Consider the following 133,003-nt stretch of genomic DNA (forward strand, 5'->3'; position numbering starts at 1 on the left):
GACAGCAGCGCGCCTAGGGCGGAGGGGGAAGAGATAAGAATTGATATGGTAGTGCACGAGAGAGTTTTCTATAGCGTATTTTAGCTCTGTTTGCACATCGCGACTGAGCTCCTTCGTGGCGCGTCCTTTACTCTTTTTCCGTCCGTCCCATTCCACATTGGCAAACACTGAGAGAATTTTTCCTATATATGAACACTATACACACCGTTCAGTACTCTTTCGCCTTTCCACCTTCCCTTCGCCGTTGGATTCTACCCGCCTCGCGCGTTTGGGATGTTTAAAGAACGCGCTTATACATATTTGTACTGTAAATGGTAAATGTTATGTGAATAGCATTAAAGGAATTCTCGCGGATAAAGAAGAAGAAGGGAAGCCGAATGTGTGTGAGCGAGAAGAAGACTTGAGTGGTAAATAGTTTTTCCGTCAGAGTTAGCGAGGAACGAAGGATGTTTTTCTTTTTCTAAATAGATAGAAAAAAAAGGTTAATTGAGAGGGAAATTTCCAATCACTTTTCTCGCATTAAAATGCATCAAAGTGGAGAGTCAAAAGTATATAATTTCCATTTGATTATGAAAATATATGCGTGTTTTTCTAGCATGTCGATTTTTCTGTGTCATTTTGCATGGAGAGACACGGTGCTATTCCGTTAATCAGGTGATTTCTTCCGCATAAGATACTCACGAGACATGCCACGGAGATTAAAGATGAGGTGAGAAGAGTCACAAATATACCTGTCAATTGAATGCATGTGTCACAGAGATTTAATCATGGTGAATTTATTCGCATGGCCTTTTTTATGCGTCAGCCAATATGTTGTTTTTTTTTCTTGAAAATGTCGCTGGAAGATGTACAAGAGATAATCATAGGCGCAGATTCGTGGTTGAGGCTGAAATCTTATCGTTGAAGCCAAAACCACGGGAATTAGCAATGTGTGATGATGAGAAACCACGTGAAAAATGTGAACTTATTCACGTGCACAAAATGAAAATGTCGTGAATTGATATTCAATTTTATTCTGGCTTTCATCTTTTCCCCTGACATTTGACGGCACGCGGGGCGGTTCGACGGAGGAGGAGGAGGAGGAGGGAGGGGGAGAAAGGTGTGTGCTCACACACCCCTCAAAATGTTGGACAGTTTGATCGAAAGTTACTACGAGGATGAAATTTTCGATGTGGAACATTCAGAATAAAATCATAATATCAAAAGTATATTTCCCATGGATAAACACATGGCGGAAAGGGGTGGGCGAGGGAGTTGATATGCATGACGAAGGGCGTAGAAAAAGAAGACGAGAAGTCTGGGGAAGTATGTACAGTAAATAAATTCACCTGCTATTTTTTTTTCACATTTCACCCTGTTCGCCTTTTTCCGTGTGTATACGACAATTGCGGGGAGGCGTTCTCTGAATTATATTCCATCAAGCTCAATCAAATGCATACAGCGCTATGTATGGGCTTGGGTGGTAAAAGTTAGTCGATGGAGTTGCAATTTTAGCCACCAAACAATAAATAATAATAAAACATTTGATTTGACTTTGATCGCTTTTTGAAGGATTGTTAATCGAAAAATGTTGTAAATGTTGAACGAGTTTAAATTTAAAATTCCCATGGCATAAATGTGCTTCTCTCGGCGGAAAATTCTGCAATATACGTAATGTGGAGCCCGTGTGCGCGTGCATATGTGTGCCTTTTTGAAGGTTTTCCCGCGGTGGGTGGTGTGTGGGTAGGATGCCCCTTTTTTCTGCCTGTCACGGAATAGAATGAGTGATTTCCGGATGAATTGAATAACTCTCGATGGGGTGTAAATTTTATATATTGTACCGTTCGCTCACTATTGTTTAGTGTTGCTGAATTTTCCCTCCATGTGCGGAAAAGGGGGCGGCGAAAGGGGTGGCGCGGTGTGGCACTCTGTGTGGCCCGGAGAGTGAAAAGCAATTTTCGTACGCGAAACTTTTAGAATTTCTGGAATTTCTTAATTCCACTCTCAATTCACTTCATCTCTACGGTCCTCTGGAAGCTCTGCGTCGAGGGTTCGATCGTCTCTTTTCATTTTTCCTATGTCAACATTTTCGAAAATACCATGGGTGGGTGGCTTTTCATTTTCCCTGAGCTCCGATCCGGAGCAAATTCCTCCTTCGCTCTTTGACAAAAATTGATGGAATGTCGGTTGTTGAGACAGTCCTCTTGCAGAAAACTCTTTTTTTCTTCTTCTCTCTATCTGCCTCTGATAAGATTCTTTGGTTGTTGAATTTGGAGATTTTCACTTGAATTAGAAAAAAAGGGAGGGATTTGAAGCAATATCTTAGCTCTCAAAATCTGCCTCTCCATTCTGAAGGAGAAACAGAAATGAAAATTGCATTTCAACCCTCGTGATTTACTCTTCTCTCGTGCACTAAGCATTTTTTGTATTGTAATTTATGTATGAAGATGTTTTACTCTGAGGGAAAAAGGAAAATGCGAGCCAGAAAGGAATATTCGGAATATATAGAGGGAATCCATTTGTTGCAAAGTCACTCTACCTACGCTTCTGCTCCTCCGTCCACCAAATAGTGGGTGTGGGTGGCTTTTTTCCTCACTAAGAGCTCTCGTGTGGAAGTGAGGAAAAAGGCGTCCGACGCATGGCATGGGAAGTAGAGAGTGATGGACAAAAAATGGGTGATGGAAGGAAGTGGGTGGGTGTGAGAAAAAAGCAGCCAGAGAAAGTATTTGATGATCCATATAAATTCCAATTTGCCTGCTGTGTTCTCTTCTCCGCCACATTCCTCTACGCATCCCCAATGTCTGAGTGGGGGTGAGCAGCTTTTTTTTTTATTCCATCCCATTCACTCCCACTATTTCACTATTTTTCGAAAAAAAAAGAAAATTTATTCAAGAAATGAAAAGTGTAGCGAGAAAGACATTTTGTTGAGGTGGAGGAAAAGTGGATGTATAAATTTTGACCTCTTTAGAATTTTCACATTCATCACTTCAGTTGTTTCTCACACTTGATTGAGGTGTTTTCATCCAAAATCGATTAAATTGATGTGCAAAATTACAATTTTTCGCACGTTCCTGGGAGTTTGTGGAAAACCTTTTTGAGTTGTGAGCTTATGTTCTCCTAAACAGCAGTTGAATTACCTTTTGCGACTCCTCTAGATTGAATCAATTTCGAGAATTGTTCTATGCATTTTCCGAGGGGGTGGTAGACGCTTGTCAAGGCAGAGGGGGGGAAGGTGAAAGATTTATGTGGACGGTATTTTCATTAGCTTTCCATTGACGACAAAGGCAAAAAAAGAAACAATTCGAAAAGGGAGAAGAATGAGAAAGAAAGTCGTAAAGGTTCGCGGAGACAAAGAATTCCTGGAGGAATAGAAGGACTTTCTCACCCAGTGAGTTGGGGTGGAAAATTCGAAACGAGAGGGGTTTGTTTTTTTTCCGGGCGGCAGGAAAACCGAAGACAAACATCAAGAGCGCCAGAGCAACAATTGCGAAATGAGTTATGTGGGTGGGCGCGCGCGAAAAACAGTTTGGGTGGGCGAAGCAGGGCCGATGTCAGTGCTTGAGACAGAGAAAATGTAGGATGTGAAGAGCAAATTCAATTTTCCTCTTCTATTTTACTTGCAGTATTTTCCGATCCTCTCTTTTTTCCCTTTTAAAGTTCAATTTAATGCCATTCCAACACACACAAACACACACACACAGGTTTTCTCAAGGGTAGGATTGCTTTCCTCCCCAAGGCTTTAAATTGTCTACAATTCCTCATCTGCTTCACGAGGAAGGGGCGGAAAGTGAAAGAAATATTTAATGTAACAAATAATTATTTTAGCATCTTTTTTTTCTCACTATAAAATCATAAATTTTTATTTCTTCATTCTCTTCATCGCCATATTCTGTGATTTTACATTGTGTGAAATATTTTATTTAGTATAGTGTTTGATGATAGAAATAATTAAATAAGATATTCTTCTCCTAGAAAATAACCCTATCTTGCCATCTTTTTTTTCTATTTTGCTTTCAAGTGTTTATTTTTTTCTTCTTCTTACATCTAATACAAAAAATTCATTTATATATTTTTTTTCCAGCATTTGTGGTTGGTACAAAAGAAAGAAGTTAGTTGCTCTATATATTTTTTACCACCTTGGATAATAGATTTATGCTACAGTATATTCATAATATAATAATTAGACCCATGTAAAAATGAACTAAATTAGTCACAATGACGTTTACAATATTGTTAAGTGCTTTGCTATTATTGTATATTGTTTGTTGGGAGGTGGGCTGACCAGAAATCAATTGAAATTTTATCCTCTCTTCAATTTATTTATTTTTTTTTAATTAATACAATCACACACACATCAATATATTTTTCTTCAGTTTATTCACATTTTCTCGCATTTTTCCTCACTTCTACACAATTCGAAAGTATCGAACACCAAAAGACTTTCCTCTTCGTTAGCTCATTTCTTTGAAATACATTGTTAAAGACAGTGATCAAGTATTAGCTATAAATTTGTGGTAATTACTATTTCTCTTGTTTTTGCTTGTTTAGTCATTAAAAAATGGACAACCCTCAATTTATTTTTCCTCTAATATTTACTTAAAAATTTAATTATGAATGTTTTATATATTTTTTTTTATACATTTAAATTACATTTACACAAAATAATGACAATTAAGTGAAATATAGGTATTTTAATTATGCATCTTCTTTGTAATATGTTCTCATATATAAACAAGATAGAATTTGTGAATTGATTATCTCTTCACTTTTGAATTATATTTACAATATCATGGGTTTATTTTTTGTTTCAAATTTGAAATATATACATATATATGTGTATATATATATATATTACGAATGTACTTTAAGATTCTCACCAGTCATTCAATAAAAAAATATTAGATTGGCTTTTCAGTCGTTTGAAACAAAAAAAATGTTGTAACTGAAGAGTTCAATTAGTTTAAGGAATTTCATAATTCATCCTATTTGTTTTTTTCGTTGCATTAATATCCGCCCCGAGGGGGTGATTATTACATATTTCATTTCTCATCTAACACAAAAACAAGTTGATTTATCAACTGTTTCATTTTATTAATCAGTCTTGGCTTAAAGTAAAAAATGAAGTTTATTGAAGATTTTCATATTTACTACACTATTTCATTCTTCGGATATTTCCTATTTGCTATTTATTGTTTTCATTGATGGTTATTCTCTGTATTATAGTTTCTTTATGTTATATTTAGGTATAGTGTATATTAAAATGGGGGGTGGTAGAAAATGATTTGTCCTCCTCCTCAAGAGACTCAAATTTTGGCGCATTTTTGATTGATTTTCTTTGAAAAGATTCGGGTTCGTGAATTTTCCTTATTATTTTCCTTATATTTTTTTTTGGTTTGCGAAGGAAGACAAAAATTAAATACGTTTGGAGGTGTATAATAAATGTGCAGTTTTCCTCTGACTCGATGCAAAATGGGTGTCTCTCTAAATATATACGAAATATATTTCACGCAATAATGAATCTCTGTGAGTTGCCAGAGAGTGAGCGCGTCTTGTAAGAATTATAGCTGAGAACTGCACTGATTTGGCAGTGAATCAAATGTGATTTAAGAATCTACCTCATTTTCTCTCTTGAAATTAAATCAGGCAGTGAATGCAAATATTACAAATTCACGCTATTACCGCTATATTTACTCTCGAAATTTTATATTTTATTTCTCAAGTAACACTCCCCAATGCGTTTTACACTCTGCTTGAATTTCATTTTTACATTTATTCGAAGTTTCTCACTTTAATTGGTTGTCTTACTTCCGTGAATTTTGTGTGGGATTTTGGAATATCTTTTCTTTTTGGGAAAGACTCTTTTTTTTCTTTTCTTTTCTTTATACATTTTAAACTCTACGAGTTAGAGCTCTTTTATATTACTCCACCTTCGGCGATATGTCCATGCTTGCAATGCTCTATGGGTTTTTGCTTTGCTGCTTGTTTTTCTTGAGCTGTCCACAGAATAAATGAAAACCACTTGGTGCTACACTAAATTACTTTTTTAGCATTTCTTAGTATATCTCTCTTTCTCTCTCTCTGTTATATATCCAAAATAATTAACTTACTTTTCATTTTCTCTCATCTCTTTTTTTTAGTTCTTCTTTAAATTTATTATCACACCATGTTTTTTTTGCAATTTAAACTTTTCTTGTTGCATATAGATTTTTAGTTTAAGTAATTCTCTCTTAATCTTTTTTTTTCTTTCTTTCTTTCAAACCATTTTTTCATCTCTCATCTAAAGGGGTTCTCTCACTATTGAGCATGTCGTGCGTGTTGTCAAAGTCAAAGGGATTTGTTGGCTGCCACAAAGGAGGGGGAGGGAAGATCTCCAGCCAGCAGCACAAGAAGACTCTCCGCCATTCGCGATGAAGGTAATTTCTCCCTCTCATGTTTTCTCTTTCTGCATGTTCCCTTCTTTTGGGGGGTCATCATTAAATTGCTAATTGTTCTTTGTAAACTTCAAACTTAGCTACGCGAATCGTTACTTTCACTCAAACTTTGGTCACTTGACTCACGTCGATTAACAATTGGTTTGGGCTTGTACTCCGTGATCACGACAGTCACGGAATTCACGGTGACCTCGCGTGTCTGTGCACTCGAGCGATCGACATTTTTCAGTCGTGCGAACTTCTTCGTGTGTTTGTGCTTGTTTCGCGAGGACATTTTGGCGGACGTGGAGCCAGGCGGCGGTTTGGGGCCTGTACCATTGGGCAGTCCTGACGATGCTCCGGGAAGGGTGGCAGCTTGCTGGGCAACCAGGGCCGAATTGAGGCGCGGTTTTCGCGTTGATGTACCTGGCGGAGAGAAGGCAAAGCATGCCAAACGATAGAATTACATTAGGCTTAGTCATGTGGCGGTGTGGGCGAGATTGTAGAGATGAAGAGGGATGACAACGAGATCATATCCCATGAAATGGCTCACGCCGAGCATTAGTCCGTTGCATCTGAATTGCTGAAGGGGTGGCAGAATGCATGGACTTGCCACTCTCTCCCCCTAAACATGGCGTCCGTCCCTGCGTGAATGGATATGCGCATCTCTGTTGTTTTTCCCAGCGAAAACTCAACTGAGAGACGTGTGCTGTTTTGGGGGCGTTTGCCGGCCGCGCTCCGGAGGCGGCATTTGGCCAGAAAAGATCGTGATTTTCCTGGCATTGGAGCGTTTTCGAGGAGCGGGCATTTGTTTTCGAGCAATTCGCGCGCGATACAAAGCAATTGTCGAGCGACTGAGGGAAAGAGAATTGTATTGATTTATTCTTGGGCCGCCAGAGATCGAGAGAACGGTTGTTATTTCCGTTCTTGGACATGTAAACAACTCGCACGCGAATATGCCTAAAATTCACTGAGTCAGTGCTTCTGCAAATGTTGCTGAAAATTCCTATTCCTGCCACATTTCAGCACTTCCCAACAGCAATGGGAATACTTTCGGGGGGTTCTCTATGCCTGTCGCCATAAAGAGAAAGAAAGATTGTACGCGTGCTTCGAGATATTGGAGTGGAGAAGTTTATTTCCGTTCCCTTATCTCGACCAGTGATTTCTGCCTCTGAAGCACGCCACTGAGAGAGAGAGCGCGCTATGGGAGGAATTTCTGCCCTCTGTCCATCACACGAGCTCTTGTGACCGTCTTTCTTTCCAAATGAAAATGGACATTGCGGGAGATTAGGAGAGATCTCTCATGAGATCCGTCCTTGTTAGGGAAAAAAGGCGCTTGGCCGGCATCTGGTGTCGTTTTAGCGAGAAGTGCTCAGCCTCTGGAAGGGCGTAGCTCCACTCTGACACGATTCCATGGTGTTTTTCTTCACTGGAGGCACTTTTCCTTGGACTTTCTTGGCTCGAGAGAGTGTAAGAATGCGAGAGCGAAGGAAGGAGCCTTGAAAACGTGGATAATTTTATTGATTTTCACTGTGGGAAGAGGCAAAAAAGAAGGGAGTGTTTCAATGATTTTTTCATCTTTTCAGACACTTTCTCCACACTTTTGGCCAATATTTCAGCATCTCTGGCCAATCTCACTGTGGCCACATCATCTCTGGCCACTTTTCCGGGCTCTTTTGACGGGAATTTCAGTGGGAATTGGGCAAAATTTCACTTTTTCTGCCACGGTTGGCAACTTCAATGGCGCACCAATGCATTCAGAAGTGTGTTCCACAAATCAACTCTCTCAACTTCACTGGGCATTTTCACTGGTGCCGAGTGTGCCGGAAATGGCAAAAGTCCCACTGGCGAAACCGGCAGGAATTGGAGAATGTGGGCCAAGGTACAGTGGAGGCACTTTGTCACTGGTTGATGAGAATGAATGGGCTTTTTTGTCGTCCGGGGGGCGCATCGCTGAGATGGTAAGATTATGAAGTGCACTAACCTTTTCGTACGTCACACATTAAACACTTGAAAGCCTCTGCCGTATTTCTATACGTGCATACACTGCAATCCCAGAAATTGTCCTCTAACACTTTAGATTGACGCTTTGTTCGACGAATTGGTGACTTTTTGTGATCCATTTCGCTACACTTTAACCGCGATTTTGTCAATAAACTCGCGAATATCTGACATTGTTAGACGGCCATGTTAGTTTTATAACTTTGCGTGTTTCTCCGTGTCGGTGAGAAAGAAATGGGGTCTCTCTTTCTCTCTCTCCTCACCTCTCGGAGAGTCAACTGTGCCTGGGTGGGCATCTGTGGCTGTTGGTTGGAAGCGAACAGCTCTACAGCTCGGGCACAGTCTGGCCAATTTGAAGCTGGCTGCGGAAGGGAGAGAACTACAGTTCACGCGAGATGTTCGCCATGGAATTAGAAGGTTTATGGTAAGATAGTCTCATGCAGTTGTTCTGTTTTACTATCTTTGAAGATCACCGTGTGCAGATCGCTCTCAGAGACGACAGGACAACTGGACTGGACGACACAGGATAGCGTGGAAGTGAGACTGGTGAGAGATGTTCCATCCATGCGTGTGAAATCTTCCCTGGACGTCTCCATGTGAGTGTTCGTTCAAGTCCGTGAGATGTTCGGTGGCAGAGCTCAAGAGAACATACACAAAACAACTCACAGAATCGAAGGCATAGAAGAGGAGATGAATTATTTTCATATGCTACGCGAGAGCATGAAAAAAGGTAAGCAAAACATGAGAGAGGGAGAGACGTCTCCTGCAGAGATTCATTCCCAAAGGCGAGTGCGAGGAAAAAATCTCGCTTTTTGGGAAACGTTTATTCCAACAAGAGACTTCCAAGTATTGCGAGAGACTCATATCTGACCGATCCGGCTTTTCTGGCCAGATTCAGTGGAATTCTGTGAAGTAGGGGAGATTGAGACATGCCATGTGTTCCCATGAGAGAACATTTTTCGACCCAACACGGATCTTTAGTCACCATGATGGGAGATTCCTTATCAAAGTGCGCCATATCGCGATATGAGGGGCGACTTCCGATGTAAAATAGTTGGCCATTGAGTGGCGGGTTAGGCAAGAAATGAATGGCGGTTGCTGGATTTTGAGGCATTTCCTGACCACTGGTATTTCCGGGCTCACTGAGAGAGACAACGTGCGGTGCGATGGCCAGTTAATCGGATTTTATATGATCCATAAAAATCGTTATGTGCTCATGAATCCATAAAGGGCGCGTCAGAGGTGGGCGGGAAGAGGCATAAGTAGAGTTTCTTGCCCAGTGCAGGGAATGAGGCCATGGCGAGCGCTGTCTGAGGAACAGGGAGGAAGGAATATTCAAGCGGGTTGGATGGGCGAAGGCGGAAAAAAAGTGGGGAAAAGACACAAGAGTTATAATTTTTATTAAACATTAAAACGTGTAATTTTGGGCAGGTTCCTACACATAAATTTTCCCGCTTACTTTCCCGCCTTTTTCTCACACCCCGGCGCCGTATTTATCGTGAGGGTCTGACGGGTGGCGTCGGGGTGGGCGGGAGATGAAAATGAAAATTGCTATACGCAATATTGAGGGAAATAATGGGGCTCTAAAGGGCCAGGAGATGGAGAGATTCACACATGCAAAAGAATTTCTATATCAGGAGTGTTGCTGGGAAATTCAGGGAATTTTCAATATTTTCATCCGCAGCGGCAGAGCTTGGGGATTTCTCTTTTAGAGTATCGTGGCTCGATGATATTCTGTTCTCCTTTTAGCATCGCATGGAGTCACATTTCATAGCTTGGAGAGACGCCACGCGAGGATGAGCGATAAGGCGAGTGAATGGGTGAAAGAAATTGTAAAGGAGTTAATACTTCTCACCTTATCCAGAGCCCCCAACCATGCATTCACACCACCCCATCCGCTGGGGATTTTTCTTTTGAGCAAAGTGACTCGCAATGAGGAGGAGAAAGAGGTTTTATAATATTAAAATACCTTTCGAGAGGGGTTTTGTATTACCAGGGGGGAGAATCTCCTTGAATTTGCCTCCACGCTCTCTTCTTGCTCTGTACATGAAATTTCCTCTAGTGCTAATCCTCTCAAGGATATACCTCTCGTTCTACCCTTCAACACTGCCGTCTTAGCTTAAGAGACTTTTCATAAGAGCGCTATGAGGGATTTAGTGAATTTTCTCAAGTGCTGCAAATATTTTTCCGAATAGTTTCACTTGTCTCAACCGGATGGGCAAAGATTGCAATATTTTTTTCTCCTGAAATGTTTTGCTACAAACATATGTTAACGCTCAGACCTTAAAGCGATACACTTTAATTGGAGGAGGTGAAATTATGAGTGGTTTTTTTTTGGCAATGCAGACGAACATTTGTGATATGCTTAATGGGGTTCATGTGCTATTGGGGTTGCACAAGTTCTGAACAAAATGGCATTCGAATGCTCAATAGAAAAGGTTTCAGATTGGGACGATTGGGACCCTCAAAACTACTGCCATTGGTTTTTTTGCATGGCTGAAAAATGATAACGCGGCCACCGACGTCATTTGGGGAATAATGAATATCAGTGTTATCTATATATTAAATACACTAATGTGTAATTTAATTCAGCGCATTAGTTTGCAGTTTAATTGTTAGGCAATGAGATAAATAAAATAATAGTATATTTTGGGGGTGGAAAAATATCCCAATCATTGAGCACTGGGAATTTACTTTGGTAACAGAACTGGCATTCGGAATTAAACTGATTTTCGCTTAGAATTCAATCTATTCTCATATCCCAAATTCATTTCATCAAAACTTATTTAAAATGTTAGTGCGTTGAACTATGATGAATGTATTTTTTATTCGTCATAATGAACACATTTTGCCATAAATATTGAACATATTTTTCGAACATCAATAGTTGGCGAGATTTTATGTAATAATAATAATTATTATTGTGAATATAAATGCAAAATGTACGCAAATACGTAGATTGAGGGGGAGTTATGGGGTGGTGATTCTCTATCCATTGAGATGGGGTGGAGTGGGGAAATGCAGTATGTGCGTTGTGTGTATTTTGGACTCTCCAATCCGACTCCCCACCGTTCTCCCTGCCGCCCAGTTTGGTGGTATAATGAATTTCTATTAAAGCTTTTGAATAGGTTTTCGGGCGAGAGGAGTGGATTCGGTGTATAGTTTCAAGAGGATGGCACAGGATGTAATGCCATGCACATAGCGGGGGCTTCCATGTAAATACATCTGTACGTGCTGTATGCGAGAGCTTTCGCCCCTCGGTCCCCACCGGCGGATACATAATAAATTGTATAACCAGGGTTACAATAATGCCGTACATAATGCGGAGGTGGGCGAGTGCATCACATGGAAGTGCATAAATAAAGTAGTTTATATATAGTGTGAGTGGAAGTTGTGGGTGTAAAGGGGGTGGTAGATATGAATTTAATCGCGTACCATCAAAATCGGTAACTTTTGCAAATGAATCGTCTTTAGTGCATGTGAATTTTTGAGAAAAATATGACAACGTGAAAGAAAAACCGTCGACTTTCGCCCCAGGATTTGTGAGAGATGTTGGTAGAAGAGCATTGGGCGAGAGATGATAAATCTTTCTCAGCAATTCTTATGAATTTCAGTGATTTCTTTTTGCACCAGAGCAAAAAAAAGAACACGAATAAACTTTCTTTCGCACTCAGATGCAAACTTTTCGCTCCTTTTTTGGCGGGGTGAGCTTTTCAATTTGGCCAAAAGTGAAGGCCAAGGCGAGAGTGTGGAGCTGAAGAAACTAATGATGATTCTTCAACAATTAGATTTTTCTTGCGCCACGCCTTCTTGATTGAGTTGGAAAAGTCAAAAAGAATGAACTTGCAAGTGCAACATTCGATCCATCAAGGAAATGTATGCCTCAAGCGAACTTTTTATCAAACTTCAATCTTGAGTTCAACCCTCTATTTTTTGCCCCCCCCCCCCTCTTTCTCTGTGTGTTTGGGGAGTTTAAGAGGAAAATGAGAAACTGCCATGGGAGATTGAGAGAGTTTGAGTGATGGGAATCGAAAGTGTATTTTTCAGGTTTTTCCCCATAAAGACATCATGAAGTGAGTGAATGTTGAGACATTGAGCAAACTCCCTTGTGGAAATGAAGGGAACTTATGCAGCAATTTTAATCAACAGTCTCGTAAATGTGTAATTATTTTAAAATAGATCCTGTGTATAGGGAAATTTCTCATGTTGCGAAGGTGCGTTTCAGTCTATTTTCTCGTCAAAATTAAATTAAATTGAAGAAGGTTAGCGACTTCATTAGTGGGCCTCATTAACCTCAGTGAGTGAGAGGTCCAGGCAATTTGTTCTCATGGCAAAGTAAGAGGAGAGTAAAAGAATCGTATCGGGAGGTATGATGTTTAATGTGTCGATGAAATATGCAAAAAGGTGTCTTAGGGGTGAGAAAAGAGCCCATTTCAGCTCTCCATGCATCGTCTCACTTGAAATATTCATAATTAGTCCACCCTCGAAATGTCTGTTGAGATAGGCCTTCGTGCTCATGATGTTTTCTCGTCTCTTGAATTTCTAGCAAACAACCCCGAGATTTCTGACACTCCGTATTTCTCCCATGAGAGAATTTCTAGGCAAAATATGGTGCCAGTCGAGGGAGCAGAGACTGAGATATGGAAGGACAATCGCTGAAGAAAATTGCTTCAATTTGTTTTACAGCTCAATCATTTCACTCTTCTCTCGCTCTGGCTCGACTTAGGCAAATTGGGTGATTCTGAGAATCTCTTATGAGGATTTTGTCAATTCGCTCAGCAAATATCGTGCGCATTTTGAATTTTAAACTCACATCATCCCATATATCTGTTCTCAATCAATTTTTCCGGATTATTCCCAGGATGAATTTATGAAATTGGTGGAAAAAGACAATCTTCATCGTGCAAAAAGGGGTGGAGAAGTATGAACATATTTTCTTTTCTACTTCCAGCATTTTCTAACCATGACACCATCTTTTTCCTCACACAAAATTCCTTTTTCCCAGATTACCTCCATTGAGAAAATCCCCATAAAGTTGATATGTGTTTTGTGTATATGTCGGTTTAATTTTCCAAATGCATCGGCCCCACAGCTGAACTTGCAACGAATTCCTTATCAGTGCAGAGGAAAGATTAGAAAGGACACGGCGCGGGAGTCATTTGGAGGAAAGCAGAGAGCAAATGACTCAAAGTTCCATTATCTCAGCCGGAGAGCGGCTCAATTTAATTTTACTGGTGGGAATTTCATGGCTTCCACAGATAAGGCTGTCTTTGCATTGAGCCCGGTGGGTTTAGTTTAGTTTGGTGAATGCAACTTTTCGGGGGTGAAGGAGGGCGGGAGAATGTTAGAAAATTTGGCGAGTTGAGTGAAAATGGATCGAAATGAACTAAACAAGAAACTTGCAGTTACATAAGCCCTTCATTTCTCCCCGTTTACATGTATGTGGGAAGGATTTATATGTGGATTTCTGACTTCCCTTTTTCCCACTCCTGGCAGCGCCCTCTTTCTAATGCTCTCGCAGGGCTTCAAATGGCACAGTTGGTAGAGGGATGAGAGATGCAAAATTTCATGAAATAATGCCAGTTTGAGAAGAATAACTGTTTGTGTTGTGAATGCACAAGGAAAAAGTCACTGTTTTTCTATTGCGAAGTGGGTTAAACTTTGGTGGAGCTTTAAAAATATTTCAGTGAAATTTGAGAAACTTTCCTCAGCCTTCCTGTGCCAACCACCTTCTGTCAGGGTGGCGGTTTTGCGTTGGAGAAACTTCCCACTCCGCTTGGGGGGCGGCGAGGCCAGGAGAGTTTCAATTGAAGAAGACGGGGAGGCGTTGAATGATGGTTTTTGGGGTTGGAGAAGGAAACAAACAGCAGCGCCTTGTACATAAATTCCAAGCCATGGGTGGTTGGGTGAGAGAGGTAAGCCTCCGGACGAAAATGTACCGTTTCCAAATGTGTACTATTTGCACATCAAATACCATACACTTAATGAGTTCACCATGTTAACAATAGTATACCAGCTTCGGTGTGGTGTGTGTACTCAAGAAATGAATATCAAAAGATTTTTCACATTGAGGAAGTTTCTAGCAGACGAAGGCAAGTGTATTTAGGATGAGTTCTAGGTTACAGGTGCCCTTTTCCGTGCTTCTCGGCTGGATGAATTGATACCCGTGACCGCGGATGTGGAGTGAAGTGTTCGACAGTGAGTGTATTTTGGCGTCTCTCCCTCGAGTATCATCACGAGGTGGGTGGAATGCCGGGGTGTGGGCTATAATGGAAGCCATACCATCCCCAACAATATGTATTCACCCTTATCGCCGTCGCCGCTGCATGAGGATGCGACAGAAAAGAGGTGGGAGACAGGCTTTCAGATGGTGCTCTCCAGCATCAAGGGAGAATTATCGATTTTCACCATGCAACCTCTACACCCACGATGAGAGAGCTTTTTGTGACAACACCGTCATATCTTCAGATTCGCCGGCAGTGTTTTCTCCACTCCCTTTTTGGGTGGGAAATGAGGTGACGTGGTTGGGGGATGAAAAAATATCAAAACATGAATCTCGTGTGCAATCTACAATATTAATTAATCTCCATATCCTTGTACACTCTCATCCAGATCCTGCCTGGATGGTGAATGCGAGCATGTCTCCCGGTGAGCCATAAATGTATGCATATCACTGTGATTTGATGCACTGCCGAGGAAGGAATGCACTTGGAATTTCCTCAAGTAAATTGATTATCTCTTCGAACCTTGTATGCAGAAGAGCAACGGAATACTTGTTTTTTTTATTTTCTCATGCTCTATCCATCATCCTGCTGAAATAACTCTTTCCTGTTTCGTTTTAGGCGACCTCCGCAAACCCATCGCGCGTCAGATGGGGGTGGGGGGGAGGGGAAAGGGGGCTTGAGACAAAAGAAGTACAACACGGAGGAGTTTTTTTTTACGGAAGATATAAGGAAGAATGAGGGATGTTAATGCGGAGAGTGTGTGGGTGTGTGTATGTGTGGGGGTTGGTAATAGAAAATTCCAATCTATTCCCACCCACCTCCACCTCTCCAACGCCTCCATCGTGGCTCGGAAGTTCCAGCGAGAGCAACACATCAGCAACAGAACACAGGAAAACTATCCGCCTGGAAGGATGTTCGGTGCTGAGGATGGTGTGTTGGGAGGAGAATTCGTAGCACAACTCCCGGAATGAATGATGTGTCTTAAGGGAGAGCAAAGGGTATGTATGGTTCACTGTGTAGCTGGGGGTATTATGTGGGTTGACTCTCGGGACGTCCTGGAATCGGTGAGATGGGAGAGAGAGAGGAGAGATATTGAGGAGTTTTTGGTGGCGGTGTTGGGCAAAAAATGAGAAAGAGATATTGAAGAGAAAAATGGTGATGCAACCCTTAAAATGTTCGCTATACACTCTTTTCCTTTAATACATTTTTTTTCGAGCTCTTCCGTCTCTCCCAAGTTTTCCATTTTCTCTCAAGGGTTGCTCTCAATTCCAATATAGAGTTTCGAGATAGGAAACACCCGATTCCCACACCACATCCAGCGCTGTGCTTATGTAGAGTGTCTGGTTTTGTACACGTTGCGGTGCTTAGGCGTATTTTATGCACTGCAATTGCAAACCTTGATGGAAAATTACAATTTTTCTCCTACATGCAATATGTACATATAATTATAGGAAAAATTAACAGGTTAACCGACAGTTTGCTGTAAAATTTTCCCGTCATTTAATATCACTTTTCCGCCTTCTGTCCGGAAAATACGAAACCCTGCATAGAAAGCTCCACATACACCTTCCTCCCCGTGGTGTTAGTCGAGTGTGGGTGTGACGGGAGTGAAATTTTTTGCAAAAAATGTGATTCGAATGAAAAGTGGATTGGAAGAGTGTGAGAGAGTCTGCATAGAAATTGTTGAAATTTTTTCATCACTTTCTTGCATACATTTCACCCATCGAAAATTCTTCTTCATTCCCTTCATTCATGATGACGCGTTCTGTGTGTGTTTTTTTTTTATCAAACGATGAGAATATCTCTGGCCACCCCCAGCGAATCAATCTATATAAAGTGGGACAAAATATTCCCACATTAAATTGATTAAATGCATACTGTGGAATTTTTCATTCTCATGGGCGCACGTCGGGGTGGTTTTTGTGGGTGAGAGAAGGGGTGGAAAAATTCAGTGATAGCAAGCAAAGGGGTGGGGAGAAGGTGGGGTTAAAATAATTGCAAGAATTCAATTTTCCTCGACATTTTTCTTCAATCCATCGCGCACTTTTTTTTCTTCACACTTTAAGATGTTGAGATGGTGTATGGGGCAAAAAACACTCAGGAAATACTTTAAAATTTTCTCAGGGAAGCACGACAGTGGAGATGTGGGGTGTGGGGAATTTTCCCAAGAGGACAAAACGGTAGAGCAACTGTGGAAATGTCATGCGAAAAAGTTTTTCCCTCGCCAAGTCTCGAAATTCCTTAAACTCAAACAATTCGTGTCTATCCTCTTTAAAATATTTCACGAAAATTCAAAACCGTTGAGAAAATTCGAGCCCAGCATACATCCCCTTCAGTTTTCCGTGCCACAAAATTCCCTATTTGCTCTGTACAGTGAGAAATGGTGGAAGAACTTGATACTTTATGAGCACGAAATGTCGTAGCCCCATAAAAAATGACATTAAAATTCCCTCGACCTGCCCGAGACGTCAAAACTTAAAGTGAATATTTGGCGTCAGTTCTGAGTGGTTTTGCGTGATTTTTGCCATACTTATAGATGCTAATGCGATGAGGATTTGTGCAAAAAATCACGAAGATCGCTTAAAGATTGTGCGATCGGTGGCCATTTGTTTTCCATGTCGATTTAAAGAAAATCTCCCTCTGAATTCCATTCTTGCTGGCGCGCCCGCCCAAGCAAGTGTGAGGACATGAGCACACGATGTGCGTTGAGGGGAAATGCCGTTCTTCATGGGGTGGCTTTTCTTGCTTATCTGAAATAGCATGCAGCCCTCTGTATGGGCAAGCTCCTGCCATTCCCTCTCGCTCACACTTTCTATGGATTCCTATGGCGCTCTGGGGTGGGTGGAAAGCTTCAGAATTCTCCCCATTTCCACACACTGGCTCTCTCGAGTTGCTCTGCAGCAGCGGCAGTGGCACATTTTCTGGGAAAAAGGGGTTGTTTTAAAGTTGGATGAGCTCACACGACGACTAGACATCTAGTGGTGGATAGGTATAAATTGGATTTTAACTAAATTAATCAATTGCTTATTGTTGTTTAGCTAGGCGGAGTCAGAGAATAAGAAGAGCAACTTGAGATTGTGATGTGCCTTTATAGGTGGCATGGAGCGTTTTCTTCGCCCATTCTCGAGGGGGTTTGCATAGAAAACAAGTGAAGTTCACATACAGACACACACTCACACATTGAATGTGGGAGAGAATGGATGAGAATGAGAAACGAGGAGACGCCATTCAGCAATGCCATGAGAAGATATTTTGGATGGGTGGATTCGTGAGAGGGTGGTGTAAGAGAGAGCGGCTGGCTGAAAATGTGTGTGACTGTGTGAGTGTGAAAGAGGGTGGAAAATGGAAAAGGCGGCAATAGAAGGGAGGTTCTCTGCATGGGGAGAGTGAAAGAGAGTGAGATGTGATATAGAATTTTTGTATATTAGAATTACGTACCAGGGAATGTATTGTAGAGGGAAAAAAGGGGAGTATTTTCACTCACACTCATCTTTTTCCTCTTTTCGCACTTTTTTTTTTAGCCAAGAGACTGCGTGAGGGCGGACAAACGCTTTTCCTTCCAGGCGCGATCTCACAATGAGGGCGGATGGGTGAGAAGATTCCAGCAGAAAAAGAGTGCGACTCTGGAGGAAATTTCAGCGCGGGAAAAACAACAGTGAGTAGTTTTTTGCCTGAGGGTTGGGGTCTGGGTGTCTTTCACTTTTTCCTGACACTGTGAAAATGGATGGAAAAAGCGAATAGATTTTTTTTTGTTTCCTGCAACTCACAGGCTTCCGTTTCCATTCCACTGACAATTTGCAATATTTTAAAGAGGGAGGCAAGAGATGCAAGAAGTCTTAATAAATATGATCAAATACTTGAGAATCTCCTGTGATGTGAAGCCTGTGAAGCGCTATGCAAAGAGAGTGTCGCGTTTAATATAGAACGATAAAAGGAGAAAGATGAAAGAAAATCCTTCTGATTTGAATTTATATCGATTCCAGGCAGATGCAATTAAAGGGACATGCATTGAAATTCATGCGGAGTCTGTATTCAGGTGCAGGCATAATATTGCAGATCCTAGAAAATAGCCCAGGCAGAGGCGTCGTGGATAGTGAAAAAGAGATGCAAATGTATCAAAGAGAAATCGCTAATGCATGAAGACACTTGGTAGTTTTCAGCACTTCGATCAATCACTTTGTGAGAAAAATAGTTTGATACATTTGATGTGAAGTATTCGGCAGTTTCGTATGGAAATGTCGTTCCTTGAATTTTCAAGTGACGTGGTAAGAGTTAAAAACAAAAAAAACGATGAAGAAAGGAAATAGATGTTTTTTCTTCTTTCTTGAAGCAATTGAAGAATATTTTCTATTGTTTCTCTGAATTAGGCGACAAAAAAGTGGTGTACTTCTTTTTTTTATTCTTGCATGTTTTTTTCCCTCCCTTTTTCTCTCTCCCTCTCGCTCTCCACATGATAAGGGTCAACGGCGGAGACTTTTTTTGTCCTTTCTCTTTTGTAAGTATTTCATCTCAGAGCATTAAGTACCATCCTTCGATACAAGGAGAATGGAGAATAAAGGGAAAACGGTGGGATGGTGGGAAAAAAGGCAAAAAGTGAGGCTCAAACAATGACACAAAAGGCACTTCTTCGGAATCACTTTTCGTTGTGTGAATCGGTAATAAGGGCGAGAGTGAGATGGAGGAGCAGAGAGAAAAAAAGTGGATGATGGGACATACAAGAATATGTTGGAGTTTCACCGTGCTGAGGATCTTTTGTGTCCAGGAAAAAGTGAGCATGGGAGAAGATGAGAAAAATTAATGTGATTAATAATTTCCGAGAAATACACTGGCGATACTCACGAAGGAGTCTGTGTCGGCGTGTTTGTCTTTCTCGCTGAGAGAGAAAAATTCACGCTGAAGGATTTCATCTCAACCTCTTCCCTTCCTTTTTATCGCCACTTTTCACTTTGCTCAATTCTACTTTGGGAGGGAGTTCATGTGTACTCTGCCATTTTTTTTTTTACAACCAAGCTACCCTCGACATTGTGTCGCGTGGTGGTGAAAAGCTAGGAAAAGCGTTGGAGCAACAGCATGTTAGGTACATTTTGCAATTGGTTGATTTTCGTTCCAGCAGTACATAAATGTATACGGCATGCGAATATATGAATAATTGATCATTTCATTACGCTGAAACGATATCTCGCGGTTCTCATGCTGGTTTAACTCTTGTATGTTTGCCAATGAAGGGTTTGTATGTCGTGCGTTGAGGGTGGCAGGCAACGGTGAGAGGACAAAAAAAAGCAGCGCGAGCGACCGTCGAAAGAGTGTCAGTGAAACTATTTGAAAAATTATTCAATTATTTCCTCTTTTTGCAAAAAAGTGAGGGTGAAAAAAAGGGAAACATTTTTGCAAGCGGTGCTGTTTAAAGCATCAACACAGCACTTTTTCAGATGGCTTTAAGAAAGCAGTAAAGAACGATGAAAAGAGAGGGAGAGAGAAAAAACTGTTGATATGGTGGGAAAAGAGACGTGATGCAATTCAATTCATTTATTTTCTCTCCTTCAACATTGAGTTGCAGAAAAGGCAGAGAAAAAGTGTCACTAAAGTGCAATAAATTCTCTCGCTTGATCCTCTTTTGAGTGTCTGTTTTGGGCGAGAGAAGCCCTTTCTCTGTCTCTTTTGTTTAAAGTGCGCAAAAGAGGAGATAAAAGAAGTGACATGGAGCTAAAATATATATGGAGAAATGATAAAAAAGGTTCAGAATTTATATTATTATGATTATGGATATTGTGACACATTTGCTGGACATTTTTGTGACCCAGTAAAAATGCGAAGAGTCGGAGGTGGTGGACGAGATGGCAAAAAAGTATTGAATGATGTTCCTTTTATTTTTATTTATTTATTGCTGGAAATAACAATATTTTATCCCTCTTTGCAGGCACTTTTTCCGTCCACCTTCACAACCACACCGTCACTTTCTCGTTCAGAGATTCCGAGAGATAATTCTACATATGTGCAATAAGGTAAACAGCTTTTTCATCCCTTGCGACTAGACAACAGTGACGAGGAGGGGATTTTCAGGCACTGAAATAACCATATCTTGTGTGTTTTTGTTAGGGTGAATTGTTGTTGTTAAAATTGTGCATGGATATTGCCCTGAAAACTTAAATTACCCCCTCTTGCATTTTATTAGGCATGGCCTGTCATCGTCCTTTGGCACTGGCATTCTACGGAGTAGTAAAAAAAATGCACCCCGAGTGACCATCTTTGATGTTTGCCCGCCAACATTTTGCATTTGAATTTTGTGGCGGAGAAGCCGAAGTTCGAGTCGTCCGGAGGAGGAGGAGGAGGAGGAGGAGGAGGAGATGCGAACAAGGTCAGTGCTTTCTGTACTCCTCATATTTTTTACCAAACTTTATTCGGGGTTCCCGCAGACGGAAGTGTGCTAAAAAGCACTTTCTCGTTTTTCCTGAGCCTCTCCACTGTCATCACTTGACATTTTCCAGAATCCCTCGAATATTTTCCTCCCCAGAAGTGTGATATTTCAATCTTGAGAGGCATTTTCTATGCTTCGTCGTTGAATAGAGATTCTCACTGAAGGAGGGAATGAGGAGAAATCCTCCCGAGGAGGTTTGAAATCACTGATGCAAAAAAAATCATGAGTTTTTTCCTTTATAATTGTATACGAAATTTGTGTAGAATGCTGAAAGTTTCGGCAAATCGTCTAACTAGAGAGCAGGAATGTTGTGTGCAAATTTTTCGCGTGATTCGTACGATGCATATCTCTCGTCGTTCTGTTGAAATCATCTTCTGAGAAAAGTAGTTTCTTTACCTCTGATTTTGGTGGTCGCCAGAAGGTGCTCGAAATGCTTGAAAACTAACGCTGCACTTTTTTATAAATAGCATTAATATATTGTTGAATTAATATAGAAAATCAGAGTGAAGGAGGATGAAGCAAAATGAAATAGATATTCAGTCTGTTGAGAAAGAGAGGGAGAAAGAGATGGAGAGAGAGGAGTCTCACTAAAAACCCATAATTTGCCAATCACCTTGACGTTTTTCCTAAGAAATTGTCTACAATTTCAAATCGCACTTCGCCCTAGGCTATTAACCGATTACTTAAGTATTTTAGAAGGTCTCTGTTATGGAGCATTTCTTGCCTTAGCTGAAGAAGGTGACGGGAAAAAAGGGGCCCGAGATTGGCGTGTTTCCCGCTCCAAATTGCGAAATTGCATCAATTTTATTGATGCAGAATTTCTTGCAAAATACCTTGAGCATCATTCTAATTTCGTGTCACTTTTTTCTCACAATGGAAATGCAATTGTGAAAATTGGTGGAATTCCTCGGTAGTCCCGGCAATGCAGGTGTATGTAACTATCAAGGGATGAGAATTACTCTCTTTGATTACTCTGGGAAAACTTGTTAGAATTTTCCTCTTATACACCACGTCACGTGTTGCAAGAGTGGAGTTTTCTCGTGTAGAAAATTCCCTTTGAGGGGTGAACAGTGGGATTTTGCAGGAGTTGAATGAGAATAGGATAGTATTTTTTGCACTTCGACACAGCATTCAATAGAATCTGTATCATTTACAAGGCAAGGCAGATGATTTGTAGTTCATTAACATGACGATATGCAAGATGATCCCCTGCAATTTGCATTAATTGAACACCCCTTGTATTTGGTGTTGAACTAACAAGAGCAGAGGATGGGGTTCAAATGAAATTTCTGGCCAAATTATTTTCCTCCTCGTCTAATGTTTAACACAAAGTAACAACTAACACTGGACCCGGGCGCCCATTTTCCTCCCTATGAGTTCAGCGTGGACCCCGTTTAATGTGGGCGGTGTGGATGAGTGAAAAATGTATGGAGAGGATTTTTGGGGAGGGCTTTTTGAGTTTGGTAGTGCATCATAAACATGCAGCTCATAGTGCAGCATCAATGTATTTATACGTATATACATAAAAGTGAATTTGTGTGTGCAATGTACTATTTTATTATTAAATGCACGCCTCACATTTTGGGGTGGTACTTTAATGCGGCTGTTCGCGTTTTATTAATAAAATATTCATTCTCAATATATATTTCAGTGGATGCGTTTCTCTCCCCAAACCCTGTTCCACACCGATTTTCCCACGAAAAACACAGGTCACTCATCCCACACTTTTTGGTGATGGTGTTATTATTTTTGCCCGCCCACTCTCCCCGTGACCCGTGGAATTCATCAAACAAATGCATACATTGAGGGACAGAGAATAGTTAATAACGTCATAATAAAATAAATAAAAGCATCGAAAATAGATATAAAACCCCCTCACATCATCTCTCATCAATTTCATTAAAATTCCAAACTCTTGTATATGTAATTTTTGAGGGGATGACACAAATGCAATAAAATGATTGCTCCTCTTTAAACAATAATCCATAGGTTGTGGAACTATATATGTTCATATATGTGAGATTGATGTGTGACATTTTGGCGAAACTTTTTCTCCACTATCCTCTCGACTCACAAAATGCCACTATTTGCAGACTGGGGAAAATCCAGCAAGTTAAAGTTTTAACCCTCTGGCCGGGGGAAAAAAAACTCCCACCCCTTCTCTACTTGCGGGAGTGAGTTTTGGGGGACTTTTGGGTGGTTTTTCGGGCGCACACAAAAAACAGCCGTAACTCCCCACATAATCGTAAATGCGATATTTGCGCACCATATCAGCTATATCATATTTATTTGCACATAAAATTTGTGTGTTACATAAGTGGGTGGATTTAGCTCTCGATGTGGGCAAAAATATATGGGCGAAAAGAGGAAAATGTAATTCAAAGGGTGGGCAATGGAGTCGCGAGAGTGAGAAAATATAATGAAATGATTGTAACAGATTTTTGTCCAATACAATTTCATTATTTGCTATTTGGCTCACTGTCGCACAACCGAAGGCGGAATAATGGAAAATTCGCTCTCAACCATATATATACCTCTAGCCCCATGCACACTAAATATTTATGGGGTAAAATAGAGTGATATGAAAATTTAAATAAATCACTTGAAAGTTTTTCCCAGTGTTGGGGTGAGCATGGGAAAAAAGTTGAATGGAAAAGTTTGGGTGTACTTTTTTTGGCGAGGGAGATAGGAAAGGGATGAGATGGGAAAACGAGTGGAAAGGAATGATTTTAAAAGGGGCGACAATGAAATGATCAAATCACCAATAAATTTCTTTTTCTGTCCTCTTTTATGGATGCCAAACTTTCTGGCAGGGTTTGTTTATCATGGAAGGAGTTGTCTGTACTAGTGATTTTGTCTTTAGAGTGTTATCAATTTCTTTTCTAAACTACAAGAACAGTGACCCTTTAGTTACACCAAAGAAAATAATAAAACTAGTCATGTATACAATTTCAGGAAGTAAGGTGAATTTTCTCGGAACACAGCAAAATTCTCTCTACTCTGTATCTCTGCTTAACTTCAAACATTGACCTTTAAGATTTAGAGGTTAAGAGACTGCAGAAATTTCAACGAAGAATTCGATTTTAAAGTTATTTTCAACTTCATTTCCCGACATTCATGATTTTATATCCAGTTTTGATATCCTTAAGATGTGAAAATCTCCCTCATTTTGTCAGACAATCTGCCTCTGTTTGAAGAAATTGTCACGGCCATAAAAGACGAAAGTCGTTGAGAAAATACTCTTCAGTGATTTTTTGATCCATTTAAATTTAATCGGTTTCCCCCATGCCTCAGAAAATCTCGTTGATGGAAAAAAAGCGCGCCACTTTTCCTTTCATCGTGCCTCATTTTTCACAATATTTGATGAAAGAGTGAGAGAAAATGCAGAAAAAGTGGCACGAGTGGCAAAAAAGCTACAGTGTTATGCTTTTTTTTCGAGGATATGGGCAAAAATTGTGTTTCATCCTTTCAGGAAATTCATGTTCCGGGACTCGGGTGGCCTTTTTACGCTCCTCCGTCCACACTGACATCGGAGATCCACCACTAAATGACTGCAATTGAAATGCCATGGCAATATTCGCGGTGAATTAAAGTGGATATGGATGTCTATTGACATTTGCGGTGGGGATTTTTCAGCAATTCCCAGTGAGGAAAAGCCACGGGATGCAATCCTCGGTTGGGTGGAGGAACTGAGAGCGAACGGGCGAAAAGAAGCGGGAGAAACAAAAAATATTGTGCAAAATCAACAGGTGCAACAGACGTAGGGATGGCGAAAGAGAGCATGTAATATATAAGAGAATATATAGCGGATGGAGGAAAGATGGTGCAGAAGAGGGTGGAAAAGTGGAGAAAGTAGTGAGTATTGCATAGAGTCAGTCACAGATATCAAATGGGGGGAGGGGGTGTTTCCGTTGATGGTGTGGGAGTGAAGTGAGAAGGGTGAATGAAGAGGCAAAAAAATGTTCCGCAGTTGTGGGGATGCTGAGATGGAGTGGGTGGCGAAATGCAAAACAGTGCCGACTGACGGAGAAACCAATAAGCATGGCAAGGGGATGAGAGGGTGGCTATTGGGGTCGGATCAGGAGACTTTCTCTCCCTTTCTGCCCAATATCTAAATATTTCTACCGCAGGGGTGAGATTTTCCACTCGCTTGTATGTAGCTGTGATGTTTTTTTCCCTGGCAGAACACTTGCGGATAGGACTCTGGTCCACTTCTGATTCACTCGCTGTCAGAGATGGAGGGCATCTAGATTGGATTAACCCCTCGAATGCCGCTAAAACAGCAAAATCAACTTATCTCTGCAGCAACTCTGGTGCGAGTGCACACAATGTTTCGCTGGTGGTTCTGTCGGTCGGTTGATTCTCTGGTGGATGGCTTGGGCGGTCACCGTCGCCCGCCCACTCGTCGAAATGTTCTCCCAACTGCGCCCCGCCACCCCCGCCGTGCTCTGTCTCTCTGGCGCGAGAGTGACTTTTCCGAGTTGGAGTTTTGGGGTTGAACGTGGTCAGGGCGGAACAGCGAGGCGGACAGGATGTGTGGGGCCTTTTTTGCGCTGAGAGCCGTGTGGTGTAGCTTGGGGGATGGTTTTGGGCTGGATGTGTGCTCTGCAGTGAGTGATTTTTTCCTCACTTCTCTGCTTGTGCACCAATTTTTTAATTGTCCCCGCGCGCACAGCACGTGCATTTTTTTCATCAACCCGAAGAGCCACTGAGCTATTTTTCCTATCAACGCGACGTTTAATTGATACTCTCGTTAGTTTACTTTATTTGCCTTTCCTCACACTTCGTCCACCACTAAATTTCCCATGTAAAATATTTAATCTCTTGATTATTTGAGCGCTTTTTTTCCCGTCAGTCACAAATACATTAAAATGCGGGAGTGGAATAAAAATCTGTGTAGGTGAAAATTGTTTTAATTGCCGAAATAGTAAAAAATGCTGAGAGAAATATACTTGCAAAACACGCTTTTTATTTGGCTGTGAGTTTTTTTTTTAGGTAACGTTTTAATATTTTATGAATGAATTTGGCGCTGAAATATCAGTTTTTAGAAACTCCTCGACAAACTGCACTACTTGTGAAGAGGTAACGAGGAAGAATCATGTTTCACCGATGTTTCATGGGTTGTTATATGCCATTTAGCCGAGACACAAAGCATTGGCCTCTTAATAACACGATGTGAGCTAAGAGAACTCGAGCTGTGAAACTAAACAGTCTGTTATAAAGCAAGAAACCGAGTCGAACAATAAAACACGTGAATTGTCTTTTTAATATTAACATTTTATTTTCGTTTAACTATTTCTGCACACAATAAATTAGCAATCGATCATGTATAATCTCAATTATTCATCATCATCATATAATGTATATATAGAGTTAAATGTATATTCTTCTTGTTTTTCTTCTTATTTGTTTCCTTTTTTAATATATTTAATATACTTTTGTATTTTAATTGTATAATAATATCAATATTATATTATTTTCACCACTTTCATCCACTAGTATAGTAGTTATTCTTTTATGTCATCTTCTCATTTTTTTGTGATTGTTTTTAGAGTGTATAAAATAATTACTGTTTAAATTACCATGAAATTTGAACTGAAGAACTTGAGAGTATGTCAAAGTATAAAAATTATCAAGTCGTAAAAGTAACGATTCTTCCTATCATTGTTTTTTTTCCTTCAAATTGTTACAGTAAGTTATACTTTCTTTTATATCAACTATATATATTCCTCTAACACTTTTTTTTGTCTTCACACTAAAATGTATATATTTTCTATGTAGAATTTAATGCCACCGCGTGTAGTGATTTTCATAGGGTTTCAGTTTTATTTTCATTCTCTAAATATTATCCTTCCTTCATACTCTTTTTCTTCTTTTCTTTTAAAGATATGTGTGATATACGATAGGTAACAGTATTTTTTATCATTTTGTATGTTCGCCATCTCACTTACTTTTTCTTCATGTGTAGGGTAAATTTACTGTAATGAGAGAATTAGATTTTCGAAAAAGGATGTTTGAAAAGTTCTTTGTAATTCTTATCTCATCGACTAGAGTTGTTTTCACACCACTTATTACATCTGAAGTTTAATCTTAATTTAATTTATTGAACACATAACTAGATCATCTCTCTGTCGCCTTGTCTTGCGATTTCTCAAAATACATTCAATATGCTTCCTTTTGCCTATGCAATTAATTTGTCTAATGTAAATTTCCCCGAAAGCTCGTTCCCCAGAAAAGAGAGAATAGCTCGTAATTTCAATGTCAATTTTTATCCAATTCAATTTGTCTTAACTATTGTGCCATTTCTTTTGCAATGCAATGCATTTTCTTCTTCTTCTTTTTTTTATTATTCAATGAAAAATGACTTTAAATATGCAAAGCTAATGTTTAAGTATTATTTTTTCCTTTTATCTTTTTTCAATAATCAACTGTACAATGTAAAAAGCGTTTGAAGGCAGTATTTTACAAAATAAATAATTTCTTTTAAATGTTTTTCCCCATAGAAATTTGATTTCTCATCTTTTTTCTTTCAGAGTAAGATAAAAACTGAAGATATTTTTCATTCCATATCACTCAATACTTAAAAAATATATATGAGTTAAATTTTATACAGCGCAAAAATTTGTTTATTACATAATAATTATATTCTTTTACAGAAAATCCCATTTTAAATGTACATGATACGAAAGTGTAATTTAAAAATCTATGCACGTTCTTGATGAATGAATTTGCATTCTGTGTTTAACTTAATAAATGCAATGAAAGATATTAATTGTTCGTGATTGCTATGTCATATGAACAAATACTTTATCGTTATACATTTAAAATTCCACACTCACATTTGAGGGTTTTTTTTCTACTCACCGTATTCTTCCTCTCTTTTTACTAATAAATAACTTTTGGTCGCAATTATTCTTTAAGAGGTACCCTTAATTACAATTTACTTGGTTGACCTCTGACACTATATTGGTTATACTTAAAAGGTCCTATAAGTTTGTTCATATAGTGATGAATTGGGATAAAGAGAAAATTGCGATGAAATAAATTTTTTTTAAATTATTCAACAATTAAAAAATTAACTATATTCATATCAACAAGATTGTTTGTTCCTATACTTCATTGCGTGTTTTTTTTTTATTAGTCATCTACTATAATTTATAATAACATTCAACAAAATTTGTTCTATCGTGATCTAAGTGATTTCCTAATTTACTGATAAAATATCTTTAATACTTTATGCTCTACGGATTTGAGGGGGAAATAATCAGAAATGCGCGTATATTTTCTGTATATAGTTCTTTTCTTCACTCCTATTTACTGAGTTGATATTTTATGTACTTTCTTTAAGTCAACAATAACAACATTAAGATCTCTCCGCACATTAACAGACTTTCTATGCATTTGCGATTCATTCTGTCATGGATGTTTCAAAGATTTTCTTCTTTCAAGACAAAAAAAAAGAACAATTTTAGCGAAAAGGGGTGAATTTTTTTTTGAACAATGTTGCCTATGAGCCATTTATGAAATGTGATTTGAAAAATTGAGAGGAAAAAAATTGAGACAAAATGAATAATTACATAAGTTTATAAATATTTACTATTCTTAGTATTTTTTTTTCTTTCGCTTAAGACTATTCACGTATTTGTTGAATAACCTCTCAAATTTGTCTGTGTTTACTAATTTTGTTGGCAAGATTGCTGCGGAAAGTATTTCAGACGATGTGGAAATACTCTGATAAAGAGACAAATGATACGAGAAGAATAACAGCAAACACAAAATCACAAACATTTACCATTCACATGTATTTATATATACAATTTATTACTTTGTTCTCATAATGATGTCAGAAGAACACTGCCACATCGTTAAATATTTTATCAACAAATATTACAACGTCTGTGATGGCTATGTTTTAAAAGTATATATTCATCCTTTTTGAATTATTGTCTATAATGTATTTCCATGCCTTTTCTTTTTGCGTAATTTTTTGCGTTATCAATTCAAAGTATTCTCTGTGGTGTTGTCTCGTGATCCTTTTTGAAATATCTCTCATGCCACGCATTTCGCGTTCTTCTTCTTGCTTGCATCTCTCAAGGTACGAAATAACATAGTATTCTCTCATTTTACCTGGATTTCTCATCAACATTTTCCGCTTTATCTCTTGTCACAATAATACTGATATTCGGCTTTACAATTCAATACAATTTATAGTTAAATATTTTCACTGGTTTCCTTTTCTTTTCTTTACATAAATATTAGAAATGTTAGAGATAAACTTTGTAAATATATTCAGGAGGGTTTTTAGAATAGTAAAGATTGAGGATTAGTGGAGTTCAGGGAGGCAGGAATTTATAGATTTGAAATCTTGAGAAGAGATGTTCAAAATATGATATGATTGAGGAATGATACAGAATGAGGGTTGATTTCTTACAACGATCATCTTTTTCTCCTTTCCTTGTTAAGGAAAAAACTTCTACTAATAATTTGATTGGATGAAAATTAAGTATAGTGATAAAAAATAGAATAATTACTTTAAAATTCATGCTACATGATTGTTCTTCAATAAATATAGTTTTTTTTTCCCCGAAAACCGAAGATTGTGTTTTCCTTTTCTACAGAGAGAAGAAAATGTGTCGTTTTGTACATTCAATGATCATGTCTGTGTGTGTGTTTTCTTTTCGCAATGATTGATTTGTTTGACGAAAATGCACTTATGAGAAAGATGATATTTAATGATGCTTGAAAAAAGTGATGAAAATACCTTTTGTACAGCATAAAACCATCCATTGAAAATTCTCTATATATTCTATCTTGGTGTATGTGAATTTTTTTCTACTTATCTTTCCTTTGTCGATTTTACTTGATGAGTATTTATAAAGTGTTTCTCTTAATTTTCTGTCCTAGATCATGGAATGAATTGTACACGGAGCTGAAGGACTCCTCTGAACGGATTCATGGGATTCTCTCTCTGTCCACAGCACAAAGTTTGGGGATGTCCATCGTGTGTGGCTCTTTCTCATCTATCCAAAATCATCGTAAATTGGATCCTGCAGGTAAAAATGTATAAGAATTCAATCAGACAGTTCGTGTCACTGCAATTGAGAGACTCACTTCGATAAAGAATATGTTAGAAAGCTCTTTCTCAAAGGAACTACACTCTAGTAACAAACTCAAAGAATTTTCACACTGAAAAGAAAGGATTTTGTTTGTATTAGACAATTTATTGAGTGGCTTTCGTATTTTGATTTCTCACCTCTACTTTTAAGCGATTGTTCAATTTATTCCTATCACTACGTAATTGATCTAAAGACTCAATTTGCTCCTGTGTCTTAGCACCAGAAACTTCCAGCTGAGCGATTCTGGCGTCCTTCTCTGAAATCGCCTTCTCAATCGCCTCTTGTCTGCAAAACATTACATTAAAAAAAATCATTTGCATTCTATCTTATCATGCTATTTGTCAAAATTATCTCACCTAATATTCGTGAGCTCTTGCAGCCTAGATCGTTTCTCTTGTAGTAAAATGTGAAATTTCCCATTCAAAAGCTCCAAACGTTTCGTCAACAGTTGACAAGATTTGCATCTGAGAAACTTTGCGTTCTGCAGCGATGCAATTCTCTGCTCCATTTTCTTTACCTGGTAGAATAAATGGGAAATATCATTATTGGATAAGTTTTCAACTGAGCTTTGACTATACAATATTCATACCTTGTCACTCAATTGCCTCTTGCTCTCCTCGAGGGAGAGAAAATCGTTCTCTCGCTCGCTTACAATTAAAACACTCTGTCTCAGTGCATCCTCCAATTCGTTCACCCTCCTTTGTTTCCTCCTCGATTCCTCGAGCAGCTTTTCCAATTGACCAAAGTGTCGCTCGATGGCCACCTGGTCATCGCAGAGACTGTTGTGGTTTTCCATGCTCGTTGGCTCATCCTGGACCATCTCTCCGAGGAGTCCCTCGAGTTTGCCAAAGACCAAATTCAACAATGAACTCTGTAGAGATTATCAAATGTCTACTTAGAGACTCTTCTCACTCTCTTTCTCTGATAATGTGGTTCTTTTGTGAAGCAGGAGCAACAAATAATGGCAGCTTCTCAATGATCTCCATTAGTATTTACACTTTACTAGTTTTTTTAGGACATATTTCTTCGATGAAATATTAAAAGAAGATTTGAATGGCGACTATATCGTCTCGATAGAACGCTTAGAGAAGATACTTAGACGATTTGCATCAAAATCTTTGGTCGGTTATGTTTAGTTTTTCATCTCCTTACTTTTCTTAGTATTTTTCTTAAGTGTTGAAAATGTCTTCACAATTTTTTTTTTCATTTAAAAATTACACCTTTAGAGATACTTCTGTTTAGGGTTATCAATATCAATGGTTTTGTTGGGCTATGTTTTAGTATTTGTTAAATTACGATGATTTCTTGTTTAGTATATTCCTTATGCACTTGATTAATATCTGTTTGCCTTTCACTCTTGGTTTATATTTTGATGGTTTAGGTTAATTTAGAAAAAGCTCTTGAGAAAACCAGCCGGTCCAGCCTTCGGAAGTGCAAGTAAGGAAAGAGATAATCATGTTAGTGGTTTAATTACAGTGAAAATGCAGTTAGTATGAGAGTGGGAATTGGGTCAGAGATATGAGTTGGGAGTGCTCACCTCTTCCTTCTTTCGTTGCTCCTCGAGTTGCTGCTGTGCGTGATGACTCTTGGCATTGGCGTTCTTTAGTGCCCTGCAGAGGAGATAAAAAAGAATTGCGAGTTAGTTCCATTGCTTGTGTGCGTTGTGACCCAGTTGATGGAGAGAGTGAAAGTATGCTGAACTTACTGCTGAAGCTCCATGATGGTCTTCTCCTTGGCATTCTGCTCCTCTTGGCTCATTGCCACTAGCTGCAGGAGTCGCTCTGTCTCAGTGGCAGCACGCTTGGCCTCTTCCTTAGCCTCTTCGAATTGCTTGGTGATTGCGTCCAATTGTCGTTGGGTTTCTGTTAACTTTTTGTTGAGTTCGCCGGCCGCCGCTGCGGTGCCGCCCTGCTTCTGCAGCGACTTCTCCAACTGATCCATCTGCTCCTTGCGCTTCTTCAGCTGCCTGTCGAACTCAGCCAGATTCTTCTCCTTCTCCTCAACCTCCTTGCGCTTGCTCTCCACTGTCTTTCGCTGCTCCTCCAGCAGACGCCGCTCGTTCTCGATGGTCTTCACTTGGGCCTCAATCTGCTTCTTGGTCTCCTCTATCTGTCGAGCCTGAGCCTCCATCTGCTTCTTGGTCGCCTCATCCATGCCGGCGCCCTTCTGGACATTGTTCTGCTGCATTGACTGCAACTTTTTGTTTGCCTCGTGCAAATCCAACTGAAATTCAATGTTTCCCGCATTAATAAATCAGTCTCGGGTACTTCAAGCGTGATCTCTTTTGCCACAGGAAAATACGCAGAGCCATAAAGAACACAGAAGGAGAGACATGGAAAATGTGTATCCTGTTCCCATTTCCATCTCGCATTTCAAGCGTTATTGCGTGTCCTCTTTCTGTGTCGTTTATCAATGCTCTACTGGAGGAAAATAAATGAAATAATAATGTTCTAAAAATATAACATCAAAAGACACACACAACTATGGATATGATTTATTTTTGCAACACAGAAATATTTTTAAAGCTAAAATAAAGTGCTACAGAATCAACTGAAAATGTACGAAAAAGTCGAAAGGAAAATCGGCACTAGAAAAAACGAGAAACAAAAGAATAATGATCAATTGTTGAGAGAATGTGAATGTGATTACAAGAGTTTGAGAACTTGTAACCTGGCTCTTCTCCAACTCCTGGACGAGCATCTCGAGCTGGGCCTGGAATCTGTCTCGCTCCACTGTGGCCATTTGGAGCTCATTGCGCATTTTCTCCAATTCCTGTGGGTTGATTTGTGCGTTTTGCTGGGGCTGCTGCTTCTGCAGATTGGCCATTTGGTTCATCTGCTGCTGCAGTTGTTTCTCCAGCATCTGCAATGGTAATTGCAATGATTGCAATGCTTCAATTCCGCTGCCAAATTATAAATTTAGTTAAATGATCTCACCTGAACCCTCTTGTGGAGTTCTGTGGCAATCTTCTCAGCTTCATCAGCTCGGATCTTCTCCTGCTCCACAACCTTTCGCCACTGCTCCATCTCATTGTCCCCACGAGCGCCGGTTTCTTGCAGACGCTGCTTCAGGATGGCGATCTCCTGCCTGAGAGCCTGCATCTCCTGCGAGCTTGGTGGTTGTCCCTTCATGGCGCCAACAAGGCGGCGATTCTCCTCGCGCTGCCTCTGAAGTTCCTGCTCTGTGGCATTCAACTCCTGCTGGAAGTTCATCAGCATGTCCTGGCTCTTCTCCAGCTGCATTACCAATTGATCCCGCTCCACTGTCAACTGTTTGGCATCCGCCTCGATCTTCATGATATTCTTCTCGATCTGGTTGGCTTGCATGTCGCGCTTCTCGAACATTCTCGCTGACTGTCGTAGGGACTCCTTCTCCGCTTCAGCACGTTCCAGACGCTCGTGGACTCGTCCAAGCTCTGCGTTCATTCTTTCGAACTCGATCCTTGTGGCCTCGGCTGCCTCCTGTTGCTTAGCTAGATGCATCTGTGCCTTCTCCAATTCCTTTGCCAGGCGACCGGCCTCCATCTCGGTGGCGTCTCGGCTTTGCAGAGCCTTCTCTAGACGATCTCTAAGTCTGTCCACCTCTCCTTTGTCGGCAGCTGTGAGACTCGGCATCATGGATGGCGATATGGCATTGGGATGAGTTCTCATGCGTTCCACTTCCTTAATGAGCTTGTCGTGCTTGTCACGGATCTTCTCACACTCAATATGTGCTCTCTCCAGCTCACTCCTCTGCTTATCCTGATTGGCTATCACCTTAGCACATTCCTGCTTCGAGAGTTCCAGCTGAAGAGTTTGTTCGTGAAGCTTCGCCTCTATGATTTGGGTCTCATTCTCCTTGTGCTCGAGTTTCTCGCGAATCTTTTGGAAGGTTTCCTCTTCGTATTGCGATTTGCCACGAATGGTCTCCAGCTCTTTCATAGCCTTATCCAGTTTGTCTCTGAGACGCTCGTTCTCCTCTTTGGAGCGGCGTGACTCGCGTGTGTAAGTCTCGAGCTCCTGCAGGCGGCGTACTTCTGCCTGACTCTTCTCGTATCTGAAATGTAGATGGTGTGAGATGTGGGAAATGTGCGATGATGTCCAGGAACCATAAATAAATTAATGCACTACAGGAATTTACTCATGGTCCCTTGCTAAACGGGTTTTCGAATAAACATCGCTCAAAAGTGCTTCAAACAGAGCAAAAACTGGTAAAATTCTTCCAACAGAAAATGCAATATATGATATTATTTGTCGAAATTTTTCCTGAAAAGGTAACATCACGTCATGCTTTTCCAACGGATACAGCCAATGTACACAACATCTTATCGAAGATCGCTACGGAATACTCACCTGTCCCTCAACTTCTCCAATTCTAGACTGAAGCGGGCAGCCTCTTCTTGTGCAGAATCCAATGCGGCAGTGTGTTTTGTATAGGAGTTGTGTGCTCTGTCCAGTTCATATGTCAAACGCTCCAGTTCGGCCTGGAGGTGCTCCTTCTCGGCCTGTGTGCGTCTCAAATCCGTCTGCACCTTATCCATTCGCTCTCTAGTCAAGTCAGACTCCTCGCGAGCCTTGTCTTCCATCTCCTTGGTTCTGGTGAGTTGCATTGCTGCTCGATCGCATGCTTCTTGCAGTCTGTGGATAATTTCGTGTCATGGATTGATCTCACGGAACTCCTCGCAGGAGGAATTCTTTTCTCATAAAATCTACAACATTGCATTTCTCACAAATACACAACAGAGACAACATTTAGAGACTCAATATAGTATGTGTTACATTTCCAAAGAGACAAATTTCGACAAATGTTGACACAGACTTTCTTTGACGGGACAAAGAGTGTGTTCAAGAGATGATTAAAGCCCAGAGAGTGAGAATGTTTGAAGCAATTAAGCTCTGCGCACTATGCTGAAATATTATCCTGTTGCACAGCCACTTTTATGGGTGCATTTGTGAGAAAAGTGATCAAGAATTGATTTGAGATGGAGGGGAGAACTTTACAGACATTAGGCATTGTTGGAAAGAGTTGATAATCCTCGCATGATATGAATTTCGCGAAGCACTGTGTTGAATGAGTGGGTTTTCTGGTCTTTTGATTTCGCTCACCTCGTGGTCTCCTCTTGGAGTTTTCTCAAGTCCTCACGTGCTTTTGTGGCGGCCAATGCTGATCGCTCAGCCTCCACTTCGAGACGCGCCCGATCCGCCTCGGCCGTATCACAGCGCGACTGGAGTCTATAGATTTCATTTTGTGCTCTATATAGAAATTTTCAATTTTGCCACATTTTTTGGATCATCCAATCAACACAGAAAAGAGAGTTCGCGGAAGAAGAGGAGTAAGGATGTGGTCAGGAGTTGATGGGTGTTCAGGTGTGGATGGGCGGTCAGATAGTATTGTTAAGATGGTGATGGAGAAAAGAGAAAGAGACACACATTAAGAGAGAACACATCGAGATGGGAAATATGGTTGTGCTCATTACCTATCGTACTTCTCAAGCATCTTCTCGAACTCCTTGGTTGAGTTGTCCTTCTCGTCAATCAACTTCTGACTGGCGTATAGAGCCTTGTCGAGCTTCTCCTTGAGAATGTCAATCTCCGTGCAGGCATCGTCGCGCTCCATCTGGGAAAGGGTCTTGGATTTATGGTGGTGAAACCGATGTGTCCAAATACACGGCCAAGGAGGTGGCTTTTCACTGGAGAATATCCGCGAAAAGCCCCTTCTGTAGGCCGCATATCTGGACACATCTATTACCCACGTGACACTACTTCCATGCATCGGATGGCATTTTACTCACTTGAAGCTTCTGGTGGACACTGTGAGCCTTCTCCCAGCGCTCCTTCACCACATCCAGCTCCGTCTGAATCTGTTCCTTGTCGCGCTGTGCCTTCAGCAGGAGTGTCTGCGTAGTCTCTGCTCGCTCCTTATTCTTCTCAGACTCCTCGAACAGCGTGTCGCGCTCCTTCTGCAGTCGCCCCAGGTTCAACTGGATCTTCTCAGTCTTGTCCTTGAAACGCTCCGCATCCAGCTGAATGGTTTCACGCTCCTTCTGGATGCGCGACGCCTGACCAAGGGCCTTGTCTAGCTGCGATTGGAGATTCTCAAAGTCATACGCCTGCTTCTCCTTCTCCAGCTGAAGCCGACGTGACTCGGCGACACCCTTGTCCAGGCGTTCCTGCAGATGATCCACCTCATTTTGCGCCTTGTCCAGAGCGTTCTGCAGCTTCTCTTGCTGCAGCTGCGCTTTGCCCAGAGTGGCTTGCGTGCGCTCCAACTCTTCGCGGGATTTCTCAAGCTCCAGCAGAGCCTTGTCTCTCTCACCATGGATGCGTTGAACACCGCCGTGAGAACGTTCAAGCTCCTGCCGCAGACTCTCCTGTTCGCCCTGGGAGTTCTCCAGCTTCGCCTTCAGCCGATATACCTCGCCCTGGCTCTTCTCCAGCTTCTCCTGGAGCGATGCCGCCTCGGCTCGGGCTCTCTCGGCGTCAGACTGTGGAAGAGATAGTGGGAAAGAGGCATTTTTACTGGTCGTTCCTCACTCTATGTGGGCATCAGAGCAAAAGGGAGGCGGTGTGGCTGAAATTTATATCGTGAGAGGAGCTGAAGGGAGTTAAAGTTTCCATATCTGTTGACAGAGCTAAAGTGTGGGTTGAGGGCGGAGAGCAGGAGGAAATCCTCAGAATTTCTTCAACTTCTAAAGAAGACAACTTTTATGGTAATGTATAATAAATGTTAAATCTTCTATATATCTCTAAGAAGAGGAAATATATACTTTATGAAATCTATAAAAGATATTATAAAATCAAGCCATTCTCTGGTGCAAAAGCTCTTTTCTTTTTGTTAATTTTTTTTCCATTTTACACTTGAATTACTTTCTTAACTGATTACGAGAGTTTTCCCTTCTGATTCTTGCAAAAACAAAACTCCTTTTTTTTGAACAAATAAAAGGAAAAATTAACGATGAATCAAGTTGAGAATAGGAAGACGTTAAAAGAGAAATGAAATAGTAAGAGAAATAGAGCAAGAAATTGCAAAATTCATAACGTTTATGTCGCTTAAAATATGACTGAAAGTGGTGAAATTTGCTGAATGATTGTAAAATTGTTTTCTCTTGTAAAAAGTAATTAAGTTTAAATCAAAACTTTGGAGTGTTATTTACTCACAAAATTTTGTATTGGCTCGTCCTATGAAAAAAATGTAAAACATGATGATTTTTTCATGTTGAATGGCGAGAAAGAGAGATAGGAGGCAAAATGAGTAGAGAAAATGTACACAGAGAAAGTATAAAGGTAACAAATAGAGCAAAAGATTCGAACTTTGATGCAATATACTTTTGCTTGAGATTCTTTTTTGGTTGGAAAGAAGTCAGAAAAAATTAAAAAAAAAAATAGAACGGGAAAAGTAATTGGAGAGAAATGATAAAAATCCTTAAATGGTTGTTCGATTGAATGTTCTTGAAGAGTGAAGAAATGGGCGTGTGGTGGTTTAGGGAAGTCCTCAAGAGTGAAGTTACCTGAGTGACTCGGAGTTCAGCCTGAGTGCGTCTGAGTTCGGCTGAGGTCTTGTCCGCTCTCTCCTGGGCTCTGTCGAGCTCCTGGGATGTGGATAGGGTGTTTCTCCCGAATGTAGTCTGGAATTGTGGCTTTTATGAGGTAATTTTAAAGTGATTTCAAGACGTCTTCTCACCTGGGATCTTTCCAAATCGTGCCGGAGACGTTCGTTCTCCAATTCAAGACGTTGCAATCTTTGTCTCGTCGACTCCCATTCTGTGCCACTGCGTCCCACCTGACCATAAGCACCATACTACGTTTGATTTTGTGTTTAAATTTTGTCATGAGAATACGAGCCAATTGGTGCATGAGTTGATTTCGGGAATTTTGACACAATAAAAACAATCAAATTTGTTTGCAATTTTATGTGATAAATCATCAGACAGTCAGAGTGTCAGAGACCAAAAATTGAGAATTTATTTATTTTTATTCTTTTGCAGATAAGAAATTATAGAGGTTCTCTGACAACTCTGCTGTCCAGATGAAATTAATGACTCAGTGATACTCACCTCACTTGTGGCCTTATCGAGTTCTGCCTTGGATTTGCCCAGTTCACTCTGTGAATTCTCAAGACGCGCCTCGAGACGCTCCTTCTCCGTGAGTGCACGATCCAGTCGCATGTTCAATTTGTCCACTTCACTCTCCAGCGAGTGCATCTTCATTTTGTACTCGGCTATCTCGCGTTCATGCAATTCGCGTTCTTCGTGCTTCTCCTGCTCGGCACGATCGCGTTGATCGCTGGAAAATTCCCCAGACATTTGTTAGATGATGAAAAGTGAGATTGGGATTAAGAGACTTACCGGAGCTGCTGTATCTGCTTCTCTTTGTCTCCAATGGATTCTTCGAGACTTGTCAAGGCGCCTTCTGAACTGCAATGGTGAGCTTGCATTGCTGACAATCTAGCTCTCGCCATATCCACTTGATTATCTTTTTCTTTCAGTAAATCCTCGAGATTTTCAATCTGAAATTGTGCAATAAAAGTTAATATGCCAACTTCTAAATTGGAAATGTTTAAATTTCTCGATATCTGTGACATTAGTTGTTGTTATACACCATCTAAATGTCTAACATAACTATTGTTTTGAGGGTATTTCGTGAGAATTGTTAGTGAGAATTGAGAAAAAGTGCAACTATGAGAAAACTTACACGGAATATTGTGAGAAATCACAGGTGTTTTGTCACGAAATGCATTTTCAGCAGTAAAAATATCCACTAACAGACACTTTTCACCTCTTTCCCAGGTTACTCCATCATCTCACGACACAGCCAGAGGGAACATATTTCCTACACAGTCTTGTTTTATCCCTCTTTAAGCCCACAATGTGGGGCGATGGGATCAGAAAGGGGAGAGGTGTTAACCCACGAAGGAATAGAATGTAAATATTTTCCCACTTGATATAATTTTTTCCGTTCATGAAGGAAAAATCGATCCGAATTGGACTTTCGTGGCACGAAAAGGTAGCAAAGTGGAGAAGTGGGGGAGAGCAAAAGATGAAAATGGAATTGCGATTAGGGAATAATATTCAATGAGGGAGGCAAGGGTGGTGTGTACACGGAAGATGGATATATAGAGCATATTACTGGAATTGTGAATATCTCACCTTTCGCTGGAGGACATTGATTTTTCTGTCCTTAATATCCATGTGATCCTTGAGCTCGGCCAGTTCATTAGTTGATCGATTACGTTCCTGAACAGCCTGTAAAGCGTTTTGAGTTTTTTTCTCGATTAAACGATTTTTTTCTTCTAAACGAGCACGGAGTTCTTCAACCTATTTGACAAAAGTGCAATTATTCTAATTTAAGAGCGGCACCTTTTCACTTTTTTTTCTTGTTTTATGGGGATATTGTATTATATTTTGATTTTGGGATTTTGGGGAGATCATTTATTTTTGTATCTACGGTTTATCTTTCGCTTCTATGCTTGTTGAGAGAGAAGAAAAAATTCATAATCGTATTGTTTTCTATTCATATTTTCATAGGGGGAATTGTTCGCTACTCGAACAACAATATATTGTCTGGTGAAGATTTGGGCCTTTTGGCGGGAGAAGGAAGAATTGAGGATAGATAGAGCAAGGAGCCAACTTACATCCGACTGCAGCATATTATAGTGTTCTTCTTTGGCACAGAGAGACTCCTTGAGAACGGCAATATGACGCTGATAGTCCTTTAAAAAGGCAAATTAATCATTTTGTCCACCACAGAGACGGTTTATAAAAATGAACATTTTTTTTTGGTAGGATTACGTGATTGATGGAGGGGCTTATGATTCTGCCATTATCTCTTTTCAATCACACAATTACCTGATGTTGCTCCTCAAGAGTCTTCATTTTAGCCGCCATTGCCATTATTTCTTGGTCGCGACGCTGAATCTCGAGTCGGAACTCATCGAGCTAGGGTGTGTCAATGAAACGGAGAAAGACAAGAAGAAAGTGGTGGAAGATATTCACAGATATAAAATAAGACATTTCACATGCATTCTTCTTTCTAAGCAACTCTGTCGATGAGTTTTATAAGATAAAATTTTCCTCTAAATGCTGTTCAGAAAAGTCGTTGCTTAGCATTGTAACTTAATGTAAATTGAAATTCATTAATACTTATCCCATGCAATGTGAGGTATAGAATAAAGTCTATAAGTTTTCCACAAACACTTATAGTATCTCATTTATAAATTTTGAAAAGTTTTCCCCCTTGAGTCACGCTCATTGGGAAATACAATACGCTCTCTCGACTGCCTATATTGACAGGATAATATGTAAATATACGAAGTGGGAAAGAAATCGATGTGAAACATGCAAAAATGTTATCTGTACAACTCGCTGTAATTCTGTTCTAAAATATTTAATATAGAGAGCGAAAATCTCTAAATTGTCATGCACTTGGAATTTTCATCATTTTTACTTAATATCCTATTCTACTATTGAATGATTTCTTTTGTTGTTAAAAATGCTATGGAAATATTCCTCCTCTTTTAGGTTCTAAAAAGTTTTCTCTAGAAAAATAATTGCAACAGTTTTCTCTCTCTCTCTTTCTTGCGTTGCTTTAATAGCATCATTTTGGTTTTCTTTTTAGTTCTGCGACGTTTTATCTCACTCCTCTTCTCCAACGTTGGATATAAGACGAGAAAACAGTACATGGGGTTCATTAATAGTTTGCAGAACAACAGAGACAAAAAAACATACAAGTGAAAAGAGGTAATATTCTTATTATTTATGATCTCTAAAAGCTACAGCATGCAAAATTAGACAGAGAATGAAAGGGAAACAATGCAATTTTTCCCCGGAATTCTCTGCATTTGTTAATTTTTCATTTCATTTACACAAACTCCTTTTTCATCAAGTTTATTTTTTAATGCGCTGTTGTGGTTTGAGGATGTCGGGGACTAACCTAAGTGGTTTCTGGGTAGTATTTAATGGAAAAGTACACTACATTATAGAGAAGCAAAAAATGAGATTAGCTATTGATAAAAGCATGAGAGAGGATGATTATCGTGAATTTGTATGAATCGTTTCTCAACTGTCGTTGAGGAGAGAAATGCAGTGATTTGCATTTGTAATGCATATTTAATTGACATCGATTGCATGTGTTTTTCTTTTTTTTTGCTTTCTCGTGATAAATGTGCGAATATATTGGGTATGGCAATGAGATGGGGATGGTGTGATAAGAGAGAGCATTTCATGGTTCAATGAAAAGATGGGTAGAGAGTCATGAGATGCCAAAATGAATGTGTGCTGCGTTGGGATTTTCACCAGGGAAAATCCACACGGAGGCATTATATATCGTATCTCGCGTCAATATAATGAATTTTGAATCACCTCCCCTTGTCTACACCAATTTCCCTCGCACTTGTGAATTGGTAAATTCAACAAGCGTTTATCTATTGCATTTTAATTTCATCTTAATACATTTTTCCAATCAGTCTTTTCGGTTAATTACTTTTTTCTTCGCTACAACGTTAAATGCTTTATAGTTTATAATATTTTTTTTTAATGTTATAATTATTTGAGTTACGATTCTTTTTTCTCAGGTCTTTTTGGCAGTTTTCAATAAGTTGCTCGTAGAGTGTCTTTTCGCGGGAAAACACAAATTCTCGTTGAATTTACGCAGTCGTTTTTCTCATTATACATATACATATATATATAGTATCAGTGAAATTTAAATGCATTGTTTGGGTATTCGTGGCGCCTTCTCCCGAGCTCCCGTCGGCCCCCCGGGAACTAGGCCATATCGATTTGCCCCCAGTTACTGGCGCTGCTGAGGAGGGACTCGGGTGTTGGTGAGGGGAGAGGCGCAGCGCCTGTGTGGCAGGGGTGCTCCTCAAGGCGCCGCGGGAAGGGGCGCCGGGAGAAGGGCACTCTGCGGCCGGCGGCCTACGAGTCAATAGAGAGTGTGTCGACGTCGAACTTGAAACTTACTTGCCGCTTGGCTTCGCCACCCCTGTCTAAATCTACCTTCGAGTAGGGGTGGTGTGCGTGGGCGTAGGTGTGCAGGGGGTAGGCCGAGGGGTGCGTGAGGTGGCTGGCGGAGTAGGAGAAGTGCGGGGCGGTCGGGGGGGAGCGCGACAGGGCGGGATAGGAGGCGTAGTGGTGGCGCGAAGGGGAGGTGGAGCTGAGGATGCCGTGCGGAGGTGATGTGTGGTGGTATGACGATGGGGCTATGACGGGCGGGTTGCTGTAGACGGGTCGGGAGTAGAGGTAGCTGGGGGAGGGCTTGCGATTGCCGAATTGAGGCGCCGGCGGGACATGGGTGTCGAACAGGCCGCCGCCGTACGTGGGCGATGTGTAGATGTTGGGGTGAGAGTAAAAGTTCGAAGACATTGCGAGATCGGGCCACGTGGGCAGCGTGGGCTCGCGGCTGTAGAGTGTGGGGTAGCTGCCGCCGCCGAAGGAGAGCCGGCGCGTGAGTGATGAGGACCTGGAGAGGGGCCGCCAGCCGTCCGCACAGAGGCCACTACTCTGCATCGTGGGCAGGGAGTAGTAGTCGCCGGCGGTCATGCTCGGGAGGCCGCCGAAACTGTATCGGCGCCGCGGCGGCGGCGATCCTGGACCAAAGGCGGAATTGTCATAGGCATACGGTGATTGGTAGTGGAGAGGCGATCCACTGACGCTCCCCAGGGCTCCGGCTGCGCTCAGAGGCCCGCCGCTGCCGTACAGATGCCCGAGGACATCGGGCGGCATTGGCGGTGGACTGCCACTGGTCAGGTTGCTCAACATCTGAAATTGTGTGGCCAAAAAAGAAGAGCACATTTTTGTCACCCACTTTCTCACACCGCTTCACTTCTGTCTCAGTGATTTTCTCTCGAACTCTTACGCGAACGGAGGCCCCATTTTTGATTGCAATGATTTTTGGCGCGAAATCTCTTGAGCGTCAACCGCGAGATCGCATCGTGACTACAAAATATGTTGCCAGTCACAGGAAGTGGGAGCTGTAAGTATTTTTCTTGTTTGTTCTGATGATATTTTGGTGTTTTCTAAGAAAGACGAAAACGAATAAGATGCAGGAAAACATACATTCAACACATAAGACAAACATAAGTTGTACAAATTAAAATACTCGTGTAAAATAATATCAACCAATTTGTCTAAGGAAATTGTTGATCATTTCTCAACTGTGGAATCTTCCGTGTCTCTGGAAATTATCATGTTTCTCTCAACGGAAAATGTGAAAAATGATGACAAAGGAACAGAAAAAAATACATAAATTAGTGAAAGTGTTTAAGTGTTAAGTGTGTGTGTGTGTGGTGTCTTCTAAGGGAAAAGACAGGGTTTTTCTTTCCTTTTTTCATTATGCCTTTCTCCATCACACACAGAAAAAGTGCCAATTAGCATGAACATTAATTGGGAGCCGTCGTTCCTGATAAGTTTCGTCAAAAATCTTGCTAAGTGGTCTTTTTGACGAAAGAATTATTTTCTTTCCGCAATTTTGTCTTCGAAATTTACTCTCACCCGCTTTTATTTTTGTCTTTGCATTTGAACTCTTATACTCAAACATGATGAAAAATGAGTTTGCTATCATTCTTTTTTTGCCATCTAATCTTTGCGTTTTGGTACACAAAACAAGATAGAGATTATATAGAGATAAAGTTTGACAAAAATAAGGAGTTGTGATAAAACAGATTGAAAGAACAGAGAAAGAGAGAGAGAGATAAAACGAAAAAATGTGGTGTACAATTAAAACACACATTTATTTATTTTATGTGCCCAAAATCAATCGTTTGATATATACGAATTCAAGACACTGCTTTAAAGATGCAATGCGTGGCGCAAATAATAATTCTTTCGCCAAAAATAATAGTTGGATAAAAATAGTATAATTAAAATACAATAACTTATCATATTTAAATATTATAATTATAGCTGCTAGCTTAGGAGTACAAAATATCTTTAATTTCAGCAAATTTTCACTTATTTCTTGTTTTGAGAAACTTGCACGGAGTTTATATTCTTTTGATTGCTTTGAGCGCTTTGAGAGAGAAAAGTCTATCTTACGAATATATTCAGAGAACGTAGCCTGAAGTGAAATAATAGTTGAAAACCAAGAAATATACAATGATACGTTATTAAAAGGAATAATTTAACAATGTTCATTTATATACGGCTCTTTCTTGCCTTCTCACGGTCGACAATTAAAGTGAAAATACTTGTGAAAGTAAAAATATTTATATGCAGAATAATAAAAAGAGGAATATGAAACATAATCGAATAGCAGCGCAACTAATAAACACAAAAAGTCATATAAAAATATAAGGAACTGAAAAAATGAAAGAATTATGGGCACACATAATAAATAAATTTTTTTTCTTTTCTGTTTATCATCACACATAAAAGTGTACGCTTTTCTTCCTTTCTTTCAAATCACTTATCCAAGTATATAAAATTCAATGTTCTCTTAAAGATCGTGAATGTGTGTGCATGTTGATGTAATTCAGTTGTAATTTGCTCTTGATTTATATTATCTGTTTGACGAGGGGGGGATTTGGGGGAAGGCGATGAGTAGAGAAGAGAGTGGATGCTTGGAAAACCAATTGTGAATGTAAGTGGAAAAATGAAATCACATTTTCCGATATCATGTTCTCGGTTCTTTTCTTCCAATCTATTTCTGCAGATGCTGAAGGACAGATTCGCAAAGGAATTTCTTTGACAATATCAATTATCGGAGCATTCTGCAGGAAGTGATGTGAGATGGAAGTGGTTGAAAATGAGCAGAAAGTTGAGAAAATTTATGATGCGGAGCACTTATGGGACAATAAGAGCTTGTTTCTGATGGTGCTTTGGGCGTATTGGAGCACATTCCCCTGATGCATCTGGTTGTGTAGTTACAGGAGAAAAAAAAAACGCAGTTTGACTTAATTAATGTAAGTAATAGAAGGAGAACTGAGTGAAAGAGTATTATTTCAGCATCACTCTATTGTCAGAAAAGTACACTTCTCCTGGTAACTAACCCAATTTTCTTTCTTATGTTCCCTTTTGTAAGTTTTGCAAGTGAATTTTATACACACAATTGACACACAAAACGTGCATACATAAACGGGATTGTATTTTCCAGTGAAGGAGCGTCGCAGGGGATGTCTAATTGAGTTTGAATGTACACATATCCCGAGATCTTTCCCATGTGGGGACTATATTTTTAATAGTTGGATGCATAAAGAATAGTAAATGAGAATATTTGTAGAAAATAAACGTAATTCATCTTGGCTATACTAATTAAATAATTCATGTTTCTGTCTCTCTTAATTGCAGATTTAATCAATGTTACCTGTTTTTGTGCCATTGCCTGCATTTGCTGGAACATTTGACGCTCTTCCTCTTTGCCTGCTTTTTGGGGTGATAATTTCCCAGTGGAGAAAATATGAAAAGCAGAGTTTTAATTGGACCATTTCGTAAAAGAGTTATTTAGCGAAAAAGTGGTGAAAACTGATGCAATGCTTCCTATCAATTTTGATTGTGTGAAGTTGTTTCAAAATAATATGTTTTATGAACAGAAGTTATGATTATTCAAGCCAATTGTTTCCTAAAATAAATCCATACACTTACCCATACCCTTGCTCTGAAGCATCTCCAACAATTTCTTGATACTCTCATCGCGAGCCTGAAGAGTTTGCTTTTGCGTCTCAATTCGCAGTTCCAACTCCTGTACAAGCATCACATTGAGAGTTTAGAATGTAATTTAGGACTGTCGAGTGCTACTCATTCCTCACCTTAATCGTGTCCCTGAGAATGGCAATTTCCCTCGTGAGGTGCTCATTCTCCGCATAAAGTTGCTCCATCTGATTTTGCATCTCAATGCTGGGCTGTCGCATTCGCATGCGAAGTTCCTCTTCAAGTTGTCTCACCAACATTGCTTGTTTCTAGATATCAAATCATCGAGGTGAGATAGATTTTTCATTGGATCTTTCGAGGGCTGATATGTGTGTCACTCACCTGATTCTCATTATTTAGCAACTTCAATTGATCATTTATGAGACTATATTTAGCACTCTCTTCTTTTCGCAGGGCGCGCTCCTTCTTCAACTCTGGCGACCAGAATGTCTTGATGCTGTGCATTGAACTGCCGAGCTTCTGATTCGTCAGATCCAATTCGCGCTTCAGCTGACCCAATTCACGCTGCAGATCCGAGTTCTGGTGTTGGAGATCACCGAGATAAGAGCGATCGGTTGCCAAGTCTGTGGTGGAAAAGGATTGAGTTACTATAAATTATTCGGGTGCCAGTGGAAATTTACTCAATGGGCCCGGACTTTGTCTTGCTGATCGTCCGTAGAGCTCATCCTCGAGGTAGAGTCCACGCTCGAGGCTGCGATCGCGCGATCTGTCGCGGGGCTCGCGGATGGGAATGAACTCCCGATCGTGCGGATCGACGAGCCCGCCTCGGTCCAGGGACTGATAGCGTGTGCCTGTGGGAGTGGAAGAGAGGTGGAAAGTGAGGTGGAATCGCGAGTGAAGGGGCGGATGGACTCACGGGTGTAATCCATTGCGTGCGAGATGGGTGGCCGGCTGGCACTCCTGCTGCGATGGTGCCCCCCGCCAGCCGGACTCGTGGGCTCATCCATATCCCGATAGTATGGGCTGCCCATTGCTGCAACGGAATTGTGGTGATAAGTGGAAGATTCGGGACCGTAATTCATGGGGAAGAAGGAATTGCCGGAACGTGAAAAGCGTAAGTTTCGTCCTAAAAGATACAAATTGTTGGGCACAAACTAAGCACAAAAGTCAACCAATTACATTTATTTTGTGAAATGAGGTTTTCTTCGGGGTGTGTGGTAGCTATATAGGAGAATCCATGTCTCTTGCGCATCGGTTTTCTTTTCGCTGGGCAGAAGAAGAAAAATTATGTAATATGTGAAACAAAATGCTGAAACAATAGTTTTTTTTTCTTTTTTTCTGTGGGTGAAGAGAAAACTGAATATGCATGATGGCATGAAAGGAGGAAAGAGTTGTCGGATGGGGTGTTGTGATGGGGAATTGTGCTGTACTTTCTCACCTATAGGACTTCCTCTCGTGCCGTATTCCCGTGACGGTGAACGATCAACTGTCGGGAGTTCTGTGATGCGGCGTGCGGAACGGCCAGGACTTCGTGCGCCAGAACTGATGGCCGGTGCTGAAGTGTAGGCTTCTCGAGACATAATACACCGCGGAAAATCCGCGGTTTATTTCTGCAACAAGAGCAAATTGATGTTATTTGGAATGCCAGTAGTTCTTTCCCGGGAATTGTGACTCGAGCATTTGGTAGAACTGTGCGGGGAGTATCAATACCCCTTTTGGCAATGTATTTTGCAATTTCTAATGTGACTTTCGTGTTCTTTTCCCTGTACAGAGTGTGACACTTTAGCAACATTTGTGGACATTGTAACACAGACAAGTTTTTTCAGAACATCAAGAGGCAATGGGAAATTGTACTTATTTTTCTTCCTTATTTCTTAATTAGTTTCCAATGATAGAGATTTATTATCGCTTACCGCAGCAGAGAGGTGATGTGAGTGAAAATCTGTAGAATTATTTATGGATTACTGTTGAGTGCTTCCTCAAATGTCTTACAAAATGCCACTGATAAATATATAAATTGACCATAAAATATAGAGGAAAATTCCCAGTGATTTTCTGGGGTAAAAGGACTGGGATGTTTGTCGAAAGCTAAAGTCATGCCTCGAGGGGGATGACACAAATTGTGGTGGCGGGAAATGATGTCATGTGAGCATGTGTGCTGGAAGAGTTTGCCTTCAACGAAAGAATGAAGCTTGCCAGTTCTTCGGCAAAGAAACTAACGGAGAGGAGAATCAATAAAAGGCGGGTGATTGTGGGACTTTTTTCTCGTCGCATGTTAGATATGTTATGTATGTACATGCAATACATATGAAAAAGGACGAAAAAGGCGATTTTTCTCACACTCACCCATCATGCGTGAAAATTCACAGAGGCGCATATATATAAAATTTGAACAGTAGAGAGGAAAATAAAAAAAAATCCAGTGAATAGCGAGAAAGGAAATGGATCTCGAGGGATGGTATCAGAGTTGGGTTATTTATTTCTGTATCATTGAGTGTGAAATTTTGTGCTGACGACAATTTTGCAACAATTTTCCGAGCGTTTTATTGACTAAGAATATTATTGTTCATTCTAGAGATCAACATCAACAGGGTCAGAATGCCCTGGTGGAAAATAAGAAAGCAACATGACTTGGGGATTATTTGCTGTGCCTGTTGGCGGACTTGATGACAAAGGAGCCGAGACAAGCATCACCGTGCGTCCTGATGCGGATGAGAGAGTTTCTCATCAGTGTGCGCCTGATGACCCCATCTGTGCGCCCTCCATCCATCACCATGGAGAAGAGAGTCCTTTCACGAGAGCAGGCAAGTGCATATTCTTCACAATTCACGTGTGTGCACTATCCCAATGCCGCCCCGTCGCATGGCATCTTGCTAGTCGGTGGCTCATCTTCACGTGGGGTGTGCGGAAATGATTCGAGAATGACTTTCTTATTATCGCACTATGTCATGTCACTTAGTGTTGACATTCCAGTTATCACACTGACGAGAGATGAGATAATTCATCCCTTGTTTGTGCTACTATGTATGAATTTCACACAGTACCGTCTCACATTATTTCATCCCTCTCGCTTCCGTTCAAAATGGATGTTTTCTAGAACCCTCCAAATTATATGGAAGAGTTTCATAGTGTTCTTTCTAGAGTATCACAAAATGGGAAAAGTTGTCCTTGCTATTACACTAGAACTGCGTGGGTATGAGAAAATTGGTGGCAAGATGTAGTGATAGAAAGTATGACTCTCGGTTCTGATGAAATCAATTGATATGGTGCCCAATTCCATTCCACTTTTGTCGCCCGAGTAACGATTGAATAATTTCGATTAAGATACCAATTACTGGATACTGAGAAGCATGAATGAGGTTGGGAGAAAAGAATGGGTCTATTGATTTCATGCCTTCACAGTTTTCGGCCTCTCTTGCGATACACTCACAATATATATAAATTGTATTGCAAACAGCCATGATTTTGAGAATCTCACATGAAATCAATTACTGCTTGAATATAGTCTTTAACCTCTGCGTGGTTATGATTTTTTGTTGTCTTCTATTAATAGACTTCTCATGTCTTTCACACATATTGAGTTGCACAAGAAGAAATGTTTGTAGAATTGGCACAGAGGCCATTGGATTTTCTCCAATAATAATTCTCTTTTTAATTTGATTTCCCATTCCTTCTGTCTCCTTGCCAGCTATTGATGTTCGAGCACTTGTGATTTTGTCAGGAGAACGCTGAGCGAGCGGGAAGGAGTATGCGGAGAGCATGTCAACCACCATGTTTCGCGTGTAAAGCCGCAGTACTTAAAATTCATACGCGCTTCAGTTTATTGGGAGTAACATATACAAACGTCATATCTGTAGTGTGAATTTTATGTATACTCGGAAAAAAAGCACTAATAATAGCACTAGAAATGGTCGAGAGGGTCTGTGAGCATTATGTTTATTTTCATTAGCACTCTCCAGTGCTCCAGTGCAGGACAAGAGCGTGGGATGGGTTGAATAAACCCTTCGCATCATGTTTGAATTTTATAGAGATGATGACGAATAATTAGTTTAAGGGTGACCCCGATAATGCCACTTTCATCTCTCCCTCTCCGCTAAATTGCGATTAATGGACATTGTTGAGCCTCGTGGGGGCGCCTATTGCTGTGGAGACGCCTAGTGAAATACATGTCAAAGGCAGCTTAAAAATTCCTCTGGCTTTTCTCCTCTGCCTCCATGCCATCATTCATGTGCCCAGAATTTTCAATTAAATTCTTCTCCATGTCATCTACGAGATAATCATAATGGGATTTTTTGTTGTTCCCAGGATATGTGGATTAAAAATGCTCCACCTAAACTGGAATTGTTTCGCTTCAAATGGAATTTATTTGGACGAACAAAAGGAGATGAATTGTCTATGCATAGACAATATATAGATTGTTTCAATTAACCTCTTTTCCGAAGAATATGTAATTTATTGGTGAAAATATTGCATATTTTATAGAGAGGGAAACAAAGTGGAAAAATCCAGTGAAGCAACATGGAAAAGCACTAAACTTGTGGACATTTCTCATAGTGAGATGACGGCGGAGTTAATTGACTATCTCAACCGCAGGATATTACAGTGTAAAGTGAGACCGTAAGATGCGTGAAGATGACAAAATGGCCCAATGGGGAGAATCTTGTGATTTGTGGTGGAAATGTCCCGCTGGCAAGTGGCTGGGAAATGTTTCATTGACCTTCTGCCGGGGCAAATGACCCACTTTTGAGGCACATTCTCGCACTCCATGCGATGTCATTTTTGGGGACAATGCGAGACATGTGGTTTATTTGGTACGATGGTGCGGTCCAAAATAAGAACTCTCCATCTCCCGCTGTAGCCCGAAGATGCCATAAAAGTCATCCATGCAGTTGAGGCGAGCGCTTTGGCGCTATTTTTCCCATCAGTCAGTCGATGGGGGTGAAAAGGGTTTCCCCTATTTGGGACACAGTTGTGCAGCAATTTAATAAATTTCATAGTTCACCCACTCACTGGGTAATGGGAGGAAATTTGAGGTCATCCGGTGGGGTGGAATTGTCTCCATTCTCATGTGGTTTGTGAGATAATTTAGTGTGAAAATTGCTTGAATGTCTCACAGTATTTTTTTTCACGTTCATTCATGAAAATATTTCTCGGTTGTTCACGAGCACAAGAGGATGAGTTTGGGGACAGGGTGGAGAGAGACCTTGTCTCGATATACCCTCGAGAGGATTTTTCGGGTTGTTTTTCTGCAGCGCCAAACAAGACTTTTCACCCATGATCTCGCACCCCTCGTGAGGTACAATTTTCACTCAAGTGGAGAGATTTAATCAAGCGATACGCTTTTTTTTTAGGATCAAGCGATGAATTCACATGAGATTCATTTACATGACTTGTGAGGAGATTTTCTTGGACTTGTTCTTGGCTCAACATTCTCTCGCTCTCCCTGTGTAAATTGTTCGAGACAGCGAGGCAACAGTGACGGAGAGAGAAGCGATTGAAAAGGGGGTGGAATGGGAGAAGAGGAAGCCTATTCTTGGCCACTGAGACGCGCCAAGACACTCCTCGTGGAGCCGTGAATAATTTATTTATCACATTGGCGCTTGAAACGATTTTCTTCGTCTTTGAGGGGCATTTCTTCAAAAGAGAGCCTCACCACTTCCTACATGGAATTTATTGTGAAATAGAAATCCACTTGAGTCTCTTTTTCTCTTCACTCTATCGAATTACCAGTTGGGCGGGGGGTGGGAGGGAGTGCGATGCAGAGAGGAGAGAAAATAAACTTGACTCTGGTGAATTAATTAAAAATGTGTGTGCTCTTGGTTGTGGGACAAATTAGTGTAATCTCATTTCTGCTTTGCCTCACACAAATCACTCAGATTGTCCTCCACGTTTTTCGCGCAGATTAAACCCAGCAACTGTCACCATACACCCATGTCTTAATACATCCACCCTGGTGTCTTGTAGTAACTCCCCCGATAATATGATGAGCGCGAGAAGAATTTGCAATTTGCTAATCTCTTCACTGTGCACCTCACGTTTCGGGATCACTCACGCGGGTATTTACAAACCTCTAAACAAGCTTGTTGATATAGTGGGGCGCGCGAATAACTGGGGAGCGCCGAAGGGGTGGAGGCATGTGGTAAAAGAGCCATGAAAAAAGAATCACTGTGAAAGTAAATTCTATAAATATCCATTGAAAACACCAGACACACCATCGGATGAGCCGCTGCTGCTCTAAGTAAACGGGGGAGCAGAAATGGAGGAAAAAGAAGGGGGAGAATAAAATGTGAAAAAGAAAAATCATTTATGAGAAGCGACTGTAATTTACACAAAAATCTATGCCGCGCTGCTCATCTCCATATCATCCCATGATAGGGAGAACGATAAAAAATAAGTGGCAGATTGAGAACAAACTGTTGTATTATTCTTATGAAATTGTCCGTGGAGTCTCTTTGTGGGGATTATGTCCCGGGAAAGGGAAATCATGGCGAAAAATTCAATACTTCATATTAATTCTGCTTCAGTGAATGAAATCATATTAAATTTCTGCATAATCCAATGAATGATGTTTCATCCAACACAGTCTCAATTCTGTGTTATTCTGTTTTATCCATAGTGACTCTATTTGACTTTTAGTCACTGTAAGAGAGAAACCGAAGCGGAGGAGTTTATGCCATGTTGAGACATTTGAGATGAAAAATCGTCTCTTCATCAAAATTTCCATTAAATTCGGTTCTTGTTGACCAATTATGATTGATATCACATTATCCCCCAAGCAAATGAGTCTTATTAAAAATGCATAAATTAGCATTAGGCCATCACCATAATTAACAATTAATATGTCGTGAAAATATTCCATGACAAAAGGCTTTAGGAGTTAATTTCGGAAAATTTCCAACATTTCTTTCAAACTCTGACAATCCAGCCAATGAATCGCTTCTCAAACCCATCCTCTGAATAATTCACGTGAGGCATTCGATTTTTGCAAGACTATTTCTGCTGTTGAAATGCGATTATGGATGGGAAGTAAATTCTAAAGTGAGTCTTCACAACTTCCCGTTTTTCCTTCATTTAAAATTGAATCAATAAGTACACTCGAAGCACATATTCCTTCTCTTCCACTGCTAGACACTCTCCTGTTCCCATTTGAGACTTGAGCCATTGTGTGAGTTAAATGTGAATGAGATGTGAAGGAATTTTTGAATGAAGGAACATACAATTGGGTGTGTTGGGAAATCCATCGGAAAGGGCATGCCTTCTTCGCGTTTCACTGTTTTTTCTTCCAAATGATATCCCTTGCATGGTGATTAAATATTAAATATTTTTCCAATCGACTTCGGGGAAAGAGTTTACATGTGCGGGAAAATGTGATTGAATCGATTGTAGAGAGAAAAAAATGGGGTTGCAGTAATAAAGAGAGGGAAAAGGGCATGTGGAAATTCATAGAACAGGAAATAAAATGTCATTAGCTGAAGTGTTTGGCTTTGAGCAATCACTGGGAAAAGGTAACTTTTAATGAAAATATCAGAAATTTCTATGTTTCTCATGATCATCCTTGTGCATATTATGGTAATTTTTGAAATCAGTTTGATAACAGATAACAATCACCAGAGAGGCGACCCTTATATTTTAGGTGAAATGCTCGGTCATCAACTAGAGGGTCGGGAGCTGGGTATGGATATCCAAATATTAGCTTATGTATGGACACATAGGAAGAATATCAAATCACTTACAGCAATTGAAGTCAGACTTTCTAGCGGCATATCTCCGGGAAATCCACACGTTGCTCTCTAATTTATCTGGCAAATACTTTCTCACGATGTTCTGCTGAATTCCTTCGTCACTTTTCTCCAACTCACTCCCTTTTTTCCTACAGCTCTTGTGATTTATTCTCTTTTCTGCCTTGTCGCGGGGGTGAAAAAGAAGAGTTCTCGAAGTAATTCCAAATAGAGCTCTTGCTCCCTCCCTTTCTCTCTCTCTTTCTCTCTTGTAATTTTCCCTGTTGATTTCTTACTTTCCTGTACAAATTATCTTTATTTCCAACTCCACAAACACCCTTATATTTTCCTGGTTTCAGAGCGAGGAAATGTGGTGATATGACGATGGAATAAAACTATTATTTTGCTATCTAATATACAATATGTATGTGGATATAGGAGCTTTTTCGTGGTTGTCTGTCGTTTTGCGCGAACATTGATTTTCGCACGATGCGGAGGCCAAAATATTCTCGTCGGGGACACACGAGAATTGGGGAAATCTGAAATGTTGCTCACCATAAAGTTCTTTTATGGGATTTCATGTGAAGCGCGCTCAACTTTCTCTCCACAAAATTTCAATTACCGTCTTTGGAGAAGAGGAAAATTTGTCTGGGAAACCAAAGTTGGATTTAAAGTTGATATGGGGTAAAATTTATTGGATCCATGCAAAAGAAATGTTTGCAAGTTCTACTTTTAATGATCCGCAATCAGCATAGAGTTTAATGCCCTATTGATTCTATTTATCAGTTCATTTGCGGGATTTCATGAGATTTAACTGATTTAAATAGTTATGGCATTTTATAATTTTATCGCATTATATTGAGTACAAATATAACGACTTTATTCTATGAAAATTCTTTATTATTTCGAGTTATTACAATCAGCAAATAAACATCAGCAGCAAAATGACCGGCAGCAGAACGCTTAAAACATGTGTATTCATAGTGAGATAAATATCTGTTTCAGCATAGTAAGCGTTTTATATTGAAGCACGAGAATCTATTCATCTGCACCAAAATTCCTCACAGGGATTTATTACGCTTTAGCTTGCATTTCTGTGCAAACTTTTTGACTACGCAGAGATAGTTGTGAAAATACATATTTTCACCCCATTTCTAGCAAACTCTTCACTTTCTCTAAAGTATCTCTGCTCTTTTCATGCATTCTCGTGTCTCCTGTGAGTCATCTGTGGGGTGCACTCATTGAATCGGTGATGACTCTGCTGCCGGGGCTGAAAATTAATGGGGGTGGGTGGACTGAGAGGTGATGAATAATGGGAAAATTATAGAGTGTACAACCAGGAAAAAGAGTCCACCTCGCGCGCCCAATCAACGCGCCAGAGAGAGCTTTACACCTTCATTGGAGTCGCACGAGCTCGTGTGCGTGGGGGTGGGTGGTCGGGAGGAGGGCGCCCCAGGAGCCCGCCAGAGAGAGAGGGAGAAATCCAGTGAGAGACCAGCAAAAGAGAGAGAGAGAGAGAGAGAGAGAGCGGGTGAGTAAGTCCGGAGAGTGCGAGAAATGGCACAAATTGACACGAATCGATACACACTATACAATTGGCTGGTTGGAATTTTCACTACGAAAGAGGCCCCCCAACACATAGACAAAATGGAATTTTATGGGCGCCACTTGATTTTCCAGCCCCCGTGTGTGATGGGAAAATGTCCCGGGAGATGTGGAAAAATTCATCTCATGAATTTTTCCGTGTGAAATTTCTTGGTCACGGAATATTTTCTTCACATGAGGTGAAATATGAGCTTCACCATCACGAGGCGGGGAAAAGTGATGAAAATTCTTACTCACACACCACACAAGTGAATGGTGAATTTTTCCAGCACTTTTTCCCACCTTTCTCCCTTTACTTTTTCTTCACCTCTCTTCTTCTGTATGCCTGATTCCGTCGGACGCGCTTTTCCACTGTCGCTGGGAAATACTATAGTCCGTCGTCGTCCATAGTGGAAAAGAAGAGTGAGTTTTTCTTCATGGCTTTTTCATCCAGGTGGGGGGCGGAGGGAAGGGCTTTTCCACTGGGGCTCGAAACACACTTTTCACTGGGCCATGGCGCCCCACGGGGTTCTCTCGGGGTGGCTTTTCCGTAGCTCTTTCGCCCCCAGCCTCTGATGGTTTTTGCGCTCAAGTTGGGGGTGGGGGTTTGGCATTATTTTTCACCCAGAAAATTATACCCCATTTTAGGGTCACTCGAAGCACTGCCCATTCCCTCCTGCACACACTTTTCACCCAATCTCACGAGTTTTTCTCACTCTTGTCGTTTTTCACTCACTTTCTTGCACTTTTTCCACCACTTTTCCAGCTTTCCTCTTCCAGGCCACGGAAAAATTCCACACTAACCGAGTCCGTGGTGTGGAAAATGTCCCGTGCTGGTGCAATATGGGCTCTTGTGGCAATGTGAGGATCGATGAAGGACTTCTCACCACCGCCAGTTGAGCCTCACTTCAATTTTCAGCCACTCTTTGCACTTGTTCCACGACGACGAACTGATTCTGGTGCACTTTTCCACACCAAGAGTGCTTCGAGTGAGAGGATCAATGAAAAAGGCCCCAGAGATACGGATTCGGCGCATTTGGAGCTACGTTGGGTGGCCAGAACTCTCACGCGAGAGGCTTTCTCTGCACAGAATTGAATGGAGCTCCACAGAATTCTCCTCCAACTCATTCACTCTCTCTCCTCGACTCTCTCGCGGGCCCCGCGAAAGAGTGAGAAAGAGGGAAAATTGATTGGGAACACTTGCTGGCCAGGCAAGTCTCCACGGTGCGAGTCTCAACTGTGTTCGCGATGATGTGAGCGCTTCTCAAACTGTACCAACACTGAGAGAGTGAGTATGAATTCAGAGGAATGGCGAGACGCATTAAAAAGACATTTCCAATTTGCGCAGAAGTCTGAGGATGAAGGTAAGATGTTGGTTAATTGATTTTTAATTGAATTAAATTATTGGGCTTTTATACAGACATTTACATATACAAAACACTTTACAGCGATCATAGAGGTTGAAATGAACGATTTTCCGTATAAATTTCAGGGCCTTATTTTAGTCAGTCTTCGATTCTTCCACCCAAATTGTCAGTTAGAGAGCGATTCGGCCATTCCTGACGCATCACCGTGCGGAGTGGAGTGTTTGACTTACAGAAATACTGCTCGTGGTTGATTGGACATGCTATTCTGCCTCCTGTGGGGCACTCTCGGCTACTTGCAAGTATACTCCTCGAAGTGCTCATGGCAAATGTCGCACTGAACGTGGCAGCACCACTGGAATTTGCACCTGCACTGCCAGGTGCGATTAATTTGGTGTGTATTGTAGCCGCGGCCGCAGCAGAGTAGATCACAGCCTTCGATGCCTCTCGCCGTGCGATTGCAGCGGCGGCCCATGGTGCCCAGAGAGCCCAGATTAACGTCGCGTTCGCAGTAATTGGGCGACGGCTGAAGATAGACTAGTTCGAGACGTTTCGGGCGCTGCGCCTTGGCTGGATTCACCACCATTCGGCCTCTTCTGCAATGTGGAAAAAGCGTGAGATGAAAGTGTGTGTTGAGGTGAGACTATGTGCACTAACTTTCTGTTGATCAGCACGAGCTTCCCTTCATCGTGAATGCCCATCACGGGTCGGGCTCGGGTGTGCTTCTTCATCAGGACGTCACCGATGGCCCTCATCGTCGGCAGACTCTTCCAACATGTTCGCATCACACATGAGCCACTGACGCCGTGGCATTTGCACTCTGTGCGCAAGAGATTCTTCACCAACTGCAATAATTAATTGGTGTGAAGACCAGAGAGCATCTCGCTAATGGATTCCAATCATAAAACACCACCACCAGTGTGATGGAATGGCGATGAATGACAAAATTAGTGGTGAGATGCTAAAATTCATACTAACTTCCACATCATTTCCATTCAACGGCCAAAGTAATTATCTGAGGAGAGAGAAATTTTCAACTTGCCTTCCTGCCCACACGATTGTTGTGCAGATTCATGAGACTCCTGGCGTCACCCTCGATTTCTCTGGCATCGAGGAACTTCCGCGCGAACTTCATTCCAAACCCAATGTCGGCTGAACATCCGCCCCACTTCCAATCCTGCCGAAGAGATGGCGATTTTGAAGATGTCTGGCATGAGATGATTGTTTCGAGATTATACCTGATCATGCTGCGACAGTGGAGCTCGATCACAGCCGCAGAGTGATATATTACCTCTGGCACATGCGGCCACGATAGAATGGACGGCACCCGCACTTGCGATCGCGTACGTGAATGCAGCCTCTTTGGATCCTATATGCAAATGAGAGGAAAAGAAATCTTCAGCACAAATGGGATCGAACGATGGAGAAACAGGTGAGTTGCAAAAGATATTTCCCATGCTTTAAATGTTGCTAAGAGTTGCAATAGAAGAGGCAGAAATTTGAATAAATCAATATATGAGCGCGAGGTTCTTTTGATTTGGCGCTCAAGTCGGAGATAATTTATTGGATTTCATCTGTTGTCGTTTAAAATACTCTTGGCGACATTTTATTTATGGAACTACCATATAAATATTGACAATTTATTGTGGACTAAAAGGCTTCGCCAGAGAGTGAAAGAAGGAGAGATCTCTTTGCATAATTTATTGGTAAATCAGAGACGATTCACAATACATTTTTTATGTCAACATTTTTTTTTGCACTGTGCCCTCTCGTTTGGCATTGTCAGTAAACATTGCAAAAATGTCGCGCGATATGGACCCCAAGAGTGGGGTTTCTTCTTCGTGGCCTGGCTTCGCAATGCTCAAAGAGATGAAATGCCCCGAGGAAGAAACGGAAAAGATGCCTCAAATAATATTAATAGTAATGAGGGATAAAATATTTCGAGAATTCAAATCTCTTTGCCATCCTCTGTCGTTTTCCTTTGACTTCTTTCTCGGCTTATTGACCACTTCGACTTCCACTGATGATTTGCACATGATTGGAACGCGATAGAGAAGGTATCGGATTTTTTCTCACGTTTCCCACATTTATCAGTCAACAATAAAATCACACAAATAGAGAAGAAATTTGAATTTCTAATGCACTCTCAAGCCGCAGGGATAGAGTTTCGGGTGAATTCTGTGGTAGAATTGAAGAATAATTTCAAGATTGTGGGGAGAGAATGTAAAGGTAATCCATATGAGACTTAATGAATTACCGTGTAATATTCGTTGTAATCCCGAATGTCATAGTGAAAAAATCGTTGAATATATTTTATATGGGCGAAGTGAAAGAGACTTTTTAATCCATAACCATTTTACATAATTGCTCAGAGGGTGGGCAGTTGAGATTGTGGATATATTTGTTGTAAATTAGCGCCCCAGGATATCCTCGAGAGCCATCTCGCTGCCTTGCTCCATGGCCCAGTGTGCGAAGAGCCAGAGCAAAGGGGATATCGATGAACTTATAAATGATTCATAATCTTCCTCATTATTGATTTTCTCCTCAACTCTTCTCTGTTGCCTCTCACGCGGGATTACCTAGACAAGGTATTTTCATTGTTGATCTTCCACGAATTCAATTGATCAAAAGTCATCTCTATTGATATTGGCAATATTGGTTTTTCGCATGAAAAATTCCTCAATGAAATTATTGTGCGACAAACAAAATAAAAGGGGAGCAAGAGAGAGAAAATGAAGAGAAATTTAGAGCGTGCAATTGCAAAGAAGTATAATAATAAGAACGAAAATGAAAAGAAGCAAATCGATATTGAATGGAGATTTGCATGAAATAATAAAATCAGGTGGTGGAGGAGGAGGATTTTTGGGGGATAATTTACTCTCTTTCTCTCTCTCTGTTTGCATGACAATGGCTGAAAAGAGGTTGGAAAAAATGATGTTGCTCTTTGTGTGCAAAGAAATTGATTTTGCATGCAAGAAATTCTCGCCAGAGGCGGAAAAAAGGATTTCGTGTGCAAAAATTTAATTGTCTTCAATTGTGACGGTGGAGTTTCTTTAAGCCAAAAATATTGCAATTTGATTTAATGAGTCTGGCAAGGGAACAATTGATAAAGGAATTTTCGTGGGTTCTTCCCACTTCTTTGTGAAGGGAACAATTCGTTAGCCTTGTCTTGGGTGAACTGGAACCACGTAGCAAGTAATTGCAAGTGTTAATGGTGTCTTTCTTCCCTCTTCAGAACACTCGAGGCGCCTTCTCTTATCTTAGCAAAGTGGGCTGCAACCTGCTAATTGATTTTCATGACTCTTAACATGAATGATGTTATCGAAAATTAGACAATTTATTGCGACTGCTGATGCCAACGCACATTTTGTACGAACATTGTTTCACAGACACTTTGTGAGTACAGAAAGTCAGCAAATGAATGCATTTATTGAAGACTCCCAATGAATATTTAATAAACAGAGTCTCTAGAGGACAGAAGAAATGAAATTTCCCATCTTAAACTAATAATTCAGGTAACCTGGTCACAAATTGTCAGTCTCTGGTCTAACCCCTTCAGAGTTGTCGAGAGAAAAAGTGTGCAGAGAAGAAGAAAACCAATTTGATTAGCAATTTTCAATTGAAATTTCCCCATTCTACGATTATTCTCGGCATTGCACTTTTTCCAGTGTTATTGCTATTGTTGGGCGCTGGTCTCTCTCTCTACCCCTTAGCTTGGGAATTATATTTGCGAGAGGGCATAAAAAGGTATGACAACGACAAAATGCAATTGCTACGTAATACGGTACTCTGTCGTATGTGCGAATATGCACTTGGCTCTGACCAATTAAATGAGAAAATTGCGATTACAATCTTCCATACTTGGCATAAGGAGACAACAAAATGTTTCTATAATTCCCTTCCATTTCATGAGCTCTCAATGGAGGCTTCTCCTCTGCGTTTGCCATTGGAGAGAAAAAAATCATCTCAATACAACACTGACGGTGGAAATTATCGTTGCGTTTGTTGCTAAGGTAGTGGGCATCGAAATCTATCTATCTGAGAAGTATCTGTCTCTTCTCCTTTCAATATACAGCTTTTAATAGAGTTCATGGTTGAGCATTTACAATAAATATGCGGATTAATAAACAACGCAGTTAGTGTATATGAAATTTTATTATTAACAATCGAAGGTTGGCTATTTTCTACATGATGGTGAATGAATCTATGGGCGATTGGAGAAAAATGTGGAGTTTATCCCGGAGGAAAATGTGCCAATTAATTTAAATGTGAAAATAAAATGAAGTGCAGTCCAATTGGAGTGTCTGTTGAGTGGTTAATTAAATGCAATTACTACCACAAAACGACGTCCCACACATTTGGTATTTTCCACATAATCTCTCACGTCTCTTTTTCCTTTTCTTCCAGCACACGGCCGGTCGGTGTCTGTGAGGAGGATGTCAAGGATGCAAGAGGCACAGCGTCGAGATTGTGCGTGGTATGAGCGAATGAGAGCACAGGTGAGTGTGGCGGGGGGGAGATTGATAATCTCACGGGGAGAGATTTCAAGGTGTAGGTCTCCAGAGGATGCGGCGAGTCAATTGAAAATGACAGACCTCTGGGGAGACCATAAAGTTAATTTGGACAGATTTAGAAGAGAGTTTCTCTACTCTCGCAAATTAGAAGAAATCCCAGCGATGGAAAAGAATCCATGTGTGTGGGTTTTCTTTTGCTAATGAGGTGCGCACGTTCCGGTGCGCCACAGTGAATGGGCATGGATGGCGGAGATGATGCAGTGAAACAATATGAGAGTAGTGACAGAAGGAGAGAGAGAGAGGATTGCGGCTGAATTAGATGATATGAATTAATTGAAATGATGGCACAATTATAAATTCATTTAACAGAGTGACTCTTTCACCTACAGGCCATTTTATTATGTTGTCCTATGGTGTGCACATCACAATCGTACAGCATTAATTACCATTTGCATAATTGCTCCTCACGAGATCATGTTTAACATCATGTTTGTGTCTCTATCGCTAATTGAATTTATAATTCTTCACTCTTGAAAAATCCCGCGCGCACATCTTCGGGCCACCTTTCCATTGAGAAAACGGCGAGAGAACGTGAGATGTTCTTGTGCGGTGATGTGAAAATGTGTAGAGAGAATCTTCCACTTCTTTTCCTGTATATACACTCTCGCGCGAGTCCGGGAATCACAGTGATAGGTACAGAAGGTGGGAAAAAGGAGATTAATTAATCGGGTCTTGGGAGTGCAATTGGCGTAATCAACTAATTGATTTCTCCAACACCCAATAATATCGTCATTTCTTGCTCATTCGCCATTTATCATTGATTAACACCCAGCGAAAGAGGAGTTCTGCGTTGAGAGCAGATGGAAAATCACCGTAGGTGGTCTCTTTAATAATTCTATAAAAAGGAGGGGATTCATTTGATCGGAGGTAATTGCCCAATTAATTAGGGTCATGTTTATACACACTATTTCATTGTTGTGTACATATCTGCAATATAGTTAAAAGCGTAATGTCAAAAGCATTTGCATGTTCTTGCGCCAACTCTTGCCCACCGAATGAATGAAATGCATAGAGTGTGCATTTTACACACTACTTTAGCTAAAAACTCACCGACAACAATTATATGCCCAAAAACCTCCTTCTTCCACACTTGTGTGCAATTCCATCGATGGCCTGATGAAGAGGATCACATTGTGTTAATCTTCCTGGGTGATGTGGAATTGTTGGAGAGAAATAGTCACCTCTAAACTGATGTTGACATTCCTCAGCACCTGCGACGTGTCCCATTGCCAGAGCCACAACAGCGTCGGGGGATTCCGTGCAAAGAGCTCGTTGGACGTGCGAGAGGCCAGGAATTCTAGCGCACAGGATCGATGTGGTGAAACTGGAGACAACCCTGGGGAAGCGACAAGGAGAAACAGGTGAGAAAGAGTCAATAAATTTCGGGAAGAAGCACCTCTTATCACTCCTGGAGCGGTGTTCGAAAGACTTCAACGATAGCTATGAGACGAGCCTGAATTCATTAGTCCTCTTAATTTAACAGATAGGAACGTCTGCCGGATATCTCACTTTTGCCGGATGACAGGGGATATTTTATTGCGCTTTTTCTCTTCCAATTTTTTTTTCTCCTTTAGGGTGTTATTCACCTCGTCCCTGATGTATATAAATTTGTGAAGAATGTCTCGCGTCGCGATGTAAAGTCTTATGGGATGAGATTTTAATAAAGGGGTTGAATTTACATTCTTCGGAATTCTAAGGCGAGATTCTATGGAAGAATCGATATGAATGATATATGAGATGGAAAGAAGAGACACACAAGAGTTTCTTTCAACATTATAACTTATTGTTACGCACAGAGAGGTGAACTTTTCCCCTCCACACTCTGAGTTGAGGAAAATACTGACCGTTTTGCCTCCACCTTGAATCGCGACAGAGATTGTGTGGTTTTCAGCTCATCCTCATTGTCATGACAATAAATTCAACATGTATTAAATAGAGACATCTGTAATACTATGCAAAATCATGTGGCTTCTCGGAGATTGTCCCTTTCACTCGTCTCCTTTTACACACAATGGCCTGAGTGTCTGGTCGCGCACAACCCTCTTGCTCAGTGAAGATTGAAGACTCCGCACACTATATTTACAACTGTTTGAATGAAAATTAAATTTACACACTCGGAATCCGTCAAAAGATCGTGACCATGAGGCTTTCAAGTGTTTCTTTAGCCTTCAAATGTTTGTGAATGATTACTGTTTGACTTAATTATCCACCCCTCGTGGTGAAGCGTTTTCTCTCGACTTTGCACATCTCTGCCATTTCTTGTTTCTGGCTTCCTCGTGGCTCCCTGAACCAGAATGGAATCTCCGTGTTAAATGGACGCAAATGTATTAATTTGAATTTATAGCAAATGCACTGCAGTTTGCGTTGATTGGAGATTTTATGTGGTGATTTTTGCAGATGCGAGGAGAAAATTGATGAATTTCTTGTACACCCACCTGGGACTGCAGTGGAGAGAGCAAGTGGATCAAATTTCACGTGCCGAAGAGGCGAACGTTGAAGAGTGGTGGGCAGGAGGAAGACAGTGGCTTGAAAAATGACTCAATTATGCCAAAGTTTATTGATCACCGCGCACACGGATGGCTGGCATTGCCATGAATGAGGTGAGTCAATGAAATGTTCTTTTTTACCTCTCTTCCTCTTGTTTATCTGCAGCCAAAAAGTGGTTTAATTCGCAAGATTCTGCCTGCGAAGCAGTGTGTGAAGAGAGATTATAGTTGCCGTGCGGTGACAATTTGCGAATCTCGAGTGAATAATCTCTTCGCACTTCTTAAATCCATTGCGGGCTCATGATACATTTGTGTGTATACAGAGTGGAGTGCGGGATTATGGTAATTTCCCATTAAATGTCCGAGGAAGGAGCGGGCGAGATTCATTTGCTGGTGTCTCGCTGAATTGTTTTGCTGCCGTTTCTGCTGCTGGTAAATCTCCAATTTTTCCCGTCTCTCACACTGTCGATCGTGTGAATGAGGTGGATCTGATAAATGGATGTTGTGTGCTTTGATTTCCCCTTAAAAAAATCACCTTTTTCACTGCCTCTTCTCGCCATCTCTCAATCTACATATTTCCATTTTTTTCGTGGTCAATGAAGATATTTTTGTGCCCATCACCGACGTTGATCGTTTAATTTACAATCTTCGGTCGCAGCGATGGTTCTTGTCAAAAGGAACATGATGCAATCTTGCAAAATATAATTGCCAGGAAGAGAATGATTAAAGAGTGTGTGTGTGTCTTGTTGAAATTTGACTAAAAGTCCATCGAACTTGATTGGAATTCGTATGAAAAAGGCTCCTTGTTGCTCTTGAGAGAGTTCATTAAAATTGAAATGCTTTATTTTGGTAATTTTTTCTCGTCTTGGCCTCTTTTTGGGTTGTTTGATAAGATAAAGAGAAGATGGAAAGAATTTATTATAATAATTAATCTCTAAAAAATGTATGGGTTGAAGAAAAACAAACGTGACTAAAATAATATATTAAATCTTTTCTCTGCTCTTTCTCACACAATATTCATGTGTGCCTTTATCGAGATTTTTCTTCATACAACTGATTTTTTTCCGTACATCTTACACACACTCATCAAATCTGCCAATTTTGACTCACAAACTCTAGAGGCGATATTTTTGCAGAGGGCAAAATCTCAATGCACCAGTAAATTGATGGGTGATTTCTTAAAGCAATAGACTTATAATTTTTCTTCTCTCCCTCCCTCGCAATACTTTTTCATCATGTCTATTTATCATGGCAAATGGGAAATCATTTCACTCCTCACCTTCCTCCTTTTTTCATCGCACTTCGCCCTCCACATCATCATTGCATTGGCTGCTATATTGATGCTATATCGTGCATGCAGGAGGAAAGACAGAGACTCCTACAGTGAATTATTCCTTCATCTTTTGTGAATCTCTGCTCTTCTCCTCCCCCAGTTTGCCCCCTTTGTTGCTCACTCAGTCTCCATTTTCTGTGTATATGTGCACTTTTAATGATTTATGTAACATTTGCAATCAGCACATTTTCCACAGCATCGCTCTATGCGTCTCTATAATTATTATTAGTGGAGCGATAAAGGTGTAATTTAGTGAACACAAGAAACTCCCTCATTTTCTTCTCACTGTCTTCGCTTCTCCCCCATCGTGCCTTCAATCAGTTCAATGTTGCGATTTGGAGCATATTTACCTCTAATTGCATATTAACGTAGGAAATATTATGGGTGGGAGACGAAGATGAGATTTAGGGCCAAATTTAGCGTCAGAAATTCATATTCTACTTCCCCTATGCCGAGTCGTTCTCTATGGTCAGAGTAACTAATAGTTAATTATCGTTGAAGATGATGTGTACTAGAAGATGGGATTAAATTAAATTTTACATTCCCACGGCAATTTCCTCCTTGATCAATCTCACCCACCCAATTAGTGCACTTTCATTGCGACTTATGGCTCATGTCCCTAATCTCTTGTTCATGCGTCTTCTTAATTTTCTCCTCCGTCAAGCCATTTAATCCGAATGCACATGAGCACGTATGCAAGCGAAGTGCATCAGCAGCAAATGCTGAAGTGCACAAGTAAGCGGAGATATTTGTCATCTCAAATCAAAATATGTGTACAACACTCCTTGTTGGGTGCAATTGTATCGCGTGATTTCAGAGTTTTGTGCTTTATTGAATTAAAATATGTAATATCTATGTATAATGGCGTGGAAGATAATTTTTCCCAGAACAGTCTCGTCGCTCTCACGTGTCTCTCAGGTGTTACAATCAATTAATGTTGTAGTGAATGTTAGCACGATGTTGAGATCACAAAACATGTGTTTTAAATAATTTTTGTGACTTTATCACATCCATCGTTCTTTGCACTATGATGAATTCTCCATGTGGATTTACTTTATCTCTCTCAGGTAATCTCTTCTCTGGTGGGGAACTTTTTGACTCCATGGCTCAGGCATGACATGATTTTTCTGGTATTTTGTACAAAATCACAAACTCTTGCAAAAGCGACTTTTTACCTTTTGTGTGGTAAAGGAGGTGAAGATGGAGAGAAGAAGAGTGATCTTTTTATCTCCTTTTTGCCCTCTCATTTGGCCAAATGTGATTAATAATGGCAACATGTTTATTAATGGAATGATAATATCTTCGAGATTGCATCTCTTCACTGTGTGATTAATTCTTGTACATAGACAGTGAGTGAGGGAAGAGGCGAAGGATTGACGAGATGGACAGTTGATGAGTGTGGTTGACTAATGCTGCTGATGGAGGAGGATTAGCATGACAAGGTGTTGAACACACCGTATGATCTTTTGGATGTTATTATCCACGATTTTTCATAGCATGATGTAAGCACGGTGAGATCGCCAGAGACTGATTATCCCGTGACTTTTCTCGTATTAATTGCTCATTCAAGCATATTAACTTGTATGACTCCGAAGGATTTCACAGATTTCTCTCCATAGACAACCGTCTCGATTGTGTTGCTAAACCACACACAAAATAGTCGGCAAATAATGGGGTAAAAAAAAATAACTCTTTTTCAACATCTTTCACTTTACCTGATTCCCAAAATGAGCAACATGAGCAGGAGAAAAATGAAAGATTTGCACATTGTTCTTCGCAACATTGCTCGCCTCTATGTTAAGTCATGTTTCACGGAAATTTTCACCACAAGAACTACACTTGGAATTTCCACGAAATTTTTCACTCACTAATTATTGGTTTATAGTTAACCCATTTGATTTTGCCTTCTGCCACACAAGACACAATAACAGTTTTAGTGGGGTGAAATCTTGAGATTCTGACTCATCTCTCGTCACTGGTTCTCGCGCAGAGATCTTCCAGAATTGATTCGTTGGCAACGGATTAATTAATTTTCTGCTTATCTCTCTTGCTTCTCATCAATGAATCTCCATCTGGAGTGTTTCTGAATGTGTTTAAATTAACATTTTCAATCGTGTCTCAATCGATCTCCACAAGTGGCCGATCTGTGGGAATATTCGGCAAGCTTCAGGTGGGATTTATTGATTGAAATTGCCCCACGACGGAGAACTCTATAAGAATGACTGATCACTGGAGAACTGTTCTGAATGCAGCCAAACATTTAATTTATGATTAATTAATGGATTCCACGTGATGACTGATGATCAATTATTATTTGCTTTTACAGGATGCTCTGGTGTGGTCTGGAAAGTATCAATTTGCAATGGTCCGTCGATTTGCTGGCCTCACTCGTGATGGACGTGAGTGAAAGAAGTGAATTGTGACACATTCAGGTGAGCTGGACACAATTTTTTTTTTTTATAATTCTCTCTCACTCTCATAAAGAATATTTGCATTCACAACCGTTTCGGACCACCAACTATCCGGAAATAACTCCGTGTCTCTCTCTCTTCCAGTGAAATGAGTCGCAATGTGAGAGAGATAAACAGGAAAAAAATATTTAATGGGATTTTGGAGTTTACAAATTTGTCCCCAAGCATAAATTTAGCATGTTAATACGCGCGGGGTTATATTTAAATCTCATCACCAATTGGATCTCTTGTCTCGCGACTGATCTACAACATGAGCTTCCAATTCTAATTAGCAGAAAAATATGGGTGAGTTGAGGTGAAAAACGGCCACACATGGGAATTGTGTCACTAATTGTTTCTCTCCTTCTTCCTGCTGTGGGGCCTCACGCAATTTTTCACTCTGTAACTTTTCACTCTTGTCACATAATCACACAATTATTTTTCACGCCGAATTTTCACTCGATATTACTCGAGATTTTTCCCTCTGTGTATCTGCGCGCTCTCGCCTCTCTTTTTATCAGTCCGCACACAACAAGCGAAACCGTTCGCACAGTTCGGTGGATAGATGAAAACTAAAAGAGACGAAACGACACACGGAGTCTTGGAAATATCAATTTTACCTTTTGTGAACACGAGAGAGGCTCACCAACCAGCTTCAATACAGAGCAACAAATGAAAATACACCAACCAAAAGAGATTTTTCACAATACAAGCGACCAACGGTGGTGGGAATGACTGCTGCTGCACACATCACTCGCTCCTCTGCTAATTAATCCCCAATTATTTCGATTCGTTATTATTTATCGGAGCACATTTTCACTTGCCATCAATTAGTTGATTTGCTGAAAAGTGCAATTTTCGTTGATGTTGTGGTAAATATTGATTGGTGCCTAATTATGAATACTTATTTTTATACTCCTTCAATGTTTGCTCGAAAAGCGAAAAAAGGTGTATCAATTGAGAGACTCAAACCGCAATTCACCTTTAAATTAACCGTCTCCTGCTCTCTCGCTCTTCTTGCATTTCTGCAAACCGCCCAATTATTAGCTGAAGAAAGCATCTCAAATTCCCCTTGAATGAAACCATGTTTATGGGGTGGTTTTTCGCTTTGATTCTCCTCAAAAATATCCAACCTTCAATGGTGCTTTTTGCAGTTGATTTCCGGGGCGGAGACGCATATGTTTTTTTTTGCCCATGCACGCATCATGAGACGAGAGAACTTCCAGATGATCAGCGCGAATTAGTGAAAAATTTTTTCTCCAGTTTTTGGGAGATCTAAAAATATAACCCGTAAAATGAAGAACAATATTTGATATTGTTGGTTGAAAAAAGTGTGTTAATTTTTGCCACATATATTTCTTCAACTCGTCATCTTGTCTCTCCACACGCTGAAGGGTACATATTTGCAGAAAATCAACTGCTATTTACCGACAATTTACATCGTTCTGTGTTGTGTGTACGATGGACGAGACAAATATAGTGAAATATGCCGGAGGACTGGCGAGGAATAAATTGTTTAAAGATTGTTAACAAATCACATCTCAATTCCCACATGGAATTTTGTATGCCTCACAGTGTGTGCAATTTGGACCGGGTAATTGATGGAAAATTGATCAATGAGCAATTTATGGGGGTTGGGGAGAGGCAGGGAGGGAGCAGAAATTCAATTGACTCTCGATCTCTTCCTCGCCATTCTTCGCGCACGAGATCATCCTCAATGATCACTTGAGGCACTCTCTTGTCTCTTCCATGGGCATCAATTGTGCTCTTCTCAGCACAGTTGGGCCAATATTTGCACTTGGGATTTCTTGTACACACTTTGATCATGTCAATCCGTGTGTGATCTGTTTTCTCTGTGAATGTTGGCGAGAAAAATAGGTGACTTTTCAGTGAGTATTTCACCACGCCCACCTAATTAAAAATTCACTCACTACTCCTCGAGTGTGAGACGCAATGGAGAGAGATTGTGTGGTGATCGTTTTTTTGCTGCCTACCCAATGGATGTGGCTTATGAGACTCACTTCTCAGGCATATCACACTTTGCCACCAATCGACTGGGGAGATGATCTCGTCAGATGATCACGCGCAGATCGCGAGGAAGTGCAGTGGGGGACTGTGTCGCCCCCTCTCAACTGATCAGTCCTCTTCGTCACGATCGTGTGTGCGTGCCGTGGTGATAAAATGGAAAAATGCATCTTTCACTGTTGCGCAAAATGAGGAAATTTATGGCCTGTATGACTCACTGAGCATCACATCTCGCGGGGGTGATTCACTCTGATAGAACATCCAATCTAATGCATGTGTGTCGTAAGCATAGGGAAGTTAACACAAATTTTCCAAAGCACCTTATACAAGATATGGACGAAATAACTTACATGAATATGATTAATGATGAGTGGATTATCATCTTAATTAACCCGGTCCTGAGAGGCTGTGAATCAAATTCCAATTCGTCATCAATTTGTTCGTCTCTCTATTTGCACTCGAACAGTGTGAGAGAAGGAGCGAGATTTAATCGGGCGAAGACAGAGAGCAAATCCAAGAAGTGGTGGCTTAAAGGTATGATGAGAAAAAATCTATCATCCCATTTGTTGGTTTTTGTTAATGATGATCATCTCTGGGAGCGCTTTTTTTTCTCTCTCCTCTCCCAGTTCTCCACAGTGCCTCCGGACAAATTGGTGTATTCTCTTGATCAGGCCACTATCAAAGTGGCTATTAACTCCAGAGCTCCTCTCTCGCGCTCCTCTATTAAGAAATATCGATGATTTAGGGCAATAAATTCAATCTCATTCTCTCGCTTCGGCTCCACCGTCCAAAAATCTAATGCTCCACTGCTGCGCTGCTTCTTGAACACTGACTTTTTTTTTACACCGGGGAAGCCACACACTATAAAATTCCACAGAAACACACACTTTTTCCGTGGGGTTTATTTATAAAATGCAATTTTGAAGCATGGACGGACAAAGGGAAAATCGTCGCGATTCACTGCCACGAAGACTCACCGCGGCACTGATATCCACTCCTCAGCTTGGCCGTTATCACCTGCATCTTGATGAGAAAGAGTGCTCGAGTTGACTTGTGTAAATAAGAAGACCATGTTTACAGCGAGAGATTATCTTTCTCACTGGAGATGTTGGGGCTTCTTGATAATAAAATTACGCACAAGACTCTCCCATTTATCTTCACCTCTGGAATTCTTCATGGCCGCTTTTTATGGCTTCTGATTGCGATTTATTCGAACTGTACCATTTTCCATCGTCAACTCAGATAGAACACTGTTGGCGGCCGGTCCAGTGTTCACAAGGGATGCGATAATGCTCTGATTCTCAGCATTGCCTTCGAGGACATTCTTCAGCGCCACAATCGCCCATTCTTTCATCACTGCAAGGAAGATTAGAAAAACGTTCACATCAGATTTGGGAGATAATTCTGTAGGAAACTCACTTGGATTACGGGCATCCATTGTCGTGCAACCACAAATGGTGAGGAGAAACTTGAGTTCTCTGGCCAAATCTTGATTTTTGCGATTTTTGTGACACAAATTGGCCATCAATCGTACAAGAAGTGTTTTCAGTTCAAAGAAAACTTCCTTCTCAGCTTCCTGCGCCTCTGCTGATTTGCTCGAGAAGTCTTCAAGCTTCCCGAGAGGAGAAAAGGCAGAACCTTCCTGAGTGCTAATTCTGTGGACAGTGTCGAGAAGTGCTCCGGTGTTGATAAAAAGAGAAGTCTCTGCGTTGTAAATCTTTGCATATTTCTCGCTTCCAGTTATTGTCACTATACATCGCAGCAAAGCCATTAACTCCTTGGCATCATCCTCCTCATATTCCGAGCACCTGCTGTTGAGGTAGCGTTCGGATTTTCTATTGAACTCTCCGGGAAGAGAATTGAGCACTGTCTCCGTCACTCTGGGCTCCCTATCATCTTTCACGTGGTCTGTGATGTAAAAAATCGTCCAGATCCGATCGTGTCCATCGAGCTGAGAGTAGATTTCTTTGAATTTGACCGATTCTGTGATGAGATACTCAAAACAGAGGTGGACAAAATCCATCCTGCTTGACTCAGCGCTTTCGACATTCTTTTGCAGCACTTCAATCATACATCTGAAGATTTCCACTGTTGGTATTTCTTCAACACCACTCTCCAGAGCTATTCTAAAGCAGTTGAACAGTACAGCAGCATTGGTTCCTGAATTCTCATGAGTTTCACTCATCTTGGCGAGGATGTAGCTTCCGAGACTGTCCCACAAGACTATCAGACTCGCCACGTTGTCCACAATAATGTTGACCAGTAGATGCCAGCTCCATTTCTTTGCCGTTTCGTCTTCCGATTGCTCTATAATGGTTCTTATAGCCTCAAAGACTCCTTCTCTATTTGCAATTACTTCCTGCTGGGCTCTTCCATGAGCACAGCTGGTTTTCAGGAATTTGATTGATGCATGCAAAAGTTTCTGGGAAGAACTTTTGCAATCTTTCCCACTATCAAATTGTAGTTGAACCACAGTTGTGAACATCTGAAGAATACCGGGAAGACTTTCCAGGAGTTCACATTCCTTGTCAGTTCGGGAATGAGATGAGGGAGAATGCCTAAAAGAGGAATTTCTTGGGTATTATTTGTAAACATTGCCACAATCTTAACCTTACTTTTGCAGATTTCCCTCGATGTGTTCAATAAAGTGTGCAATATCATCCTTCAGAACAGATGATGTGATACTTTCGACAGAGAACATTGCTTAGAGCACCAGAAATAGTGAAAATCAAGGAGAATTACTGTAAAATATCACGTTTTCTCACAGTCCACCGCTTTTGTAAATTCTTCCAGGAAAAATATCCCGTATTGCAGCGCCATCGTCTCTTTGATGGTGGTCAGTAGCGAAAATAGTGATAAAAGAGACTGTCAAAGTAAGTGAAAATGCTTTCTCAAATAATTGCATTTTCTCTGTTTATTTCAGTATTTGCCAATGAAATTCAGGTAAGAATTCGTGAAGTATGAAAGCTGTCTTTGAATTGTGGTAAAATTTATATGTTTGCGTTCTAGCTGCCTGAGAAATTCGTCCAAAGCGACTCCCACACAAACAACTGGGCGGTTCTGGTGGACACCTCAAGATTTTGGTTTAATTACCGTCATGTGGCCAATGTGCTGTCGATCTACAGATCTGTGAAGCGTCTGGGCATCCCGGACAGCCAGATAATTCTCATGATAGCCGATGATATGGCCTGCAACCCACGGAATCCCCGACCGGCAACTGTCTTCAATAACGCCAATCAGCACATCAACGTTTACGGAGACGATGTGGAGGTGGATTACCGGGGATACGAGGTAATCCACGTTGTGGGAAGTGAAGGGGCAGTGAACTATAAAGCTTACGGGGTGTATTTTACAGGTGACTGTGGAGAACTTCGTGCGACTGTTGACAGGGAGGAACAAGAATGGCACCACCAGATCGAAGAAACTCTTGACGGATCCAGGAAGCAACGTGCTAATTTATCTCACTGGTCACGGTGGCGATGGATTCCTCAAGTTTCAGGACTCTGAGGAGATTACAAGTCAGGAACTGGCGGATGCCATTGAGCAGATGTGGCAGAAGCAGCGCTACAATGAGCTCTTCTTCATGATCGACACATGCCAGGCAGCTTCCATGTATGAAAAGTTCCACTCGCCCAACATTCTGGCGGTGGCGAGCAGTTTGGTGGGCGAGGATTCGCTCTCTCATCACGTTGACCCGGCCATTGGGGTGTACATCATCGACAGATACACCTATTACGCCCTGGAGTTCCTCGAGAAAGTCACTCCGGACAGTCGAAAGTCCATGGGAGAGTTCCTCAAGGTGTGTCCAAAACGTGTCTGCATCTCCACGGTGGGCATCCGGCAGGATCTGTATCCGAAGGACCCCTTCCAAGTACCCATAACAAACTTCTTTGGTTCCATTCGACACACCGAGATCATCCGCACGAGATTGAATTTAACGCTTCCCGAACAACCGGAGGACAATAGCGAGGAGAATACTTCGACTCCTGATTACTCAGAGTACCAACTCAACTTGATAGAACAATTTCCCACGAAATTATTTCAATAAAGTGCCGAAGAAGTCTAGATTTCTCCAAAACCAAAAAAGATTCTATAACTCCAGAGAAGTAGAAAAAGAAGAACCATCTCGGCGAATTTTGTAGTTCTGTACAAAAAAAAACTGCACAGCTGTCACGAAAAGATGCTTAAAAGTTGATTTTTCCATTTTCGTGTTGCAAGAACGAAGAAAATAGACCAAAACTCCCCGAGAGAGACAATTTTCTATAAAAATTTCTATTTTATATAGAGGTAAGTAAAAAAGAGATTTTAACGGACGCTGTTCAAATTGTAAATTTCCCATGGGATATTCCAGTCTTTCCAGGGATATTTCCAAATGTGTCATTTTATGAGTGGGATTTTAACTGTAAACGCAGAAGCTTGCTGGAAACAATATTAGATTTTGTGAGTTTTTCAGGGATTCTCACGAAATGGAGACTTATCAGACGTTAAATCGTGAACTAGTGTCCAGCGTGTGTGATCTGCGGAAAGAGAATTGTGCGTTGAGAGATCTGGTGACCAGTTTGAAGGCAGAAAACATGAAACTGGCAAGAGAGCACAGTGATTACAAGCGACGTGTTTCCGATGCATTTTCCAAACTATCTCAGGAATTTGTGAATTGTACAAAGGAGGTCCTAGAGGAGGTCCCAAAAGTCAGCTTCCAGCAGGAGATGTCCAAAATGAGGTATTCCGTGGCGATGAACTCTTCAGTAATTGGCACTTTGCCGCGATCGAGTCCTGACAAATGCCAGCAAAACAAAGTCGCTGCAGCTTCATTCGTGAATATAAGACGCCGTAATTCCTTCCGACAACCCAAAGAGAATGCGGCAAGCATTCAGAACATCCACGAGGACTATGAACCACAAGACATGTCGACTGATGGCATAAAGGAGTGGCTGCGGAAAGATTCTATTCCGGCGATTTCGGTTGAAGTTCCTGCTTTAGGTAAGAGACAGTGTAATAATGTAGAGGAATTTTACTTATTCTTTGATATTCTCAGAAGAGACTGAGGAGCAGAGGCGAGAGGACGAGCCTCCACAGCAGACTGAAGATACCGTGCCAAACAAAGATCTCATTTACAAGAACATGACGACGATTATCGAGGAGAACTCCAAGAACAACACATCGTGCAGTGCAAAGTTACACAATTCTGTAGCCAATGTGGCGAAATTTGCTGCCAGCACTCCTCACAATGGTAAAGTGGCAACAAGTGAGCCAGTCCGAATGGAATTGTCACCGATTCCCTTCTCTGATGGCTCCAGAGATGAGAAATGCCGGTTGGCCAGCCGAGAGACACGCGACCATATCTTTGAGCCTATCTTCACCAAGCAGACTTCTCTGTCGTCTGAGATGAGCAATGGAGACTCCAGTTCCTCCAGCTGGAGGCCTTCACTGAGCCCAGAGCCTCTTAGTAGAGTAACTGTTCGGCGAAGGAAAGGGCGAATTCAAGATGTTTCACCGACGATTAATCTGGCGCAAGAGTCGGAAGTTCAGAATGTTGAAATGCAAGAGACTGAAAACAAATCTGAAGAAATCACGTCTCCAGTCAAGGCCAAGAGGAAGCCTAATAAGAAGATTTCCAAGAGGCAGAAACTGGGGGACAGAACAAATCTGACCGCCACCGACGAGACGAGCTCTCAAGTGTGCCCCCAACCAATTAAAGTGGAGAATTTGGAGGAAGAAACGCTGTCTCGACGTCCGAGGCGCCGGGCAGCACCGCAGAATCTCACAGAGCCCAAGATTAGCGGGAAAATGCGTCGCACATAAATAAATCACATGTTTCATTATAATTTTTCTTAAGTTATTCCAATAAACGCTTTTCGTTTTTGAAAGAGACAGCGTGAGGTGTTGCTTTTGTCCGCTGCCGGCGCTGGCGTGCTCATCGACGATTCATCGAGAGTACGGCTGGCGTCTCTTCCGGCCTTTTAGTTTTGGCGTGTCGCTGCAGCAAGAAGGGCAAGAGCGTTTTTCTCTGCAAGTTTCTCAAAAATACTTCTTTTGTTACCGCGTAGTGTTGAATTGAGAGCGTGAGAAGAGATGGCCGATCAGGAGTTCGACATGAACGGTGAGGATTTCTCGCAAGATGTGAGGCCAAGTGACGACGAACAAATGAATGGTGACCAAGCCGGTGATGGTGGCAACAATGTTGGAAATGGAAGCGCTGCCGAGGCCCCTGGACGCGATGACGACAGGTAAAGAGCCCCATTTCCTATCACAAAACCACCCCAAAGCAGTGTATTTTGCATTTGACTGGTCATTGAGATGAAATAAGCAGCTGTATGTGGTGGTTTTGGCGTGTGAAAACATTGTGGTGTGGCGTCTCGGGAAATTTTCCGTGTGACATTTTGGGAATGACTCATGAGCATTCCACTGCGAAATCCTAAATCATCGGTGTCGCATCATCGTTTTATCGTGTTTTAATGCCATAATTCTCACGCCAAGACCAGCATCCACAGATTTGACCAGTTATATTGTCGCTATTATTTGCGTAAAAGCTGCAATTGACTTTTTTTCTCGCCATTGTACTACGCAATGGATGGAAGCGTGTGCAAAAATGGCGACCGAGGCGGCGAAGCTCTCTCTTCTCTTCTCTCTCACTCTGGCAATTCTGTCCGGGTAGCAAAATTCACACGCTCAGCAAAATTTTCCTATCACTTTGCCCGGTTGGTTCTCTTGCAATTCTTGCGCTAATATTATTTCAGTGAACTTTTTCGGATTGCAATAAATGCTGGAATATCATTTATTAATGAATTTTGTCATGGTAAGATTTCCCTTCACCGCCTTCTAAGAATGAGGTTGTGTGGTCAATGAAAGGCGCAAATGAAGCAAGGTGAAAAAGAAACCGATAAACTTTCGCGCTAAAATATCGCGTATAATAATATTCTCAGTCAACAGAAATGAGTAATCGTGAATTTCTGAAAATGTGTGAAAAAGCATAATTTTGTCTAACAATTTTCTTGAAGTTCTTCCCCCCCCACGCCAAAGGATGGAGATTTTATATTGGCTTTTCCAGACACACAGACTTTTTATTGATTGTTTCTTTTTAGTATTTAGCATTTAGAAGGGAGAGAGAGAGTGTATTTTGGACGGAAGCAGTAGAGTTGTTTGTTGTTTCGGGCGAAAGTAATCATCACAGTTGACTATCAGTTGGGTCTTTTTTTTATCAGAAATTGATAAAAGACAGAATTGACAAAGAGGCGAAGGATTTTCCTTATCAACACTTACGATGAGTGTAATCATTCAAGTTATTGATCATGCTCTCTCCAGATGGTTTGTATTTGTCCACTTTTTGTACGATTTCACCATAAACTTGACGTTAGTTTTTAAGTAAAGTTCATACACATTTTGTCACATAAGCGAAGGGATCAATTCTCAAGAAATCGGGTTAAGTTTTTTCTACCTGGCTTCTGCTATTAAGCTGCAGACGAGAGAGTAATTAATGCGAGGCGTCAGACGAAATTGATATGAGCCCTTTAGCAAGAGGAGAGTTCCTGAGAATTGATTTCTGATTGTTCAGAAATACACGATCTTTCACAAACTGATGAGCAATAATAGTTGTGTCTGAGAGAGAGAAGATTAGTTTCAAATTGCCAACCTCGAGAGTTATTGCCGCTTCGTTCTATTTAATTGTTAGTCAAGGGAGAGAGATAAAAGTCTAAGGAAATTAACAATTTGTTCTACAGCTCGATTGATTGATTGTTTGAGAAAATAATATGTATAGCGATAATCAGAATTTTATGGTAAACATAAAAAAAAGGATTTGGTGTTAAAGAATTTCTTTGAATTCAGGAAAAAAGTGTTGTGAAATGGTGAATATATCTTTGTTTTTAGCGAAGATAAAGTTTGTCTTGATCAAAATTCTGGTATTTTTTCATCAATTATTGTTTTTTTTATTTTATCCTTTGCTATATAATTATTGTGTCACATTGAATAATGTTTTTTCTTCCTAACAGAACCAAACAAAAAAAAATGTGTGTATCTTTTTTGTAGCGAAATTTTTCAGATTATTCCCCAATTGCATTTTCCCTCGTGTCGCAAAAATTGAACGCATAGTTTGTCCGTATCGTAGAGAGTTTTCATCAGCGGTTTGTGACATTGGCTAAAGACGAAGAGAGAAGCGTTGTTTGACGAGAATTAAAGAAAGAATGAAAAAAAAAATGGTCGGAAGCGAAAATTTGTCATCGTCGTTAAACATTTTGCAAAATGATCACGAAAATATAAGTATGAAAAGTTGTGTAAAATACTTTTTTGTCTTGTAAGAATTTTTAACATTAATCTTTGTAATTTACTATATAATGTGTTCTTTTCTCCTAGTGTTTGCCACACTGTTTTATTGTAGATACATATAAAAGACATCGTGGATTTGCATTAAGAGTAATCGAAAGAATGAAATCTTCTCATATAATGAACGTGTTGAGTAAATCATCAAAAGTAATCGATGAGATGCAGTTGAGTGCAATTGAGTTCCTCTTTAATCGTCGGCGCACCCGCACGCACGCACGCAATTTTGTGGTAAATTGATGCCTTGATGAAAGAGCGCAGAGTGGCAAATTTTTGACCAAAATCACGGGGAATCGAGTTGCAAATTTGTAAGACCAAAATGAGCAAAATGCGAGATGCAGACACTTGACGGTGTCTCAATCGCGATTTTGATTGACTTCTGTAGGGAATCCTTTTCCACCTCTTCTGTGATATTTGGCCCAGTTGAATAGAGCGAACTAACCTTGTTCCTCTCCGGCAGGTGTGTTGTTGAGTGATGAGAGTGATGATGAAGATGAATCCCAACTGGAGTTGTGTCTCCTCATCTCTAAAGCCGGAGAAAATTCCCCGACAACCAGATGAAACCCGATGGTATTTATCACACACACACAAAATCTCAACCAAAAAAAAAAATCTCAAATCAAATTCAATCAAAAGAAAAATGCCCAAAAATTGAATGGATGGAAATTTCGCACACAATGAAAAGTTGAAACGAAAAAAAAAAATACAAATCAAATTGAGAAGATTTTCTTGTATATAGAAGCATTGCCAGATATCAGATTCAATGCCAGAGGATCAGAGCCCAAGAGCAAAAGAAAAGCCAAGAGATGAAAATTTGCCAATAAAAAGATGTGATGCCCAAAATCCGGAAATGGACAGATTGATGTTGCTGAAAAAGTGGAGAAATGGCCACAAAGATTGTTGTTGAGCTGCGCTGGCTTTTGCTGTTCCTTCACATGAGAGTTGTCTATCTTTTCTCACTTTATTGCTGTCTTGTTGTCGTTATTGATTCTCTTACATTTACTTCCCTATCTTCTTAACGTAAATCCGGAACAGCTGAGAAGATGTTTTTCACTTATTATCTGTTGTTGTTGCTTTTTGGGTGATGTTTTTCGCCAGCCAGTGTTTGAGAAATTGTTCAATTTTGAGATGTGAGTCCCTTAAACTGCAAGAGGCAAAAAGACAAAAGAAAAAAAAAATGGCAAAAAGCAAAAATCTTCATCAATTTATCAGCGGACGTTGCATATTTCAAAGTGAAATTTGTGGTAAAAAAAAAACATAATTTCTTTTTTCTAATGTAATTCTAATAAAATTTTTATTGATAAGAACTCAAATGAATCAAAAATCTATCCCTTCTTTTTTATAGAGCTTGTTTTTATTGCAGACGAGATTGTGATTTGCCTAGTGAGCGAGTTTTCCAGTTCAAAATGTCGAAATTGACATTCGCACAGACAGAAAAAGTCAAAAGAGCCCAAATTGATATGCAATTTTCATCAATTGACAAAGCGTAATTCTCTCTTTGCCATGGATATTGAGTGCAAAAAAGCGAGACAAGACACAAAATATATTGTTGTTTGTGAAGTAATTGTAAGAAGTATTGTTTCTATACCTCATTCTTGGTGATGATAAATAAAAAAAATGTTGAATAATTTTTTTTCTAGAATGTTTAATGTAAAATTTTGTTCTCCACGCGTCAGAAATACAGAAAAGACTACAAATAATCGTTTTTCTTTCATATTTGATAAAATAAGTAATTGTTAAGTAATATTAATGAAATTTTATCTTCTACCTTATAAATAAGTACATATTTGGAAATATTTGAAAAGTTGCCTTTGAAATACTATGTCAATACTGCTAAATCTCTTATTTTTTTCTTTTCTAGATACCCTAACGTAGATTTGTAGATATTTTATTTTTGTCTGTTTTTTTTATTTCTAAGTTTTATAATGTTTTTTTTTTTGTTTTTAACCCAAATTCTCTTCGCCACCACGACAAAGTATCAATCTAATGTTGAACTCTTTTGATATTGCAGAAAACTTTTCGTTGGCGGTCTGAGCTGGGAAACCACGGAGAGTACGTATTTGACTTGATACCTTGATTATATTTCTTTGGGGAGCTGTGAGTTTGATTGTGGCTGCTGTTTTTGTTGTTTTGCAGAGGAGCTTCGCGAGCACTTTGGACAATATGGTGAAATCGAGAGCATAAATGTGAAGACAGATCCACAGACCGGACGGTCGCGTGGATTCGCCTTCATCGTGTATGCATCAGCTGACTCGATTGATAAGGTGACAGCAGCTGGGGATCACATCATAAACAACAAGAAGGTTGATCCCAAGAAGGCCAAGGCTCGCCATGGAAAGATCTTTGTCGGTGGACTGACAACAGAGATCAGCGACGATGAAATCAAGACCTTCTTTGGGCAGTTTGGAAATGTAAGTTTGCTATCTCTGGCTCCATTTGGGCTCTTAATCTTATTTTTTTTTATCTAATCTGTGACCTTGTGCTTATCTCACGACAGATTGTCGAGATGGAGATGCCATTCGACAAGCAGAAGAACCAGCGAAAGGGTTTCTGCTTCATCACCTTTGATTCTGAGCAGGTGGTGAGTGAGCTGCTGAAGACACCGAAGCAGACCATCTCAGGAAAGGAGGTGGATGTGAAGAAAGCCACACCAAAGCCAGAGAACATGCCGATGGGCATGATGCGCGGCGGTGGTCGCGGAGGCCGTGGAACTCGCGGTGGCCGAGGAGGTTAGTGCCAAAAGCTACATCTTTACCACATTGGCATAGCGGAGAGCTTTCATGTGGGAAATTGTTTCTCTTTCATCTCCTTCTATGTACGCGCGCGTCCTCCTCTATCATCGGTGCCTTTGCTTCCCGCAATTACTGGCTCATCAAACTCCTCGTCAGGTGGTTACGGCCAAGGTTGGGGCAATCAGGGCTACGGCTATGGCCAGGGATACGGATATGGGGGCTATGACAACTACGGGGGCGGCAACAACTACGACTACTACAGCGGCGGATATGGGGGCTATGGCGGCTATGATTATGCCGGATATGGAAACTATGGTAAATACCAGAATTACCCTCAATATTCACAACACAGTCAGCATAAGAATAATCATTAAAGAGAGAGGGATACGTGGAATGATACGAAAGAGAGAGAGAGAGAGCGAGAGAGACGTAGATTGTAGGGAACATTCATGAGAGATTGCAAGGGTAGATATGAAGGAAGGTTAGAAAACATGAGAAAGAGAGCGTAATTGATAAGTGAAAGGAATGATGAGAGGAGTATTTCGTATAATTCTTTAATTTTCCCTTCAGTTCTTTTTTTTTTCACTACTCTATAATACATAGTTTTTTTTGTCATAACAATATACTTTTCGTTTTCTAAATGAACTTTAGTAATTAATAACCACGTAAGTTTAAAACGATATATCTTTGGAATTCAGATTAGTTCTTTGATTAAAAGTACATGTAGAATTATATTTTCTTCGTCATAGTAACTCAAAAGAGAAAAACGTAATTTTAAGGGCTAATATCTTTTTGCGATTTTTTTTTGTCTTTTTTTTTGGAAAATTATGTCGTTGAATTTGGGATAAATTTGTTCTATTTTTGCAAAGAGTATCACTTCACAGATGATCAGTAAAATCCATTAATACACCCCTCAAGTAATAATTTGAGAATTATACTGAAAAGGAGGCGAAGGAACCACGAGGTGTAAGGCGGCAGAAAGAAGATCTGACAAACAATGTTAGAAAGAAGGAGAGTGAGAGAGAGAGAGAGAAAGAGAACCACAGTCTTATCGATCAGTGGTCGACAAAAAAAAGAGACTACATTCGCTAATGAGTGTATTTGTAAATATAATTTTATTCTTTTGTACAAAAGACGAGCAAAGAGGTGAAAGTATAAAATAGGATAATGTGTAGGAGAAGAAAACTGAGTGTAGGGTTCGATCCACAGCGAGGATTGGCCGCAAGTCTAGTTTTTAGAGATGAATGAGAACTGAAAACAACTCAGGAAGATATATTTTCATGTGCCGCGAAGTATCAAAGTTTTTTTTTTAATCTTGATTACCTCATTCGTTGATTTTTCTTTCCTCTCTCAGAAGTTTTTCATTTTTTTTTCCTATATATACACAGATTTCCCCTAGAAAAAAGAAATCACTGAAAGAAAGTGATGAATGTTGTGTTGAGTGCGTCTCTCTGACTCAAAAGCTTGTCGAGAGAAGACTCAATGAGAGCAGCGCAAATAATAATATACTAATCCCAAAAATATATTTACAAAAAACCTGTTTTTCATATTATACAATGTTGTTTTACCGAAAAAGAAGAATGATAAATATTTTTTATTTATATATATTTACAGATAATAGACAGAAGAATGTGAACAATAGTAAGAGTTCAAAGAGAGAATATTCTAGACCATATTCAAGGAAGTAGAGATGAGAGAGAAAAATACACAAACAAAGCAAAAAGAAACGAGTTATTGCAATATTGCAAAACAGGCAAAAGAAGAGAGAGAGAGAGAAAGAGAGAGCCTTTAATTTTAAAATAAGATGGATTGCAAATAATAAGAGTAAAAAAAAAGAAGAAACATAATTGCAAGAGAGCAAAATATCAAATAATGAGTGGAATTATAGAAGAAAGATTATTCAAATTCAACACATAAGAAAAATATATCTAACAATATTTCATTTTCACACATTAGGAAGTATTTGGAAAAAAATACTGAGAAATTGTCAGGATTATCATTGATGAGATTTCTTACATTTTTCTGCATGGTTCCAATGTTTAGATAATAATTTCATTTCTTTTTGTTTTACTATTATCAATGTGATACCATATATTCCCCTTAAATGTGCCACCTTCATTGATGCTACTATTTTTACTTGATATATATATATATATATATATTCCTTATATATATTATTTTTGGTTGCTAAACTGCGCATTACAATTTATTCACGGGCTTAAATAACATTAGTAAATGAAATGATTGTTTCTTGGCAAATGGTATATAAAAATATCCGATTGATTAATTGAAGTTTATCGTACTAGATTTAAATTAAATACTAATAAAACATATAAAGTTCATTTAGAAGAAGCGAATAATAGCTGAAGAAGAAAAGCTATATTTCGAAAGAATCTTTCTTTTAAAGTACATTTTGCAGAGATTTTGATGGTTTATAAACTAATTATAGAGAGTGAATTTATTTTTTTTTTGGTGAAGATTTCAAAAGCAAGACATTTATGTTGAGATGAGAAAGAATACGAAGAAAAAAAAATGTTAGGTGACACATTTTTAAAAAGGAGAAAATAAGGTAATAATATATGGAAAATACATTGTGAAACATTGGGCTTTTAACGTTCGATTTTTCTTTTTCTATGACAAAATTTGGAAGGAATGCAAAACGCCAGATGAGCTAAAGCAAAAAAAAATATATTGTTACAGAATGCAGAGAGAAGAGATAGCGAAAATAAAAGACAATGTGTTTGCCATATATTTATTTATCCTTGTTTTCTTTCTGTTTTATTTTATCTCTTACTTTGATTCATCATCAAATCTTTCACACAACGCACACCTTTATTATTTTTTTGTAATAGTTTTTAATATTTCACTAGTCTATTTGGGATTCTTGTGTCTTGTAAGAGCAATTTTCTTTTTGACCATAATCTTTTTGTACATTTTCTCCTCGAGATGTTTTTTGTGTTTGTTTCAATGATTAAGAATCTTGTAACTATTTTCTAATTCTTGCTCTAGTGAACTGAGGGGAAAATGCTAGAATTATACTTTGTTGATGATCGCTGACGAGAGATGTGACGCGCTATATTGAATTGTGTGTCATTTCCGATCAGTGATTATTTGTGAGAATGCCTGAAATTAATGACATTTTTCTAATTTGATAAAATGTTCTCTTGATCCTTCTTTAAAATGCTAAAAGAAAAAGGAGAGAGAGAAAGTGAAAAATAACCAGGAAACGTAACTAATTTGCTGAGAAACAACACTCGAACATTTTTTTCTCACTTTTCTTTATTGCCTTGAGTGTTGGAGAGTTTTTGTATAGAGAGTTTTGCTAATGCCTGAACATGCGAGACATGCAAGACAAAATCTAAAGAATCCTCATTTTTGCCCAGACTATGGCTATGGCGGTTATGACGGAGGCTACGGGAATGGCGGGCGCTCTGGAGGGCCACGGGGCAAAGGTACTGACAGAGATTTTCACTGCAATGGCCTTTTTTACCAATTATTGACTGTCCGTGCAAAGTAAAGTACAAGATGAGATATGATTTGAGAGCAATTTTCCTATTAGACGAGAGAAAGAGAGAGAGGCAATTGTAACTGTCCATTTTCTGCACCCAAAATCTTGCTTGAGTGTGCATTTTGACCACATTTTACCTCTTTTATTTACCTCTACTTCCTCCACATTTATCTCATTCTTGTATCTATTAATATTTTGTCGTATTTACCACTATATTTTAATTTTTTTTCTTGTGTTCTTAACGAGAAAGTGCTGTTATTCTCCTCCTCCACATATATATATATATATATATATATTTGTTGGTTATAAATTGTTCATTGCAAAATTTTGTCCATGACGAGAATAACTATCATTTTACTTATTAATTTGATTGAATTTATTATATGGTTTTGTTGTCTACAAAATTCTGTTAAAATTGTCTTGGTGAATTTGGCAAAAAAAAAACAAAATAAGACAAAGAAAGTACCGAAGAAAATGTCAAATTAGATTTTATCAAGTGTGTTGGTTGGTTCGGTGTTGGTGATTTGTTTACATCCTCCTTTATCCGCTCATTTGCTGACATAGATGCATTTTTCCTCCTGTCCGCTGTGAAAATCTGCATGCTTTAGCGCCTTTTAGTAACACTTGCCATTGATCATCACATCATGATTTATTTCCTTTATCTCTAATTTTACTTTTTTCACTACTTACAATTGAGCTTAGTGAATGTTCTATATATCCTCCTTAAGTGGTACAAAACACAGTCGAGATTAGAGTAAAAGCTAATTCTCATGATAATGTGCGTGTTTCCAAAAAAATGGGTTGACAAAAAGAACGATAAAGAGTGTGAAATGAATCAGAAATTTTCCAAATTGAAAAGTATTTCATTCGTGAGATATTGAAGAGAGAGAGAGAGCTCAAAGGGGGAATTAATTGCATTTCTTTTTGTCCTTTTCTCTCTCTCTGTGTCCAGGTGGAAACTACCAGGGTGGCAAGCAGCGAGGCGGCGGCGGTGGACGTCAGCAGAGGCACCAGCCCTACTAAGGAGGGGGCCGCGAGCGCGCCCCACGGAGTCCCTCTGGGCATCTTTTCTTCATTTTCAAGAGAAAGCAAGAGAGAAACAATTACATTTAAGAGACACACCCTCCCTTACAGATTAAACAGAAGAAGAGTAATAGTGGAAAGATGAAGAGAGGAAGTTAGCATTATTAGGAGTGAAGTGAGAAAGAGAGATCAACAATTCATAAAAAAAGAGTCTCTTGTGTGTATTTCGTGAATTATTTACAGATAAACAGGAGAGAATATTAATATTTTTTAACGCCTAGAATGGAAGATATTCTTCAGTCTCATTGAATTTTTCTGTGTGTGTTGTAAAATCTAAACGTTAAATGAGAAAATAGAGTAATTATAACAGAGAAGATGGGAAAAACTGTAGAGATTAATTCAATAGGAATGTTTAATTTCAATGTGATTTCATGTTTGAATGGAGAGGGTCTGAGGTCGATCTGGATGTGACCTCCCTCAAGAGTTCAATTATCTTGGCCTCCATCCATCCTCATCATTCCATTACAGAAAGAAGAAACAAAAAAGGAAAGGATACAGTTTCACTTCCAGATTGCCCGCAGGATTGCTAAAGCTACAAATCCTCGCTCATTTCTTTTTTTTTATACGACATTTTTCACTTATTTAATATAGTAGCCCCACTCTGTTTGCCTTTAGGATCCCCGGGGAGACCCGGAAAGTTTTATGATTCTCATTTAGACACAATGGAAGAGATATAGTGAAAATGATAAAAGTCCGTGTAAAATCTGTTTTTAAGATAAATTGAGATGAAGAACAATAAATATAGTTCAACATGTAGAAAATATTTTGTAAAGTCTTGCATTATTTTTTCACGTTCGTTGAAAAAGTAAAAAAAAAAAGAGTTCAATAAAGTCTAGCTTTTATTGATGAGTAGTAAAAAAAAAGGACAAACACACTTGGAGAGATTCTCTGGTTGGGTGTTTGAGAGATTTTTGGTGTCCACGAGACTATGCCGCTGAGCAAAGGAATTAGGAATGTATTTCACAATTTGTCCATTTTACCTTGACATACATAATTTCTCTGTTTTTTTTTTGCTAGCATTTAATGTGTACAATTTAAGGAGCAAGGATAGCCGTAAGATTAACTTAATTCTCTGATACAATTTTAGCATTGGTAATCAAGTTTTATTCAAACTAACATGTACTTTGAGACATAATAAAAACCACCAATTTAAATTCACAGTCTTGTTCCTTTTATTCTGCATGGTTACTTTTTTTTATTCTTTTACCATCCAAACTCCAAAATGCTTAGAGATTACGCGTGTTTGAAATGCGAGGGAAGAAGGGAAATCGATGAATGTAATCGATTACTTCACTGTGACATGAGCGCTCTCAAGCGGTTGTTACGGGAAACACCGTTACGATTTGGTAGCACGTACCGAAATTGTTGACTTTACAAAGCCGCTTTACTGATGCGTTTTTCGGGCATTTCACTAGACAAATGGTATTAAGAGATGCAATAAAACGTAAAAATGATAATAACTCTATTATTTTCCTGTGAATTGGGCGGAAAACTGACGCAATGTGTGGAAAATGCGTCACATGCAGTAAGGCATACGAATGGAGAGGGGAAAGTGCCACCGGGTTTTGCTTCAGCGATGTGATTGGTGGAAAAAATATCCCCGACAATATTTCCCTCTCGACACAAAAAGTCTCAATCAGTGCATTTCTTCTCTCAAATAAAATTAATAATAATATATTTGTTGTACTACAAATAAGTGATATTTTAGAATTAATCAAAATTAGCAGGTGAGCGGCAGCGAGCGGAGTTGTGCGGGGGATCGTGGGGGCGCTGGGGTGGCCGCAGAACGCTGCGAAATGTGCATGAATATGGCATCGACGATGCCATTTTAACCTTACAATTTTCTCACCCTTTTTGTCACCTCCCGGGGCTTGCTGCGCCTCTGAGAGCACTCCCTGTCGCGAGCTTGGTGCCTGGGGCGCGGGTTGCTGGGGTGCGGGATGAGTAAGGTGGGGCGGGAGGGTGGTTTCTGGGGCGCTTTGCATCGGACTGAAGGTCCCCATCGTGTGACAGTGGCTTCTTGCAGACGCCATGAGAGTGCCGCGAATGGGCCATGCGTTTTCTCACAGTTGCCCCTTTTGCGACGCTCAGCGTGCCCCGGTGGGGCTCTTGGAGTACTCAAATGCGAGGAATGTGTGGTTTTCGAGGCATTTTTGGGGGATTTTCAGGTTGGGCGTCGCTGCGGGAGTTTTTTTTTTGGTCGCAAAGAAAAAGAGCCCCAAAAGTGACACTATTGATCGCAGGCTGTGGGATTTCTCGACGCAATTTGTCATCTCAGGCACTCTTTGTTCTTCCTTGCTGGAGCATTTTGGGTGCGAAAGTGGGATTTGGGGGTCCCAGGGGAGGAAAATGACGAGGGTGGGTCACTTTTGCAGCCCGACGCGCGTGATTAATGTGTCTGAGGGCCATCTGCATTGTCCCGATTGCTCGAGTCGAGGTTACGCTAATGCTGGCTCTCTTCCATCCCGAGTAGCAACACATCAGTAACATAACGGCAATGGTCATGGACGCTTCTCCCTCGCCTCAATCTGTTGGACGTGAGTTTGTGCGCCAGTACTACACGCTCCTCAACAAGGCGCCGAACCATCTCCATCGCTTCTACAACCAGCAATCGAGCTTCGTGCACGATGGCCTGGAGCCCAACAACCGCGAGTCGAGCCTGGTGATTGGCCAGAAGCAGATCCACAACCGCATCCAGCAGCTCAACTTCCGCGATTGCCACGCCAAGATCAGCCAGGTGGACAGCCAGGTGACTCTGGGCAATGGCGTCGTGGTGCAGGTGACCGGGGAGTTGTCCAACGACGGGCAGCCGATGCGCCGCTTCACGCAGACCTTCGTCCTGGCCGCCGAGACGCCGAAGAAGTACTATGTTCACAATGACATCTTTCGCTACCAGGACGTGTACTCGGACGACGAGGCGGACGCGGACAGCGAGCGCTCGGAGAACGACGCCGACGCGGACACCAACGCGGCTGGAGCCGTCGAGGAGACCCCGACCGGTGGGACCATCCAGCTGTCGCAGCCGCAGGCGCCCATGTACTATCCGATGGTGAGCCAGGGCGCGGCTACGGGCTTGCAGCAGATCACGCAGACGGTGCAGATGAACGGCGTGGTGCACGACGAGATGCTGCAGAGCTTGCCGACGGCCACGCTTCTGCCCGTGTCGCCCAGTTCGGGCGCCGTGGCTGGCGCGCCGCTGGTGCCGCCGAGCGCCAACTCCGGCGTCCTTCCGCTCGATCCGACCGTGGCCGCCGCCCAGGCCACGCTGCCGCTCGCTCAGGCTGCCGCCAAGGACCCCACCATGCAGCTGCCCGCCGTGGCCGAGGTGAGCGTGATCGAGGCCGCGGAGAAGGCCAAGGCAGTGGCCGCTGCGGCCGCGGCCGAGGAGCCCGCCAAGGAGCTGAAGGAGGACGGCCTCAAGGACGACATGGTGCCGCGCGTGATGCAAACCGAGACGACGTACGCCAACCTGGTGAAGTCTGGCGGCGGCCCTCCCGGTGGTCTTACCTTCGCTTCGGCTATGGCTCAGGCCGGCGCCCCGGGGTCCCACGGACCTCTTGGTGTCGGACAGCCGACCGTTCCCGTCTCCCTGACACGACATGTCACATCTCCGCCTCCAGTGAAGTATGAGAACAGCAGCAGTGGCGGCGCCGGCGGCGGTGGTGGCTACCGGGGCCCCAGAGATGGGGAGCTCGCCGGGGCTCTGCCCCAGCGCAATCCCGGCAACGTGCCGCCGCGTCAGGTGCGCGAGCGGAGGAGCAGTAACACGAATCAGGGCGCCTTCTCGGACATGCAGCAACTCTTCCTCGGCAACATTCCCCACCAGGCCACCGAAGAGGATCTGAAGCCGCTGTTCTCCAAGTATGGCACTGTGCTCGAGTTGAGGATCCTTAGCAAGCCCTCCAGCGCCGTGAAGATCGTGGGCAGGCCCCCGCCGCCCAACTATGGCTTCATCACCTTCGCGGATCCTGAGGCGGCCACAGCGTGTCACTCGGAGAACGTAAGTCACTGGCTAATTGCGTCATATTGTCCATTACTGATTTGTTTTCTTTCTTCTCTTGCTGCTATCTCTGTGTGACAGAATGTCGTGTTCAATGACGGTTCGTCGGATGGACAGAAGCTGAACATTGAGCTGAAGAAGGCAAGACTTCGGAACGAACTGGGAGGCAGCGGCGAGCGGGACAGGCGTGTGATGGGCGGCGGCGGAATGCCGGGCAACGGCATGCGATCTGGAATGAACAGCGGTGCCGGAATGGGCATTCGCGGCTCCAGCAACACCAGCATGATGCGTCCTGGTGGGAATCGCAGCCTCGGCAACGGCCTACGCGGCAATAGCTTCAACCGCTCCGACCGGACGGGCCCGATGGGTCGCGGCGGCGACGGCGAGAGGCCAACCGGGCCCATCGGCAGCGGCGGCAACACCTATGTCCGCCGCTAGGGCGGCCACGAGCGGGAGGAGGCAGCGGAGAGGGTGAGAAGGAGAGAGACAGAGAGAAGAGCAGAAGGCGTCCCCGTGAGAGCGATCTTTGAATTTAACAACACGCTGAGAGAGAAGCACTGGTGAGAAGACGATGAGGAGATCAACACGAGAGACTGGAAATAGCGCTGAAATCAGCATCAAACTTGAAGACAAAACCCTTTTCTTTTTTTCCCTGCCTTATTGAGCGAAGATTTTCAGAAAGAGAGAGAGAGAGAGAAATTAATTTTGTGAAGTGAGCGCAATAAGAACTCCTCATCCAAGAAGCTTTCCATCTAGCGAAATAGTATTTCTTCCTGCGCTCCTTGAGTTCTTTTAACAACCACATTTCACCTGTCACTATAACGTTTTTTTTTATGTAAGAAGAATTATTAGGAAATATTTATGTTTATCCTCGGAGGTGGGAAGAGAACCAAGAAGAAGAAAAAGAAGGTCAGCAGCTCTTTTCTGGCCTGCCTTTGTTTTGCAAAATTCGCCACAATGTACTTTTTTATATGGGGGGGAAAAGAAACTGAGTGAGGAGCACAAAAGAGAGTTTTAAGTTTATTTGTTTTGTTACAAACAACATATTTCTTCCTAATTTTAGTCAGTAAAAAAACAGTTGAGAGAAGCAAAAGTGAATGAGAAAAAGTAAAGTAACGTGAAAAGTGAAATCCGATTTTTAGCAGAAATGAAGAAAAATCGTCATTCAAGAGGAATAATCTTTATAATTTATAATTAATTATGTGTAAAAAAAAGCAAACCTATAGTTCTTTTAATTTATAATTTAGATAATTTGATATAATAGAATAATGAAGGATAAAAAAAAGCTAATAAATGATAGAAAGAAAGAGGATATTTTACGTTATTTTATGATTATGATAGAAAAGCAAGAGAAGAGCAAAATAGTATCAAGTATAGTAACTCGTAAGATTTGTTTACCCTCTTTCCTCACGACTAATTTTTCCTCCTTTCAATTTAGGGCTGAAACAGAGTTTAATAATTTAGAGAAAGAGAGAGAGAGAGAGAGAGAAGAGAGCGGTGTGTGAAATGGAGAATTAATACCACTAAATTCTAGGAAATGAGAGAAATATACTTATGAAATAAACAATCTTTTATATGCAATTCGCGAGACTTCAGCATATTTCTAATGTCCTCTGTTTATGTAATCTTAGGTAGATAACTCTTTTTTTTTTAAATAAATTTCTCATCGCGGATTGTTCAAAGATATCTTTTTTATTTCACTTGTTTCCATTAACAACATTGTGTTTCTGTTTGTAGCCAAAAAGAACTAACAATGAATCCTCTTTTTTTCAAAATTGTAGAGCTGGATCTTTACAAAGGAGAAAAAGGAAATACTTTTTGGAAAAATAGAATGTCAAAAGAGAGAAAAAAAACAAGAGCAAATTGATCGGACTATATGTATAAATGTGTTGTGATAGTGAATATCTTAAGGACACTATGAAGAAAAAAAACAATGAGAAACACGCAAAATTGTAGGCTCCATGAAATCCAGCAACTCTTGAAGATTCTTACCCGTGGCGCGACTTGCAGGAGTGGAATTTTTATACAGGAACAGTGTGGATATTTTGCATTGTAGCGAACGCGCGAAAAGTGACTAAAAAGTAGTAAATTGCTTCTAATATTTATTGTATAAAGACTGAAGAATTTAATTTCGTCTTTCTTAGTGGAGCAAAAAAAAGGAATATTGCGACGAAAATTTTGGAAAAAAAAGAAAGAAGCATAATAAACGTAGACATATAGTAAAAAAAAATCATCACTGTAAATTGCCTTAAGAATTTTTAGCGAAAAAAAAAGATTTATTGAAAGAAGAAATTTACAACACAATAATAATTGTATCCGAACCTCCTTCGACACTCGATCAAAAAACACCATCCATTTGATGAGAGAAGAATTTTTAGATGAAAATTTTACACTGGAGAGGAGCAAAAATTGGGGAGGACAGAGCGCGCCAATGGGTGGAATCTTCAGGATTCTGAGCAGAAGAAGAAGAAAAAAACAAACCATTTCTGAGACCCTCTTCTTTTCTTTCAAACCCCGCAAAACCCATCCAATATATTGTATTGTGTGTGATATTAGGATTTCTTGCCAGAAAGAACACAAAATATGTTGAAAAAACACAAGAGGAAAAAAAAAGCGAAAGAGATAAAATTCAACAATACAATTTCACCTTCAATTAAAAGCAGCCGAGAAGAGAGTTTTAAGGGAGAAAACATAGTTAAGAGAATTTGCAGACATTTTTCAGAATTATATAAAAGATAATTAACTGCCAACTTAGTGCTACAGAGAATTTGAGAGAGACAGAGTGTGAAAGGAGAAATCGATACCGATGTATTTTTTAGCTTTCCACACTCCTCCAGAGCTCAGTTTAAGCCGAAGAAGGAAACCTTCTTGTGAAGCAAGTGTTAAAAAAAGAAAATCTCGAAAAAGAAAGAATTCCAATTCTACCTTCAGCATCAACTCTTATCTTTGTAAAACCTCTTTAAAGAATAACAAGAATAAAGTTCTCAGCTCTGAGTTTTACACCGTAACTGCGAGAGCAACAATTTCAAAAGACAAAAACAAAAATCCACAAAGACTTTTCACTACACTTCGAATTACATTTTTTTTTATTTTCTTATACAGATTCAGAGGACTCAAAGGAAAAAAAGAAGAAAATTCTGTCACGAAGAAGGGGGAAAAAGTGTGTGTGTGTGGAAGTAATTTCACCTCGCTTTTTCTCTACTTCTTTTTAGCCTTTACGGCGCCTTTTGTGCCGCCCGCCTTGAGATTGTTTGTGAGCTTCTTCTTCTTTCGGGCCGCAGCCTCTTCGTCATCCTCAGCATTCTCACCCTCCTCGTCGCCAGACGAGTAGTCCGCCTCCCAGATCTCCTCCTCCTCCTCACTCGACTCGCCGATTAGATGGTGTCCCAGGATGTGCACGGGGCTCTGGCCCTGCACCAGCTTGAATGTGACCGGCGCGTCCGGGAACTCCAGCTCCATGCTCACCGATCGCAGCTCACCCACCTTCAGCACGGCGATGGGGATCTTCACCTCGTCCATGCACGTGGGAGCGGTCACCTGCAAGACAGCGCGAGCGTCAGTGCCCTGAAACGGCCGGCAGAGCCACCCAGCTTACCTCAACAACATGATATTCTCCCTCCTTGGCCGTGACGTCCAGCAGGATCTGCTTGATGAGGAGCTTGTTGGGCACCACCATCTCCGCATCGTCGATATTACTGTACGGATCCCATGTGTGTGTGTTCTTCTCGCTGGTCAGCGTAATACCTGCGGAGAGAGAGTGAGTCTCTGGTCAGACAGACGCTCTAACCTCACAATTTTCCTCTTCTTCCCCGCTAAGCCCTCGTTCAGCCCCAAAACAGACACCTGCCACCCCCAACGCGACCACACAACAATTACATAGCACTTCCAGCGAGTTCTGGCCAGGATCTGAGGCAAATACTGACGAAAAGCATCTGGGAAGAAGTGTTGTTTTCATTTTCCCACCCCCCAAACAAATTGCAAATTACACCAAAACTCCCAGAAATCCACACCAGACACAACTCCCACGCTCATGAGAATCACATTCCTGCTGAAAATCACTCCTGCTCAGAGAACCACCCTCCCGCCGGGCATTTCCTGCAATATTCGCAGACATAACGCTCAAGACGGGATTCGACGCCAATTTTTGTTTTCCCCTCAAATTTAGCATCTCGAGCGAATATCCCCAAAATATCCGCGCAGATGGACAGATAAACATCCTCGGGAGGCAACTCACCAAAGAAATACTCGTCAGACATGGCGATGAATGTGAAAAAGTCGGATTTCCCAGGATATTTCACGTGCACTGCTGAAAAATTGTTTTCCTCCTCAAAAAGCGAACGCTTGCCCGGCAAATGACAGCACGATGTGGTGGGGGGAGAAACTTGACGAATGTTTTTCGGGGGAAATTTCTCTTTACATTTTATAATTCCAGGAATAAATGATCTCAAATAAATCTGTCTGTAAAGTAAAATACAGTTCAGCCCGTGGTGGGCGCGTAATATGGGGGATGAGTCGATTACTTCTTCTTCGCAGCGGCCTTGTTGTTTGTGCCGCCATCCTTGGAATTGTTGGCCAGCTTTGCCCTCTTGGCCGGATTGGGCACTTCCTCCTCCTCCTCGGCGTACTCATCCTTCACATCATCGATGCCATCCTCGTCCTCCTCGCCCTCCTGCATCTCACCCATCAAGTCCGCATCGCTGGCCTCGCGGATCAGGTGGTGACCATGGATGTGCACCGGCCCAGAGCCCTGGACGAGCTTGAATGTGATCGGAGCGTCCGGGAATTCCATTTCCATCGAGATGGAGCGCGTCTCGCCCACTTTGAGGACAGCGAGTGGAATCTTTACATCATCCTGGCTCGTGGGGCTCGTCACCTGGAACATTGTGTGCACGTCAGCCAGGCAAAAGCGCCCCAAATCGATTAAATCTTACCTCGACAACATTGTACTCGCCCTCCTTGGCTTCATAGCCCAGAAGCACTTGCTTGATGATCAGTTTGTGTGGCATCAGCATCTCACTGTTCTCGGCATTCTTGTGATAGGGGTCCCATGTCTGTGAAGCCTCGTCGGCCTTCAGGGTGGTGCCTGAAAAGGACGCAAAACATAAAATCACCCACCGATACATAACCCTATTTCGTAAGAAAGATGTTTTTCATACATTTCCCTTCATTTTTTCACTCCCTTTCTAATTTAAAGTCTAAAATAACACCCTATTTTCCGAGTACACCGGATTTCTAAACAAGCTTTTTTATAGAATCGTATTGCGAAGTTATTGTTTTGTCTCCGATGCCGGCCGGAGAGATTATTCAAGTCATCCTGGTTAAAATACGTGTGCATCCATCTAAATAATTGCAACATCCTGTGGAGAGGAGTTTGCCACAGATTTCTTACCGTAAAAGAACTCGTTGGACATGGCGATGGAGATGAAGAAGCAAGATTACAAAATATGATACACAAGATTCGATGCCTTCGAGCCAAGATGACGCAGTGACGCAACTCAACGAAACTTCGCGTCAACTTGACGAAGCTCGACAGGAGAAAGCTGTCCGGAAGGGGTTTGGCGAAATCCAAAATGCACGACAATAGATCCAAATGGACAGATTGTATTCAATGAAATGCTTTCCTGTGAAACATTGTACATTTATGTGAAGGAGTTGTGGGTATTTTGAGATGGAATTTCATGGCAAATCAGAGTATCTCTCTATTTCCTCTTGTTTCGCGCCAAGCCGGCGGCTTTTGTAGTCGTCACTTTCGGGAACTTTTGCTTCCTTCGCGCACTCCCGTTCTCCTCTCCCTCAGCACCATCTTCCGGCTCCTCTTCCTCCACGCCCTCCTCATCCCACATGTCGGGATCGCTCGCCTCCCCAATCAGATGATGGCCATGGATGTGAACCGGCCCGGCGCCCTTGACCAACGTGAAGATCACCGGAGCCACAAATTCCAGCTGCATACACACGTTTCGAGCCTCGCCGACCTTCAGCACGGCGATGGGGATTTTGATTACATCCTCCATCGTCTGAGTGGCCGCCTGTTCGTCAGATACACATTAGAAAATATGTGGAATTCTGCGAAATTATCTTTACCTCCACAACATTGTACTCGCCCTCCTTGGCTTCGTGGCCCAGCAGCATCTGCTTCACCAGCAGCTTGTTCCACACGCCCAACTCCTCGTCATCGTCATTGTGGAAGGGATCCCATGTCTGCGAGGGATCCGTGCTGGTCAACGTGACTCCTGCAAGATTGAGGAAAACAATTAAGAATATTGTTTATCCCAAACATAACCTCAAATTCACGAAAACGCTTCTTCAGCCACAAATATCAAGTCTCTCCGCACAATTTTATGTTCTCACCATAGAAATAGTCATCAGTCATCGTAGCGTGTGGGAGATTAGTAAATTTGTCAGCTTTGAGATGTTGAATATGCAGAAAAAAGCGGATTTCCACAGCCGCCGGTGACTTTTCCTGTCTCTCCAATTGACGAAAGGGAAATTTTGAGGGGAAGATGAGTGTTTCACATTAATCGCCTATGGTGGCGCTGAAAATGTTTGAAATATTTTGCAACAGTCGAAAAAATATTTTCTGTAAATTTGTTACAAATATTCAAGAGGTCACAATATTGGGTGAAAATTATGAAATAGTTGCGCAAGAAAACAATTACAAACGGATCACTAACGAGGATCAACATTGTAAATATTTTTATGACCCCTGTAAAAAAAAGTAATTAAGAAGTGGTTAGGGGCCATAAAAGAGCAGGGGATTCACCGACGCATGCCAGGCTAGTCAGGATTAAGCGGTTACGCCATTGGTGCGCACAAGGCGCACGCGCCGCTCGTGTGTGCGTGCGTGTTCGTGAGCGCACTGATCAGGCAAGGGTATAAATAAGGCGTGCACGGCGCGGAGCAGTCAATACCCGCTTAGTCGTCAGAGTGATCAGACGTACCGAGTTTTTCCAGTGCTTACCAGTATCTTACGCGCGTACGAGTAGTGAAAATGGTGTGCAACTCTACTGAGAACCATGTCGTCGGGGGGCAACGAGAAGAGCTCACTCAACAGCCTCTGCAGAGTAATCTATCGCAGGAGCTTTGGGATGAGTTGGCCGCGCTTGCTTCAACATTTGACGGTGAGGCTTCAGTCGAGTTAGCAACTCCAAAAGGATGCTCAGAAGTGGTTTCCGACGTTTCCGATCAGGAAGAAACCACTTCTGAGCGCCTTTCGGGGGAGCATGTGTTTTCCGCGAAAGAAATGATGGAATATCTGCTGTCGGATGCGGACATGTCTGGGGATTTTAAACATTCAGAATTGTTTGCAATCGAGACGGAAATCTCGCCACTTCTTACGCCCATAAAGTCCATTTCATCAGTTGTCCCATCTTCAAGTGTTCCCCCACGAAAGGCCGTGGACAGAGTGGCTCAAAAGGAGGAAGGCGTCAGTGCGCAAGTCCCAGATGTTTCGAAAACTAAGAAACATTTGCCGACAGCACGCTGCACGTCTCCGATTCGAGAGCTTCCTTCTTCCCTCTCGGTTGATTCTATGACTAAGAAATCATCAAGAGTGAAGGAGACTGTGTCTGCAGTCGCTCCTCTTCCCGATTCTGCTGTATTTAAAAGACCCTTGAGCACCGTTGTCCCTAAGTCCCATGTTTCCCGCTCCAGCTCTTCCCAGCGACAAGCCACCGGCAAAGTGATTCAAGAGGAGGATGTCGCCAGTGAACAGGTCGAAGTTATTCTACGATATATGAGGCAACTGAGATCTTTTCGCTGCGTGTCTCCGATTCGAGAGCTTCCTTCTTCCCTCTCGGTTGATTCTATAACTAAGAAATCATCAAGAGCGAAGGAGACTTTGTCAGCAGCCGCTTCCCTTCCTGATTCTGCTGTATTTAAAAGACCCCTGAGTACCGTTGTCCCTAAATCTAATGTTTCTTCTTCCAGCTCTTCCCAGCGACAAACATCTGGCAAAGTGGTTCAGAAAGAGGAAGATGCCAATTCACCAGTCGAGGTCATTCTGCGATATATGAGGCAACTGGGATCTATTCGCTGCGTGTCACCAATTCGAGAGGTTGACATCAGTGCCGAGGTCAAAGTTCCTTTGCAGTCAATGACACAATTGTCGACGGTGAGCTGCGTGTCTCCGATTCGAGAGCTTCCTTCTTCCCTCTCGGTTGATGCTGTACCTAAGATATCATCAAGAGTGAAGGAGACTTCGTCTAAAGTCGCCCCCCTTCCCAATTCTGCTGTGTTTAAAAGACCCCTGAGTACCGTTGCCTCTAAGTCTAATGTTTCTCATTCCAGCTCTTCCCAGCGACAAGCCTCTGGTAAAGTGGCTCAGAAGAAGGAAGGCGTCAGTGCGCAAGTCCCAGATGTTTCGAAAACCAAGAAACATTTGCCGACAGCACGCTGCATGTCTCCGATTCGAGAGCTTCCTTCCCTCTCGGTTGATTCTATGACTAAGAAATCACCAAGAGTGAAGGAGACTTTGCCTTTACTCGCTCCTCTTCCCAATTCTGCTGCATTTAAAAGACCCCTGAGTACCGTTGCCTCTAAGTCTAATGTTTCTCATTCCAGCTCTTCCCAGCGACAAGCCTCTGGTAAAGTGGCTCAAAAGAAGGGAGGCGTCAGTGCGCAAGTCCCAGATGTTTTGCAAACCAAGAAACATTTGCCGACAGCACGCTGCACGTCTCCGATTCGTGAGCATCCCTCTTCACGTTCACTTGGTTCCGCGAGATCCGTGGCAGCGAAGATGTCTTTGCCAAAGGCTCCCCCTGTTTCTGTAAATTCCAACCATTCTAATTCACAATTTCATTCTTCTCATTCCAGATCAGCTCACCAGACGACATCGCAGAAGCGCCCCAGGAGTCCAGAAGTTTATCGCCCAGAGGATCAGAAGAGGAGGAGGATCAGCCGCGTTCCACCAACAGCCAGAGGAGTACCACCGATTCGTGCACTTCCCTCTCAGGGGTTGGCGGGTTCTGTTTCTCAGAGACGTCCAGATCAAAATGGTTCTACTCAGCAACCGATTTCGGTCCGGCAGCGACTCACAGAGAAATGGTACTCGAACGAGAAACCTCTCACGAAGCGGAGACTGCAGGAATTTAGGAGATAAGCATGACATGTAAATATTATCAATCTTTTTGTTAGTTTTAAGGCATGAAATGTAAATATTTGCTATTTTTGAAAAGACTTGTTAGTTTTAGGGAATGATTTGTACATATTTAGACGATTAGTGTTTCATTATAATTTTTAAAATGTATTTAATGAATTTTCCTGGTTATTCTTCACTAGTCCGCTCAATTCGTTTGCCCTTTCTTCCCCTAATGGTCTGCTTGGTTGGTCGGTTTGTTTTTGAATTGTCGTACACTTGAAATGTCTTCGCGGTCTTCGCAAAATATCCCACTTGGCCGACTTTCGTTAGGTTTGCAGAAAGAAGAAGAAGAAGAATCCGGGCCATTTGACGTCATTCACTCGTGGTGGCTTTTTTCTGGGATTTCGCAAAAAATACTGGCGATTTTCCCGAAGTAAGTGCTCAATTGTATAGTTAAATGCTAAAGTGATCGTGCGTGAAGGTAAAAATCATGTCGCGCTATCTGCAGAAGCCGGAAAATGCGCTCAAAAGAGCGAACGGTGAGTGGCCGGAGAGTGGAATTTTCTCTCATTCCAATATGGTGGCCTGTCCACGTTGCGGGCACGTCACGAAGCTATTTTGGGAGTTGTCTGACCGGGAGCGCCCCCCATTCTCGTCTCTCTTGCAGAGTTCATCGATGTGGGCAAGCCGGCGCGAGCCCTGGACACGCTCCAGGAGGTGTTCCGCAACAAGAAGTTCACCTACACGAGCTCCGAGTCCATCATCGAGCCCATTATGTTCAAGTATTTGGATCTGTGCGTAGAGCTGAAGAAGTCCCACATTGCCAAGGAGGGCCTGTTCCAGTACCGGAACATGTTCCAGCTGGTGAACGTGGGCTCACTGGAGAACGTGATCAGGGGGTATCTGAAGATGGCCGAGGAGCGCACCGAGGCGGCTCAGCAGCAGTCTTCGCAAGCGGTGCTGGATATTGACGATCTGGACAATTTGGCCACACCGGAGAGCATTCTCATGAGCGCCGTGTGTAGCGAAGATGCCCAAGATCGCAGCGATCGCACAATTCTTCTGCCTTGGGTGAAGTTCCTGTGGGAATCCTATTGCCAGTGCTTGGAACTGCTTCGCGTGAACACGCACTGCGAAACGCTCTATCACGACATCGCTCGCATGGCCTTCCAATTCTGCCTCAAGTACAATCGCAAGATGGAGTTCAGGAAGCTGTGCGAGAAGCTGAGGAAGCATCTCGAGGACATCTGCAAACCATCCACGCAGACTATCGGCGTCAGCATCTCTAAGCCGGAGACGCAGCAGCTGAACTTGGACACCAGGTATAAAGTGCATTCTTTTCTTTTATGCAGTCTGAAGCTGACTCTCGTTATCCTTTTTTCGTTCAGGCTTCATCAGCTGGACAGCGCTATTCAGATGGAACTGTGGCAGGAGGCTTACAAGGCCATCGAGGACATCCACGGCCTCATGAACATGAGCAAGAAGACGCCCTTGGCCAAGACAATGGCCAACTATTACCAGAAACTCGCCATGGTGTTCTGGAAGGCCGGCAATCAACTCTTCCACGCCGCTGCTCTGCTCAAGCTCTTCCAATTGACGCGCGAGATGAAGAAGAACATCACACCTGAGGAGCTCCAGCGCATGGCATCGCACGTGCTCGTGGCCATTCTGGCCATTCCGCTGCCCTCGGCTCATCCCGAGTTCGATCGATTCATCGAGACGGACAAGAGTCCCATGGAGAAAGCCCAGAGATTGGCGGTGCTTCTCACTCTGCAGCAGCCGCCGACGAGGGTGTCTCTGTTGAAGGAAATGGTGCGTCTCAATGTTCTGGGCTTGGCGGCTCCGTCACTGCAGGATCTCCATCGTTGGCTGGAAGTGGAGTTTGACCCTCTGGCGCTCTGCAATCGCGTCCAGGCGGTGCTCGATCAGATCACGGCCGATGAGAATAGTCTGCTGAAGCAGTACGCGCAGGCTGTGCAGGATGTCACGCTGGTGCGCTTGATCAGGCAGATTTCTCAAGTGTACCAGTCGATAGAGTTCACGCGATTCCTGGAGCTGGCCAAGTTTGCCGATGCCTTCTATCTGGAGCGCATCCTTGTGGATTGTGTGCGTCACAATGACATGCAGATTCGAATTGATCACAAGAAGAAGTGTGTTCACTTCGGGACGGACTTGAGCGAGAGTCAACGCGAGGATCGCCAGGATGGACCGACTCTGCAGTCCATGCCCAGCGAGCAGGTGCGCTCTCAGCTCGTGAATATGTCAATTGTCCTCCATCGCGCCATAGCGACGATCAATCCGACCAAGAGGAAGACGGAGTTGGAGAAGTTGCGTGTTCAGATGGTGGAGAACTACCACAAGAACAAGGTGGCTGAGCACCAGAGCATTCTCAAGCGTCAGAAGATCATTGAGGATCGCAAGGAGATCATCGAGAGGCAGACGATTGAGCGCGAGGAGGAGCAGCTGAGGCGCCAGGAGGAGATCAATCGACAGCAGAAGATTGCGGAGATCAAGAGGATGGAAGCGGAGCAGGAGGAGCGCGAGAGGAAGCGCCATGCCAATGAGATTCAGCAGATCAAGGAGAGGAATCTGAAGGAGAAGATGCAGCAACTTTCTCAGACTGCGACTGGACAGAAGGTGATGAAGAAGTTGGATGAGGAGGAGATCAAGAAGATGGATCCTGAGCAAATTGCCGCCAAGGAGGCGGAGGAGTTGATTAAGGAGCGTAAGGAGGTTCAGGCGAAGCTCAAGAGCCAAGAGAAACGCGTGGACTACTTCGAGAGGGCGAAGCGCTTGGAGGAGATTCCCAGAATCAAGAAGTACTTGTCGGAGAAGCAGGTGCAGGACAAGGAGTTCTGGGAGAAGCAGGAAGCCACTCGTATTGAGCAGGCGATCGCCGAGCGGAAGATGTCAGTGGCTCAGCAGGAGCGCCTGCGGAGGATGATCGAGGACAAGGAGCAATTCCTTGAGACATTGCGCGTGGAGAGGAACTCGCAGTTCGATGAGAAGGTCAAGCTGTTCAATGAGCGCATGGCGGAAGAGCGCAAGGTTCGTCTGGCGCAGAGAATTGTGCAGCGTCGCGAGGAGCGTCGCCAAAATTGGCTGCGGGAGAAGGAGGAAGAGAAGCGTCGTCGTGAGGAGGAGGTGAGGAAGCAGAAGGAGGAGGAGGAGCGCCTGGAGAGGGAACGCAAGGCCAAGGAGGCGGCTGTTGAGGAGGAGAAGCGTCGTCAGCAGTGGGAGAAGCAGAGGGCCAAGGAATTGGAGGCGGAGCGAAAGATTCAGGCGGAGAAGGACGCCATTGCCAAGAGTGTGCAGCAGGAGACTGTGTCCTGGCGCAATGCCGGAGAGCGCGAACGCGGAGATCGTGGAGATCGCGGAGAACGCGGGGAGCGCGGTGAACGCGGAGGAGAACGTGGCGAACGTGGAGAGCGTGGAGAACGCGGAGAGCGTCCAGAGCGTGCAGAACGAGGAGAGCGTCCGGAGCGCTCTGAGCGTCCGGAACGTGCTGAGCGGCCTGAGCGTCCGGCTGAGAGTGATTGGCGCAGCCCCAGGGAGAGATTCGACGGCGCTCAGGGGACAGGAGGTCGCGATCAGTGGCGCCAGAAGCCTGCTGGAAAGGACTCTTCTGGAGATGGGGATCGCTGGCGTCGTGGAGGTGATGGGGATGGAGAGAGACGCCGTGAGGACAGACCATTCACGCGCCGGGAGATTCCTCGTGACCGTGACGACCGTCGGGATGATCGCTCTGCGTGGAGACGCGATGATCGGGACCGTGGAGATCGTGGGGGCGATCGCGGAGAGCGTGGAGAGATGCGCAGGAATCAGCCGACCGGAGGAGCAGGAGGCGGTGGTGGTCGTGGTCCTCCGCCCAAGGACAACATGTGGCGCAGCGAACGCCCACGCCAGGAGCGCGGTGATCGGGATCGTGACGACAGGCGTGGCGACGAAAGGCGCGATGATAGGCGCGACCGCGGACCGCCGCCGCAGCGGCGGGAGCGCGAAGAGCGTGGCCCCAGGGACGAGAACGAATGGTCAGAGGTGAAGAGACGCTGAAGGACTTATTCTGGAAGCGGAGCAGCATCCTGGACTTCCCGCAAGAGAGGAGATCTATAGAATTATTCATATGCTATCATTTTACTACTTGGAATTATGTATTGCGATTTTCAGCCACTTTTCAGATTTGAAGAAATAAATCAGTAAATTCAATTCCGGAAGTCTATTTGAGAAGTTTTTCAAGTTGTCTGGATCGCTGCAGACCGCGACTGAAGGGAGATCCGCGGAGGTCCATTGGTTCAGACGTCCAGACATCATATCAGCTACATTTGTGAGTTACTTTCTAAAGTCTAAAGGCCGCCTTGGCTCTTCTGCAGGATTTGGGCAAAGCGGTTCGTGATCAAGAGGGAGGTGTCAATAAACCTGTCCACGCAATTCGAGAGGCAGGATTCGGTCTTCCCATCTAGCTTGTTGCTGGGCTTGTCCACGCACTTGTCCCAGCAGATATCGTTGAACTCGTGAATCTGGAAATGTGGATACGAAGTTATGAAATTTCCGGAAGCGCCCCAAAACACAAGTATCCACTTACCTGGGCATTTACTTGTGCTCTCTGTCGTTCTATCTGCAGGAAGTCTTGCAGTTCAGCGTCTCCCGCTTTCGAGCCAGACGATGAGTCAAAATCACTCATTTTTCAAGTATATTTTGCAATGAAAACTGATGAAAACCGCGAGGAAAATGTTGTAATTTTGAGGTTAAGGGGAAATACTTGCAGAAACACTTCAACAGCAAAAGAGTTGTCAAAGTTGTCAAAAATCAAAACAATGCAGGGATAAAAATGAGGAATTTCGCGAAGAATTAGCATAAAAATGTGTGCACAAAGCACAAAGGAGTGTGAATATTGCCATCGGGAGGTGAACTCCTCGAGTAATAGGCTGATTCAGGAGTTGTGCGGCCACAACAAGTGCCGAAGGTGTTTCATCCAGGAGAAGGATGGATGCCAAATTTGTGATGAGGAATCCCGGAAATCCACACAGGTTTCGAGAGTGACCAGTGCTCCGTGCAAAATGAAGACCGCCTGGGCGCAGATGATGACAGCAAATGGAGAGCCAGAGGAAGGAATTGTCCAGGAGGAGAACGGGGAAAAGTCAATGGATTCTGAGGCTCTGCAGATTGATACGGACTTGGAGGAGACGGAGACTCCACCGGATGAGGACACCCAAGAGGAAAACGCAGAGTCTCCACCTGTTGTCGCAAGTGTATTTCGTGAGCCAAAGAAGAGGTCGAAATTCGTCATTCCCAAACATGTGAAGAGAATTGAGGAGCAGAGATTTGAGTGCACAATTTGCCAGAGGCAGTTCTCCAGTCGCCAGCAATGTGTATACCATTCGTACTGTGATACTTCCATCAAGAAGCCCCACGAGTGTTCCCAATGCGGTCTTGCGTTTGTGACTCTCAACCATCTTCAGTATCACATGGAATCTCACGAGGAGAACAATCTGCGGTGTTCGCTGTGCAGCAAGCAATTCAACAGATCTCAGAGCCTGCAGAAGCATCTGAAAGTGCACAAGGCGGAGCACGAGCACAAGTGTTCCAGGTGCAATATGAGCTTCCCCTTCCGGTTCCAGTTGAAGCAGCACGAATTCAGGCATGAGAACATCCGACCGTACAAATGCACAATTTGCCCGAGGGCGTTTACTTTGAAGGAGAACCTCAAGAAGCACTTTTTGGTGCACAGCAAGGAGAAGAGGTTTTCTTGTGAAGACTGTGGAAAGAAATTCAGCCGAAATACCACGCTGAAGGTGCACAGAAACACTCACTCGAAGAAGCGCCTCTTTGGGCCCTGTTCGTCGTGCGGGAAGACATTTGTGGACTCGCGTAGCTTCGCCAGACATCTCTTGAGTCACAACACAACGCTGAATTATAGCTGTTCCCTGTGCAACGCCACGTTCAAGAGGAAAGACAACCTTCGGCGACACGTGAGAATCATCCATCCTGAGGAGAGCCTCCAGGAGACACTTCAGAAGTCAACAAAAGCTGTACAGGAAGATGAGGAGCAAATAGCAGCTGTGAATTTCCCGCCAGGAAGAACTTGCAGTGTGATAAGATTCACAGGAAATATCCCACCATCTATTCCTGAGCCTGCAGCTGAGACTGAAGATGTTCCCGACGAGTGTGCAATTAATGAGGAGCCCGAGAGGATTCCCGAAGTGACTGAGAAACCACCAAAGCCAAAGAAACCCTTCGATCCACTCGAGATATACCGAAAAATTCTCTGCCCCAGTCGAGATGATGAGGATGAGGATCCAGCTCCTGATCTGAATCTCAAGAAGACCTCTCAGGAGAGCAGTTTAGTTCATTGGCGCAAGAGAACGTCCCTCAACTTCACACAGAATGCAAGGCGAAAAGACTGATTCAAGGTGGGTTTATTTTAGTAGAAACACTCACCTTGACTCCCTGCCAATTCTGAACAATTTTTCTACTTTCCCCCGCAGATTGTCAAAGTGGTTGTCAGGCTGAGATGTTTTCTGCAATCTCAGAGTGTGCTAAAGACTGGCGAGAGGTCCTTGAGGTCGTTGCTCAAGCCTCAGTCGATGAGAGGAGGAAGTTCTCCTGGATTTGGCCGTCAGAAGAATGTGTCGAGAATTTGCAGAGGAGTCTCAAAACGTGTGGAATATCGTGTCTTCTCAGCATTGGCTGCGGATCAGGACTGTTTGAGTGGATCATTCAGGAGAGTTGTGGTAAGTGCTTCATTGTTATATCTCTGTGAAAGTGTTTTGGAGACATTTTTCAACATTTGACAGGGATTAAAGTGTCAGGACTGGAATTGGATAACTCCTGGTGGACTTCACCCTATGCTCCTGCTACTTTCATTCCCCTCCACTTTACTGTCACCCCAATTACTGCAGATTTCCTGAAGAAATGCGCCCCAAACGATCGATTTGCCCTCATATTCTGCTACTTTAACAACGGTTTGGCCTTCTGGGATTATCTAGAGCACTTCCACGGGGATTTTGTGATAATAGCCGGTCCGAAAGCAGGAGTAGGAATTCACACTGATCCAACTCCGTACGCTCTCTCAACGGAAAATGCCCCCAAAGAGAAAGCGTGGACATTGAAGACGATAATCGACGTTGCAGATGGATTGAACATCATAGCGATTTATGAAAGGAAGCGAAATCCATAAATTTGATCACCTTTTTCGACTGAATAGAATACTTATTGATACTCAAATTGGCTCATTTGGTGAAATTGTCGAGTGATTTTGCAAAGTGAAACTATATTCCGTCTCGATCAATTAATTTATTAAAAATTTTTTTTCTTAATGTTGCGCCGTGAGATAAGTGACTTACAGTGCTATTAGAAACTACAATTTTATAATTTTAAATATTTCAACATCATCCCTATTGCTACACTGTCTTGTCTTACATGATTTATAACTTTATGAGATATATTACCTTAGTAATTAATTACAGATCATTTAATAATATGAGAAAAAATGTCTTGCAGAGTATATGTTTCTGTCATATATAGTGTTAATTGTCTAAATGCACTTATATTTACACGTAAAACAACATATTTATCTTTATAAAAACAAATTGGCGCGTAAATATTACGCGAGAATAAAGCTAGAGAGGTCGAAGTGTGACAGAGGGGATCGTCCAAGGCACTGAACCCTTCTCTAGGTTCTCAGCCATTATCTGTAGGCTTTCTCGTCGTAGATCACGTAAGGCTGGCCATTGTGGGAGGTGCCCTGTGGCTGCTGGGCCTGCTGGGAGGGCGGCGGAGGTTGTTGCTGTGGGAAAGCATAGGGAACGCGGCCCATTGTGGAGAACGCTGGCCTGATCTGACTGAGATTCGCGTGGCTCTGTGCCACGACGGAATGCGGAGGTGGCAGCTTGTGCGGCAGTGTGGCGTAGCTCTGGGCGTAGGGGGGAACGGCGTAGAGGGCAGGGCCCGGAGCACCCTTGAAGCTCATCTGAACACTTCCGGGACCCATTGGCATAGGCGGAATTCCCATTGGCATGGGTCCGCGGTAGGGAGCGCTGCTCATTCTCAGACGCACGATGCAGATTATGATGATCAGGATCGCGATGAAAGCCACGACGCCTCCCACAATCCCTATTATCAAGGTGTCGTCATTATTCATGGGCGCTTGCTTCATCTGTGGAGGCTTCGTCTTCAACTTTGGCGCAGCTTTGGTTGGGGCCAGACTCCAGATGATCTCTGGCTCAGTAGTTGTTGTCATTATGGCGCGAGGAGTCGAGCTGGAAGTCAAGAGTACCATTGTGGGTCTTGGAGTTGTTGTGGGAAGACGTCTGGGATCACACGTGAGTTCATCATCCCCAACTTCAATCAGGAGTCGATCCTGAAGATACTCAGGCGTTTGGCACTTGAGACCGGCCATGCTAGTTCCCGGAATCCATCTCCTGAGAGCTCGAGCATTGCAATCGCAGTGGATTGGATTGCTGTCTAAACCCGTGAGAGTCAAGCTATTCCTTCGGTCTTCGAGGGCTGTGAGGAGTTGAGGCGATAGGACGGGAATTCGAGATCCTGTGATGTCTAGCGTTAAGTGTGAGGATCGAGGAACGGGGAAAAGTAAGGCTGGCGGAAGGGAAGATAAAGAAGTGTTCTTGAGTTTGATGTTGAGGTCCTGAGCTTTGAGGCCAGCCAAGGTGCCTGAAGAGATACTCCTGAGCCTGTATCCTCTGATCCCCAGTTCTTTAAGTCTTGGATGCAGGGATGGTTGGATCTGATCGCTGCCCACGGCGGCATCTTTCACCTCAATATCCAAGGTCTCGAGACCAGGCAGTGCCTCTAGGATCCCTTGAACATCCAAATAGCCCAATCTTGGGTAGTTGTAGGCTCGCAATTTGGACAGATTTGGCAGGTCTTTGAAAGCGTTCTTCTCAATCCGGCTGCAATGATTAAGATTGGCAATTGATAGGGACTTTAGCATCTCCAGATTGTCCAGATCTCCATGTGCTATGGTCTCGAAGGAGTTATTGGACAAGTCCAGATACTGCAGAGAGTTCAGCGTTGGCCAGATCTTCGACACACTCTTCATATCCTGGAGTTTATTCCCTGAGAGATCGAGATTCTCGAGAAGAGTAGCCCTGCTAAAGACTCTCTCATTGACGCTTGTGATGTGATTCATTGAGATGTTGAGCACTTGCAAGAAGGGTGTTTCCAGTGACGAGATTTCCTTAATGCCCGTTCCGGCTAAATTCAAATGCCTGACTGTCTTAGGTTCGCTCAGGATGTTTGAGATGGCCTCTTCGGTGAGGGGATTGTAGGAGAGATCCAGTTCCTTGATGTTCACCATTATGCTGTCATCTCCGGGGATGTGTTTGAGCTTGTTCTGACTTAGGTTGACAGAAGAGACGAAGAAGTACTGTCTCTGGAGTGACTTTAGAGGAGCCACTTCGAAATTATTCCTCGCCAAATTAATATTCTCCAGCATGTGAAGCTTTCCTCTCTCGAAGATGGTCTCTGGCAGTTCAGATAAGTTGTTTCCTTCGAGGTTCAGGTTCTCAAGTCGCACCAGACCCTCAAAAGTGCGATCTCCTATCCTTTCCAGCCTGTTGTCACTAAGATCAATGATCTGCAGTTGTGTGGAGTTGTGGAAGGACATCTCACTGAGGGTATCAATGGAGTTTCTAGCTATTAAGAGGCTCCTGAGTCGCGGAAGTCTGGCAAAGTCCAGCTCTTCGATATTCTTCAGCAGATTTCCGGATAAATTGATCAGTTCCAGATACTGCAGATTTCCTATCAATTCAGACACGAAGAACTTGAGCTTGTTGTTGGAGATGTCCAGCTTCCTGAGGCGAGCATGGATTCTGAAGGCAGACGGGAAGAGGTAGATGATTTGATTTTGGGATATGTCCAGCTCCTCAAGACTAGTTCCTGTATTGAAAATCTCGCCCTTGAAGGCGCTCAGCTGGTTTCCCCTGAGAGACAGCCTCTGGATACTCATGATGTTGACAAAGGACGATGGTCTGATGGTCATTATGTTGTTATCTGATAAATCAATGGATGTAATATTCCGCAGATTGGAGAAAGTTCCTTCCTGAATCTCCTGAATGGCGTTATTTTGTAGATTTACAACTCTGAGATCGGGATTATTGGCCAAGAGTTCGATTGGAAGTATCTTTAGACCTGCTCGACTGAGATCCAGACTTCGTAGTTTCTTCAGTGGCTGCAGGAGAGTGTGAGGAAGAGGTCCTAGATGAGGATTTCCACTCAGATTCAGGTGAGTGAGACCAGGAAGTCCACTGAATGCATTTCTGGGAATATCCACGATATTATTCTCACTGAGATCCAGCTTGAGGAGATGAGTGAGGGCAAGAGGAGTGCTTCCAATGCTGGCAATCTTATTCTGGGCCAATCTTAAATCTTGCAGAGCCTCCTCGAGTCCCACGAAGATGTCCGCACTGATGCCGATTAGAGAATTGCCTGACAAGTCCAGGTAAATGAGGTTCTTGAACATCTGGAAGCTGGCTGGCGGAAGCTCACGGATGACATTGCGAGAAAGGGACATGTACCGGATATCTTCGGGCTGGATTGATCCCAGAATGTCCGAGGAGAGTGCAGCGACGCGATTGAAGTCCAGGTAGAGATTTGAGAGTCTTGGGAGTCGACCGAGAGCGCTTCCAGGGATGAGGAGAATATTGTTGTCTCTGATGATGAGTGTTTGTAGAGCATCCAAGCCTTCCAAGGCGTCATCCTCAATCTGAAATATGCAGACACACCGGTTAACATGTATAAGAGATGTTTTGGTGGCATTGTTTTACCGTTCTAAGTGCATTGAGACTGACATCCAAGAATTTGAGAGATCGCAGATCCCTAAACGTTCCCGGAGCGATTGAAGTGATCCCATTACGGCTGACGTCGAGTATTTGTAGACCTTTCACCTGAGCCAGGTGCGAGCTGTCCAGACTGGTGATCATATTGGCAGACAGATTGAGAACCTTCACATTCTCCACTTCTCTGAGAGACACTGACGGGAAGTTTGTGATGAAATTCTCGGACAGATCGAGCTTTTGGAGTGTAGAGGCGCCCAAGAAAACATCACTATTCATTCGCGAGAGCCGATTGCCGGCCAGGTAGATCTCCTTGATGTTGCTGAGGCCGGAGAAAGCGTTTCCCTCAATGTGACCAATGCGATTGTATCTGAGATCGACTCTCTCCAGGTTCGATTGGGCTGCGAATGCTTCTGTCCTGAGGGAGGCGATGTTGTTGCCACGCAGTGAGATGAACTTGAGTGCTGCTGGTCCATTCAGTGACATGGATGGGACACTGGATAAGCTGTTGCGATCGAGATAGAACTCCTGAAAGGCATAGAAAGAGATTTTCGTGTGACCAATTCAGTCGTTACATAATTAATTGTGCGCACCGTTAGAGATCTTGCGAGATATATTCACCGTGGGATTCTGACTATTGTTGCTACCACGGTGAAAATCATTCAGCCCAGAGTTCAAGATCACGATCATGTCTTGCAACAGTGATCAAGTGATAGAAACTCAATATTGCTCAATCTCATCCGCATGTGCAATAAATCACCCAATTTGCGCTGCATCAGACTTTCTATCTAGCTAATTTCCGCGAAAAACCTTCCGCCAAGATATTTGATCTCAATTCGCGCCAGGGGATCTCTCGTGATCGTGTCTGTGGGGTAATATTTACGATTTGCGTGTGGAAATTGATGGACAAAGTGTTGTACAACTTCCTCCAGAAGAATCTCTTGGGAAACTCGTCTCGTGAGATTGCCAGTGAATTATTTGTCCGGGAAGCCTGCGGTTTGATTTCCAAGCCAAGGAATTTGGGTTTTAGGGTCAAGGATTAAGCAGAGCGGTTGAGAGGTTGAGTGTGCAATTTATGGTGCCACAAATTGCAGGGAAGAAGAGTGAAAAGATCGTGCCACAAGTCTTTTCTATAGCAGTCAAGCGACGATTCCTCCTCGACGCAGTGATAATCAATTTTTATGCATCGCTGAAGTGAGGAAGAAACTCGATGATGCCACTACTTTTCACTCATGTACCCATCATCCACTCTTGACCATTGCAATTGCGACAGCCAAATGACTACTATTATTTTATTTATTTAAGCATCTCGCCAGTTGTGATGGAGCGAAGAGAGACGTGAAGAATGGTGGAAGAATATGCGGTTACAATAAGTTGTTGATTTTAGACGCGCTGTGTGGAATGAATGAGAGAATAAAGCCTCTCACTCGCACTCATAATCGCCACAATCACAATTCTCAATATTGCTAATAGAATATATAAATAACGTGGAGCATCCGTTACTTTGAGTTTCTTCATCTTCTATTCGCGACTCTCTTTTTTTCCTCCTTTCTCAGCCATCTTTTCACCTTTTGCCGATGCGGAGAAAAAGTCTTTTGTGCCATCTGGCTCTCGGCTCAGGTGTGATGATCAGAGGGGCTCTGCAGACCTCCCAGCCATTGGAAATCTATTAAGCCTCTTTGCCAGCACAATTCCACCGTCATTGCGCGAGACCACGAGACGCGCAAGACGCAAGAGATGCGTCTGCAAATGGATCAGTGGTGGGACGATCATTAGATGTGCGGCAACAATGGGCCCAGCAGGTGAATTCAGGTGAGCTCAACACCTTCGGAAACAATTTATCGTGTCTTCGAGCGAAGGTCAAAAGCAGGATGCTGGAGCTCAAATTCAATAAATCGTAAAATCTCTCGGATTCCACAGGGTCATAAATGGCTGAGTGGCCAGCGGAGTGTAGCAGCTCGGCATCATCTGGCATTCTCGCCACGGAGAAAGAGAAGTTCTCTCCGGGCGCATTTGAATAACGTGGCTGATTTGGCTCGAGAATGTGGGTCACACTATGGCAAATTTCAAAGCAATCTCCAAGACAGAGAGAGTGATACACAAAAGGTGATCCGGGCTATTGTGAGTGGAGATTTGTAGGGTTGATCAGTGTGAGAATTTCAAGCACGACTTGCAAACTCTTTCCCCTTGGGATTGTGCTGAGAGAAAATGGATAAACCCTTTGGGTGAGAATAGTTAATAAATTTCTTGCTAGACACTTTTCATGCTTTTCATTCACCGTGAATCCTCGCGGCGTCTCCGCCAAAGTGTCGATGGAGAAAATGTTGTGGCACTTCTCAATAAATAGCTAACAAATTGTCGGCCGTTAACTGGGCAAATTGTTTATTGTAACGTGACGGTGAATTTGTGTGCATTCAGGAGAGCCATATGTACACACTGTTGAGGTATAAGAATCTGCACGAGAGTGCTTTTGCTCTTTCACGGCTCCTGATTAATTTGCTCGATGATCTTCAATGGTGAAAACTGTGGGAGGTTTTTTTCTGTTTTTCCCCTCGATTGACCGTCTGTTTCTTCTTTCCCTTTGTAAATTGATATTCTTGGCAAAACACTCTCTGGCAATTATTCCGATAGAGACACACTGGAGCAAGACGGACGGGGAATTTTGTATTGCACGTTAAACCAGTTTTTCAGTAAATGGAAAAAGGGAGAGATTTCTCAACATTTATGGCTCCCCGAGAAATCAGCCAGAGTCTGTTTCCTTATAGAGCGCACACACAGCCGCATCCGGAAACTCACCTGAAGTTTCTCGCATCCTTTGAGGATGCCCTCCTCGATGGCCTTTATCTTGTTGCCAGACAAGTCCAGGACGCGGAGATTCGCGAGCGTGTGAAACTCCGACGTGGAGAAGATGGGATTCAGTGAGTCGCCCAGCAGATTGTCGTTGAGGTGGAGTTCCGTGAGTGTCTCCTGGATTCCTGCGAATGCCTTATCCGGCAGCCGACGGATGGAGTTGTGTGAGTAGTCGAGATTCCTCAGGGGGAGGCTCGATGTGGCGAAAGCCTAGAAAATCCAGAGAGTTGCAGTGAAATGTTGAGGGCAATTTTGACGGAGGCTACAATTAAATTGTCTGATTGGAATCACACGTGAATTCCTTCCTCGCTTTCGTGCTTCTGGGCCTGCCCGAGAAATGAGCAGAGGCTGATATTTAGTGATGCACACCCAAAGAGATATATTAAATTGAGTGTGATAGTGAAGAGAGTGCAATCACAGCAAATAGAAATTCCTGCCGCACAGCGAATAGGCAGAGTTGACGGTGATTAAGATAAGAGATTGCAGGCGTAATCTCTGCCATTATCTCGCACTCGCTTTCATGCATACAGAGTCTGTGCTCGATTTGAGAGGAGTGCGATTTAACCGCGAAACGATCATTTAGCCGCTGTATCTTATCGCAATCTAGCAAACCCACACGCCGCCGAGGCCAGCTCTGTGGGTGAATGAATGCATAAACGGCAGAATTGTGAAATTTCCTCGGCGGAATACTAAGCATTTTGCCCATTGTAACGAGTAAACGTCGAATTTATGTCAATTTACCCTGCAATTTTCCCGCCCAGCTGAGAGGCGAGCGCGCATTGCGAAAAAAGCAAGTCCGGTCGCTTTTAATTGATTTCCACAAAGAGTGCATCTCACGAGAAATTCCAACAGCCATGGCATTTTTCCGCCGCCCGAGAAAGGATGGCAAAAGAGCATCAAATCATAGGCCAAGACAACATCATAACTCAGTGGTGATCTGGGATGGAATTAAAGTGCAATAGCACGCTATTGAGTGGTAAATTGCACTTGATCACACCGATCGTATATTGATCATGAGTGAAATTGGATAAATCATTTTGCCTATTGCCTTTATGCCGAGCGACGTGATACAATGCCGGCCTCGCGGATGCGCCCGTTTCCAGCACGAGAGGAGGTGGGAGACGATAAATCATAGCCGGACGACCACGCATCGGATTACCTGGCTCGGGAGCGCCTGCTGGCCACTGAAGCGCTGCGAGAAGGCGATAATTGGGGCTCCAACCGGCAGCACCGGCGACTCGCCCGGGAACACGACGCGGTCGCAGTCCATCGCCACGGCCGAGAGGGCCCCATTCAGCCCCAAGGGCTCCAGCTTGCACCTGTGGGTGGAATTAGGCACCTTTAATCCTCCTGCAATAGCAACTTTGCATATCTGCTTCTGATGCATGCGCTTGACCCCGAATGGAATTTGCGGGAAAAAGTATGGCAATTTATTGGCGGAAAACGCCTTGTTTCTCGACCAAATCAGCAGATTTACGAGACTTCCTTAATTAAATCAACACACACTCCAAGATGAGATAGTATTTTAGTTTAAGTTTTAGTCTAATTTATGCCATAGAGTGGGAAGATTCTGTGAAATGTCTGTAGCATTTTCATCTCAAACATTCTCTTTCACATCTCATAAATTTGGAAGCAGCAAATATCCATAATTTCATGCTCGATCTTTGAGACATTTTTATATTAGAGCTTCTCAAAATGTATACGTAAATTTTATCTTTTCACCCACTTCTTATGCACATATTAAGTGATATTTCTGAAAAAAACAGTTGCATGCAACTCAGGATTTTGTACGGAATCATAGTGCTGATCCTATTCATACTGCTGATGACTGTAATTAATTCCTTCAGTGCAAACATGAGTGCGTTAGCGCTTTTCCTTCCAGCAACAGTTTCTTTTCAGCAATTTTGCTTTCTCGGTCTAACACCATCTCGCTAAATCTCTCACCTGCAGGGAAATCTGAGTGCTGGACTGAGCTCTGGACAGGGCTTCCATGCTGTTGCGAGTCCGATCGCGAGGAGCACCAGCAATTGATGCAGGTGAGTCATTTCTGCAATGCAAAAAGAAAACAATTGAGGTGGGCTGACGGAGGCAGAAAGAGCGAAAGAGAGGGATCATGAGAGAAAAAGGGAAATTGCCGTGGCGAGTCAAGAAAGGTCATTGAGAGTCCCAAAAAGTGTGTCAATTCCTCCATGGTCCGCGAGACTTTTTTTCTGTTCTTGCTGCCGCCTCGTTGTTCCCAATTCTCTTGCTGTGCTCAAATTACTGTGTCGAACAAGAGTATTCCAATCAAAAATTATTGTACAGAGTGGAAGATTCAGATGGCGGGGACAAAAAGAGGGGCCCACGTCGCAACTTTTATGTGGCGAAATTCCCATGCCTGTGAGCATTAGAATGCCTGATGGTCTCTTTTTTGATCTCGCCAAGAGAGCGAGAGAGGTTTTATGTGTGTTTATTTCATACTGCAAATATATAGAGAGCATAACTGTACAGCGGGGAGCCCCTCGAGGGAAATGCCTTAACAAGCGTTGAAGACATCTCTTCAGTCTCCCTCTCTCTCTCTCTCTGTCTTCATCAAATAAAATTCTTTTTTCCACACCATTCACTTTATCAGAGCCATCGTTTTGCGCCATTAAAGTGCATCTGCGGCCGCACTCTGCGTTAGTGTGTCTTAGGAAAAGTCCTACACCAGAAAATGCGTCTTGGAAGATGAGTCTAGAAGTTGAAATTACTTCAATATGCGATTGTCTTTGAACACTTCCACGATGACTCTCTTCACGCTTTCATTCATATAATTTGAATAAGACATTTATTTTTACACAATGGTCACGGCAGAGTGTTTGATGCTTCTGCCAAGATAATTCATTCTCGCATTGGGAAAGAGTGAAACAAGATTCTCTGAGAAGAAAGTAAAAATTTATCATTTTACTTATTAAGCTGTATTTCATATTAATTAACCGCCCATCGCTTATCTCCCACATCTTGGCGAAAAAAAATGAGGCAAAAACTCAAGATTATAATGAGAGGTGGAAAATTTGGTAGAAAAACAATCGTGCTAAACACCGTTAAAAGCGAATGTTTTACTGACCATCGTTACAAGAAATTTTGCAATAATGGTAAAAAGGGAAATTTCTTCATCGGCGAACGAGTAAAATCATTTGTGATGCTCGACAGAAGATGCCAAGAAGAGTTTATAAAATCACGATATCGATGGGACTTCCTTGAATATGTCCAATGCAATATACTGTTATTATGTATTAAATTTCACATTTCACAATCTGGCCGCGAAAGATTTCTCGTCTCTGGCACTTTTGCTATGATATAACAGGTGACACGACAGGTATTTGCCATTCGTTCCCTCTTCAGCGCGCTTTCAGAGCGTCTTCAGACCCCATCTGATGTGCCTTTATTTATTTCATTATGCACACATTACTTTATGCGCATAGAGATTGTTGTAATTTGAATGTCAATGCGCGGAATCGCCGCGAAGGGGCTTTTGAACCTCTGCACAGTTTCAAGGAACTTTTCAGAACGCCCAGTGGAGTTCCGGTGAAAGTTTCATTGGCTCTTGCCACTGACCTCCACCTTCTGCAAATGCTTTTAGTCACAGAGATCTCGCAAGCTCGCCCATGGCAATGAAAAAGACAAGGGCCTTTCTCTCTGGGCTTGATTTCTCTGAGCGCGAAATATTTCACTGCAAATATCACTTCTCTCGGCCTAATCTTGACCACCTCACCTGGCGACAATTTAGAGTGCGTCTGAGAAGAATTACTGTGTGTAGGAAGAAATAGCAGAATTCTTTCCATCTCTCTGGGTTTGTCTCCCATGGAATTCCTTCGAGTTCTCCCTCCTCGAGTCCCGCTTATCAATTTGCATTTTATTAATCACATCACGTCTCTCAGGTGACTGTGACATCAGCATTTTAGGCCGGACTTTCGGAAGAAAGGCCCTCATAAGCGCGGCTCCTCAATCAATGGAGGAAGCAGACCAATTAATTCAGGTGAAAAATGATCTCGTTTGAGTCGAAAAATTGCCGGAAACATTATTTTTCTCGGGAGAAGCGGAAAAAGTGACCCCAGAGTGTCTTATTCACTCTCACACTTACGATAATTGCTAAGGTGAGTCTTCAGGCTTATTGGTTGATAATTTGCCGCTGAAAAATCTCCTCAATGCGATTTTAATTTCTCATCGCTCTCAATTATAAGCCACAGCGGCATCTTTAGCGATACAGCAATGTTTGTTGTTACAGTGAGACGCTGAAGCTTCACCCAGGAAAAACCGACACTCTCTCTGTATAAATATGTATAGTTTTCTGCATTTGGAATTGACGGCTCTACTTTTGAGTCTCACTGTTTTTCCAGCCGTGGAAGATTTGCAAGTAAGTTGCAAACGTGTATCTCATGAGTGAATCTCAATTGCGTGCACAAAGATTTTTTTCAGTAGACTTTAAAAGGGGGGAAAAGATTCACGGTGGAAATTCTTGAGGACTCAAGATCAAATCATATCGCGTCATTAGTCTTCATTAAGTGACTCTCTAATGGATGCACGTGGAAGCGTGTCTCGTTGAGCATTTTGTCCAGCATTTTCACTTGCATGTGAAAATTGCAGGCCAGGAATGCGTGCATTTGCAAGTGAGTGAAAATATGTGAAATTTTGAGACACTCTGGCATTCTCTTCGCCGCGATGACGGTCAAATGATGGAGTGGCGAGTGAGTCATTCAAATGTGAAGAAGGTCAAAGCATCTTCTCACAATATTTTTGTCATTTATATATTTCTTATGTCGCCTCAACTTGGGGCTCAGTTGTGGAAATATGCAAAATATTCTCATATTCTTGTGCGAGTTTTTTTCCGTGGAGAGAATTCAAAGAGGATGTCATTGGGTATTATTTACATATTTGCGAATAAATAAATCATTAAGGACTTCTTTTGTGAGCGGAAAATAATACACTTTGGAGCTTCTCAGACACTCTCGGATGGCTTGAGATTAGGCAATGAATTACCGTATCTTCCCCACCTCGATTGTAAATTAATATGCGATATTCGTGGATTGAAATGTGGCAAAACCTGTTGGACATTTCAACTGTAGTGCGAGAAATTTTTGTGAAGCAGCGTCACACAAATCTTCAGGTGAATCTCGAGGCTCCCCATCAAAAATCCATCAGTGAGAATTACCATTTTTTCGACTCTCAATCAAAGAGTGATGTATGGAGTGTGAAATCGAACGAGAATCACCATCTGAACACTGGGCAACACACATACAATTTCCACTGGCGAAGCCGCATAGAGTGAAAAATTTCATTGCATAATTTTGCAATTAATAAATTCTTCGGCTCTTTTTTCTCCTTCTCTCTCTCCCTCTGTTGGAGGTGAAAAAGTTGCCTTATTTTCCACAGCGAATGAATCAATTTGAGGTAAATAACCGAATAATGTGACTAATGCAATTGGAATATTTATTAGGTTGTGACTTCATGCAAGCTCTGTTCAGACTCACAAGAGAGGAAAAACACTGCATGTTACAAGAAAATTTACACGGAGATTTTTGCGATGGATTAGAGTGAATTATTGCAATCAATTTGAGGTATTCAAGGTTGTTTTGTACCACAAATCCGATCACTTTTGTGCTGGAAAATTCACATGTCTCGAGGAATGGAGTGAAGCTCAAGAACAATTAAGTATGTGGGATGATTTTTGGGCGGAAGACCAACAAGAGTTCAGCGCGTAGTGAAAGAAAAAGTGAGGATGAGCGCAAAATGTTTGGTATTTCTCTGCACGTGCAGAGCTGTATAAATTGCTAATTAGCACACAATTAACAAACGCATGATTTTCTCGACAGATCTTGATGCAATTCTTACCGTTTTATCGATGTCTTACGCCACGGTCTTTCTTGCCACTCTTCTGCCTTTTTTCCGCGAGATCAGCTTCGAATTACAGTAATGTTTGTTGCCTTACTGGCCGATGATTGTTGATGTTATGGCCACAGAAGGCCAATTCTCGGGTCTCGTCGCTCCTTCAGCTCCACTCACGGCGAGCCATAACTGCGTGTGGAGAAGAAGTGCCATTGCAGAATATTATTGTTGATCTGTCTAAGACTTTTATGAGTTATACATTGTCAATAGAGGGGAAACATTGGCATATTTCTGGCAGACGTAACTCGAAGCAATGATCGGAATGTGCGCATTTCGAATACTGCCTCGACCTCAGACTTTCTCTCACACGCTTCCCCGCTGTTGGGTTGAATGACTCGAAATTCCCACCCATTTTCTACCACTTCGTATCATCGTCCCATCAATTTGGCTACATTATCGTCATATTTTCACGATCTATTTGAAATTTAGATCAGTTGAGAGAGATTTACCGACGCCATGGAGTGAACATCATGCCAAAACATCAATTTTTCTTTAGGGATGAGAGCCGATCTCATGAGCTAATCGGCAGAATTGTTGCAACGGGCGATTATATGAGATGCGGAGAGATTTGCATAAACAGTGCTGGCAAGTCAAATTGAGTTGAATTAATCAACTTGGGAGAATCTCAAACCGCTTAACACTTAATAGTTTCGCATTTATAAGTCAAAGAGTTTGTCTCACTTCGCCACTAATGAATTGAACGTAATCCCAGAGAATCTGCAAGTTTCCCCCTCATTTTCTCCCATGAGAGAAATGTCCCCCCGTGAGGCAATCGCGAGTCTAATTTGCAACATTTGTGACTGATGACGGAGGTTGGGAGGTGCTTCAAATAAATACTTATGCGGCGCTGCAAAATTAACTGTATTCAGCGTCTTGCGATATTAATCTCTGTGTCTGTCTCACTCTGGCGAATGTCTCGCGGGATGGAGAATCCACTTTGCGGTGAAGACATATCAAAATTGAGCGATAAAACAATCATTTTCTCTCACACACTAAACTGGCTGCTGAGGCTGAAGATCAAAACAATTGTGTGGGGCGCAGGTAGTTTGTTGCACAAAGTTCTTGCGGCTGGGAATCACACCGCGTGGAGTGTTAAAATGTCGTGGAAAGATCACGGGATTTTTTCACCGTCATCTGATCTCAATTTTTACCCGACACAATTGATCGGAGGCGCAAGAATGCCGCCCAGAAGCCCCGAGGAGGTGCACACAAAAAGGCGAGAGCGAGAGAGACAAATTTGAATAGAAATCTTCCGCATTTCGAGGGGGCCTTCGAAAGCCTTCACTCGCGTACACTTGTTGGTACTTGTGGTCCATTAATTTTTGGGAAGTTGAAACAGGTTTTAATCGCCTTTTCCACGTTCATGACTGCACAAATAACTTTTATATCATTTATTTATACAGCGACAGAGAGATCTCTGGCGCGGCGGAGCAAAAAAATACCCGTAAAAATGTGGGCACATCACTTGGAGAGAAAGTACAAGGAATGCCTCACATCGTCATCTCGGCGATAATTTATCATCCTGAGCGGCTTCTTTCCCATCCTCAGCGCGAGGAATCCTCGTTTTTTTTTCTTCTGCCCAACGGACAGCGAGAGAGAGAGAGGTCTTGGTCGATTGCTTTGAAATAAATCCACAAGTCACGAATGCCAATAGCCTGAACCACTTTTTTCGTTGCAACAATGAACTGTGTGTTGAGACTTGTGTTGAAATTCACCCGAGAAATTCATCTCAGTGAATCTCCCCAGTCGTCTCGATGGTATAAAGAATAAAGTAAAATATATTGCCACATACTAGAATGTTGGCTGCAAGACACCCACGAGAAATCCCGTTTAAAACTGTCACTCCGTCTAATTAGAACTTTGGCACAGACACATAGCACCTTTGCGTGGTTCTACTGCGCGCTCAAGAATGTCTATTTCACCCACTGTTTGTCACCCACTGTATCGCCACCTGGCTGTGAATGAGTTGCCTTTCCTCAATGAGCCACTGTCCACGGTGTTTCGCGCACAAGAACTCACAGCGAACCACCTCACGGGAAGGTTTCACTCTGACTGATCCTCACCTTCTTACCTCACACTTGAGCCGCCGAGGAAAACGCGCGCGCGCGAGAGAGAGAGAGAAATTCAGTGAGAAGGTGGTTTCTCAGTGTTCGCCGAAGAATTTCTTGTATTACACTGGCGTTCAAATACATTCCATCATCTCTGCGAGCATTCACAATCTCTGTTCCGTCGTACACAGTTGTTCGACACTGTATTGGCGAGAGGATTTGAAAATTTCCCGGGAGAAACAGGTAATTCGGCCCGAGCCATAGATTTTCTTGTAGACCTCGCCAGGTTCGTTGTTTGAGCGTTGATGTCTTTTGTTTCTCACTCCATCTCTGCGACATTTAAATCACCTCCAATTGAGTTGATTTGAATGTTGCGCTGAAAATAGCACTGGTTTGATGATTGATTTATTGCATGATGATGGAGTGAAAGAGATGTTATTTTGAGAAAATTATCCAATTAGGCGTTTAGTAGTGCGCCAAAGTCGGCAGTCCAGCGACAGTGTGTGTTTGCTAAAAGTGAAAGGTGATTTCGATAGCGTGTGTACATATCTGTCCCACCACCAGTCTTGTCACCACAATTCATAAAATTGGCCTAAATGAGTCTCTCCCATGCGATTAGTGACGAAGAAAAGAAGCATGTCAGGTGGAATAAAAGCGACTAAGAAAATTAGTCGTTAATTGAAAATTTTATTTTTAACTACGGCATGTTTTCATCTCTTTACAATGCTATATAGTACATTAATCCCTGAGGAGGAAACATACTAAGAGTTTTCACTACATGGTAATATTATGACTTCCAGTAACTCGTTATTAATACTTTTGTTGTCTCAAAAAATGTGACTACTTAGGAAATATAATGTCTATTTACAGGAAAAATACCAAAGTTGTAATAAGGGTTGGGAAATTTGATTGTATGTGACTCGCCTTATCAACTTATCAATGGTGTTTAGAAATGTCTTGAAGAAGTTTTCTGCTCTCGCCTATGACTGCTAAATTCGTATGAGGAACTGTTAATTGTAAATCCAACTACTTAAATGCCTTGTTTTTTTTGGGGAATTGCAGCAATTCTATATTTACATAAAACACTATTATACTCTGTCTACGGAAACAGATATCTCCCACTGGATCTATCATTTTATTCCATCCTCAACTCTCGACACTATCTCCACGTTAAAAGTTTATAATTTAAAATAGTGATTGGGTGATAAATTTGTTATCTTCTGTTGCATCTACTTAAGTTAACAGCTGTTCCCCGGGTGAGGAACAATAGGGCAAATAAAACACAAAATAACATTAGACTAGCTTGAAATCGACTCAAGGTCCTCCACTTCACCCCACGCGGAAGCCACTCATGTCCGGCGCGGTGCGTTTCAGCGGGAGGGCACTGTTAAACTGAGCACTCAATTTGATTCTCTGCTATTCTCACTGCTGCCCGGTAGGTTTGTGTCACTGGTGGCGGAGGCTGCTGTACCGGTTGGGCTTTGGCTGAGCGGTTCTGCTGGGACTAGACCTTCTTTGATTCGCTTCTTCTGCTTCATTCGACGGTTTTGAAACCAGATTTTCACCTATGAAAATGACACGATTCATTGAGAGTCGCATTGAGTGGCGAAATGGGGGAATTTTTACTTGGGTCTCATTGAGTTGCAGAGCGTTGGCTATCTCAATCCTTCGCGCTCTCGTGAGGTACTTGTTGAAGTGGAACTCCTTCTCCAGCTCCGTCAGCTGCTTATTCGTGAAGTTTGTCCTTCCTGTGTTGTTGTTGTTGTTCATCAACAGCGGGTTGGTACCTTGAGAGCCGGCTGTGAGGCCTGTGGTGAGAAAGAAAAGTGTTGTGTTATCACAATCTTGTGGATATTGCACTGGTGTGATCTCACTTAGTCCTGCCAGTCCTGATATTCCTCTGCAAGGATCCAGTGTTTGAGCAGGATGATTGCTGTATTCCTGCATTGGTGGCGTCAATTTGGGGGCTGCAAATAGGGCAAGAAGTGGAATTTTAATCTTCCCATCAGACAATTTACTGATCACAGATCGCACGATAAGTGAATTTCTTTTGCAATTTCAACCATGAGCAGTCCCTAAAAGCGATAGGTGACACTTTTCCAGTGCTGGAAGATACGCATTGAAATATCAATCAGGAATTTTTCAGTAGCTCATCCATCATTTTCTCACACACGCTTGGCCGCGATGCAGTACAAATAAATCGATTAAATCAAATTACAATCGAACATTTTTCTGGTGTTCGATGCCCAGCAAAAAAGAGCCAAGTGAGCTTAATAGATCGCTACCGGTCAGATTTGGTGTGTTTGTCCACTCTTTTTTCGACGTCCACACCACGCATGCAATAAATCACTTGGAGAATTAATTAAATTGAAGATGTCTGTCAATTCTCACCTGAAGGTGATTGTCTCCTTTCTTCCAAATGAACTATATAATTAGATACTCCTCGAGTATCAGGTTGTGTGACTTTTTGGGACAGTATATAGAGCGTGGTATTTAGAGCAACAAATTTCCCTTTTTCCTCAAAACATTTCTGCTCAACGTTCTGGTGCTTCACTATAGGAGAAGGTGGAAAAGTCTTTTTCTGAATGCGAGGGTGGGTTTGGAAAAAAAAAATTATCGCTCCACAGTCAGGAAGGGAAGAAATTAATACTCGCAACAAAATCAATATGCTTTCGTGCGAGAACAGTTTTTCGTAATGTTTTTCTGTACACGTCAGTCAAAATTAGAGATAAAATCATCATCAGGAGCTTTAAATTCATGACGGGGCTCGTTTTTCTCTTGTGGGGGTGAAAATGTCGCTCATCGCAAATTTTCCTGGCAGGTATTTTTCCTCTCTCCAGCCATGTTATGCCATCAGGAGGGCGATAATACTTAAGGAATTTCTGGGTGAGAGCGCGCGCATATGAAATATGACAAATATTTCCATATGAACTCCTCGAACTCTTCACACGAGTGAGCAAATAAAATCATAGAGGAGAGATATCAATATTTTATCTGTATAGGTTTCTGTGTGGATTCCCAAAAAAAGGTTTCCCCTCATGGGCAGCTCAGTGGTATATTGACAAGGAGTTCTTGACACTTTACACATGTTAAAATTGTCAACAATTTCACTATTTCCGCGTGTGAATGTGGAAAATCGAGGTCTCTTCCCAATCCATAACGCGAGAGCATTATTTGTGTAAACAACGTCGTTTCCAGTAGCTGTTTTCCTTATCACGAAAATTGTTTATACGTTGTCCCTGATAAGGCTTTCATTTCTTGAAGTGATTCTTCCAATACACTCAGACAAAATTGCCAACAAACGCGAGGATTCTCCTGGAATTATCTCTGGGCTAATTGGAGAGGAGTGATTGAGTATTTTTTTGGGGAAGGAAAATCATGGTCTGAGGGTGATATCAATCAGTTCCGGTCGCTTGCTTCCGTTCAAGCACTTCGAGGTGTCTATAGGCAAATTAACCAGAGCCACATTATCGACTTCAACAACTTGTTACTCTTTCCACCCACATCGGGGCCTCATTCATCACGGGACTTATGAATTTATCTATCAAAATCAATTTAAACGGTCATTAAGCACCTCTCAGCTACTTCAATTGCCTCTCGAGCTCGTCGATGGCACTCATCAATTAGTCAGAGATGAAATATTCCCTCGCTTTTTTTCGGCTTTGGCTGAGTAAAATCAAAATGCACTTTTTTGTGGTGGTTCAGCACCCTCTCGTGCAGTGGGAGAGTTAATAAATAATTTGGAGCTCTGATTATGGCATTCCATTGTGACAGCAGACATGAGATTCGGCGCCAGTGTTATCAGTGACGCGTTTGTCGAAATGGATCATTCGATTTTGATGGTTTACAAACACGGAAAAAGGTGAAAATGTCGAGAGGGTGCAGAGAAATCCCATTTTGAGGCCGTGCATGGGAATTAATAGAGTCATGTCTGATGTCATCCTGACGAGATTTTACCCTCAGACAGATGGTCAAGATGGACAGGCCGAAAAGGGTTCATATACTCAATATTGAGGAATATTGTGTGGGAGGACGTCACTTAATTACTACACTGAAATTAATACTGGAAGCATGTGCGTAAGAATACTTTAGAGAGAGAGAGCATCTTATGAGCGAATATTTCATTTGAATTCCCCTCTGAAAGATTGATTTCTAAGCCATGATTCTTGGCTCTCGTGGCGAATGATGACGCGAGCGAGATGAAAGAGCGTGCCAGAAGCATATTGACCAATGTTTGATTGATTTCCCAATGAGGGTCTTCACGGGAGTTTCCTCGAATTTGACCCGCCGATGATGTTTCGAAACATTTCTCTTTGCTCACGCACAAGCAGCTACTTCAATGGTCAATTAATTAAATTGTTTTCTTGCAAAATTGCTCACACGTTAGGCTCGATTGAGCGCAATACATTTTACACACTGTGCATCGCATAGGGAAAGAGAGATGTTATTTTGGTGTGAGATCTCATGATATACAAAAAGGGGCAAAAAACTGCGATGTCTATCGCGTCTGTCAAGATTCATTTTGTGCCATGTCTAACTCATAAATCAAATGTTCAAACAACTTTTTCCACCGCAGACACCATCCAATTGTGGCCAATGCGGTGTCTCATAACACCGATCAACATGAGTAATGCAAATTTTTCCCTTGCTCCGTCTGTGCACCATCGTCGGGATTTGAGGCAGAATCGTGACGGCTACTGGGAAGCTTCGATGCCTCCCTGGCTGGCGTGTCTGAGACGGATGGCCGAGATGGTAATCGCGAGATTGCCTCAAGTGCAGCTCACACGATAGCTTCCAATTGATTGATAAGGAAATTCTTGAGCCGTGATGTCTCTTTTATGGCCCCTCGAGTGTCTATCTCCGGACTCGTCTCTTCTCCAGCCTTATCTTGAGTGCTTCCATTCGCCCGAGAGTCACGTGCTTCCTCGGCCAGATATCCAAATTCTGCTCAAGATCGAACCTCGTTGTGCAACTTCCTAGTGTGACAATGGCCCCAAAATTAACTCTAAACAATATCGCGATTACGGACGGATTAAGTGCAAGATTAAGTGCTAAGTCAGTCGCGCAGCGTAGTAAAATCCACCTGAGGTAATTGGCGATAGTAGTGCTGCAATCACCACTGTGAAATTGGGAAAATCCGAAACTCTATCTCCACGCCTTTTTTAGCCCAACAGTCTTATCAAAAGATGAGTGATATCTGTAGAAAACTGATAGAAGAAAGTGACTTATTCACGTTTTCAATCCTATTCTTCTCTGGCTCCACCAATTGGGGGATTTGCTTAGCTGATGAGATTAGGATAAGTGCGACGGATGGGAATTATCAATGAAAAATAAAAAGTCCAATGAGTCGCAATGACCTCATACATTTTTATATGGAATCATTACACACAATTGAGAATGCTGAGAATTTTTTTGCACACTCATAATGTCTGTCTAAACAATTTGTTAAACGATTTGTTCACCTCAAGACGAAGAGAATAATTCATGAAGAGTCTGTCATCGCGCGAAAAGTCTAAAGTCTCTGGGATGTCTTTCGGACACAGGCGCCTCTGGAAAGCCTCTTTAAGAAGACAAATTGCCTTCGTGACGCCTTGGGATGACACTTTCAATGGTCGACAACAAATTTGCCACCACTTTTGGCGGCTGAACAACCCTTTATATTGATTCGCCTTCACCCGCATCGCAAGCGCTCCTCCCACGAGCGAAGATGCCATCCAGTTTAGTGGTACAAATAACTAATTTGACAGTGCTAATTAATGGATGGGGCCCGCAGTGACACAGGAGGAAATGAATTGGGGCGGAGGACTAATGTGGAACTGTGGGATAATCTAAATTTAGTTTGTGTGTTTCATTTTATCCAATTACAATTCATTTAACCAGACAGGCATCGTTACAACTTCTGCAGAAACTTGAAGTGATGTTTTTTTATTTGTGGCCAGTAAAATTTCTGGCCAGTGCCCAAAGTCCAAGAAGTGGCTGCGAGGCATGAAATATGTGTGAAGATTCCCAAAATATTACCAGCAATAATTCCGCGTGAATTAGGCGATAAGGAGCGGCGATAAGGCACTCAAAGGTCATCGGATGATGATTGTTGTGGGCGATATTGCGAACAGTGGGTATACATATCATATCATTTCAGTCCATCGGGCTCTGTGAAGGGTATTAAGTGAGTCTTTCTGCTGATCATAAAGCAGTCATTTGTAATCCCGTCTTATTTCCTTTAAACTCGTGGGCCTGTTCGACAAACACACCTTCCAATCTCACTAAATCCCGAGAAGAGGCTCAAGACACCGTCCACCATTCCTTCGAGCCCCTATCTCTGGAAAATTCCCTCACACCACCCATTATTTGAATTTTTCCGTGCATCTCGATAAGGGTCTCGAGATTTCTCAATCAACACGTGATACCGCTCATGTTGGCGGCGCGGCTTCTTCCAGCGGCAAAAGACGGCAAAACATCATCTATCAGGTAGAATAAAGAATTACCAATCAATTTGTCAATCTCGTGCTATTTTCCACACTCGTCGAGATCACAAATTCACCTTTTGGCACGTGAGTTATTTATGGTTGGGCGAATGAATTTATCAGAAATTGGCCAAAAATTGCCATTCAATCGCGACAATATTGTAAGTTTCACAACTCATTGCGCTATGGTCAACGTGAGTGAGAGCAAATTGTACTCACAATATTGACTCAGAGTCCAGGGAGGAACCCATTAAAATCGAATCAAGAAATCGAGCAATTTGATGGAAAACCACCGCGACAAAATGTTATCTATATTCATTCTCTTCTCGCTCGTGTTATCAATTTCATGGGTGTTATCGCGACCCTCAGTAAATTATTTTGGCTACTGGTTTTCTCATGCTTGTTTCGCAATCTTAAAAAAGTCGATTCAGGTGAAAAGGTGTGAGCCAGGAAGTATGTGTGTTCGTGTATGACTTGGAGTCTTTGGAAGAGAAGCAGGAAAATTATGATGTAATTTGGTAAAAATTGCATTGACTCTCTTCTCGCTTTCATGGATTCTTTTATTTTTTACCATCAGTCTCTGTTTTTCATGTCAACAGCCAGAATATATTCCTAATCGCTCCGCCCTTTGACGATGTTCTCGTAACGCACACCCGAAAGTCCCTCTTGAACAATGCCCAAATCCCCTTCTTTCCGATTGCATCCTAAGGGGGAAGCCTTCATCTCGCTGTGGCTCTCCATCTGCGCACCAATTCAATGGCATTCTTAATTCGGGTAATACAGAATGACAACTTGACGGATCACCGAGTTTTTTTCCCCTCTTTGCTCTCATTTTTCCATCCACGGGAATATTTTTATTGTGTATATGACGAAGGAACGCCATTGGAGGGTTGAAATAGCCGCCTTTCAGAGATGCCCAGGCTCGAAAAGCTCACACGTCTCTCTCTCTGTGCGGCAGAAGCGAGCAAAATCCGCACATGATGAGAAAAATTTTCCACACTATGGCAAGGATGAAGAAAAATTTCACACGCGTCAGTCAAAAATTTTCAATTACCAAATTGCCTTCAAGAGCCCCCTCGGCGGGCGGGATAAAGGGGTGGCGTGAGCAAATGTTTTCCATCCTCCTGACACTGTGGTGTTTATTTTTCCATATAATCAAATTGGTATGGAGAGCTTTTTGCGGGGGTGTTAGAGAGGAAAATTGGAAGGAACCTAATGGAATTCCACTCCAGAATTTTATCGTGCCAAGGAAATGACGCCAATTTCTTTCTACGTCGTTCGCCTTTCTGTGTCAATATGTATTTCGCTGAGAGAAATTTCGATGGTTTTCCCCTTATCTTCACTGGCCATTCGCACGAAAGACCTTCTCCGTCAATTCGTGGTTCATATTTACTCTCACCTCCCCCACCCGAAGGGGTGTGCAGGCTCTGAGGTCCGTCACTCGCGATCTCAGGCCGAAAAAGCCAGCAGAAGTCACTCCTTCTGGACTGCCAGCGAGAATGACTTGCATCAAAGGGGACATTCCCTGACGAGATTTTCCGCAATAAATTAATTAACGACATTTATCGAATTACAAGAGGTGGAATTTCGTTTTTTACCCACTCACGCACTCATGTTGTACGTGAAAATTGGCCCAACTTGCTAATAATGTGCTTAAAGTAGTGGAATATTTCAGTGGCATTCTTTATGGTTCCCCACATTTACGTGTTGGACAGCACTTTTTTCGTGTAGTCCCTCCAACTATCGTCGTCACGATATTGAATATTGTGCTCTTTTGCCCTCAAACACGCGACACTCAGCAAACAAGCCACCCAAAACTCGGTGTCCCGTTGCCCACACAGGGTAATTAATCCATTCATCAATGGGGTAATTGATTCAAATGATATGCAGTGAAACCTCGACGCTCAATTTCTATAAGAAAGTTCCGAAATAAATCGACAAATTGGTGTATATATTCTCCCCAATTGTCGCTAAATAATCAATGAAACTGATCAGCTATCAAGCTCCGAAAATAATTTAGCTCTGTTTTATTGTCCTCTAATATATGCACGGATATACATTTCTCGTGGAATTAGTCAGGCTAAATGGGTATATTTCAATCTTAACCACATTATTCCACCGAGGGGTATATAACGCAGTTCTGAAGCTCTCTTTTATCAATATTGCTTACTTTTCATATTTAAAATATATATGGTTCGATAGTGAGTTTTTCTAGATCCGCTGACTGCCCTGTGTTTATCCCATAAACATAGTATTTAATTACCAAACGGCTATCGTGTGAGTAAATCGCATAAAAGAGAGATGAGGGTGATTTGGGGGCAAAAAATAGTCAAGAAAGCGTCACCAATTGATATTTCTGTCCAATAACTCTCTGAAATCTCAATTAGAACCACAAATAGAGTTGCGATGAATGGAAATTTGTTTCTTGTTGGTCACTTTTTAGATATGGATTAATATGAGAGGCTTTTAATGCATTAATAATGTATCGATAGTGAGACAGGATGTGTGGGACGTACACTTTGTTTTATTGGGGCTCATGTTGACAAATTCTCAAATAGACAACTTCTTGTCTCGCTGTGACTCTTTATGGGGATCTCTCGGCGCGACTAGTCGAGAGTCAGCGAAGCGAGATGCCTTCGAGACCGAGAGCAGATGTAAGTCCGCATATGAATTTTTGACCTGAGGAAACGAGATCGGTAGTTGTTGAATTAATTACCGAAATATCGCGCCACAGACAAAAGACAGGGAGGAACGATGAGATGCCGAGATTAGCTGTTGAGATGCGATGATGGGCATCATGGTGAGGAATTTAATTGTCTGGGCCCAGAGCCAATTTCTCCGAGTGTGGGAACCGAGTGGCGAGTGCAACTTTAAACGCTAATGCAATGATTTTAAGGGATTCAATACGGGAGTCCCTTCAGAGTAAATATATCAATTTTCCGTGTGCGGTTGCATAATATTTACACTTCACTCTCGCGCTGCTGATTCATGATTGCACAGAACAAGAAGAGCCTCAGACTTTGTGGTTTGTCGTTTGCCAAATGAAGCCCACAATTGGTGAAAATGCTCCAGCGTCTCAATGCATTTTCCACGATTCAATGAACGAGTGAAATTATTTGGACGTATTGAGGAAGATGCCACAGTGATTCTTGGTCTCGCTGGATGAACAAATAAAAAAAAAACGTCTCACTCATCAGATCGAATTTCTCATTCTTCGATTTGTGTCTTTGCCACCAAAAATTGTCTCCGATCGACAGACCCAATTTTGGGATGATGAACTCGCCTGATGGGAGAATTCACGACAATTTTTCAGATTCATGAAGACTTCAAGGTGATTTCAGAACGGTAGAGAATTGACCCATCTCTTCACCAATTCATTGATCAGAGATGAAACTTAGGAATTTATGTTTTTTTTGTGACGTGTGCATAAACAAACTTGAAACTGATCCGTGTTTCTCTCTCGGCCGGATCAATTTTAACCATCGATCGAGGGTGGAGAAAAGCCACTCATGCCCTGGGCGAGAGCGTGTGTTTGTCAAAAAAGTGAAATGAGACATTTTGAGGGTTGCGTGAGTGTCAAATGTTCAAGAATCACCCCCTTTTTTGCGCTACGGTAACATTGAGAAAAGGGTAGCCACTCTAGAGTGTCGTGTAATTTACATTCGGATTATGGTTTTAGCATGTTTCCACTACATACATCTCCTCCGTGATTAAGCCGTTCTTCACCACTTCTCGCGAGATCGCGCGAGAGCTTCTCCTGTCGAGTCGAACATTTTCCCACTATATATATACAATGTGGAGAGTCCTAAAATTGAGGGTGGTGAGTCGTGGCTGAGGGTAGAAATGTTGTGGTATTCAAATTGGCTTAATCACCCCTCGACTGCGGGTGCGACAAAATCTCAAATCACACGAAGAAATCTACCCTCGAAGCCACCCATTGGGGGTGAAAATAAAATGTATGGTAAGTGTCCAACGTCGAGAAGGCTGACTGCGCTTATAAAAACCCTGACATTCCTATCGCAACATTGAATTTTACTTGCACGCGCGGGTGGAAAAGACACGACAGTCCTGAAGAATGCAAATGAAGTCCCAAGTAATTAATTCAATTGCATATTAATTGCCTGAGGTGTAACAATGTCTCAAGGGTTTATTTATTTACTTTTTCTCCCTCTCGCGCGGTGCAGCTTTGACAATAAAAATCACCCGCCATAGATCATCGCATCGGGACAAAAAGCACCTTTCTCGCGATGTCTGTCTTGATCTGGAAGCGGAAAGACACCGGATGACGTCAAGTGATCATCCAGGCAACATCATTCAGCATGTCAGATGTGTCGCCCTCGTCAAAAGTGCCTCCAACAGTAGACAGTGTCATGCGATCGTGTGCAAAATGTGCGCGATCTTGCACAGATCCTCAGAGGAGGCAAGGGTACGGCACGCAGGGAGCTAAAACGACACACCAAATCATCCGTCTGTCACTTATCCATGGCGTACACATCAGAAAAATTGAAGAATTGAAACATGAACGCGCCGTGCTTCTTGTCAATTAAACGCGATCATAAAGTGATATTTACGGAATTTTTTCCCAGTGCCCACAGCACGGCGCTCCGGCCGACGGAGAGGTAGATTTTGAACTTGGCGAGGCAATGAAATTTCTCAATTGAGATACACCATCGTGAGAGACATCCAGAAGCAAATGATCACACGCTGGGCCTCAATATTTCAACGATGCATTGCAGCTGGGAAAGGTTTCGGAAATATTTCCTAGGCACAGCGCATGTCTGACTGAAACATTGCTAGGCCGGCTAGGCCAGTCGCTGACGCTCACGACTCACCTTGGGGCTTTGGCACATTCCTTTTGATTTGCATCCACTTGAAGGTGGTGACGTTTTGTTGATTTTGCTGCTGCTGTTGCTGTTGCTGATGGGACGCCTGGGCATGCTGCATGTGTTGCACTGGAGGTGATCCCTGCATTCCCGAAGACGCCATGTGACCCATTTGGCCCGACGCTTGGCTTCCGCTGGAGATCTGCCCCAGCCCAAAAGGGTGGTTCACTGAATTCTCCAGATAGGAAGAGTGGTGATGATGATGGTGCCAGTTCCCACCTCCAGTCGTGCCGTGATGGCCCGTCGCTGATGGCAGCATCTCATCTCCGAGCTGGTAGTGGCTCAGGGAGACCTTCTCATCGCCACTCTGGATATAGGAGCTGGGAGTTCCTCCAGGAGTGCCGTGGTTCTGGCCGTAAATGTAGTCCAGGTTGGTGTAGCTGAGCCCATTGTCGGAGCTGATGATGTGGGAGTCCTGCAAGGGTCCGCCGCCAGGGCCTCCGTTGGTGGCCGTCGGGGGAAAGTAGGGCTGATGCTCGGTGTCGTAGAAGCCCTCGGTGGGGGAGTTGTTGGCCGTGGTGGTGATTCCGTACTCCGCCGCTGAGGGACTGTAGAGGTGCGGGTGGGATGTATAGAGATGTCCGCCGGCTGTGGACACCGCTGGGGCGCCCGAGCCCTGTCCCGAGTAGCCCGGCTCGGTCACTGAGGCCTGCTCACCAGAGCTGGCCACATTGGACTGGATGATGCTCAAGTGAGGTGGAGGGTGGTGGTGGGTGGCTTGGAAGTAGGAAGCGTAGTTGGTGGAGGTGGCATCGGGGCTCTGAAAGCCCCCGGGGTGGGTTGAGTGATTGCCATACATGCCAACGTCCATCATATTGGCAAAACGAGAAGTATCCTTGGGTCTCCTATTCGCACAGTCACTTCCTTGGACCATTCGATCACTTATTATCACTCACTCACATATGGGGGGGGGGGGGAGGTTTCACGCACGATTGGCTTACGAGGGTCACTAAAATTCTTTCCAATTGCCTCTCATGCAAAGGACACCATCGCGAAAGCGAAATCCCTAAAATTTCAACACTGCGCGACTCTTTCGTGAAGCGGACTCACAGGCCACATGATGCCATGTGCTCGACTTGCTTGACTGTTCACGTATGATAAAAATTGCGCCGTGGCCGACCACTTGAGACTGCTCTACACTCCTCTGGCCGGGGCCATCTGTCTCTCTCTGGCCCACTGAATGGGTAGAGCTTCAGTCTGACTCTGGCGGAATGGTATAGTCACGATTCAGTCACACTTATTGGGATTTGCGCTCAGAGTCGCAAAACTTGGTGCCTTATCAGTTGAGCTTGAAGTGTGACTTTAGATTTCACTGTCCAAATTTCAGAGCAGGCGCTGTTTGCAAAATTCTGTAAAATCTTGTTTTCGAGTTATTTCTTAACAGCGTTAAAGATTTCAAAAATCTTGATATGAAAAAAATCTATCTTAAATACAGGAAGAATGCTAAATTTCGAAGAATTATTACTGAAATTTTATTGGAAAATGATTCACGATTTTCCGGAATGCTTCGTCTGAGTTTAACCCTGGTTTATGGTGTTCTATTCTCATCTCGCTTTCGCTGCAGAAACCTTATGCTTTCTGGGCGGTCTTTCGGTGAGACTTGCAGGGCCAATCAGATGGCGCAGTGTTGCTGCTCATATGGATTGGATCGTAGGGAATAATTCCCAATTATCCAGGGAAGCATCTCTGAGCCATGGCACACTTTGGTGTGAGTGGCAAGGAATAGTTTCCGCGCGTGATATTTTATTATTTAATTAAATCCGTCTGGATATACTTTATTGGCATTTAATTGCTGTGGAAGATTTGTACCTTTCTTGGGTGCGAGGTGGGGTCTCTGAATGGGATTTCGCCAGTGGAATTTACTTTGGGGATAATTGATCAATGGAATTGATAATTTTTGATTAATACCTAATTCAATTGGGTGGGATCTAGGCCAGTTCGATCAAATGGGATTAGCTGAGTGGGCTAAACTTGGGCTTGGGATCAAAAATTCAATATTTTGATTTTACTAATCTTACACCATTTTTAATTATAGTCTCTAATTGGGTAGATAAAGTGATTTATTGATTTTTCCAGATTAACCAAAGCTGCGTACTAAATCATTTCAC

At 42.3% G+C, this 133,003-nt stretch overlaps 18 protein-coding genes and 1 long non-coding RNA gene across 31 annotated transcripts; 9 read left to right on the plus strand and 10 right to left on the minus strand.

Annotated features, from left to right (window-relative positions):
* Positions 1–3,778: 3,778 nt before the first annotated feature.
* LOC132257588 (YY1-associated factor 2) lies at positions 3,779–8,610 on the minus strand. Its single transcript, XM_059754560.1, has 2 exons — positions 8,374–8,610; positions 3,779–6,815 (listed from the first exon to the last, which is right to left on the minus strand). The coding sequence occupies exons 1-2, from the start codon at positions 8,510–8,512 to the stop codon at positions 6,487–6,489; spliced, it is 468 nt and encodes a 155-aa protein (XP_059610543.1). The 5' UTR covers positions 8,513–8,610; the 3' UTR covers positions 3,779–6,486.
* Positions 8,611–8,755: 145 nt separating this feature from the next.
* On the plus strand, positions 8,756–18,913 carry LOC132257589 (uncharacterized). Its single transcript, XM_059754562.1, has 4 exons — positions 8,756–9,120; positions 15,233–15,612; positions 18,136–18,269; positions 18,598–18,913. Exons 2-4 carry the CDS (start codon positions 15,586–15,588, stop codon positions 18,752–18,754), a joined length of 318 nt encoding a protein of 105 aa, XP_059610545.1. The 5' UTR covers positions 8,756–9,120; positions 15,233–15,585; the 3' UTR covers positions 18,755–18,913.
* A 9,371-nt stretch (positions 18,914–28,284) lies between these two features.
* LOC132258240 (trichohyalin) lies at positions 28,285–55,963 on the minus strand. 5 transcript variants are annotated; one of them, XM_059755453.1, is made up of 29 exons: positions 55,335–55,963; positions 53,438–53,602; positions 47,143–47,314; positions 46,621–46,830; positions 46,400–46,555; positions 46,086–46,327; positions 45,863–46,012; positions 45,705–45,795; positions 45,421–45,476; positions 39,969–40,058; positions 39,755–39,832; positions 39,270–39,437; positions 38,469–38,629; positions 38,178–38,406; positions 37,805–37,921; positions 37,632–37,760; positions 35,916–36,608; positions 35,601–35,740; positions 35,230–35,376; positions 34,477–34,761; positions 33,082–34,180; positions 32,816–33,007; positions 31,851–32,368; positions 31,683–31,755; positions 30,735–31,016; positions 30,502–30,662; positions 30,283–30,430; positions 30,141–30,215; positions 28,285–30,076 (listed from the first exon to the last, which is right to left on the minus strand). In XM_059755453.1, the coding sequence occupies exons 3-29, from the start codon at positions 47,282–47,284 to the stop codon at positions 30,050–30,052; spliced, it is 5,859 nt and encodes a 1,952-aa protein (XP_059611436.1). In that variant the 5' UTR covers positions 47,285–47,314; positions 53,438–53,602; positions 55,335–55,963; the 3' UTR covers positions 28,285–30,049. The 5 variants fall into 5 exon arrangements, with proteins under 5 accessions (XP_059611436.1, XP_059611434.1, XP_059611437.1 ...); XM_059755451.1 differs by having other exon boundaries at positions 45,421–45,479; XM_059755454.1 differs by having other exon boundaries at positions 37,632–37,748; positions 37,805–37,903; positions 45,699–45,795.
* A 403-nt stretch (positions 55,964–56,366) lies between these two features.
* Positions 56,367–67,770, minus strand: LOC132257974 (protein Wnt-2). 4 transcript variants are annotated; one of them, XM_059755058.1, is made up of 8 exons: positions 67,547–67,770; positions 66,479–66,757; positions 62,126–62,280; positions 61,995–62,057; positions 57,609–57,739; positions 57,413–57,547; positions 57,028–57,215; positions 56,367–56,966 (listed from the first exon to the last, which is right to left on the minus strand). In XM_059755058.1, exons 2-8 carry the CDS (start codon positions 66,544–66,546, stop codon positions 56,663–56,665), a joined length of 1,044 nt encoding a protein of 347 aa, XP_059611041.1. In that variant the 5' UTR covers positions 66,547–66,757; positions 67,547–67,770; the 3' UTR covers positions 56,367–56,662. The 4 variants fall into 4 exon arrangements, with proteins under 4 accessions (XP_059611041.1, XP_059611040.1, XP_059611039.1 ...); XM_059755057.1 differs by having other exon boundaries at positions 67,450–67,770; XM_059755056.1 differs by having other exon boundaries at positions 66,479–67,770.
* Positions 67,771–70,105: 2,335 nt separating this feature from the next.
* Positions 70,106–72,078, minus strand: LOC132257973 (ataxin-10). The gene is made up of 3 exons (XM_059755055.1): positions 71,854–72,078; positions 70,658–71,796; positions 70,106–70,594 (listed from the first exon to the last, which is right to left on the minus strand). The coding sequence occupies exons 1-3, from the start codon at positions 71,937–71,939 to the stop codon at positions 70,425–70,427; spliced, it is 1,395 nt and encodes a 464-aa protein (XP_059611038.1). The 5' UTR covers positions 71,940–72,078; the 3' UTR covers positions 70,106–70,424.
* Positions 72,077–73,386, plus strand: LOC132257976 (putative GPI-anchor transamidase). Its single transcript, XM_059755060.1, has 3 exons — positions 72,077–72,181; positions 72,248–72,529; positions 72,594–73,386. Exons 1-3 carry the CDS (start codon positions 72,122–72,124, stop codon positions 73,284–73,286), a joined length of 1,035 nt encoding a protein of 344 aa, XP_059611043.1. The 5' UTR covers positions 72,077–72,121; the 3' UTR covers positions 73,287–73,386.
* A 256-nt stretch (positions 73,387–73,642) lies between these two features.
* On the plus strand, positions 73,643–75,046 carry LOC132258359 (uncharacterized). Of its 2 annotated transcripts, none has more exons than XM_059755659.1 (2): positions 73,643–74,218; positions 74,274–75,046. In XM_059755659.1, the coding sequence occupies exons 1-2, from the start codon at positions 73,705–73,707 to the stop codon at positions 75,038–75,040; spliced, it is 1,281 nt and encodes a 426-aa protein (XP_059611642.1). In that variant the 5' UTR covers positions 73,643–73,704; the 3' UTR covers positions 75,041–75,046. The 2 variants fall into 2 exon arrangements, with proteins under 2 accessions (XP_059611642.1, XP_059611643.1); XM_059755660.1 differs by having other exon boundaries at positions 74,277–75,046.
* Positions 75,047–75,177: 131 nt separating this feature from the next.
* On the plus strand, positions 75,178–86,037 carry LOC132258360 (RNA-binding protein squid). Of its 4 annotated transcripts, none has more exons than XM_059755662.1 (7): positions 75,178–75,465; positions 79,566–79,606; positions 79,691–79,965; positions 80,052–80,283; positions 80,443–80,601; positions 83,670–83,738; positions 84,747–86,037. In XM_059755662.1, exons 1-7 carry the CDS (start codon positions 75,311–75,313, stop codon positions 84,815–84,817), a joined length of 1,002 nt encoding a protein of 333 aa, XP_059611645.1. In that variant the 5' UTR covers positions 75,178–75,310; the 3' UTR covers positions 84,818–86,037. The 4 variants fall into 4 exon arrangements, with proteins under 4 accessions (XP_059611645.1, XP_059611644.1, XP_059611647.1 ...); XM_059755661.1 differs by having other exon boundaries at positions 80,052–80,282; positions 80,421–80,601; XM_059755664.1 differs by lacking the exon at positions 83,670–83,738 and having other exon boundaries at positions 80,052–80,282; positions 80,421–80,601.
* Positions 75,498–79,418, plus strand: LOC132258361 (uncharacterized). 2 transcript variants are annotated; one of them, XR_009468275.1, is made up of 2 exons: positions 75,498–78,798; positions 78,900–79,418. It is a non-coding gene; the product is annotated as an uncharacterized LOC132258361 (long non-coding RNA). The 2 variants fall into 2 exon arrangements; XR_009468276.1 differs by having other exon boundaries at positions 78,918–79,418.
* Positions 86,038–86,481: 444 nt separating the features above from the next.
* Positions 86,482–90,811, plus strand: LOC132258759 (ras GTPase-activating protein-binding protein 2). The gene is made up of 3 exons (XM_059756222.1): positions 86,482–86,604; positions 87,351–88,877; positions 88,959–90,811. The coding sequence occupies exons 2-3, from the start codon at positions 87,375–87,377 to the stop codon at positions 89,313–89,315; spliced, it is 1,860 nt and encodes a 619-aa protein (XP_059612205.1). The 5' UTR covers positions 86,482–86,604; positions 87,351–87,374; the 3' UTR covers positions 89,316–90,811.
* Positions 90,812–91,945: 1,134 nt separating this feature from the next.
* LOC132258762 (nucleoplasmin-like protein) lies at positions 91,946–93,220 on the minus strand. The gene is made up of 3 exons (XM_059756224.1): positions 93,112–93,220; positions 92,473–92,621; positions 91,946–92,414 (listed from the first exon to the last, which is right to left on the minus strand). Exons 1-3 carry the CDS (start codon positions 93,131–93,133, stop codon positions 92,076–92,078), a joined length of 510 nt encoding a protein of 169 aa, XP_059612207.1. The 5' UTR covers positions 93,134–93,220; the 3' UTR covers positions 91,946–92,075.
* A 49-nt stretch (positions 93,221–93,269) lies between these two features.
* LOC132258761 (nucleoplasmin-like protein) lies at positions 93,270–94,393 on the minus strand. Its single transcript, XM_059756223.1, has 3 exons — positions 94,267–94,393; positions 93,809–93,960; positions 93,270–93,750 (listed from the first exon to the last, which is right to left on the minus strand). Exons 1-3 carry the CDS (start codon positions 94,286–94,288, stop codon positions 93,394–93,396), a joined length of 531 nt encoding a protein of 176 aa, XP_059612206.1. The 5' UTR covers positions 94,289–94,393; the 3' UTR covers positions 93,270–93,393.
* Positions 94,394–94,446: 53 nt separating this feature from the next.
* Positions 94,447–95,366, minus strand: LOC132258763 (nucleoplasmin-like protein). The gene is made up of 3 exons (XM_059756225.1): positions 95,226–95,366; positions 94,959–95,107; positions 94,447–94,903 (listed from the first exon to the last, which is right to left on the minus strand). Exons 1-3 carry the CDS (start codon positions 95,245–95,247, stop codon positions 94,577–94,579), a joined length of 498 nt encoding a protein of 165 aa, XP_059612208.1. The 5' UTR covers positions 95,248–95,366; the 3' UTR covers positions 94,447–94,576.
* A 2,916-nt stretch (positions 95,367–98,282) lies between these two features.
* On the plus strand, positions 98,283–102,159 carry LOC132258747 (eukaryotic translation initiation factor 3 subunit A). Its single transcript, XM_059756204.1, has 3 exons — positions 98,283–98,492; positions 98,621–99,275; positions 99,342–102,159. Exons 1-3 carry the CDS (start codon positions 98,444–98,446, stop codon positions 102,004–102,006), a joined length of 3,369 nt encoding a protein of 1,122 aa, XP_059612187.1. The 5' UTR covers positions 98,283–98,443; the 3' UTR covers positions 102,007–102,159.
* Positions 102,160–102,279: 120 nt separating this feature from the next.
* On the minus strand, positions 102,280–102,732 carry LOC132258749 (mitochondrial import inner membrane translocase subunit Tim8). Its single transcript, XM_059756206.1, has 2 exons — positions 102,536–102,732; positions 102,280–102,470 (listed from the first exon to the last, which is right to left on the minus strand). Exons 1-2 carry the CDS (start codon positions 102,632–102,634, stop codon positions 102,297–102,299), a joined length of 273 nt encoding a protein of 90 aa, XP_059612189.1. The 5' UTR covers positions 102,635–102,732; the 3' UTR covers positions 102,280–102,296.
* A 49-nt stretch (positions 102,733–102,781) lies between these two features.
* On the plus strand, positions 102,782–104,541 carry LOC132258748 (zinc finger protein 391-like). Its single transcript, XM_059756205.1, has 2 exons — positions 102,782–104,363; positions 104,439–104,541. The coding sequence occupies exon 1, from the start codon at positions 102,813–102,815 to the stop codon at positions 104,355–104,357; it is 1,545 nt and encodes a 514-aa protein (XP_059612188.1). The 5' UTR covers positions 102,782–102,812; the 3' UTR covers positions 104,358–104,363; positions 104,439–104,541.
* LOC132258429 (uncharacterized) lies at positions 104,465–105,130 on the plus strand. The gene is made up of 2 exons (XM_059755756.1): positions 104,465–104,684; positions 104,748–105,130. The coding sequence occupies exons 1-2, from the start codon at positions 104,465–104,467 to the stop codon at positions 105,128–105,130; spliced, it is 603 nt and encodes a 200-aa protein (XP_059611739.1).
* A 14-nt stretch (positions 105,131–105,144) lies between these two features.
* On the minus strand, positions 105,145–113,698 carry LOC132258746 (chaoptin). The gene is made up of 5 exons (XM_059756203.1): positions 113,541–113,698; positions 112,756–112,915; positions 111,543–111,806; positions 108,738–109,274; positions 105,145–108,676 (listed from the first exon to the last, which is right to left on the minus strand). The coding sequence occupies exons 1-5, from the start codon at positions 113,639–113,641 to the stop codon at positions 105,641–105,643; spliced, it is 4,098 nt and encodes a 1,365-aa protein (XP_059612186.1). The 5' UTR covers positions 113,642–113,698; the 3' UTR covers positions 105,145–105,640.
* A 6,575-nt stretch (positions 113,699–120,273) lies between these two features.
* Positions 120,274–131,709, minus strand: LOC132258430 (homeotic protein labial). The gene is made up of 4 exons (XM_059755757.1): positions 130,845–131,709; positions 121,423–121,515; positions 121,175–121,356; positions 120,274–121,113 (listed from the first exon to the last, which is right to left on the minus strand). The coding sequence occupies exons 1-4, from the start codon at positions 131,707–131,709 to the stop codon at positions 120,949–120,951; spliced, it is 1,305 nt and encodes a 434-aa protein (XP_059611740.1). The 3' UTR covers positions 120,274–120,948.
* Positions 131,710–133,003: the final 1,294 nt, after the last annotated feature.

Source organism: Phlebotomus argentipes, unplaced genomic scaffold (genome assembly GCF_947086385.1).
Source record: "Phlebotomus argentipes unplaced genomic scaffold, Phlebotomus argentipes genome assembly scaffold_4, whole genome shotgun sequence".
NCBI lineage: Eukaryota > Metazoa > Arthropoda > Insecta > Diptera > Psychodidae > Phlebotomus > Phlebotomus argentipes.

Coding starts and splice junctions, on each gene's coding strand:
- LOC132257588 (XM_059754560.1), bottom strand. CDS start 8,512: ATGGATCACAAAAAGTCACCAATTCGTCGAACAAAGCGTCAATCTAAA. Junction 6,816..8,373: donor AATGTGTGACGTACGAAAAG/GTTAGTGCACTT, acceptor TCTCTCCGCCAG/GTACATCAACGCGAAAACCG.
- LOC132257589 (XM_059754562.1), top strand. CDS start 15,586: ATGATGTGTCTTAAGGGAGAGCAAAGG. Junction 15,613..18,135: donor GTCTTAAGGGAGAGCAAAGG/GTATGTATGGTT, acceptor TTTTTTTTTTAG/CCAAGAGACTGCGTGAGGGC. Junction 18,270..18,597: donor TCAGCGCGGGAAAAACAACA/GTGAGTAGTTTT, acceptor TATCGATTCCAG/GCAGATGCAATTAAAGGGAC.
- LOC132258240 (XM_059755449.1), bottom strand. CDS start 47,284: ATGTCTCGAGAAGCCTACACTTCAGCACCGGCCATCAGTTCTGGCGCA. Junction 35,377..35,600: donor ATGCTTGAGAAGTACGATAG/GTAATGAGCACA, acceptor ATTTCTATATAG/AGCACAAAATGAAATCTATA. Junction 33,008..33,081: donor AACTCCACAAGAGGGTTCAG/GTGAGATCATTT, acceptor TTACCATTGCAG/ATGCTGGAGAAACAACTGCA.
- LOC132257974 (XM_059755059.1), bottom strand. CDS start 66,546: ATGTTGCGAAGAACAATGTGCAAATCTTTCATTTTTCTCCTGCTCATG. Junction 62,281..66,478: donor TTGCTCATTTTGGGAATCAG/GTAAAGTGAAAG, acceptor TCGCTTCCCCAG/GGTTGTCTCCAGTTTCACCA. Junction 57,740..61,994: donor TGGGCATATAATTGTTGTCG/GTGAGTTTTTAG, acceptor ATTTGCATATAG/GATCCAAAGAGGCTGCATTC.
- LOC132257973 (XM_059755055.1), bottom strand. CDS start 71,939: ATGTTCTCTGTCGAAAGTATCACATCATCTGTTCTGAAGGATGATATT. Junction 71,797..71,853: donor ATCGAGGGAAATCTGCAAAA/GTAAGGTTAAGA, acceptor TTCCTCTTTTAG/GCATTCTCCCTCATCTCATT. Junction 70,595..70,657: donor AATGGATGCCCGTAATCCAA/GTGAGTTTCCTA, acceptor TCTTCCTTGCAG/TGATGAAAGAATGGGCGATT.
- LOC132257976 (XM_059755060.1), top strand. CDS start 72,122: ATGCTTTCTCAAATAATTGCATTTTCTCTGTTTATTTCAGTATTTGCC. Junction 72,182..72,247: donor TATTTGCCAATGAAATTCAG/GTAAGAATTCGT, acceptor TTTGCGTTCTAG/CTGCCTGAGAAATTCGTCCA. Junction 72,530..72,593: donor TGGATTACCGGGGATACGAG/GTAATCCACGTT, acceptor TGTATTTTACAG/GTGACTGTGGAGAACTTCGT.
- LOC132258359 (XM_059755659.1), top strand. CDS start 73,705: ATGGAGACTTATCAGACGTTAAATCGTGAACTAGTGTCCAGCGTGTGT. Junction 74,219..74,273: donor GGTTGAAGTTCCTGCTTTAG/GTAAGAGACAGT, acceptor TGATATTCTCAG/AAGAGACTGAGGAGCAGAGG.
- LOC132258360 (XM_059755661.1), top strand. CDS start 75,311: ATGGCCGATCAGGAGTTCGACATGAACGGTGAGGATTTCTCGCAAGAT. Junction 80,283..80,420: donor GAACTCGCGGTGGCCGAGGA/GGTTAGTGCCAA, acceptor CCCGCAATTACT/GGCTCATCAAACTCCTCGTC. Junction 83,739..84,746: donor TGGAGGGCCACGGGGCAAAG/GTACTGACAGAG, acceptor CTCTGTGTCCAG/GTGGAAACTACCAGGGTGGC.
- LOC132258759 (XM_059756222.1), top strand. CDS start 87,375: ATGGTCATGGACGCTTCTCCCTCGCCTCAATCTGTTGGACGTGAGTTT. Junction 88,878..88,958: donor CAGCGTGTCACTCGGAGAAC/GTAAGTCACTGG, acceptor TCTGTGTGACAG/AATGTCGTGTTCAATGACGG.
- LOC132258762 (XM_059756224.1), bottom strand. CDS start 93,133: ATGTCTGACGAGTATTTCTTTG. Junction 92,622..93,111: donor GTCTGACGAGTATTTCTTTG/GTGAGTTGCCTC, acceptor CTCTCTCCGCAG/GTATTACGCTGACCAGCGAG. Junction 92,415..92,472: donor GAGAATATCATGTTGTTGAG/GTAAGCTGGGTG, acceptor GCTGTCTTGCAG/GTGACCGCTCCCACGTGCAT.
- LOC132258761 (XM_059756223.1), bottom strand. CDS start 94,288: ATGTCCAACGAGTTCTTTTACG. Junction 93,961..94,266: donor GTCCAACGAGTTCTTTTACG/GTAAGAAATCTG, acceptor CGTCCTTTTCAG/GCACCACCCTGAAGGCCGAC. Junction 93,751..93,808: donor GCGAGTACAATGTTGTCGAG/GTAAGATTTAAT, acceptor ACAATGTTCCAG/GTGACGAGCCCCACGAGCCA.
- LOC132258763 (XM_059756225.1), bottom strand. CDS start 95,247: ATGACTGATGACTATTTCTATG. Junction 95,108..95,225: donor GACTGATGACTATTTCTATG/GTGAGAACATAA, acceptor TCAATCTTGCAG/GAGTCACGTTGACCAGCACG. Junction 94,904..94,958: donor GCGAGTACAATGTTGTGGAG/GTAAAGATAATT, acceptor TCTGACGAACAG/GCGGCCACTCAGACGATGGA.
- LOC132258747 (XM_059756204.1), top strand. CDS start 98,444: ATGTCGCGCTATCTGCAGAAGCCGGAAAATGCGCTCAAAAGAGCGAAC. Junction 98,493..98,620: donor TGCGCTCAAAAGAGCGAACG/GTGAGTGGCCGG, acceptor TCTCTCTTGCAG/AGTTCATCGATGTGGGCAAG. Junction 99,276..99,341: donor CAGCTGAACTTGGACACCAG/GTATAAAGTGCA, acceptor TTTTTCGTTCAG/GCTTCATCAGCTGGACAGCG.
- LOC132258749 (XM_059756206.1), bottom strand. CDS start 102,634: ATGAGTGATTTTGACTCATCGTCTGGCTCGAAAGCGGGAGACGCTGAA. Junction 102,471..102,535: donor GAGCACAAGTAAATGCCCAG/GTAAGTGGATAC, acceptor CCACATTTCCAG/ATTCACGAGTTCAACGATAT.
- LOC132258748 (XM_059756205.1), top strand. CDS start 102,813: ATGTGTGCACAAAGCACAAAGGAGTGTGAATATTGCCATCGGGAGGTG.
- LOC132258429 (XM_059755756.1), top strand. CDS start 104,465: ATGTTTTCTGCAATCTCAGAGTGTGCTAAAGACTGGCGAGAGGTCCTT. Junction 104,685..104,747: donor GATCATTCAGGAGAGTTGTG/GTAAGTGCTTCA, acceptor AACATTTGACAG/GGATTAAAGTGTCAGGACTG.
- LOC132258746 (XM_059756203.1), bottom strand. CDS start 113,641: ATGACTCACCTGCATCAATTGCTGGTGCTCCTCGCGATCGGACTCGCA. Junction 111,807..112,755: donor AGCAGGCGCTCCCGAGCCAG/GTAATCCGATGC, acceptor TGGATTTTCTAG/GCTTTCGCCACATCGAGCCT. Junction 109,275..111,542: donor AAGGATGCGAGAAACTTCAG/GTGAGTTTCCGG, acceptor TATGCCTTTCAG/GAGTTCTATCTCGATCGCAA.
- LOC132258430 (XM_059755757.1), bottom strand. CDS start 131,709: ATGATGGACGTTGGCATGTATGGCAATCACTCAACCCACCCCGGGGGC. Junction 121,516..130,844: donor GAATGTGCCAAAGCCCCAAG/GTGAGTCGTGAG, acceptor CCCTATTTGCAG/CCCCCAAATTGACGCCACCA. Junction 121,114..121,174: donor TGCAACTCAATGAGACCCAA/GTAAAAATTCCC, acceptor TCATTTTCATAG/GTGAAAATCTGGTTTCAAAA.